The sequence below is a fragment of the Miniopterus schreibersii genome (genome assembly GCF_964146895.1).
Source record: "Miniopterus schreibersii genome assembly, chromosome: 5".
Lineage (NCBI taxonomy): Eukaryota > Metazoa > Chordata > Mammalia > Chiroptera > Miniopteridae > Miniopterus > Miniopterus schreibersii.
This window is the reverse complement of record NC_138106.1, coordinates 86,241,546-86,385,724: the sequence shown is the minus strand read 5'-3', so window position 1 is coordinate 86,385,724 and position 144,179 is coordinate 86,241,546. Positions and strand designations below refer to the sequence as shown.

The 144,179-nt window shown below is 40.8% G+C and overlaps 1 protein-coding gene across 2 annotated transcripts; it reads right to left on the bottom strand.

The window, feature by feature from the left end:
• Nucleotides 1–34,579: 34,579 nt before the first annotated feature.
• On the bottom strand, nucleotides 34,580–135,513 carry PLOD2 (procollagen-lysine,2-oxoglutarate 5-dioxygenase 2). 2 transcript variants are annotated; one of them, XM_081139263.1, is made up of 20 exons: nucleotides 135,041–135,513; nucleotides 82,341–82,432; nucleotides 80,418–80,554; nucleotides 75,422–75,585; nucleotides 71,686–71,798; nucleotides 69,775–69,838; nucleotides 67,511–67,608; nucleotides 58,825–58,926; nucleotides 54,407–54,532; nucleotides 52,341–52,462; nucleotides 50,686–50,790; nucleotides 48,338–48,463; nucleotides 45,268–45,409; nucleotides 44,237–44,299; nucleotides 43,145–43,258; nucleotides 39,318–39,383; nucleotides 38,035–38,139; nucleotides 36,304–36,450; nucleotides 36,081–36,206; nucleotides 34,580–35,917 (listed from the first exon to the last, which is right to left on the bottom strand). In XM_081139263.1, the coding sequence occupies exons 1-20, from the start codon at nucleotides 135,147–135,149 to the stop codon at nucleotides 35,762–35,764; spliced, it is 2,277 nt and encodes a 758-aa protein (XP_080995389.1). In that variant the 5' UTR covers nucleotides 135,150–135,513; the 3' UTR covers nucleotides 34,580–35,761. The 2 variants fall into 2 exon arrangements, with proteins under 2 accessions (XP_080995389.1, XP_080995390.1); XM_081139264.1 differs by lacking the exon at nucleotides 44,237–44,299.
• Between the last annotated feature and the right edge of the window lie 8,666 nt (nucleotides 135,514–144,179).

Genomic DNA, 144,179 nt, shown 5'->3' with positions numbered 1-144,179 from the left:
GCAACTACGTTTCTTATTTGTGGCCCATAGCATTTCAGAACTTAGATTTTTCATTTAGTATATTTTTTGAATGTGGTATCAAACTTTATCAAATAAACGAATACAAATAATAGGCAGATGGTTCACATTTTAGAAAATGCAAGATAAACAGGAGGGCGCCAGGGCAGCAGAGAGCTCCTTCAGGTTGCACAGCTTATTGAGCAGTTGCAGACGTGACTCCAGGCCTCAGAGCTACAGCTCAGCATTTCATACTCTCCCGGGTGAGACCTTGGCATTTAACCCGCATACTTTAACACCAATTTGGGTGGAAGCCCTATGTTCAAACTTCATAAGCTCAGCTTAAACTTCGGCATAATTATGAAAAGCCACGTGGTCTCTAACTACACGGAAATTTTATACTCTAAATATAGTGAAAATCATAGATACAGATATAAAACTAGACACCGATAGCAAACAGATAAAGACACGAGAAATTAGAAACTTGTAACAATTTTTCTGATGTAAGTTTTGAAATCTAATTTTCACAAATATCCTTGAAATGGAGGCTATACCTGAAGATGTGAGAGAGGTGCACCCGAGAAGACGGCTTTAGAAGACAAAGCCTAAGTCTGAAGCACTATTAGTATAATAAAGAATTAAAACTCTTTATAAAAATGTTTATGGTTTACAACTATTCCACATTTTACTCACATCTGCGGCATGCCCACAGTGTGGTAGACACTGCGTTTCCATGTACAAAATGCTGTTCACAAGGCACCCCTAGTCCCCCGCATTCACTGCGCACTTGAAATCGCCCTGCCGCCCCCCCGCAGACACGCGGTCTCCGTCGTTTTAATATTTTAAGCCGCTGAGGACTGGAGCCCGTGCTGCCCCGGGGCCGGGGGGCATCAGAACCACCCAGGGGCTTTATTCAGCCCCGGCTGCTTTCCTAGCAAGTCCCAGGGCGGCTGCTGGCCCCGGGCCACAGGGCGACAAGCGCTGGCCCAGGCCGTCCTGACTGCCAGGTGCTACGAACGGGCGAGGGGGGGGGGGTGCTACAAAATTTGGGGATGAGTGATAGTTTAAAGACTCCTACGTAATTGTTGGTAATCATTCCAGTATTACTGCGAATCCAAACGTCCTAAGGAGATGAGCACCAGCACATCTACGTTATGAGAAATTACAATTATGCATTAGACAGGGTTTTTTCTAATTACTAAAACTTACTTACACTCTTCTATCTCAGGTGCTGTCTACAAGGCATTTTCTACGTATCACTTTCCTTTGCCAACCCATTAGGAAATACAGAGGTTAAACTGTATTCTAATAAGCCTGGCCACACAGTTTATAACTTGGCTTCTAAAAAGCAATCCTGTTAGATGATCTCTGACAAATGTTAGAATTTATTTACTGACAAAAAAGTGATACTAATCTACTTGTGGGGAAGCAATTTTTAATAAAAATGAACCTGGAGCCTGCAGAAACTACTCTTACTGTCCTCAAAAGACAATGACATCACTTTCTAGCTACTTTCAAAGTGGAAAACAGAAGAAAAGATCCCAGAGAATATCTAATGCTTCCAGGGGACTGATGTGAAAACCACGAAGGCAGCACAGACACAAGCACCCAGTGCGCAGGTGTCTCAGTCTTCCTTTGGGGACAGAAGAAGGGCCATTTCTTCAACAATGTCCAATAGAAAATAACCAGCCACGTACAAGTAAATAGTAACTTTTAAAAAATGGTTTGATATCCTGTGCCCAGATCTTGCTTGCTCACAACATTCTCCAATTTCTCCTTAGAGAAATGACCGGTTGCAGGACTGCGGCCAGAGGACCCTGCAGCATCTCCAGGCTTCGGAGAGTGAGAAAGGGCACGGAAGGGAAAAAAACAGTGGCGAGAGGTCAAAAGGACATAGGAGCCATTAACAGAGCCCCAAATGCCCTAAGTTGGAACAATTGTAGCAAACAAAAAATAACATACTATATCACTATAATTGAAAGTATAAAATAAATATCCATGAATTCATAGTGAGATAAAGAAATAATTGAGTGAATAAATAAATAAATCAGGGATACAAGACAAATCCCCCCTATGGAAGAATTCTAAAAATGTATACAGATACCCCCCTCAAGGAGGTGAAGCTTCACTCCTGTGGACTACGCTTAGTGATTTTTTACCAAACACAGTAGGGAATGGGGAGCTGGCTGGACAGGTCACTTCACAGTGGAGAAGCCTGGCAAACATGACCTTTCCAGGTGATCAAGGTTAACATCACATTGATGACATGTAGCCTTGATATATAATGTTGGGAATGGCACTTCACCTATGTGGTCTTCCTTCCTGAAAACCATAACCACTGAACCTGAGAAAAACAGCAGACAAACCCAAATTGAGGGACATTCTACCAAATATACTCTGGATCAGCACCCTGGAAAACTGTCCAGGTCACGAAAACACAAGGCAAGTCTGAGAAGCTGCCACAACCTGGAGGAGCCTAAGAGAACATGAGGACCAAGCTGGTATTCTGAATGGGACCTGGGAACAGAAAAAGAACATTCAAATAAAACTAATAAAATCCAAATAAGGTATAGAGTTTACTTATTAATAATGTCAATATTGGTCCCTTAGTGGTGACCAATCTGCAACAGTAGTAAAATAAAATAGTATCAAAAGGGGGAAACAGTGTGGTGTATATGGAAATTATGTGTCCTGATCTCGCTTTGAAACTTTTCAGTAAATCTAAAGCTATTCTAAAATAAAATTTTATTTAAATATAAAAAAATTATAGTCACCTTAAAAATGTCCCTATGTATTCTTTGTGCAGTAGCTGAGCCAAGAGTCTGGTCTTTTACCTCCTGAATGACTCCTAGAATGCTTCCTGCGGAGCTACCTCAGAGGCAGCTGTGTCCAGGAGGAAGGCTTCCCGCAGGAAGACAAGACATGAGCCTTCACTGGTGAAATGTTCGGTGTTCACGGTGACACCGGCAGTTGTTTCAATTAGGCTGGAAAACTCACTGAAACCTGAGTCATTAGACATCAGAATAACATTAGTAAAGCTAATGGAAGTGTTTTTACTCTCACCCCTTCAGCTTTGAGTGGTCCTGGATTTAATCAAATTTGAGCAAGAGGTTTGCTGATTTCTCCCTAGAGGACTGAGCGTCAGCCCATGCCTCTGGGACTGGCAGACGTGGAAATGACTCCACTCAAAGTCTTATTCCCTGATTTGTATAAACATGTGTACAGTGTGGAGGTCAGGAATGGGAATCATCGTGTCATGAGGTTAGGATTTTACCTTTTAACCCCGAGTGGTTTTCATATAACCAAATTCACATTTCAAATTCTAATCTAAAACCTTAGAATGATATCCTGACCACGTGTCCTTTCCCTTTCCCTTTGCTTCTTTCCCTCCCCCTCTCTCTTTCACACTCTTTCTCCCTGTTTTACTTTTTGGCTTTTTGTTGTTGAATTTGGGGTTTCCCCCCCATATTTCTCCATGTCCTTGGGAGGAACCTGAGGATGGGAGGTTTCCAAGGGAGTCTGGGCGCACTGCTGGGTGGGATGGGACAGGATGTGCAGCCCCCTGCACCCAGTGTGCTGCGGGGCCACCCCGGGACAGCGTGACCCCGCTGTGCACCCCCACAGCTGCAGGCCCCGAGACGGCCCCCCTGCTGCACACACTCAATTAGGACCCGTTATTGATGGGCCAGCGGCGAACAGAGAAATGAGGAAATTGCTGGGTCGCGTTATTCCTGATCGGGGTTGCGGCCTCTCCTAATTGCCTCCCTGGCCTCGGGAAGCGAGCCACAGACGACGCCCCACGCCCCGCCGGCAGGTGGCGCTGCGGGGCAGCAGCAGGCGGCCCCGGGCCTGCGGGCCGGCCGGGATGTTCAGAGAGAAGCTGCTTTTCCAGTGCAGCGCTCAGATAAGGCTTCACAGCTACACAAACACACTTCATTCTATTTACAGTGCTCACTTCACAAATTCAAAGCAGGCTCGATTTCAGTACAGGCTGAAAGGCTACTGTGCTGGATTGGTCCATGATCCCTTCAATGGAAATAATTCTGATACACAACCAAAATATTTACCTTGAAATTTGGCCCAAATGTAATGTTGTCTTGTTCTTTATAACTCACTTTAAACATTACGTGTGGTTAACTCTTTACTCTAGAGCCTTATGGCGGCATTTAAAGGCAACATCAAATTCTGACCCAGGAGAAGGGGTCTCAGCAGAAGAGAAATTTGAACCATAAGAATTATTTTCTCTGTAAGCAGGGTCACCATTAGCAGACCATGCACAAAATTTTTTTAAAGTACCACTATAGCCCGGCCGGGCGTGGCTCAGCGGTTGAGCATCGACCTAGGATCCAGGCGATCAGGGTTCGATTCCGGGTCAGGGCATAGGCCCGGGTTGCGGGCTCGATCAATGACTCTCTCATCATTGATGTTTCTGTCTCTCTCTCTCCCTCTCCTTTCCTCTGTCTGAAATCAATAAAAATATATTTAAAAATATAAATAAATAAATAATAAATAAAGTACCACTATATTTGTAAAGAAGTTAAGCATTTCAGAGTCTAAAATAAAGAAAAGCTACACAGAGGAGAACACAGTCATCTCCAAAGGGACAGCAGTGGTTTGGCTTTGAGTGACAACAACAATTTACATCAACTTACAAATTAACGACCAGTGTGACAAACATGGGCCAGTTGGTGTTCAACATGAGGATATTATTAAATAATTGTCATCTTGTGGCATATTTAAATTAGTTAATTTGTTTCAATTCATTAATTTTTAAATTAATCAGTTCTATATGTTCATTTTGAAAAAAAAAAAAGGTGACAGGATTTTCCTACAGCTCAACATTGCCCTCCTATGGACTGAAAGTCATAATATGGTATTTCAGACGTATAGAGAAGAAATAGGAAAAGTTTACTCCTATGGCACAGGTTTTATAATAAGCAGTTGGCTCCCAGAGTCCTGGATAGCAGCACACACGACCTGCGCCAGCCCCCTTAATGTGACAGTATTGTATCTGAACTCCTGCCTCCGTGGGTCGGGGCGTCCCTGAAGACTGTCCTGTGGGCCTGTGGGTGGGTGGTCGTACACAAAATGGAGCAACGTCCTGGCGAGTTGCTCGGTTCTCTGAGTCTGGCCAATAGTAGCAGGGGCATTCCAAGGCGATTTTGCTTACTGGATATCAGGCATTATCTAAGTTAAAAGTTTATGCAACCTGGTGGATTTCAGGGAGGTATGGTAAGCTTAAAAATAAGGGAAACTTTCCATTAACTAAGAAGTATAAAAGTCCTTGTCAGTTTTACACTTTAGGCTGCCAGAGGAAAACAAGCCTTATTGCGCTAGGAACTCACCAGGACCTCTGGACTGAGCCGTGCAAGAGAAACTGAAGCACTTGGGCAGGACAGAAACAACCAGTGAGCCAAAGGACGGAATCAAGCTGGATCAAGAAAAAAAGAAAGTGGGAGGGACTGGGGAGATGTGTTGCTTTTTTAAATAAAAAGCAATAGATTTACTTTTTTGAAATATCATTTTTAAAAATTAACATTGAATTAATACTAATTAATTCCATTAATATCAATTAATAAATTAGTTCATTCATATAATTAACATCAATTCATTAATCTATATTAAGAAAATGCTTTATGTCTACACAGATGACGATGAAAAGGTTATCCAGCCCAACATCAGTCACTTTCATACAAAGTGCATGAATCATTGCAAAGTAACTCCAAGTTAGTCTAAGATAAGTTGTTTTAACCTCTATGAGCTCAGTTTGTTCATCTATGGAATAGTCTTACCATTCTTATTTTGCAAGTTTGAGGGTACAGATGAGAAATAACCTAGGAAAAATCTCTTCCTTAGCGCATATATTGGCAGAATTATGAAGGGTGACTGATTAATTAACAGTAGCCCTAATTAGCATCTTAGATGTTAGAGGCTGTCATGCCCTTTTACGTATACCGCTTAATTTCATTTAGTTAAATATAGTATGCCCCCGTGATCACTGCGCAAGGGTAGGGCTCCTGTAGGGTAGGAGAGTAGAGAACAGAGAGACCGTCTAACTCGGGGAATTTCAAGGAGCTTGATGGCAGGAAGCAACGAAGTGGGCGTCTCAAGACCAAGTCACAAGAGCCTGAGCTTTCACTGCGGCTTTGCTATCAAAGCCGCATCCACAGCTGAACAGCGTTTCAGCTGCCTCCCGCCTCGGTGCCTCCTGATTACCATACGAATCCGCATCCAAAAAACGCGTGGGAACCACGCGCAAGAAAAGCTGAAGAAGTCAGTCCAAGGCCTTCATCCCCGTCACCTGTGTGACCCCGTCTTCTTCCTGTGGGTTCTTTGTGCGCAGGACGAGCAACTCCAGCCACTGACCCTCCACAGGCTCCGGTCACCTGGGTCCCAAAGATCCTGTGTATGTCATATGTAGCTTTTCAGCATCCAGCGTGGTTAGGTAAGTGAAAATAGCTACAAGCAAAGATAAGGAAGGTGAACACACCAGATATTTAATTGCTGCAGTCAAGGAAAGGAGCCTAGCAAGTCTCCCGAGGCAAAAGGTAGTGCAGGAAGCCACCTGCAGCACTCACCACAGAGAAATGCAAACGGCCACCATCTAAAGGAGGGATTGTCAACCGTGCGCAGCAAGGGTGTTTAAAACATGCAACACCTGACTATTTAGTCAGGGGCACTGACCTGTTTACCCCTAGATTGTCAAATAAAAAATGACAACAGCCAACACAGTGATAGCCGTCCAGTGTCAATGCATCAAAATCATAGCTATTTTTTGTCAGTTTGGCAAAAATTATAAAATATTTTTTGGTGTGCCACAGCATTTTAGCAATTAGTTTATATGTGCCATGAGATGAAAAGGTTGAAAGTCGCTGATCTAAAAAGGACACTATCGCCCGGCCGGTGTGGCTCAACGGTTGAGCGTCGACCTAGGATCCAGGCGATCGGGGTTCGATTCCCGGTCAGGGCACATGCCCAGGTTGCGGGCTCAATCAATGACTCTCTCATCATTGATGTTTCTATCTCTCTCTCCCTCTCCTTTCCTCTCTCTGAAATCAATAAAGATGTATTTAAAAATAAAATAAAAAGGACACTATCCACGGAAACAAAAGGAGAATGTCAGACTATGAAGTGATTTGAAAAATGAGAGTTAATTTTTAATCAATATCCAGGCACTGCTCTAAGTCCTTCCCATAAACTGACACATTTAATCACTGTAGCAGACTTATAAAATATGAATGTATCAGTTTGCACATTTTACAAGTTTGGAAACAGGCCCACAAAGCATGGGTTCCTTACTCAAGATTACACATGCAGGAAGTCAGTGCACCCACACTGAAGCCAAGTATGAGGCCAACACTCACATCAAGTGTCCGATTACAGAGCCTGAGATCTTACCACCCCATGATATTGTTTTCCTAAATTATTAAAATTATTCATGCATATTTTTTTTCTCTTAAAATACACCACAAATCAAAGATATCTTTGTACTGGTTAGGAGACCAGTCAGATTTATTAAACATGTCTCCCTCTATGAGGTAAAGCTATGAGCCAATATAATTGAACTTGTACCTTACCAAAAAATAAAGCAATGAAAAATGATGTCTCCTTCTGCTTGGCAGGGAAGAGGTTTGTGAAATGTCATCTTTCTTCTGATGGGTAAGTTTTCGAGAGGGCAACGTGGAAGGCCGGGCCTGAGTCACAGACCAGGGTGGCTGTCGATGGCACTGCATTGCCCCTGATTGGATGCTGCCCAGGGATCCGAATCTGCTCTCTTATCTCTTTGAGACTTGAAGAGGGGGAGCTGCCATCAGCAGCTGCAGAAATCAACACTTGTCCCAAGGGAAAAGGCCTTCATCCTGAAATGAACCTGTGCTGGGATAAAGACAATATGATCACAGTGACCGCACCTTCCTCTTTGTTTATCACACCCCAATACAGAGGCCTCTTTTCCTTTAAGTAAGTGCCTGCTGTAAAAGTAATTAATGTAGTTGACCCATTCCTTGGAGCATGGAACAATTTACACAGGCTGCTGGGAAACGCATCAGGCTGGTCTGGACGGGGCTCTGGAGCAGCTTCTTAAACCCCGTCTCCCTCGGGAGAGGCTGAGGACGAGCGGAGGGGCGTGTCAGGGGCCAGACTGGCTACACTCAGCGCAGACTTTCCACAAGCTGAACGGTGAGTCAGTTACAGCATTAGTAAACAGGGTCACGTTTATTCCAAAGAAAATTAGTAATTCTTAGAGAACAGTCTTGCGAATTCTTGGAAGACCTGCTTTTATGAAGAAACTCCAAACCCTGCCAGAAAATCAATCAACTTTAATGTAAATTGATTATTAAAAACATTTACTGATGTCAGAATAAAAATGAGGCTCTACCAAATGTAATCAAGAATTTTATTCACATTGCCAGGGATGAAAACGGGGCAGTAAATTGGAAATAATTGGAAAATTCAGGTCCTGCTCGCTTTGAAGAAGACACATCTACTTCAAAGATCAGCGAAAGCCTGAAGGTGAAGAGGGGGAAGGGCTGATGGCAGCCAGAGGTCACCAGGGAGGCCCTTTATCTCAGGAGGGGAAATGGGCAGATTCCACAGTGCTTCAAGGAATCGCCATTCAGAAACAAAGAAGAGTCCCTTAGAGGGTTTGTGCCTGAGACACATTTAACTAAAAACTTCCCAAAGATCCATGACCCGAAGCACAATCCTGCCTCCAGAGACAGATTTTACATCATGGCCACACAGATTCCTCCCATAAGACGTATTTGAAAAAAGTTAGCAGAAAACTTCCCATCTTCAAAAGTTTATGTAACTCCAGTTTCAATTAGATATATAATGTTGCATGATGCATTGTCTGGTTTAAAGAATTAAAATAAACATTCCTGTGGCCCTGGACTTAACAGGAAACATGGAAAACTATTTGGAAGCGGGCTCCAGGTGAGGAACTGCCCTGTCCCCTTGTCCCCTTGTCCCCTTGTCCCCTTGTCCCCTTGTCGCCCTGTCACTTAAGGAGATGAGAAGGCAGAAAGGAGAGGGGGAGGCAGGCAGGGCTGAGGAAGGGGAGGAGGTGTGGAGAAGGGGGAGACGTTGGGGCGTAAGAGGAAGGGAGAGGAAGACAAGGCAGGCAGATGTATTGGGCTGAAGACTGGGAGGCGGCAGGCAGAGGAGGGGAGGGAGGTAGGGATGGAGCAAGGAAAAGCCTAGTGATCTCTTGGTCATTTCTCTAAAGAATTAGGAGAGCATCCTAGGAATTGTCCGAGCTGGAGTTGGATACGTTTTCAAGCTATGGGACTGTGAGTTTTAAAGATGCATACTTTGAGTGGAAAAAAGAATCAGTTCTGAAAAAGGGCAGGAGGCCTTTTTTTTTTTTTAAGTACGGCCTCTGGCTATGAGGCTGAGATGGTTAAAAAGAAAGTCAGGGCCTTCAAAGGAAGCTGTGGAAAGACAGGCAGTATAGCAAGTCGGCCACCTACGAGGAAAATCTGGACAAGAAAACATTCCTGGTTGTGTTAGTCAAGGCTGGTCTCATCCTAAGGTTTTCCGGCTTATTTGCCAGGCTGCTGAGATGGCAATTTAAATACATTTAAATACGCTGTAATTATTGCTTTGCCCATCGAGAATTACAGACTTTTTGAGATGAAAGGAAACCATCAGAGAGATCACAAGCCTAAAATCCCTTGGGTCACAAACCGAAGTGCTTGCTGAGGTCAGGGACATGCCTGTGTGCAGGGGCCCGGGGCACGGTGGCCGTGGGGGCGTGGGTGCCGTGACAGGGCGGGAAGCACCTCTAGCAGCAGCTGGTGCTGCCCCGAGAGCCCAGCTGCATCTGGTCCCCCACGTCCTCACGGGGAACTGGAAACACAGGTTTATACATAGATTAACCTCGTTTCTTTTGGTTTCGCTATTATTTATTTATTTCTAATAGACTTTATTTTTTAGAGCGGTTTTAGGCCCACGGGAAAACTGAGCGTAAGGTACAGAGCTTTCCCCTTATACCTCCTGCCCCCACACCTGCTTAGCTTTGAAAACGTCCGTCTGATTCCAAAGGCCATGCTCTTTCCAGTGTGTCAAACGGCCTCTCAGTTCCCACCACAAACAATTATTTTAAATCAATAAACTTTATTTTTTAGAGCAATTTTAGATTCATGGCAAAAATGAGCAGAAACAGAGACTTTCTGTACACTCCCTGCCCCCACCCATGCCCAGCTTCCTCCACTATCAGTATCACCCCCGAGTGGGGCCTTCAGTACAGCTGATAAACCTGTGTGAACACATCTTTATTACCCAGAGCCCACAGTTCACTTTAATTAAGGTTCACTGCTTGGTGGTGTACATTCTTGGGTTTGGACAAATATATAATGAATAGAAAATATTTTCACGCCCTAAAGTCCTCTGTGCTCTGCCTGTTCATCTTTCCCTGTTCACTAACCCCTGACAGCCACGGATCTTTTTACTGTCTCCATAGGTTTGCCTTTTCCCGAATGTAACATAGTTGGAATCATACAATGCGTAACCTTTTCACATAGACTCCTTTTACTTTCTAATATTCAGTTAAGCTTCCTCCATGTCTTTTCATGGCTCCCATAGTGCTGAATAATATCCTTTGTGTGGATCTACCAGTTTGTTTATCCCTTCGCCTACTGAAGGACATCTTGGTTGCTTCAGAGTTTTGGCAACTGTGAATAAAGCTGCTATAACCATTGCTATGAAGCTTTTTGTGTGGACATAAGTTTCTCCTTTGGTAACTACCACAGAGTACAACCACTGAGTCATAAGGAACGAGCGTGTTTAGTTTTGTGAAAAGCCATGAAACTGCCTTCCACAGTGGCAGTGCCAGTTTGCATTCCTACCGGTAATAAAGAGTTCCTCTTGTTCCAAATCCTCACCATCATTTGGTGGTGTCAAAACTCCAAATTTTGGCCAATCTATTAGGTGTGTAGTGGTATCTCGTTTTTGTTATAAGGAGTTTTTAAATGCTCAAGACACACTGATTAAAAGACCAAAAATATATTGCTTAAAACCTCTGGATTAATTTAATTAAGACAAGAGGGAGAGAGGGAGGTCAACATAATCACCTCCTCCCACCCCACATCAAAATGATGACTAAACTACACAATAACTATCATTAAGACCTGCCTGAAATCTAGCTTAACAGAAGTCCAACAACTAGGGGTTTAAAGAAGAAGCCATATTGAGACTTGTACGAGGAGCAGAGATGCAGAATGGGCTGGTCCCACACCCATGTGCGGTGAATAAAAATTGAGAGGGATAATTGGCTGTGGCGGTCTCCCATGAGGATTGAGAGGACCCAGTCCCACACCAGACCCTCCAGACCAGGGTTCCAATGCCAGGAGGAGAAGTCCTCATAACTTCTTGCTGTAAAAACCAGGGGGGTTTGAAGTTGAGGGAGACGGAGGGCTGCTAGAGTCCCAGGTGTTCATTTTAAAGGGCCCATGCATGGACTCACTTGTTCTGAGCTCCAGTTCTGTAGCACCAGGGTATAAGGTAGCAGATACATACAGGGTAGAACTGAATTGTCCAGCATCAGGGCAAGAGTTTGGGGGGGTAGATTTCTCCTAGACAGAAGGGCTGATAGAGGCCACTGTTCTCTGGATAAGCCCCACTCCCCCAAAGCTGGCAGGCAGGTCCCATATATGAGACTTCATCAGCCTGGCCCACACTGCTTGTCCTGCCCTGGTGATTCCCTGAAGCTCTACCCCACCCCATGTTTGGGCCCATGCAAGCTCATTTCAGTGTCTTTTCCATACAAATACCCTATCTTGGTTCATGCTTCAGATTTTCCTAAAAATCTCTCAAACAAGCAGATCTGGCCTTAGCATGCCCTGTACATCTTGCAAAGTGGTCCCAGGCCCAGCACTAGCAGCAGCTGACCTTGGTTCACAGTTTGGCCTCATATGGGCACCTCTAAGCCCAGTATAAGTATCATCCATCTCCAGATTGCTTTGTAGTTCATGCTGGGTGACCCCCATGCAAAATACAGGCAGTGGCTGACCTTGGTCTGTACCTCCTGGGAGGCCCCAGAGCCAGCACACCCAGTGGACAGCTTCAGACCACATTAAAGCACTACCACCCAACCACCTCAATAAGCAACACACTCAAGGGGCAGACTCAGCAGGCACCAGAGCTTGCTGAAGTAATTCCTGCTCTATAGGGTGGCCCCTGCACGGCTGATCCTCCACAGTGGTTGCAGATCCATAGGCAGTGCTCACAACCAGTCCTCATAGCGGATTAGCCTGGGCAAATCCCTCCCATTGACATGCCAACAGCAATCAACACTCAACTACAACAGGAGAGTGTACATCCCACACAGGGGACACACCTCGAGTACCCAGCTTGGGTGATTGGGGACTCTGTACCACTGGACCCTACAGAACACCTACTGCTCTATCAAGCCACTTTATCAAGCCTGGGAGAAGCAGAGGCTCTACCTAAGACATAAAAACAAACACAAGGAGGCTGCCAAAATAAGGAGACAAAGAAAGATGGCCAAAATGAAAGAACAGAACGGAACTCCAGAAAAAGAATAACAAAATGGAGACAAGCAATCTACTAGATGCAGAGTTCAAAACACTGGTTATAAGAATGCTCAGTGAATTTAGTGAGGACTTCAACAGTATAAGAAAAGACCAGTCAGAAATAAAGGATACACTAACTAAAATGAAGGATAATTTACAGGGAATCAACAGAGAAGTAGTTGAAGCTGAGGATCAAGTCAGTGTGATTTGGAACATAAGGAAGCAAAAAACTCCCAATAAGAACAGAAAAAAAGAGAAAAAAAAAGAACCCCCAAAAATTGAGGATAGTATAAGGACCTTCTGGGACAATTTCAAGTGTACCAACATTTGCATCATGGCAGTACCAGAAGTTGAAGAGAAAGAGCAAGAAATTGAAAACCTATTTGAAAAAATTTCAGAAAACTTCCCTAACTTAGTGAAGGAAAGAGACATACAAGTCCAGGAAGCACAGAGAGTCCCAAATAAGATGAATCTAAAGATGCCCACAAACAAAACACATTATAACTTAAATGGCAAAGGTTAAAGGCAAAGAGAATCTACAAAGCAGCAAGAGAAAAGCAATTAGTTACCTGCAAAGGAGCTCCCATAAGGTTGTCAGCTGACTTCTCATCAGAAACTCTATAGGCCAGAAGGGAATGGCATGAAGTATTCAAAGTGATGAAAAGCAAGGACCTACAACCAAGATTATGTTAACCAGCAGGGCAATCATTTAAAACTGAAGGAGAAATAAAGGGCTCCCCAAACAAGTAAAAGCGAAAAGAGTTTGTTACTTCCCAACCAATAGTTAAAGAATCTTCTTTAAGAAGAAGGGGAAAAAAGAGGAACACTAAAATAATAAAATTACAATAAATACATACATACCTATCAATAATCACTTTAAATGTAAAAGGCTTAAATCAAAAAGCATAAGGCTTAAATCAAAAATGCAAAAGTCTCTAATCAAAAAGCATAAGGTAGCTGAATGGATAAGAAATGATACCTGCCCTATCCAATTTGCCTCAGTGGTTAGAGCATTGGCCCTCAGACTGGAGGGTCCCAGGTTTGATTCTGGACAAGTACCTTGGTTGCAGGCTTGATCCTTGGCCCCCATTAAGGTGCATGTGGGAGGCAACCAATTGATGTGTCTCTCTCACATAGATGTCTTTCTCTCTCTCTCTCTCCCTCTCTCTCTTTCTCTCTCTCTCCCTCTCTCTTTCTCTCTCTCTCTCTCTCTCTCTCTCTCTGAAAAGCAATGGAAAAAATACCCTTGGGTGAGGGTTAAAAAAAGAAAAGAAAAGAATACCTGTATATATGCTATCTACAAGAGAACCACCTGAGGATAAAAGATATACGCAGACTAAAAGTAAAGGGATGGAAAAAGATATTTCATGCAAATGGCAATGAGAGAAAACTGACTAGCAATACTTATATCTGACAAAGTAGACTTTAAAACAAAGGCTATAGTAAAACACAAAGAAGATTACATAATGATAAATGGAGAAATCCAACACTGTTGACCCATGTAGACATTTCTGCATGCAATATAGGCACACCTAAATATATAAAGCAAATCTTGATAGACATAGAGGGAGAGATCAACAGTAATACAGTCATAGTAGGGGATGTTAATAGCCTATTGACATCAATGGATAAATCTTCCAGACAGAAAATCAACAAGGAAACAGAAGACTCAAATGACACACTAGATCAGATGGATTTAACTGATATCTTCAGAGCATTTCACCCCAAAGCAGCAGAAAATGAATGGAAAATTTTCTAGTATAGACCACTGATAAGGACACAAAACAAGTCTCTATAAACTTAAGGAGACTGAAATCACATCAAGCGTCTACTCTGACCATAATGGTATGAAGCTAGAAATTAATCACAAGAGGAAAACTGAAAAACACACAAACACATGGAGGCTAAATAACATGTTACTAAACAATAAATGGGTTAACAATGAGATCAAGGAAGAAATCAAAAAATAGCTTGAAACAAATGACAATGAAAACAAAACAATCCCAAATCTATGGGATACAGTGAAAGCAGTCCTAAGAGGGAAATTCATAGCATTACAGGTGTATCTGAAGAAAAAAGAGAAATCTCAAATAACCTAACTTTACACTTAAAGAAACTGGGGGGAAAAACAACAAACAAAGCCAGAAGTGATTACAAGGAAGGCCTTAATAAAGATCAGAGCAGAAATAAATGGAATAGAGTCTAAAAAAAACAATACAAATGATCAATGAAACCAAGAGCTATTTCTTTGAAAAGATAAAGACTGACATTTAGCAGACTTATCAAGAAAAAACTACAGAGGACCCAAATAAATAAAATCAGAAATGAAAGATAAGTAACAACTGACTCCACAGAAATACAAGGGATTGTAAGAACACATTATGAACAACTTTATGCCAACAAATTGGACAACTGGGAAAAATGGATAAATTCCTAGAAATGTCCAATCTTCCAAAACTGAACCAGGAAGAATTATAAAATCTGAATAGACTGATTACAACTAATGAAACTGAAGCAGTAAGCAAAACACTTCCAACAACAAAAAGTCCTGGACTGGATGGCTTCACAGGTAAATTTTACTAAACATTCAAATAAGAGCTAACACTTATCCTACCAAAACTATTCCAAAAAATTCAAGAGGAGGGAAAACTCTCAAGTTCACTTTTCAAGGCCAGCATTATACTAATTCCAAAGCCAGATAAGGACACTACAAAAAAAAAAAAATTATAGGCCAATATTTCTGATGAACATAGATGCCAAATCATCCACAAAATATGGGCAAACCAGATCCAACAATATATTAAAAATATTGTACAGCATACTCTAGCTGGTGTGGCTCAGTTAGTTGAAGCATCATCAGCCAGTACACCAAAAGGTAGAGGGGTTAATTCCAGGTTGTGGGTTTGATTCCCAGTCAGGGTGCATTCGGGAGACAATTGATCGATGGTTCTCTTTCATATCAATGTTTCTCGCTCTCTTTCTCTCTCTTTCTCTCTTTCACTCAAATCAATAAAAAGGATTAAAAATTATACACCAAGATTAAATGGCCTTTATTCCAGGGATGCAAGAATGCAAGGTTGGTACAATACCTACAACTCAATAAATGTGATACGTCACATAAACAAAATAAAGGATAAAAATCATATGATCATGTCATAGATACAGAAAAAGCATTTGATGAAATCCAACACCCTTGTATGATAAAAGCTCTCAGCAAAGTGGGAATTGGCAAAACACACGAATAGACAAAACGTACCTCTATGTAAAAAAGGCGATATGTGAGAGGCCCACAGCCAACATCATACTCAACAGGCAGAAACTACAAGCGTTTCCCTTAAGACCCGGAACAAGACAGGGATGTCTGCTTTCACCACTATGATTCAACATCGTACTGAGTTCTACCCCCAGCAATCAAGAATAAAAAATAAAAAGACATTCAAATTGGAAAGAAAGAATTAAAACTCTCAGTATTTACAGATGACATGATACTGTATGTAGACAACCCTAAGATTCCACACAAAAACTACTAGAACTGATAAATGAATTCAGATAAGGAGCAAAATTCAAAATAAATATCCATACACAGTTGCATTTTATACAACGACAGGGAACTATTAGAAAGGGAAACTAAGAAAATAATCCTGTTTTTAATTGCATCAAAAAAAAATACCATGGAATATCTTTAACCAAGGATGTAAAAGAGCAGTACTGAGAAAATTATAAGACACTGAAAAAAGAAATTGAAGAAGATACAAATAATTAGGAGCATATACTGTGCTCATGGATAGGAAGAATTAACATCATTAAAATGTCCATACCCAAAGCTATCTATAAATTCTACACAATTACTGTCAACAAATCCATGGCGCCATGCCCATGTTGCTCAGTGGTCAGCGCATTGGCGCAAGCACCAAAGAGTCATGGGTTCAATTCCCCATCAAGGGCATGTGCCTGGGCTGCAGGTCTGATTTTCAGCCCTGGTCGGGTGCATGCAGGAGGCAACCAGTCAATGTGTCTCTCTCACATTGATATTTCTCTCTCTCTCTCTCTCTCTCTCTCTTTCCCCCTCCCTCCATCACCTGTTTCCACTCTCTCTCAAAATCAGTGGAAAAGTATCCTTGAGTGAGGATTAACAAATATATATATAATTATATAAATATATAAATACACATATATTTATATCCATGACATATTTCACATAACTAGAACAAATATTCCAAAAATTTATGTGGAACCACAAAAGACTCCAAATAGCAACAGCAATGTTGAAAAAGAAGAAAAAATTTGGAGGAATCACGACCTGATATCAAACTATACAAGACCATAGTAATCAAAACAGAATGGTACTGGCATAAAAACAGACATATTGATCAATGCAACAGAATAGAGAGCTGAGGAACAAACCCATGCCTCCATGGTCAATTAATATTTGACAAAGGAAGCGAGAACATACAATGAGCTAAAGACAGTCTATTTAATAAATGATGAGAAAATTGGACAGATATGTGCAGAAAAATGAAATTAAACCACCTTCTTACACCATACACAAGAATAAATTCAAAACATGTTAGGGACTTAAATGTTAGACCCAAAGCCATAAAAATCCTCGAAGAAAAGATAGGCACTAAAATCTCAGACATTTCTCACAGCAATGTTTTTTCTGATGTCCCCTTGGGCAAGGGAAACAAACGAAAAAATAAATAAATGGGACTACATCAAACGAAAAAGTTTTTGCACAGCAAAGGAAACCATCAATAAAATAAAAAGACAACCCACTGAATAGGAGATCATATTTGCCAATGATACATCTGATAAGGAGTTAACATCCAAAATTTATAAGGAATGTATAAAACTCAACACCAAAAAAGAACACAAACAATCCAATTAAAAACTGGGCAAAGGACCTGAATAGACACTTCTCCAAAGAGGACATACAGATGCCAAGAGAATTTGAAAAGATGCTCAAAGTCACTGATCATCAGAGAGATGCAAATTAAAACCACGGTGAGATATCACCTCACACCTGTCAGAATGGCTCCATCAACAAGTCAACAAACAGCAGGTGTTGGCGAGGCTGTGGAGAAAGGGCAATCTCATGCACTGTTAGTGAAAATGCAGGCTGGGGCAGCCACTGTGGAAAATAGTATGGAGTTTCCACAAAAAATTAAAAATGGAAATGCCTTATGGCCCAGGATTCCACTTCTGGGAATTTGTCCAAAGAAACCTTAAACACTAATTTGAAAGAATATATGCAGCCCTGTGTTCATTGTAGTGTTATTTCCAATAGCCAAGATCTGGAAGCAGCCCAAGTGCCCATCAGTAGGTGAGTGGATAAAACAGCTGTGGTACTTTCACCCAACGGAATACTACTCAGTCATAAAAAAAGTAAGTTTTACCCTTTGGGACAGCATGGATGGACCTGGACTACATTATGCTAAGTGAAATAAGCCAGTCAGAGAAAGACACGTACAATATGATTTCATTTATATGTGGAATTAATGAACAAACTGAACTAACAGGCAAAACAGAGACAGACTCATAGATAGAGAGCAGGCCGACAGCTTCAGGGGATGGGGGGGCAGGTGGTGGGGAGAGATTGAGCAGAAAAGAAAAACAAAAGAGAAAGAACTCAGGGACAAGGAAAACAGGGTGGTGATTGTTAGGGGAAGGGCTGTGGGTGGAGGCGGAAGAGGTTATAGGGAGGATAAATGGTGATGGGAAAAATTTAGTTTAATTTTTAAAAAGTTATAAACAGATTTTAAAATGGGTGGGGTCAGTGCCCCTAACACCTGCATGGTTCAAAGGTCAACTGTATTTCAAGTCCTCACCTCCCCACCTTCACTTCCCAATTGGAAGTTGACAGAAAATAGTTAGGATTACTCAGTGTCCCTTTATGTAAAAAAAATAAACTTTCCCAAGTGTCTTTGACCATTTGGGCTGTTTTAACAAAACACTATTGACTAGGTGGCTTATAAACAGCAAACATTGATTTCTCAGCTCTGGAGTCTGGGCAGTCCGAGACAGAGTGCCGGCGGGTCCCGCGTTTGGGAAAGCCACTCCCTGGTCCCCAGGAGGCCATATGTTCTGGGTCCTTGCAGGATGGAAGAGGAGAGCCATGGTCTCTTCAGCTCCTAAGGGTACAAATCCCGTTCATGAGGGCTCCACCTCCATGACTCAGTCACCTCCCAAAAGCCTTAACGACCATCACATTAAGGGTTGGGTTTCAACATATGAATTTTTGGGACAGACAATTATTCAGTTGATGGTGCCTAATTAGAGATTTCCTTGAGACTTCACTGCTGTTTTTTAAAATGGGCACAGTCTAGCTCAGCCTCAGATTTCTGATTTCTTAGGAAGCTTCTGAAGTAAACTGAACCTAAAGTATGAGAGTGCTTGTCATCTGCGGCCCTGAGAGTGAATTTGACACTGTGCACCCCTAGCTTGCTTTCTGATGGCGTTTTTTTAAAACAGCTTGTGTGTCTTATCACAGGTGGTTACCTTTTGAGCAACAGTTTCAAACTAAAACTCTACAAGATTTTAAAAACAAACAGATGTAAAGTGGTTTTGTAAAAAAATATGTATATTGCTGTATTGACCATCCAAAGAAAATACAAACTTTTCTTGCTTAACCCTGAGATCCTAAAACCCATATTTTTTTTCCATAATACACAGAAGTACAGTTTTACTGGAATCCAGGGCATCTCCACGATCTCCTAAAATTCCTTTTTTTTTCTGAAATGCAGACCTTTCATCCAAGAGCCAGTAGTTTAGGTTTGATGTGACATCCTTCCCAGGGAAGGTTGAGAAATTGAATATTTCCACTTCCCAGCCTTGATATGGCAGGAGATCAGACTTTGAATGGCTCGGAGGCAGCCAAAGTTCACATCTGCCCATAAACTGCCCTTGTGGATGGCTCGGTGATGAAACAAACAAGGCACCAAAACTTATCACCTAGAAATGAAATTCTTCTGCAGTGGAGTATATTAGACTTTGTCACACAGCCTTTCACAAAACTATGTAAATTGTTTAAATAAAAATAAACTGAAGTGTTTGCAGAGTGCCTTAAGATAATGTCCATAAAATGCTGTTCTTTTTGCTGTTAGAAGATAATCTCTCAATAATGTAAGCCAGATGTTGGTCAGATGCTAGCTACATCGACTTGACCTCAGTGTGACCTTGTCGTCACTGAGGGTGAGCTCGAATTACTGCTTTCTATGCTTTACGTAACCCCGGCTTGTATGCTTGCAAGTAATGGTAGGTTGTGCTCTCAAAATGCATGTATGGAAACCCCAGGACTGTCTGCGTGGCACAGAGCACAGGCACACGGAGCTGGTAAATTTCCGCAGGGAGGAGCGGTGGCGAAGGAGGACCATAATTAGAACTCGGTTATGATGTGATAAAATACATAATGATTATCATTTTAAAAGATGATTCTTGATCAAAGTTCAGGAATTCTGTGAATGAAAACTCTTCTGATTACTACCTCTTCTAGTATACATCAATTAAGATCAATAGATTGGCAATTCAAAACCCTTGTCTGGAAGTATTTCTTTATGCAATAGTTTGAGATTCTAAACTGATTTTCTCTTTCAATGAATGTAAATTCTGCTTGCACTTTCTGTTTATATAAACTTATTTACACAAAAATCTATAGTGAAAGAGAGAAATAATTATGAATTATGTCCAATTTTGACCTTTAAAGATAGGAAGCAATTAGGAGTCCGAAAAGGAAATGGAGGCTACATACATTAAACTTATTATTGGGTTATGTTTCTAAATTCTAAAAATTGTTTTCTAGCTGAAAGAAGCAGGAGGTATAAATACGTTAGGATTCATATAACACTTTTCTGAAGACCTGGCTCTATCTCTAGTATCTAGAGTACACAGCCTGGATTTCGTGGTAGCACAGTGGTCCCCCCTTATTTGTAGTGTCAGTTACCCATGGTCATCAGGTCCAAAAATATGAAGTGGGAAATTCCAGAAAGAAGTTTTAAATCTCACACCGTTCTGAGTATATGATGATATCTTGCGCCTCCCTGCTCATCCCACCAGGGACATGAATCAGCACTTCGCCTGCTGTGTCCACACTGCGCTCTCCTCTCAGTCACTTAGTAAAAGTCTGGGCTGTCAGAGCAACGACCGCAGTATCGCAGTGCTTGTGTTCAAGACAACCTCAAGGTAGTTTAATGCTGGGTCACAGTGCCTACGTCACTCGCCCCACTTTATCTGCTCAGGTAATCATCTCAGGCATCACAAGAAGGGTGAGTAGAGTACAATAAAGTATTTTGAGAGACCACATTCACATAACTTTTATTACAGTATATTGTTTTAATTGTTCCATGTTATTAAGTTACTGTTTTTAATCTCTTTTGGTGCCCAATTTATACATTACATTTTGTTATAGGTCTTCATTATAGGAGGAAACATTATCAGGACTATCAGGGGTTCAGGCATCCACTGGGGTTTGGAACATATCCCCTGACAAAATGGGGCACTACTGCACCAGGTTCTAGGTGTCTTCTAACAACTCTCACACTTTTAAAATAAAGGCACCGAAACCTATTACCTGAGTGAAACTGCAGAGAGATATCCAAATATACATTATTTTGGTTTTTGTCTGTGTTTCTTTAAAGCCTCATGCTCCCTCCAAACATATTTTCTTTCTACAGCCACATGTCTGTCTGTGCTCAAGGCTTTCAGGTGACAGGTGACTAAAGGGTAGAGGTTCTGTCAAAGGGCACACCCCTGAATTCCTACTAAAGATGCACAGAGAAGCCCAGCAGCAGTGGCTCAGCTGGTTGAGCCTCATCCTGTGCACTGAAAGGCTGCCAGTTTGATTCTCAGTAAGGGCACAGACCTTCCTGAGGGTTTCAGGTTCCATCCCTGGGGGTCAAACAGAAGGCAACCGATCAACGTTTCCTTCTCTCTGTCTCCCTTGCTCTCTCTAAGCATGTCCTCAGGTGAGGACTTAAAAAATAAAATAAAATACCACAGAGCAGAATTTCCTAGAAAGTGCTTATAATATATGGTTCTGTGATTATTTGTTTAAATGACTTATAGCAAAGAAAATAGCTAACAGACAAGTCCCCAATTTTATTCAGTTATCTCTTGGGAGTTCAAAGTGTTTGTTAACTTCTCAGAGGCTTCAAAATCCTCCCGAAACACCAATCAGAAGAATATATGCTCCCCGATGTTCATAGCAGCACAGTTTACAATAGCTAAGACCTGGAAACAGCCCAGGTGCCCATCAGTAGGTGAGTGGATAAAAAAGCTGTGGGACATTCACACCATGGAACACTACGCAGCTGTAAAAAAGAAGGATCTCTTACCCTTTGGGGCAGCATGGAGGGATCTAGAAAGTATTATGCTGAGTGAAATACGCCAGTCAGAGAAAGACAAGTATCACATGACCTCACTCATATATGGAATGTAAAGAACATAAACTGATGAACAAAATAGATCCAGAGACATAGAAGCATGGAACAGACTGAGTGATCTCAGAGGGAAGGTGGGGGTGGGTGGGGAGAGATTGATCAAAGAACTTAAATGCTGATATGCATAACCCATGGACACAGACAATAGTGTGATGGAGTTCCAGTTCAGTTCCAGTTCAGTTCCAGTTCCAGTCCCAGTTCCAGTTCCAGTTCAGTTCCAGTTCAGTTCCAGTTCAGTTCCAGTTCCAGTTCCAGTTCGGTTCCAGTTCCAATTCCAGTTCGGTTCCAGTTCCAGTTCCAGTTCAGTTCCAGTTCAGTTCCAGTTCAGTTCCAGTTTCAGTTCCAGTTCGGTTCCAGTTCCAATTCCAGTTCGGTTCCAGTTCCAGTTCCAGTTCAGTTCCAGTTCAGTTCCAGTTCAGTTCCAGTTCCAGTTCCAGTTCCAGTTCGGTTCCAGTTCCAGTTCCAGTTCGGTTCCAGTTCCAGTTCCAGTTCAGTTCCAGTTCAGTTCCAGTTCCAGTTCCAGTTCAGTTCCAGTTCCAGTTCCAGTTCAGTTCCAGTTCAGTTCCAGTTCAGTTCCAGTTCCAGTTCCAGTTCAGTTCCAGTTCCAGTTCCAGTTCCAGTTCAGTTCCAGTTCAGTTCCAGTTCAGTTCCAGTTCCAGTTCAGTTCCAGTTCCAGTTCCAGTTCAGTTCCAGTTCAGTTCCAGTTCAGTTCCAGTTCCAGTTCCAGTTCAGTTCCAGTTCCAGTTCCAGTTCGGTTCCAGTTCAGTTCCAGTTCCAATTCCAGTTCGGTTCCAGTTCAGTTCCAGTTCAGTTCCAGTTCCAGTTCCAGTTCAGTTCCAGTTCCAGTTCCAGTTCAGTTCCAGTTCAGTTCCAGTTCAGTTCCAGTTCCAGTTCCAGTTCAGTTCCAGTTCAGTTCCAGTTCCAGTTCCAGTTCAGTTCCAGTTCAGTTCCAGTTCAGTTCCAGTTCCAGTTCCAGTTCAGTTCCAGTTCAGTTCCAGTTCGGTTCCAGTTCCAGTTCCAGTTCCAGTTCGGTTCCAGTTCGGTTCCAGTTCCAGTTCCAGTTCGGTTCCAGTTCCAGTTCCAGTTCAGTTCCAGTTCCAGTTCCAGTTCGGTTCCAGTTCCAGTTCCAGTTCCAGTTCCTGGAAGACACGAGCAGCTCCAGGCTCTCCCTCCGGCTGATCCCAGCCAACAGCCCCTCAGGGGTGCGTGGAGTAGCCACAGGAGAACTCGGAGCAAGTGGTGGGCGGCGGGCGGCTTGGACAAACACCAGACGGCCACCACGAGCCGTCAGGGGGGGTTTCTGTGTTCTTCCTTTTCTAGCTCTATCTCCTGCCCTCTGGGTCAGCATGAACCACAGAAGTGTACCAGCATGGACAAAAAGAGCTCCAGGTGAAACTCCTCTGCTTTCGGCAGTAGGACTGGGAAACAGAGCCTCTGGGAAGCGGGTGGGAAAGGCCCTGGCCTTTCCTCCTGTGCCTCGGCTTTGCCTCCAGCGAGCCCCTCGCCCGGAGCTGCGACCTGGGCCAGTGTTGCAGTGGCAGCCAAGTGGGTACCTGAAGGAGAACCCTTCTCTCTAACCAGGGAAACCATGCGACCCGAAGCCCATGGAGGAGAATCCCTCTCTGCTTGCCCCCTGTCCTCCAGCCACTTGTGCCTGGAAGCAGAAGCAGCGCAGGGCATGCAGGCAGGGTAGAGACCAGCACAGGCCAGGAACGAGGGACCTGGGTGCCAGGCAGTCTGGGGGACACGGAGAAGGAGAAGAGAGGGCTCAGGAAAGGGACTCAAAACACCCTGTGTTTGGCTCACCTTGGCTGAGCAGTGGGTTTGACCCTAAGGGCACAGCCATGGCTTTGAGAACAGAAGTCCGAGGTGGACAACACCCAGGCCTCGGACTGGCCCGCGGGCTGCACACAAGCAGGAGAGGGCCAGATACCATCCAAAGGCTTGAAAAGCACCGGGCAGCTGAACAGAGCTGACAGACCCAAAGGCGTTATGCCGAGGGAAAGGAGCCAGTCTCGAGAGGTTACATGCGCTTTCTTCCATGCATGTGACAGTCTAGAAGAGGAAAACTATACGGAGGGAGAGAGGTTACTGGTTAGTGTCGCAGTCGGGAGGCTGAAACTACAGAAGAGCGACAAAAAGGAATTGGTTGGTGTGTTGCTGCTGTTATATTTTCCGATTATGGTCGTGGTGACAGGAATTTATATACATTAAACCCACAGCGGTGTACATCCAAAACAGAAAAGTTAAAAGCAAAAAACCTTAAGTGAGCTGGCCAAGGTTATGTGGCTTTTACCTGATGAGTCATAAGACAGATGGTTTTGTACAAGGCCCTCAAATATTTGTTGAAAGAAATGACTTGATAAATGAAAGAGCATCCTGCTGGAATATGTCGCAATAGTAATTTGCTAATATATTAATGAATTTTTAAAATTGCGATCATAGTTTTTAATGTATTTAAATGATGTTTTGTACTTTCCAGCCACCCTTCCTGCTTCAACATTCTCTGCCACGCGACTGCAGTTTCTCCTCCCAGAGGTTCCAGGGGCATTTCTCCAGCCCTCGTCTGGGGCCAGCTAGATGACTTATTTGTCGTAAGGATCAGGTGGAAGTGATGACGCGTCCGTTCCAGACCTAGATCCCGAGACGCCTTCCGTGTTCACTTGCCCTCTCCTCTCCCCCATCACTGCCTGAGAAAAGCCCGCCGGGGTTAGCCCGTGAGGCCTGCGCGGAGGAGACCTCACTAAGCTGCACCCAGGCCGCTCGTAGATCAACGAGATTCAGTTGCTGTGATTTAAGGCCCTGGGACTGGGAGTGGTTCTGTCGTCCTCAGGGTGGCGAAGGCTCACTGGTAGCTTTCTAAGGCAGGAAATGACCTCAGCCCCTCAGGACCCCAGTCTGGGGGTAACGGCAATGACATTCCATATGTGTAGGAAGGTGTTCAGACAAAAGAAACAAGACAAATTCAGTTCCAGTCGATGGTGTATACAATTTCCACACAGACTCAAAGTAAAACAAGCTTCAATATTATCTTGTTACTTGATCTACTTGGGGCCTTTAAGCATAGACAGGATTAGAACTGAGTTGAAAGCAAACAAGACTAAATCTCTAGGTGAAGGCCTGATATGTACAGTAATAGAAAAAAAAGATGGGTAGCTGGTAGTGAGAGGAATGCCTTAATGTCATATAAAGAAGACTCTGTAGAGTAAGGAATGTGTTTCTTCTATTGGCTTGGTTATCAAGAGAGCTTAATATAGCTTTGTGTGTAATTACAACCTTCCTTATCTTCATTTAATGTTATTAACATTATTCCTTTGAACTCTCTCTAATTCATTTTAAGTGGGCAGGACAGATATGAATATCAGTGTGTGATGTGTTAACCGATGGACGAGTGCCTTCACAATTGCACACCATAATCATCAACAGGGGATCAATTACCAAGAATACTGAGGGATACCTCATGAGGGTGCTCCTTGCCTTTGGTAAAGGGCCAATAGCATCTTGTTAATTAAATGCTAATTCACTATACTCAGGCAATCTTAACAACTTTGATAAAAGGGCCTTTGCCAAATGACTCAGAGACGCAAGTTTAAATAATTGTAGTTGTTCTAATTAACCCTTACTCAATACTGTGATCAGTTTTAGATGAGCCCGACAAAGTTTTCTACTACCAAACTTTCTTAAACAACTGGACGATATCAAAAGTCAAGGAATAAAAAGTTTTTAATAACTTTTTAATAACTGGACGATATCAAAAGTCAAGGAATAAAAAGTAGTTTAATTTGAATATGCCTTTAGACCCAGTATTTTAAATAAAAAGCCACTAGCATAGGATTAATGCATGTATTATTTGGAAAACCTTGAATTTAAAAAAAAAATTTAATCCTCACCTGACGATATTTTTTTCCATTGATTTTCAGAGAGCATGAGAGAGAGAAACATCGATGTGAGGGAGACACATCGATTGGTTGCCTCCCTCACCCCCCCCAGCGCAACCGAGATACGCACTCTCGGCCGGAATTAAACCGAGGACCCTTTAGTCCCGGGGCCAGTGCTCTGACCACGGAGCCAAACCGGCTAGGGCAGAATAACCTTGAATTTTGAAAGCCGTGCTGTACCCCATGCTTCTAGTCTAGGTCATTTGCTATCAAGGATCATCCAAGTTTATTCATAGTATGATCTTAGGGTGCTTTTATATATGGTACATGTTAATCAAATTATATTATGCATAAACCCAATAATGTAAGACATACTAAATTGAGAGGGAAGTTTGAAAGTGATTGTAAACTTTATAGTTTAAAAAAATCCTTTCCGAAGTTTTCTACACATTTTGTAGACATTAATAGTAATTTTAATGTTCTTTGTTGAAGATTGAAATTAAAAAATTACATGTGGAGCCCAGGTGCCTCAGTTGATTGGAGCGTTGTCCTATACACAAAAAGGCTGCAGGTTCAGTTCCTGGTCAGGGCACACACCCAGGTTGGGGGTTCCATCCCTGGTTGGGGCGAGTTCGGGAGGCAACTAATCAATGTTTCTCTCTCATGTGGATGATTTTCTCTCTCCCTCCCTTCCTCTCTCTCTAAAATTAGTGAACATATCCTCAGGTGAGGATTAAAAAATTAAACATAAAAGGCATTATTTTTTTTTATATCATTTCCAAAAGTATAAACTTTAATAGAAGTTATAAAAGACAGATTTGGGCACAGTCGGGAAAAAGCTTGGCTGTCTCTGAGTCAGGATTCAGTGAACTGCCAGCCATTGGATTATAATGAAGAAAATGTCTATAATTTCAGGTCCAATGATGGGCACGAAACAGACACCTAATAGCATTTGCTAAATGAAGTTTCCAAGTACACTCTGGATGATCATGAATCACGGAAGCTTGAAAGGGATTTGTTTAGGGTGGGAGTGGGACAGAGACTGGACTACCTAGCTTTTAGGACCACTTCCAATCCTGAGATTCTACTGTTAAATGATACAAATTAAATCACTAAACCCTAAGAGAACTTTAGGTCTTTATTATTTTTAAATCAATACATACCTAAATCCAAATTAAACATGTTTTTATCACAGGAAATTTTGGTATTAGGTAAAAATAAGCTATCTTGTGAGCCTTGAAACCCCAGGGGCTTAGCTTGGCCTCCTGTGTGTCTGTGCCCGGATGATCCACGTCACTTCCCACAGGCGACTGGCCAGAAGCAGTCGCACCACCCACCTAACTGGGAGTGGGTGGAAGATCTGGGAAGCACATGGACAGTCAGTGAAAACTCCATGTAACTGCCACAAAAGTAACCATCACTGAAGATCAGACTCTGGAACAAGCATCTGAGAGTAGACGGCAATGAATCATGTGACACAGACAAGAACACATTCTGAACTTCCTGTTCTGTCCTCGTTATAGAGCTTAAACAATAGCGTAACCCTGGACTAACCATTTGCAAGAAAGACTACTGAAAGATGACACTGTCTGAAACACAGTACACACAGCATGCTCTCCAAAAGCAACCGAATCTTCTATCTTAGGGCCAAGACAAACATCCCAAACTAGTAGGTATAGCACCTCTAATCAATGGCAAGTTTTTGTCCATTTTTAGAATGTGGGTTTATGTCCATTTTTCACATTCTTAGCTTGAAATTTAATTAGTCTGATTATAACTCCTGAATCTCATTGCTCTCTCCCACGTCTCTATTGCTTTTCACACTGGAATTCACTGTTACCTTTCATATGTGGCAGATGTGCCAAATCCTTGACCAATTTGAAACAGTTAATAATATTGTCTCTGTATTTACATAAAAATACTGCTTCCCAAGTCTGTTTTATTCAAATTCTTACACACAGACAAGACGTTTCTAAGCTCTACTATTTTTTCTTTTTCCTGACATCACCCCAGTTACAGCTCTCCTAAACAATTAAGATTTTGAACAGATTCATTCAGGTCCATATTTTTGAAATTATAAAACTTCAATTCCATTATTTTTCACATTTCTAGGACTATACTGGATACATATCAAAATAGTGTTTGGTTAAAATCAACAAGCCACACCCAATGAGCAGGGCAATCGGTAACCATGGTAACAGTTCCAGAGAAAATACATATTGAGGCCACACTCTCCAAGACATTTGAAAATTTATTGTTTTCACATGTTTCTATTTTAGGACTATTTTTAAGTTTAAAGTGAGATAACAAAATATAGACTTCTTAGTATATTGATAATGCTTTTTAAAATATTTTACTAAAAATTGTTTTAAGATGCATAGTCAAATTCATTCAATTCAGAACACCTATTGAAAGTCTAATGAACACAGGGCCCTAAGCAGGCTACTCCTAAGCTGACTGATCTTTGTCTCAGTCCTTAGGCCCAGAATGCTGAGGGTAACAGTGATAGCAGCTTGTTTCCAGAACATATTAGTACATCACTCTGTCCAACTCGGGGCACCCACATATTCCTTTATTCAGAAATAATGCACAAACTTTCTCAAGTGTTTACCGCACATACCATAACCAAAATACACATAGATTTATTTTTACTTTTGGTCTCTCTTAAATTCAAAACTCCTATCCCCTCCTGGGATCATTTTGATTCAAATACAATACAATCTCAGACATAAAAACTAACAAAACAAACTGCTTTTACTCATTCACACAAATGCCTACTATATGCCAGGCAGTATGATCCACTCTAAGGCTGGAAAAATTGAGTAAGGCCCAGCCTCGTCCCTCAAGGAGCTAATGGCCCTATTGAGGAAAATGAAAGGTAAATAACCCACTATGTTAAACACTCAGAAAGGCAGATCCTATTTTAGAGGCCTTACAAGCAACTCTCCCTGTTTCAGTTATCTATAGCAAGGTAACAAACTCTACAGAACTTAGTGACTTAAAACAGTGTATCCTTCTCTCATGGCTCTGTGAGTTGACTGGGCTCAGCTGGGTTGGTTCTGTCTTGGGGATTCACATGTGGCTGCAGGCAGAAATCAACCATGGGGAAAAGAGTCATCTGAAGGTTTGGGTTTGATGCCCAAATAACTCACTCACAGGGTGGCAAACGATACAAGAGCTCAGCTTCAGAGGGTGGCCGGAGTGCTTGGACATGGCCTCTCATGTGGCGTGGGCTTTCCACAGAATGGTACCTGAATTCCCCAGGGAGTGCCCTAAGAGTGAATGTTCCAGGAGGTCAAAGCCACAGAGTCTCTATGACTCAACTTGAAGTTCTACAGTCACTCAAACTTCACTCTGTTGGTTACAGGAGACCCACCCAGGTTCCACATGAGAGGAAACAGTACAAACACATGAATCCTGGGAGGCATGGTTCATGGAGGACCATCTTTGGAGACTTCCTGTTACAGGCATCGAATCATTTAGGTTTCAATAATACATACTTTTAAAAATGTTCTCTCTTCTTGGCTCACAGATGATCAATAGGGAAGTTGCCTTGGGACAACTGAAAATCAGTGCTGTGACTCTAGTTAGATGAGGAGCAGTTGGGTTCATTCCAGGAGCCAGGTGACGACAGCAAGGAAAGGTCATCAGGAAGGATGTACGGTCAGCGTTTGAATGTGAGAGAGGCGAAGTATATTAGAACTACTAGTACACTTTCCTTCACCAACTTTAAGGGGAACAAATTTTGTTAATCTTCAGAAAAATAAAACAGAGATTATTAATTTCAGACTTTGTTTGAGTCGCTCAATTTTTATATCACAGGAATGCTGTCCTCAGTGCTGTACTTATAAGCCCTGTGCTGATTACGAAGAAAAAAATTACTGTGATTTACCTTTCCCTGGCACACAAAAAAAAATTTTTTAATTTTATGTTTTTATTGATTTCAGAAAGAGGAAGGAAGAGGGAGAGCTAGAAACATCACTGATGAGAGAGTCATTGATCAGCTGCTCCTGCACGCCCCTTACTGGGGGTCAAGCCTGCAAACCTAGCATGTGCCCTGACCGGGAATCGAACCATTACCTTCTGGCGCATAGGTCAACGATCAACTGCTGAGCCACGCCTGGCCAGGCAAAGAAATTTTTAAAATTATATTTCCTTTTACAATTTAACTCTCGGGAACAATTCCAGTATTATGTAAGTGATCTTTTTTACTGAAAACAAATTACTGGATCAGTAGTAATTGATCCAGTAATTTTATTACTAGTACAGGCCCATATTCCCTAGTGAACATAAATTAGCAGTTTACAAAGTGTACAAAGAACAGTAAAGAAATTACTTCAGTGTATTAACTAAAAATATGCCAGCTATCACTTATTTCAGAATAAGGTGTCCCAATTTTTCCTTTCAAACTATTGTATTGAATACCACAAAAAAAGTTGTTGAAAAAACTAATTTTCCAATATAATAATTTTTTATTTATATTAGCCTTTATGAAAAATTTTGAAAGCATGAATATTGTTTAAAAATTTAAAGCTCTTGCTCTTTGCTTAAAATTTATACCCTATTAGTTATCTACATTAATGACAAGGTGGGTCTGTGATGTCATAATTTGGCAAGATTCGTAATACATAATCACATGAAAATAATTTAATACAACAAAGTTTAATAGGATGTCATCATTTTCCAAATATGCACATATTTTTCAATTAATCAATTATCTAACAATTAATGCTCTGTAGAATAAAAATATGACTTAACATGTCCACTTCTCACTTTGTCAAAATGTAAAATTTTCCAAGTAGGTGGAGAATTATATGGCACCATGTGATTTCTTAAGGATTCTTTCTACCATTTCATAGTAACATTCGTGAACAAAAAGGTAATGAATATAAATCAGTGTCGAGAATAATGTCTTTTGGTCTGATTTGCTTCTGGACCCAGGGCTTGGAAAAGCAGACCTGGGTGCCCATCTTGGTCCTGTCCAAGCACACACAGCCCCAGCAGAGGGAACCACAAGCTGTGAAGTGCAGAAAACTTCAAACAGGGTACTCAAGGCCAGTCACAAACAGCACCTGACATTGGTCTGCACCAGAGACCATCCAAAAGACTGGGAGTCCTAGAAAATCCATCTAATACATAAAAACAAATCCAAACAAGCAGCCAAAATGGAGAGGAAAAAAAAAAGCCCCAAATGAAAGAACAAAAGAATTCTCAAAAGATAAAGGAAATGGAGCCCAGCCAGGCATGGCTCAGTGGTTGAGTGTTGACCTAGGATCCAGGAGATCGGGGTTTGATTCCCAGTCAGGGAACATGCCTGGGTTGCAGGCTGCAGCCAATCAATGACTCTCTCATCATTGATGTTTCTATCTATCTCTCTCTCCCTCTCCCTTCCTCTCTCTGAAATCAATAAAGATATATTAAAAAAAAAAAAAAAAAAAAGGAAATGGAGATAAGCAATCTGTCAGATATAGAGTTCATAATTCTGATCATAAGGATACTCAACAGCATGAGAAAATATATGGAAACTATGAAGGAAATTGAGAATGAAATAGTAGAAATAAAAAATACATTGGAAGGAATAAACAGCAGATTAAGGGAAGCTGAGGATTGGATCAGCAAATTAGAAGACAAGGTAGAAAACAATCACTCAATCAGAGATCCAAAAAGAAAAAGCAATTAAAAAACAGGACAGTCTAAGGGAGCTGTGGGACAACATGAAACGTAACAATATTCGCATCAGAGGAATGCCAGAAGGTGATGAAAGTAAGCAATGATTAAAGAATCTGTTTGAAGAAATAATGGAAGAAAACTTCCCTAACTTGGTCAAGGAAAAAGTCACACAAGTTCAGGAGGCACAGAGAGTCCCAAGCAAGAATGCAAAGCCCATGCCCAGACACATCATAATCAAAATGCCAAAAATTCAAGACAAAGGGAGAATCTTAAAGGCAGCAAGAGAAAAGCAATCTGTTACCTACAAAGGCTCTCCCATAATGCTGTCAGCTGATTTCTCATCAGAAAGTCTACAGGCCAGAAGGGAATGGCATGAAGTATTCAAGGAAATGCAAAACAAGTATCTGAATCCAAGAATACTCTATCCAGCAAGGCTATCATTCAAGATAGATGGTGAAATAAAGTGCTTCCCAGAGAAAAAAAAAGTCAAAGGAGTTTATCACCACCAAACAAGCACTGCAAGAAATGTTAAAGGGACTGCTGTAATAAGAAGTTGAAATAGGGAGAGAGAGAAACAGGCATAAAGAAACAAAATGGCAATAGATAAGTACCTATCAATAATAACCTTAAATACAAATGGATTAAATGCTCCAATCAATAGACATAGGGTAGCTGAACAGATAAGAAAAACATGACCCAAATATATGCTGTCTATAAGAGACCCACCTCAGAACAAAAGACTCACACAAGCTGACAAAAGCTTCTGGAAAACTTTAAGGGAGAGATCGACAGCCATAGAGTCATAGTAGGGGACTTTGATACCCCACTGATTTTACTGGATAGACTTTCCAGACAAAAAATCAACAAGGACACAGTGACTCCAAGTGACACAGTAGATCAGATGGATTTAAATGACATTTACAGAACATTTCACCCCAAAGCTGCAGAATATACATTCTTCTCAAATGCACATGGGACATTCTCAAAGATAGACCACATGTCAGGACACAAAACAAGTCTCTACAAGTTCAAGAAGATTGAAATCATATCAAGCATCTTCTTGGACATTTACACCATGGAATACTTTGCAATAGTGTGGTAAAGGCCTGGGGCGGGGGGTGCAGGGTGGAGGAGATCAATTGGCGGGGGGGGGGGACATCTGTAATACTTTCAACAATAAAGATAAAAGAACAAAACAAAAAAACAAAAATGAAGCAAAATGGAGATGATAATATAATAGAAAACTACTAAAGTATCTGTGTTGGGAGAAATATTCATGCTTATACCTGTGCACATCAGGAATAGAAATAGTGTGGCCACGATGAGCATTAAAGCCTTTGTTAATATACACATGCCCATGAGCACACATGCAAACATAAATGGTTATCTTTGACATTCATATACTTTTTAATGAAATTAAATTTGTTATGGGAATTCTCCCCTTTCTACTGTTTTTAAGTTAAACAATAATATGCAAATCATTTCCACAGAAAAAGATTTCATGTCCTCAAAAAACTAAAAATAGCAATGATATAACCTAGCAATTCCACTTCTGCGTATATGTCTGAAGGAAACAAAATCACTGTCTCCAAAAGACATCTGCACCCCTATGTTAATTACAGCCTTATTTAATAACCAAGACATGGAAACAACCTAAGTGTCCATTGATGGATGAATATGTAAAGAAGTTACACACACACAGATACACACACACAATGTATTATTAGTCAACCATAAAATAGGAGGAAATATTGCCATTTGTGACAACATAGATGAGCCTTGAGGGTGTTAAGTGCAATAAGTCAGACAAAGATAACTACTGTATGCTCTCTCACTTATATGTAGAATCTGAAAAACAGGAACTCACGGAAACAGAGTACAAACTGATGGTTGCCAGAGCTGAGCGTGTTTCAAACTGCAGCTTTCTCCATTCAATCCTGTCTGTTTTCCATTTTTCAAATTTTCTGATCTACTTATGGGAATTTCTCACTTTCCCTCACTAATAATAAATTTTTCTTTTAAAAAGTACATATCATTTCATGAAATCTAGGATGAGAAGGAAAATAGATAGAAAGTGTACTCAGCTGACTGTATCAATCCCATTTCTAGAAAAATGGCATGTGATTAAAACAGTGATTATAGGTCAGCACCCATGGATGCTACCACTGAAAGGAGCCAGGGTCTGGGAGATGTCTGTCCTCCGAAATGTACCACGGGGGCAGTGAGCTGGCTGGTGCTGGCAGCACTCTGTTTTTATAGCCGGAGTCTGTTCTGACTGGGTGGCATCCACGACATACCAGCTGTTACATATTTGGAATACCATCCCTGAAGTATACTAAATGTAACTCACAAATCATTACTAAAATGTCTCCTCAACCACCTTGACAGATAGTAGGAATTTACTCTGGGTATTAAGTGTCACTGAAGAAGAGAAAAGAGGTAGAACGCAACTTCCTTATTTCCTAAGTCCATCTCCCAGTAATTGTAGCATGTTGTTCATCGCCACATCCTCAATGTGTGCCTGGCCCACAGCAGGACCTTGGAAAACAGCATTGAATAAATAAATATACAATTGAGTCTGGGCCAGGTAGCTCAGTTGGTTAGAGCATTGTCTCCACAGGCCAAGGTTGCGGGTTCAATCTCCAGTCGGGGCACATACAAGAGGCAACTAATGAACGCATAAATTAGTGGAACAGCAGAGCAGTGTTTCTTTCTTTCTCCCTTTCTCTCTCTCTCTCATCCTTTCTCTCTCAAATCAATAAAATAAAAATATATAGAAAATAGAATAATGAATAAAATAATAAATATATATCTCTATTTCCTCACTTGTAAAATAAGTTAGATCAAATCCCTAGTCACTTTGAGATTGAAAGTTATTAATTCTATTTGTAATTCAATAAATAGTTTTCATTAAGTTATGATACTAGTAAATGTACCAAGCAAGGTGAAAAAATCATAGCCTATTATATCCAGATATTCTTTCAGCCTACTTAATTATAACTATCTTCTTAAGCTAAATCACCAATAATAAAGAGAACAGAGACTTATTTTAAATTATTTTATTTTTCATAATTTTCTAACACACGGTGTTAGAAAAATGAATTTTGGCACCATGACTTAGAACTTTTTTTCAAGTTTAGCCTTTAAATTAAAAACAGTAGCTACAATAAGGATATTTAAACCTCACTCAGAGAAACGGTGAAAATCAAGGCACAAATTCTTTTGTGTAGGGAAATCATTTCAAAGTGGGATTTTAAAAAGCTATAAAAAGAGTAAGAAGGACAGAATGGAGACTATGCTGGGAAGACAAAAGTGAATATCCCTCCCTGAAAACAAAACGAGGGGGGTGCACAGGGCAACAGAAAGCTTCGCCAATTTATCTTCCTGATGTAAAATTCAAGTGCTTAAAAAAATAATCGTAAAATGCTGTTACTCATCTCAAAGAAAAATGAACCCTCATTATTTTCTGGAATTAAGAAAAACAACCCTCTTTGACTTAAATGGAAAGGCCTGAAAGCTTTCCTAAACCTAATATTTATGTAATATAATCCACCTTGGAAAATTCATCCGAAGGAACACGGGGCGTTATTTCTAATACAAATGTAAAAAAGTCTAACAATCTAAACAAAAATACGTTCAACTGGATATGCAGCTTATTGTGTTTTGTACTAAGTCTCTTAAGGAAAAACATTGTGTAATACTGTTCTGTACATTCCGTCAGGAACTACTATAAAATGTACCTATACAGGTGGTCAAAAAAGTACTTATACAATCAATTGCACACAAATTCAGTTAGAATTCCAGTTTTCCAACATTTAAAAAGTTGCCAATTTTCATTTATATCCATTTTATCTACATGTTGATAAATAAAATTCTTCCCAGGCTTTGTTAAATAAGAAAATATTACTAGTCTCATTTGTCACTTGTGCATTTGTACCCGATTATTTTATCAGCTGAAACACAAATCCAGAAAAATTGTCATTATTCTGAGACAATAAGGCAAAGAAATAAATATTCGATTTTACTGTTTTTTCCTTTCTTTTCTTCTTCAATCTGCGTTTTAAGGCTCAGAGCAGACATTAGGATATATCAAACTTTTTTTAAAAAGTTTCTCAGATGTTTGGCCCAAAGTAAAGCTGTTCTGCTGAAGTTACTTAAATATTCTCTCGTCTTCTCCATCACAACTTCGGGCATGTTCGTGCCAGTCATCCATCCGTTAGAAACAGTGATTCAGGGACAGGGGAATAACTTAGGGGTCTATGAAAGACACTGCAATGTACCGAGTTCCGTTCTTCACGGGGAGTCCTTCGTGCAGGTGCGTGAGTCTCCCTGGGTGCATGAAGCTCCAGCCCTTCCTCGGCGACTCGATCGAGCAGTTGTACCTTAGAAATTTGCAACCGCCTCCCTAGAAGAGATGGACAAATAAACAGCCTATTATGTTTATTTTTTTATCAGTGGCAAAATTAAAATTATGCCATATAAGCAGAATCTTTAAAACAAAGGGGGGGGGGGTAAAGGCCTTTTTGTAGTGACTATTTGAAGAATGTAAAAAATAGCTCCCACGTTACCTGGAAATCTTCCCCCACATTATTGAGAGCTATGTTGATGGTGAAGGTAGAAGCATCGTGATGAGGGCGCAGGGAGCGCTGTCTGTCGGGGGAGTATTTCACCACAAAATTCAACAATGCAAAGCCCTAAAAGCAAAGTAAATGAATGGATCTGCTTATCGACAGAAACGTACACAGCACGCCTGTGTGGAACTGTGGGGGGGAGGCGGGGGCGGGGGCCCACCTTGGTGTAGTAGCCCGCGAAGACCTTCAGGGTGACCGGCGCGATGAACTCCCGGATGAAGTGAAGCCACACGTTCTCCAGGTCGATCTGCTTCATGTGGATGTCATCAGTTGGGACGTTTTCATAACCGCCGGATATACGGCTGTCCTAAAAACAGGATTAATGATATCATAAAGTATGGCCCACGAGCAACCCACATTTGTACTATCTTGGAACTTTTGCAACCCCAAGGTCAGTAAAAACAAAGAAATTAACAGTTTATGTGTGGCACACCATCCGCTTGAACTGCAAAACTATCAAAAAGACTTAGGCGACACGGCTTCGCAAATATCCATGAAGCAAAACACTGCAGAGTCGGTAGACTCCTTTCCTACTTATAAAATGCATTAACACAAGAATTAAAGGATGAAGTAAGAGGTAACAAGTGCTTATTTGAGATCCAAAAGAAGAGTTACTCAGAAAGCACTGATTGGGGCAGAAACCCCAGTAGTGTTCTGATTAGGAGGCGAAGGCAGTGGGTGTTTGTGAGAAAGGGAGGGGACAACGACATCAGTGGAAGGAGGCATTCCTACAGGTACAGGCGAGCCAGCAGTGATGCTGATGCTAAACAGTGTCCTCAGTTTCAGTCCAGGCAGTCCTGGCATCATCTTTCTTGCCATCTTTGCACATAGTGGGCTGGGATACAATGCTGCCCTTGGGTCCAGTCCAGGGTTATCTTGCCTTTTTAACATTCCAAAGATACAGGGACTAAGATGTGCAAGACAATGGGATGGCAGCTCCAAATTCATTTTAAAATGGCTCCATTTATATTATTTTTTGCAAATGTGATATAAGGTCTGACTATAAAGTAAACAAAATTTCCAAAGCCCGCCCAAGCCCCCTAAGGAATGCCTTTTACAGCAGGCCTTCAGGCGGTCTTAGCTGCCTGATGGGCCCCGGCTCGCTGGACTTCCCGCCACAGGAACAAGCTCTCCCTGCTCTGTTCCCCACTTCCACTCTGTGGCGCCCAAGTCCTCCTCTGGCAGCTCTTCATCACCCTGCCTGCAACCTGCTGCTTCAGTTCCTCACTGTTCTCTGAACTTCTGTCTCCCTGACTAGCTAACTAGCCGAGGTGCGCGCTCAGCGGAGGCACTGGTATTCAAGGCTATTCCACTTAAATGCCTTGGTATCCTTAAGGAGCCGGCATCTGTGGGCTCTGAGGAAAAGAAACACACCGACCCACTGGCAGTCAGACCTCTTGCCAAGTCTTTGACAATGAATGTAAATAAAAAACTGAATTACACTAAAGACATTCAGGTTCCTCCTTCTTAGGTTTTACACCAAAAAAAAAAAAAATAGCTTTGACAATCAACCAGAGAAACTTAGTTTTGGTATTTTCATTACAGTTCCCTGTAATGCAGAGAATAAGAAGTGGCCTTGAAGAAAATCATGCAGTAAAGACACATTATCTTACAGTCTCGGGCCTGGGACACTGGCCTTAGGGACTGGCCAGTGTGACTGCGTGTGTAAATGGGAAGCTGAGGCCCAGACAGATCAAATGTTAAACATTAATTAGTTAGTGGCAGAATTAGACTTAAAAACAGCTCTCCTGACCGTCTTGGCTGCCCGTTCATTTAGGTCCCCTCAGAGATGCACGACACAGGGACAAATCCGCTCTGAATCCCCTGGATACCTACCCCTCCTCCCGCCCCACATACACATTTCGGTTTTCTCTGTGAAATTACAGCTTACATGATGTTTCCCTCCAGACCATTGGCCATAATGCTCCATTTCTTCCACCAACTCATCACAGGCTTTTTCAGAAAATATGGGAAACCAAAAGACATCTGGACAAGGCTGTAAAACATGGCATCGGCATTAAGACAATAACATTCTGGGTCTTCTAACTAATAACTAGCATTTCAAAAAGAATAGAGCAGAATGTTCAATATTTCTCTCACACAGATGTCCTTTTTAAGAAGTCTGTCCTACATTAGTGACATTACTATTACAAACAATACTAGTTTTAGGGTCTCTTGAGACTTTTATTTTTTTTTACATTTTAACATCGGTGAAATCAACCTGTGTCTTAAAGTCATTGTGATGTAATTTTAATCCCACGGTCTTGGTCAAACACTCATTCTGCCGTCACCTTGTGTGCGCGTATGTGTGTCAGTAGGCATACACGCATTTAGTTGGTGTTGCATTTGCTGAACTGAGTTGCCTTTTAAAATGTTTTCTTAAAGTGATTTTACACTATAATTTGTGACAGAAATGAAAAGTTATTGTGTAGCAGTTCCCTAGAACATATAACATCTATGTCCTAGTAAGTGTAAAATAACTCTTTCCATATGTATAAAATAAAAACATTCTAAATGATTAGAAAACATTGTGTCATAGTTTAATTGGCAGTATTTTGTTTTCTTTTTCATAGTACACAAAATAAAGAGGTATCTCAGAATCAAAGATGCCTTAATTCTCTGAAATAAGGTATGAGCAATAGTTTGGAATACTACTAATCTAAACCAGAGTTCGTTTTGTAAAAGGCACCTCTGAGAAGAGATACCTAGAGCCAATTTCTTTCAAAGGCAAACTGTCACTAAAGAGCTCTGCCAATGGTTCCTTATTTTTAGTGGTTGGAGAAAACAATGACATTAACTCAGACACAGAAAACACTGTGGTGACTGCAGCGGGGGAGGGAGGACTGGAGGTGGAAGAGGATATGGGGGGATAAATGGTGATGAGAAAAAATAAAATACAATAAAAAATAAAATAAAAAGAAAGCTATGACACTGAGAGCACACTTTAAAAAACACATGATCTTAAAATTTTTGTTCATCTCCACATTCTACAGTTTTACAACTATATGACCCTTAGGCTATAAAACTGGGAATTAAGCCATAGAAATTTTACCTAAGGGGTAGTTTCTCCACTTTCACAACATCTTCCACTAAAGCAGTATTGCAGTAATAAAATGCCCTTCTGGAAAATACAGCAAAAAGGCTCTACATATCACAGTAATTATTAATACGAACCTGTTCAACTATATTTTCAGTGAAAATCTTTGCATAATCACGGTTTATATACTTTTCCTTCCAGTCCTACAAAAAAAAAATAAATTGCACAGATTAAAGCAAATACATTCACAAATATTTTAATAGGAAATATAAAGTATATGCATTTTGGAAATTGCTCAAACAAGTTATAATGTGTGTTTTAGACAAAATAGGAGTTCTCAGAAACCACAGTTTGTTTTTTTATTTTTGCCTGATTCTATGTATGATCATATGTCTTTCTATGAAACACAAAATTTTTATTTATGAAGTTTTATAACTCAGGATTTTAAAACTTGAGTACTCTTATAGTGATTAGATTTGTATGCTATATCCTATGCATGTACACAGGGCAGGTAAAGATGTGTGTTTAAAAGTGAGTAACAACAAAATCCTATAAAAAAATATTAGTAAATATTAACTAATCAATTTGAGTCTTACTTATACTTCTATAGTGAATTACTCTAAAATAATATCAACTTTAAAATGTACTTAAAATTTCTTCCTTTACTAGTTTTAATATTTATTGAAGAATGATCATAGGGTTACTAATACTTTAACTTCTTTCTAAACTATTTTTAACTTACTAAAATTAAGGTATAGGACCACATATTAAAAATATGTCCTCTTCATGCCTCATTGCTAATTCATGAAACAATTCTTCTCTTTGACTAATCTCTGACACATAAACCACACACTGATCTCAATTTTTGTCAACATCAGCTAAGGAATCCTTTTCCTGGGTTTCATGTAAAAACCCAATTATTTAGAGAGTATATGTAAGGACAGGAAAAGGGCCTCTCTTTTTCCCTGCTGTGGCCTTCCACAATTTATGAGAAGCACCTGGTAAATAAACTCTAAGACTGTTGTCTTCTCCGTTCAAACTGTGGGACAAATAAGCTACTTCAAGGCTACATTCTTGCATCTCCCTCCTCCCTGCTGTTTGCACAACTCAGGGATAATTCACACCAAGAAATCTCTAGTTAGTAGAAAGTTCCCTTCCCTCCTCCCTTTCAAACAGGCCTCTTTTGGACTCTTCATGACTTTTGCTCTAAGGATGTTTTAATGGCATTGGAAAAATACTGATAAGACCCCTCCCTAGGACATCTGCTGGATTGTCTTCTGGAAAACAAACTGTAACTTTTCAAGACAAACCTCTCTGGTATCTGCACAACTTCAAGACAACCCAAACCCCTTGCTTCCTTGTCGCCTAGCAACAGCCCCTGCTTAAAAGAGCAGGCAGCCTTTTGTTCTCTGCCCTTGCATTGATTAGCAATGCATGGGCCCTTTCCCTTCAGGGAAAGTAAAATAAACTTCCTCTCTGCATCTCTTCTTTTAGTTGTGAATTCTTTCACAGCCTGCCATCAGCCAAACCCTAACAGTATATATTAAAATATGAAATGATTTATTATCCAAAAAGATCTCTTCTTAAATGTATTTAGGAAATCTAACAAAATTATTAATTTTCTCTTTACAAAGTACAAATATAGGGAAGCGACAGGGAAGAACTGAGGTACAGACGTAAAATAATTCCAGTCAAAATCTGTTTCAAAAAATATTTGTCTGAAATATACCTTTTGAGGCCAGATTTCAAAGGGGTCCAGATAATTTGTATGCGTTCTTAGTTTAGCCTACCTCTGCTTATATGTAGCTAAGATATTGCTGATATAGAGAACCAAAGCTATCTTCGAATTCTTTAATACATTTCATTTACAGTATATAATTATAAGGATCAAATCACTGCATTATCTCATTCCCTCTAATATTGATTAGTTATCTGATTCCAAAATACGGGGAAAATTAGAAGTAAATAATCATTCATAACATTTCAGAATCCTTCTGTATTCTTTCCTATACATCATTATTGATTTTTGAAGTTAAAGAAAAAAGCCCCTAAGGTTTTACATTAATTTTTCATTTTGACCACCTTTAAAATATCATTGAACAAACTGTGACCTTACTAATTTCTAGGATCTCTGATAATGGGACAATCATTAATTATTGTGCTAAGACACCTTACAAGGTATATCTATAAGGTGAATTTTCAATAAACCAAAGTAAAGCCATAGAAAGAAAAGTTGTTCCAACTTACTTGTGATATTATCATTATATAGTCTCCAAAGATTTGAATTTTTACACAAACATCTACAATTAAGAATATAATTTGGAATATTATTTCAGGAACCTAACATTACCTAAGAAATCAAATCATTCTATTTCTCAAAATAACAAGAAATTCAGCCCGGCCAGGCATGGCTCAGTGGTTGAGCATTGAACTAGGATCCAGGAGATAGTGGTTCGATTCCCGGTCAGAGCACATGCTGGGGTTGTGGGCCTGATCCCCAGTCCAGGACGTGCAGGAGGCAGCCGATCAGTGACGACTTTCATCATTGATGCTTCTATCTCTCTATCTCTCTCTCTCCCTCTCCCTTCCTCTCTGAAATCAATAAAGATATATTTTTAAAAAAATAAAAACAAAAATAACAAGAAATTCAGTGTTAAAGTAAAATATGTAATTTCACCCTCACCATTAAAAAAAGCCTTTTCTCAAGTCTACGCTTGTCAAAGATGAAGATATGTAGCTAACATGGACTGAAAGTACTTTTAATTAATTAATTAATTTATTAATTAATTTATTTTTTGTTAATCTTCACCTGAGGATATTTTTCCATTGATTTTTGAAGAGACTGGAAGGAAGAGAAGGAGGGAGGAGGAGAGAGAGAGGTGGGTGTGAGACATGTCGATTAGTGCAAGTACTTTTAAAGATATTCTTTTTCTATTCAACAGAGTACTCAGAAACCATTAAATTTACTATTCCAGGTTGCTAACTACTCCTACAAAATAAAACATAATTCTGATTAGGTGGATTGAGTGTTTGTAATTTAAAACTTTTACTACTGGCAAGTGAAAACCCTAAATAGTATTACAAAGATTATTACTGAAGAGGGTATTTTCCCTTGAATAAATGTGCTGACTTCACTACAGAAAACAGAAAAGAAAAAAAAAGTTAATTCGTATAGATTCAAATCTTTCAGAAAAGAAATAATTTTACAATTTAAAAGGAAATAGTGTCCCAACTTAATATTTTCTTTATATGTTAAACCCACTTACTCTGTAACTTTCTCTGGCTATCTTTGGTTATAGTCACAAAATTGTTATAAAAAATAAACAAAATGATAAAGTAAAATGTATTTTCTCAAACTAACTCTTGAATTTTCTTCCTGAAAATCAAAATGTAATATTGTCATATGTGAGCTACTTGTAAACATTTTTTCTGAAACTGATGAAAAATTTGATGGTGCTTTTCGATATATAAGTAGAAATACTGGGAGAAAGAAAAGAAATTTCCACCCTAGCCAGTTTTGCTCAATGGTTGGAGTGTTGGCCCTTGGACTGAAGGGTCTCCAGTTCGATTCCAGTCAAGGGCATGTACCTCAGTTGCAGGCTCAATCCCTGGCCCGGGGACAGGTGCCGGAGGCAACCAATGGATGTGTCTCTCTTCTCTCTCTCTCTCTCTCTCCCCCTTCCACTCTCTCTGAAAAGCAATGGGAAAAATACCCTCCAGTGAGGATTAATAAAAAAGTTCCTTCCCCGAACCTAATATATATCTTAATAAAAAAAAAGTTCCTGGTCAGGTTTAGATCTACTCTCTAGGACATAAAATATAATTAATTACATCTTTTAAAAATTTATATAATTAAAGAAACTTTTAAGGCCTATTACCACATTTTCATATTAGTCACCCAATTTATTTTCATCCATTTAGAGTTACAGGAAAATAAGTAATAAATAGAGTATGAAATACATACCACAGGATTTTCAAAAATCTGCCAGAGGTCGTTGTTATAATGGGAAGTATTGTAATTAGCAGTTGATAACAGTCTTCCAAATTCATGTCTATTAGAAATGTACATAAATACACCCTATATGCCAAAAAAGAATAGTATTAACAATCTTAGAATAAAGTACAAGAAAATGTAGTTAACCACAGAAAAATACGGCATATTAATTTCAACTTTTATATTTTCATTTATGAACATGCATTTTTATTTTTCATATAAAACATGCATAATTGAAAATGAAAGAAATAAAATTTAGATTCATTATGAATTCAGACACCACACAAAACTAATTGCTAGCACTGACACTCAACTGAAAAAAAGAAGAGGCAGAATTGACTGCTTTTGTCTCTTTCTCATTGATCCTAGATGTAGACAGCGGGGAAAATTCCTGTTTGAAAGCAGAAGTATTTTTGAGACAGTGCAATAAACTGTACCTCTTTTGACTTCTTTCCCTTTCAAAGAAGACATCACATTTTTAAACAAGAATTCAAATGTCAACATTCTTTCATCAGTCTATTTTATTCTTTTATTGTCCTAATGTTTAAAAACTGAAAGCAGAAAGTACTCATATATTCATTAAAGGCAGCCAAAGAAAATCACTCTCACGTCCCTGTCCCAAACCAAATAAATGTGGCAACACCACTAGCGTTAGGTTGTTTCTTTTTGTACCTGTTTTAATGGTAAAAGAGTTAGTTATTAATAATAAAAAAATTCATGAAGAGTATCCAAGTCTCATTTTTACCAAGATATACTTTATACTTACTCCTACCTCTTCTCTCCCTTAAAAATCCAAAAACTAGTGAAAGGGATTTATGTTTCACTTCCTCACCTGTCAGCCATAAAACGTAAATCAGCCCAAAAGAACTGAGAGTTGAATACCCTACAAGGCCCACCCCCAATACACAAAGCTCCCAAGCACATACTCAGACTCAGAATCAATGAATACCTACAGTTTACCAAGCTAAATGGAAAGTTTAAGTAACTTTACTGCTAGGCAAAATACCATATCTAGTATTAATTAAATAAACAAAAACAAATAAAAAGAAATAAAAAGAACACCTTTGGGGGGATGAGCATTTGGAATGTTTCCGGAGTAGGGGAGTCTTTTTCCCTTTGTAAAGTCTAAAATGAAGAGAAGCATTAGGTAAGTTGACCTGCAAACCCACCCTCTCAGGTATTCTCAGGTAAATAAAATAGCAGCCCTTCATGAGAAGCTGACATTCTTAAATGCTCTTCATAGAAAACATGCAGAACAAGCAAAGCTTATAGAGCAAAGAACAATTCTAGCCCTTTTTTTGTTTTTGGTGAAACATAAATCCAAGCTCATTCCGTAGTATAATTTCCATTAGACATAAAATTAAGACAAAGAGAAAAATGTGTGAGAGAGGCCATTCCGGGATGCGCTGTTGAGTGAAATTAGCCAAACATGAGCACAAATTACAATTACAGATACTGAGGATATTCAATAACAATGCACATAGGTTTGTAGGAAAAACATATTCACACAACACATGCCTTATGAAGCTAATAAAAAAATACTTGCCAACTTTTCTGATTTTGCACAAAATTACATTTGCTTACATAAATTTGAATACAATAATATAATCCTTTCTAAAACAGAAAACCATATAAATATGTTTTAAAAGATATTGATACATTTTGAAAAACAAGTTATTTTCTATAGTCATTTAAGTTATATAATGAAAGGAGATTTGTAGAATAGCAATGTATCATTAATGTTTCACACAGATTACATATACTACTTATCTCAATACTTTTCCTAGTTCAGTGGTAAGGAGAGTGGGGATATTGATAATAAAGTTGATTTGTAACAAATTCATATTTATTATTGAATCCCACTGTTGCTGATGAGTTACCCTAAGCACCAACCTAAGTTTTCAGATATTTCATAAGTAAATGTTCACAAATTACTCTCCATAATTGTTCCCAATATTTCAACACACAACCAAAAAAATTGGCTAGTATTTACAAATTAGAAAGAAAAGGCACATCAAAAGACAATGGCACATCAACTGGGAAAGCAAGCCATCTTCTAAGAACATCGTGCAAGCCACGATTGTATCCCCTACCATTTCTCTAGCATTTCGGCAAAGAGCCATGTCAGGGTCCAGTCTGTCACGAACAAAATAGTTCCTTTCATTCATCTCTGATCGAAGTGTCTTCCCTTTAATTAAGTATACATTAGCCAAGTACGGGACATTCCATATCCCTCTGAAAGTAAAGAAAAGACATTCCAAAATACCACAAATTTTAAATTATTTAAAGTTTTATTTTTGTTTTAAAAACAAATGCCTTGTATGTTTTAAATGTTATATGTATAAATTACTGAATCAAGTTACATACAAATACACATTTGATGATATTTAACATATATATATACACATACATATATGATATATATATATACAGTGTCCCAAAAACATGTATACATACTAACTCAATTGATGTTTCTTTTTTATTTTCAGCCAGACTAAGCTTTGAACAAGGGAAATTCATCCTAAAATGATATTGGAAATTTGAAAAAGCAGTTGAAATACAAACATTGCCTTTATAATTATTCAAAGTGTGTATACATTTTTGGGGGACACCCTATGTAAGAGATTATTTGGTATACACTACATTTTCATGAGATACCTTCCCTAGGTAAACTTTATTTTAAGCTTGATATCTGTTTGGCATTTTGGCTGTCACACCTCAACTTAGTTGTTACAGTTAGAGTATAATATTCTGTTGTACAGAAGGTGTTTCCATTTAAAATTAAGCAGTTTGGCCATGGCTGGTGTTGCTCAGTGGTTAGAGCATTGGCCCTCGCACAGAAGGGTCACGGATTCAATTCCCGGTCAAGGGCATGTACCTGGGTTGCAGGTTTGATCCCTGTCTCGATCGGAGGCTCATGCAGGAGGCAACCAATCCATGTGTCTCTTTCATGTTGTTGTTTGTTTCTCCCTCTCTCTCTCTCTCCCTCTCTCCCTCTCTCTCCCTCTCTCTAAAGGTGAATAGAAAATATATCCTCGGCTGAGTATTAACAACAACAACAACAAAGATTAAGCAGTTTGATAGAAAAAAATAATGACATCCAACTGGTTTGCTAGCGCTAGTTCACGCTGGCTCCCCTGAGCTGACTAACTTCACTTCCCAGGTCTATGCTCAATGACTTCCCATTAGAAACTTGAAATCAGTCGTGGTAGAAGTATTTACACCACAGATATTGGTAAGCACTGCAAACCAGAACGTCCTCCAACCCCAAGCACACCGCTGAATAGAGCCTAAAATTCTCCTAAAATATATTATCTTAAAATTCATTACGCCATCTCAAATTCTTGTTTAAAAGAGAAGATATGAAGGAATACAGCCCGAAGAACATGGGAGGTGCCTTATTTTGTCCTTTGTCCTTCCCAGAGACCCATCGCCTCACTCCGACCATGACTCACTTCACAAGAACAGTATAAGAAGGATACACATGCCTGCTGCCTTCAGAGAACCTTGACCAAAGAAAATGTACATAGTAAAAAGAACATGATATTTTGTCTTACTAGATAAGCCTTGAGATAAATGGTCATAAAAAATATATATTGTGTCATCTGAATTCAGAAATTATTCACTGGCAACGTGCAGTCTTTCCTTCGTGTAGTTTTTGTACATGACATGTATTCTTGTATTAACTAGATCAAAAACCTCTACCTTATTCTTTCTTTTTGCTGTTGTTAATCCTCACTTGAGGATATTTTTTTCCATTGATTGTTGTTGTTGTTTTTTGTAGAGAGAGTGGAAGGGGGCAGAGACAGACAGACAGACACACACACACACACACACACACACACACGATTGGTTGCCTCCTGCATGTGCCCTGACCAGAGCCGGGGACTGAACCTGCAACCCAGGTATGTGCCCTGGATTAAGAACTGAACCCAAGACCCTTCAGTGCACCAGCCGATGCTCTACCACTGAGCCATACCAGCCAGGGCTCCACCTTTCCCTAACCCTCACACTTTACACAATAACAGGAGGTTGGACAGAAAATCACCAGTGTCTACAGCAACGTAAATAAAACACAAACTCTATTCTACTTCTGTGAACCCTGATTTCTACTATACCCACGGACACATCAGGCATATGGTCTATACAAATAATCCCAGAGACAGTAAGTACTTTGAAATAACAGAATACAATCTTAATAGTGCTTTCTCAGCTATCTGCTTTTTAATTGCAGCTAACAAAAGCCTTTATCATTTTTATGTCACTCAAATTTCCTATTACTACTTTCACATAAATTACTATTTTCACAAACAAAACATCTTTTTACTACTCAAATGTTGGACAAGACGTGTGTGGGTTTTTTTCTAAATTTAAGGGCACATATTTTAGTCATGAAAGAATGCTTTCCCGTTTTAATTGGGCTGACGTATTTCAGAAAAACAGGCAAAGCACTTAACATCTCAGTCACTCAGGTCCACTGTCTGTACGGAAAAAGAATGACAGTCTTCTGTAATGTTACCTTAGCAAAAAAATGCTATTTCAATTGTGATTATTTTTTAGTTTAAAAAATATCAACTGTGGTCTCAGAAATAAATATCAATCATGCACACACTTTGTAACAAATACATTCTTTTCAAATTCTAGAAACTGAATTCAGATATTAGTGAAGAAATTGATATTTAAAGTAGAGTATTTTACACAGAAAACACTTGCAACAGAAAATGTTGGAAGATTTTGATTCAGAGTATTGTTTTTGTTTGTTCATTCTTAAGTTTTAAAAGCTATCACAACAATCTTCATCCTGGCCACTAAATAAATTAGCTAACCTAAACTTGCGTTCCAAAATTTTAACTAAAGAATAGTATTCTTCTAATAATCACTTATAAGATTGCTACTTATGGTAACCATATATTGTCTCTTAGTATTTCACACAACAGTTTGTTCCTTGGAAGATTTAGAATTGTGAAAACATTTTTTGTAAAATACTCATTTACACTAATATTTCAGGATCCCAAGTCATCCTCAGGTTTTCAAGTTTCCATTAAACATAAAGAAAAAAGATAAATAGTAAAAAAAAAAAAAAAAAAAAATCCAAGTAGTATTAACAAGTCCCCATCCTAGCTCATGGTATTTTACATTAAAAGATTAAATTAAGTGACTTACACTCTATTCCCTTGAACAATATCCACATAATCTTCAGATCGAGCATAGTACCCATCAGGACTCAGAGCTCCCCAGAAGTTGGACCACAGCTTTCCGTGGCGAGTTACAAGAGGAGCGATGATCTTTCTAAAGACAAAGAAAAAAGTCCAGGTAACTACTGTTTTTTAATGACCACAGAATTATGTGTCCTGAACTCAGCACGACACAAAAACATTAAAGTTCATTCAACACACATGTAGTTAGTCCAAAAAACTAAAATAGAGAAATTGCTTCCCAACACTTTTTCTTAGGTGATCGTCAATGGTATTTCTTTTGTTTTGAATGTTTCTGTTGTTGAAAGTACTACAGACGCCCCCCCTTTGTATCCTCATTGGCCCTCCACCCCGCACCCCCCAGGCCTTCACTGCACTTTCCTCCGTGTCCCCGGGTTTGCAGATATGCATATAAATTCTTTAGTTAATCTCTCCCCACCCACCCACCCACCCATTTCTTAAAAAGAGTAACAAAATGTGAATGAAAGTACAAAAAGGACTTCTGAAAGTCCCTTTCTTATGTCCAAAAGAGTGAAACTAACTTAACTATTTAAGTGTTTCAGAAACTATACTATATAAAATCAAATACCATCACTGTTATTAGAGAGACATAATAGTCCTGGGTGCATTAAGGTGTCCAATAAATATCTGTTGAATAAAAAAAATGAATGATGGGCTAACATATTTGTAAATAGGCCAGTTTTCCTAAAGTTAAGTCCTGAATTACTTTAAAGTATGTTTCCATTTTTTTACAACTTTTAAAAATGTTGTGCTGCCCGAATGGTGTGGCTCAGTGGTTGAGCACTGACCTATGAACCAGGAGGTCCTGGCTCGATTCTCAGTCAGGGCACATGCCGGGGCTTCGGGCTCTGTTCCCCGCAGGGGGCGTGCAGGAGGCGGCCGATCAATGACTCTCTCATCACAGATGTTCCTCTCTCTCTCCCTTCCTCTCTCTGAAATCAACAAAAAACATATATTTAATAAATAAATAAATAAAATGGGTTGTGCTAACCCTGGCAACATGGAACATTTTTCGGGCCTTGAAGTAATTTTGAAAACAAGAGGGAAGACAATGGCCAGAGGGCTCTAACCACCTACCAGGAAACAGTCCCTCTGAGGAAAGCTCATTACAAATCCAAAACATGTCACACTTCTTCTTAGGGAAATCTAATTTACAATGTGTCAACATTTTCCAAATAAGGTTACAAAATCTGAAGCTCCTCTAGAATTACTTCTAAAGTATTGTGCACTGTAGTGGTATCTCACAATTTTTAAGAAAAGCTCACAAAACTCCTCCAAGAGAAGCTTATGGACCAGCTACTCTCATAAAAAGCCTATTCCACAACAGGCCAGTCTCCCACAACGCTCCAGGGTAGGAGAGTCAAGCATAATAGATCTCTCATCTGCTTTACTTGGCAAAATAAAAACAGTAACTAACATCTGACTGCTAACCATTCTTACCATTATAAGAAATAATTGTGTTAATATATGTAAACATGCTGGCACTTAATAAGCACTCATTAAAGGTGGGCTATTGCCCTGGGCAGTGTGGGTGAGTGGTGAGAGTGTGGGCCTGCACACTGAGGGGCCGAGGGTTCAATTCCTGGTCAAGGGCACCTACCTCAGCGCAGGTTTGATCCCCAGCCCTGGTCAGGCCGCGTGCGGGAGGCAGTCAGTCGATGTGTCTCCCTCACATCGATGTTTCTCTCTCTCTCTCCCTCTCTCCCTTCCACTCTCTCTAAAAATCACTGGAAAAAATATCCCCCGGTGAAGATTAACAAGAACAACAACAAATGGGCTATTAGTACAAGTATTCATAATACTATTAGTGGTAGCAATAGTATTAATAAGTGAAGACTTAATATCATTATGAGCTGGTATAGATGGTGTCAAATAATTTATATCTCTGAAATTTCAAATTCTACAACTCTGTGTACAATATGTTTTTAGGTCAAAAGTTTTGTGAAATTCTACTTTAAAAATATCTACAGAAAATTTACAAATTCCAAATTTTACTGGTATCAGATATATCATAATTTCACCTATTTTTAAACAGAAAAATAGGACAAACATCATTGACAAACATCATGTTTGTGATTGTAATAATAAAAACTTCTAAATTTTACCAGGTTCTTTTCTATTTGACTACCTTAAAAGAAAATTAATTAGAATTGAAAGCTTATAAGGTGCAGAAAATAAGTTAGTGTGAATTCCCTCAATCTGCAAACCTTCCACAGATTCCATTACAGTGTGTCCCACCGACGAAGAAATGATCATCATTTTCAAAATAAACTCTCACTGAATTTTATATAGTACCTGTTTTGTTCAATCAAAATTTTTAAAGTCCTTGGATTTGTCAAAACAACATCTGCATCCACACTAAAGTAATAATCACAGCTGTCATCCTGACGGCAAAAATTCCTGGCATTGAAAAATAAATGAAAAAATAAGAATTAGAAAAATAATATACTTGCTGTTGAAAAATGTTAATATAAATTTGACATGTAAAATAAAGTTTCTCTAACATAGTTTTCTAATCAAAATAGTAAGGCAATAACCAAAAGGATAAATATTGAGTTTCAAAATGGTCAATTTATCAACACAGATGTTCACAGATAGATCAACACTAAAAATGTAGGCCAGGTAAAATATGTTTTCAGCCAGTAAATACTTTAGGACATAAAACAACCAGTCAGAATGGCAGTTTAGAATTTAGAGCTAATCTTCTCTAATAGGCAAAAATAATTTGCCCCAGTGTACAACAATATTTTTTTCAAAAAAATTAAAATGTTTTTGCACATGCATGGGCATGCACACAAACACACACAGTGTGAAATATTAGAAATATTGTATATCCACCACTCAGTTTTTAGTGAATCTTGGAGATAGAGGTCAATGACTCCTAGGTATTAAAACTTTTTGAAACTTACTTCATTGGATCCTTTCTAAGACTGTTTGTTACTCCCCTGCTTCTCACCAGGGACACTGACTGTGACGGAAGCTTTCCTTGGTCGTCTGAGGTGTTCTATCAGGACACCATGGAATGAATCCCCTGTGATACATGAAATTCTTCCCAGTACTATGGTTCTGCATCTGGGGTCCTTTCTTTCTGGGCTCCCAGTTATCACTCGCAGGTATTGTCAGTGTGTATCTCCACACCACATTTATTTCTGAGCAATTGTCAAACCCCTACACCAGGCAGTAGTTAAATTTGTACAAATAATTTTTAAAAATAAGTTTTGCCTATGGACCCAAGGATACTCCAATGAACAAGCTATGGAACCATTAGTGAGAACCTTAGTTTGGTTTTTCTGAGGCCTGTTTTCCACACACCCCTTCCCCCCATACGAGGCCGTGTCCGTCACACAGCCCAGAGCATGAAGTCACCGTGACTCACCCACCCTTTAATCAGCAGCTACTACCCACTGCCTCGAACACTCAATTAACACTTACTGAATAAAGGGTTGTCTTTACTATTAACAAAATTTTTTTAGTAATCTGTCTGAAGTATTAAAAGGGCTAAACAAAGGATCTAAAATATATCTTCTGTTAACATATTTTCTAGGCCAGTAGGTAACTAGAATATAGGAAAACCTTTTTCCCCTTGGTCTAAAACACTCATTTTTACCACACACAACCTTCAGACAGTAAACATGTAAATCACTGCTTACATAAGTCATACTATACATTTGTCTGAGTATTTTTTAAATCTTGATCTGTAGTTCAATTAAGAGTTTGATTAAAAATGTGGTCTCTTAGCCATTAAGAGAAAAATGTAGTAACTTCCATGCCCTTTACACACAAGCACAGATGGAGTCTAACAGTAGAGGGTGCTCACAACCTGTGCACAAACACACACGTGCACACACATAATTGAGACATCCAAGTTCAGGGTACTAATTTTTTTTTAAAGTCATTGTTTCTTAAGTTTCTTAGTAGAAATTGTTTAATTTAAACGTATTAAAACATACATTCCCATGTTTCTAGCTTCGGCTTGACTTAGATTTTCTTCTGGTCCTACTATTTTGATAGTGCTGATTTCATGTTTAGCTTTATCAAAAAATATCTTGATGTCCTTTTCATGATAAACTTCCTGTAACATATTTAAAAAATAGAAAATTAGTGAGGAAATAAGACAAGATGACTGAAGGATTCATATTCAAAGTGGTGAATTCCACAATGCACATATTCACTCAGTTACAGACAAAGTGATAACCAAGTCAAGCATGTTTCATTTAAATATCACCTGTCACATACAGAAGCTAAAACAAATACATACCAATATTTTTTGAAGAGAAGGTATCACAGTATTATTTTAACATTTACTCCTAGACAGGTGCTTGCATAAATATTTAAATCCTGGGTACTATGAAGTGTTTCTAACTGGGAGTGGGGCGAATGGTGTGGAAATGGCTTATGGCCTGAGAATGTTAGACATGTAGTGTAAAACTTCCATTCAAAATGCATATTAAGTCTAGTAGATGTTAATCTAAGTTATAAATAATCACTTTAAGAAATAAATATTTCAATATTCTGTGAAGCCAGAGGAAAAAAATAACGGTCACATATAAAATTGTGCTTTTACAAAAACAGTGTTTAACAAAATTGTATTGATGGGAATACTATCAATATAAAGAAATCAAATTAGTTTCATTAAACTATGCTAAAACTATGGTAAGATGACATCTCCCTCACTGGAACATTTCAGAGCTTTGTATGAATCAAATCTCATTAAGTATTTAAAAGCTCACAGCTTGTTAAAATTACTTGTCACATAAAAGCTACATAGAGTTAATTTTAAATAAAAGAAGATAGCCCAGCAGGGCGTGGCTCAGCGGTTGAGCGTCGACCTAGGATCCAGGAATCAAGGTTTGATTCCCGGTCAGGGCACAGGCCCGGGCTGCAGGCTCCATCCCCAGTGACTCTCTCATCACTGATATTTCTGTCTGTCCTTTCCTCTCTCTGAAATCAATAAAGATATATTTAAAAATAAATAAATAAATGTAAGAACTCCTGCCAGCAAGAAGTTTTAGGTCCTACAAAAGGAAGGAGGGTATAAATTAAAGTCTATGCAGGGTGGGGCAAAAGTAGGCTTACAGTTGTTCATTTGGAAAATAATACAATAATTAATAAATAATAATACAAGAATAAACTCTGTGTCTCACGTACTCACAACTGCAAACCTACTTACTTTTGCCCCACTCCATATATAAAGCAAAAGGCCTTAATGTGAGTATATTCATGACACATTTTCCAGAGCAAATACTCAGAGACACCCTTTTAAACTTATTTTTAGCTGGTTTTCTGTAAGTGCAAAATATTCTCTGGAAAAGGCAAATGATTAGCTGACATGTACACTGTGAAGAAAGAACAGCGGTAAACAAAAAGTAGGAGGACAGAAGAGAAAAAATAGCAAACTTCCCAGCTATTGAGTTTTTCTATATGATGCTAAATACCAACAGTTTCAACAGGAAACAGGCAAGTATGGAAAATTATTGAAAAAAAATGTCCTTAAGTTCAGATTATATGTGAGAGGTGTTTGGGAGGCTCTGAATATTTCTAAAGGAAATGATAATATCCAGTCCTTTGGGGAAGAGAGTGTCATTGTGCGAGTAATCAAAACAATCCTCTATCTGCAAGATACTTCAAGTTCTAATGCTATGGAGTCACCATAAGCTGCAAACAATTCAATGACAGGTTCTATAAAAGAAAGTGCCAGAACCAACCCAGAGGCAAAGGAACCTGAGGCCCTTCCACATCTCTTTATTATATATTAAGTTGAGCCATAGGAACTGGATGATATTCAACCATCTTGATCTACAAAATTTGTTGTGAGTTTCATGAGGCTTATCCCAATATTATGATACTATTTCTAGACTCTTATCCTTAGGTCTTAAAAAGTCAGGGCAGTAATTATTCCCAAAATCCCCTACTTACTTTACCCAGTGGATTTTTCACACACAGAGATAATAACAAATAGTTCCAAAGATAATCAAAAATACATTTTACATAAAATATTCATGACTCCAATACTTACTTTGTTATGAATGAAGACTTTAAGTGCTTCTTTTGGGTAATCCAGTGTCAACAAAAGGTCCAGAAATCGAGGTAGGAAAGGGGTTGGTTGCTCAATAAAAACGCCTATTGTAACATTTGGATAGACCTTTGTTTTACAGCAAACATAAGAAAAAATTATCATTAGTGTGGTTTTACTTTAAATTCTACTCAAGTCTTACTCAGAACACCAAATATGCTAGAATATCAATTCAATGTAATCTGCTACACTTGAGTGGTCCAATGGCAATTCTCTAACACTTGAAATACGTTTTGTAGACCCCACCAAAGTGATTGGTTTTACTCTACATCTTGGCATTAAGAATGAGGTTTGAAGAGGAAATTCACTATCATATTTATTACATGCATGTAACTAAGGATAGTGCCTACTCTACAATTCAACAGTTCCTTTGTGGTAGTCCATAAAGGAGCTTCTTTCAGATCTGCATCTATTGGTACAGCTTCATCTAAGAAACCAGAATGCTAATTGTTTCTCCTCTTGTTTCCATGGCTTACAAGTTCAGTGGTTAATTTGTAGCTCAAATAAAGCAATTACAGAGGTCCTGAGCCTTTATTTCTATTCTTGAATATCTCTTTTAATCTAATTTTATTACATAAATCTATTTTCATATATATTTCCTATATAGGAAATGAAGTACTATTTTGCTTCATTATATAAAAACAAAATACTATTTTGCTTCATTATTATATTATAAATAGGAAAGCTATTTTCTTTCACTAATACATTTATCTTGTATCTATTTTATATATTTTCTTGTACGTTCAGGGTATGTTTTTTTTTAAATATATCTTTATTGATTTCAGAGAGAGGAAAAGAGAGAGAGAGAGAGACAGAAACATCAATGATGAGAGAGTCATTGATCAAGCCCACAACGTGGGCATGTGCCCTGACCGGGAATCGAACCCTGATCACCTGGATCCTAGGTCGACGCTCAACCGCTGAGCCACGCCCAGCCAGGCCAGGGTATGTTTTATGGGATAGTTTTTGTATACCAACTTCTGAAATATCCATTATACTTATCAGTCCTTGTGATAACCAACATTTAGAAAAAGGGATGAAAGTTCCTGGCTTGAAAATTTACAAATGGTTGGGGGCCCTGCCAGGCATGGCTCAGCAATTGAGCATCGACCTAGGATCCAGGAGATCATGGTTCAATTCCCGGTCAGGGCACATGCCCAGGTTGCGGACTCGATCCCAGGTAGGCAGCTGATCAATGACTCTCTCATCATTGATGTTTCTCCCTCTTTCTCTCTCCCTCTCCCTTCCTCTCTCTGAAATCAATAAAGGCTTTTTTTTTTTAAATGCATACATGTATAAAATGTAAACACATAAAATATCATTACATGTAATAATTTCATATAAGCCTCCTACAACCCTCTGAGATAGTGACTATTACTTTTACGTATAAAGAAACCTGCCTATGGCCCAATCCAAAAATATGGTAGAACTGAGATCTTAAGTACCGTATAATTTTAATTTTATATCTATTGCATAATAACTACATATATAAAACATATAAGAAACTAATTTTGCCTAATAGAATGGTTTTCCTTTCTAGTATATTTTAACAGACTGTAAGACAAAATCGCCTAAGAATTAAATGATTTACTCCCATATGCAAACCAAAAAAATTTTAAATAAATGTTTTTCTATTTTTACACCAGGAAGTTTATATAAATGAAACCAAACAGATAAAAATAATTAACTCTCACCCTAGCCAGTCTGGCTCAGTGTTAGAGCACCGGCCTATGGACTGAAGGGTCTTAGGTCCGATCCCTGGTCAAGGGCAGGTACCTCGCTTGCAGGCTCAATCCCCAGTCTGGCTGGGGCACATGCGGGAGGCAACTAATTGATGTGTCTCTCTCACATCGATGTTTCTCTCTCTCTCTCTCTCTCACACTCTCTCTCTCTCTGAAAAGCAATGGAAAAAATATCCTCGGGTGAGGATTTAAAAAAAAAAAAAAAAAATTATTACCTCTCCCTCCAGGAGACAGAACTACTTTCTGCAAAAAAGATCAGGATAAATTTTTAAACATTGTCACGATGCAGCTTCATTCAGAAATACTCTGGCATTCTTTCCAGATAGGAAACATTCAGTTTGTTATTTGAGACACTGGCTAAAAATTCTTATTTTCAAGAAAACAGGGCTCTATGTAAAAAGCTCCTCGGTGAGTGTCACGTTGCAGTGCACATTACGGGCAAACCTACGAGCTGTAGCATGTTTTCCCCGAGCGGCAGGTACGCTCTGACTCCTCTCGGTCAGGCGCAGATACGATGGAATGCAGTCCTCAGCCGCAAGGAAGGGTGAAGCACTGCTGTTTGCACAACACGGATGGATCTTGAGAATATCATGCTAAGTGAATTAAGTCAGAAAAAGCTAAGAACCAGGTGATTTCACTCGCATGTGGGACATAAAACCAAAACTCATGGACACAAACAGCAGTGTGGTGGCTGCCAGAGGGAAGGGGTGGGGGTGAAGGGGGCCTGATATATGGGGACGGAAGAAGATTGGACTCAGGGTGGTGGGCGCACAGTGCAATATACAGATCATGTATCGTGGGATTCTACACTTGAAACATATATGATCTTATTAACCAATGTCATCCCAATAAATTTAATTTGAAATAAGAAAGTGACTCGAGGCAAACTTTTTTTAATAAAAAGCTCCTAAATATGCATGAGTGACTTTTTACGCTCCTTTCAGGTAATGACAAGAAGAGGAACTATTTTTATTTCAGGAAATTTAATGTTTTACACTGAGGGTGTTTTGTATTTGCATTGGCCCAGGAGTTATAGGGAATTTTAATTTGCCTATTATTTCTACTTATCTGGTGTTCTGTAGATACTCAACGAACTTATGGTAAAGGAAGGAATCAGACTTAATAACCAAAATCATCCGTGCATCCATACACATAATAGACTTCCAAGTTACAAGAGCAATTTTTTGGAAGAAAACTGTTACTATAGAATATCTCAGAACTGGCGCTGGCCAGTCAGCGGGCCTCATCCTGTGCATCAGAGGCTGCAGGTCCCATCCCGTCAGGGCAAATTCCTAGACCGCAGGTTTGATTCCCGGTCAGGGCCCAGGCCCAGGTGCAGTGCACACAGGAGGCAGCGACGGCTATTTCTCACATTGATGTTTCTTTCTCTCTCACTCCCTTCCTCTCCCTCTAAAATCAATAAAAACATATTTTAAAAAATATATATCCACCCTAGGTGGTTTTGCTAACTGGTTAGTGTGTCAGACCTCGGGCTGAAGGGTCCGGGTTCGAGTTCCAAAGGCATGTAACTCGGTTGCACACTCGATCCCCGTGTGTGGGAGGCAACCAATAGCTGTGTCTCTCTCACATCGATGTTTCTCTCTCTCTCCCCCTTCCACTCTCTATGAAAAGTAATGGAAAAAATATCCTCTGGTGAAGATCAAAGAAAATAAAAATAATAAATAAATAAGAATATCCTAAAACTGCTCTGGTTAACAGAATTTTTAAAAATGTTTTATAAATAATAATTAATATTTCCCATTGTTAATTTACCCTCAAAGTACAAATGATAAACTATAGTATAATTCTCTATAAAATATACACACGGTGGGGCAAAAGTAGGTTTACAGTTGTATGTGAAACAAAGTTTATTCTTGTATTATTATTATCAATTACTGTATTGTTCTCCATACAAACCACTGTAAACCTACTTTTGCCCCAGCCTGTATATATAAGTAGCACTGTGCCTGGCATATGTAACGTACATGACATCCAGGCAAAACTGCATAGTGATGAAGAATATAGGATCTGCAGGGAGACTGCCACAAGTCAAATCCTACCTCCAACCCAATCATATGACCTTAAGCAAGTTACTTAACCTGTGCATATACCTCAGTTTTCTCATCATAAAACTCAGTCAATAATATTATCTACTGAAAAATTTTATGAAGTTTAAATGAGTTACTATGTGTAAAATACTTAAAATGGTCCTTAGTTATATAACAACATATTACTTTTAAATCAAATTTGAAATCAAGCACAGATAAAATTAGTCAATAAAAATGCTGAAGCACTGTGAACATTTTTTCCTCAATGCTTTACCAAGTTAGCAGACTAAACTAAAACAAGAACACCCAATCACAGTGAGCTACTCAATATTAACAGCCAAGCACCTTTTATTGGTGTCAATCATTAGCTGGTTTTGCTTTCAAAAACAGTTCAGATATACACAAATCCTACAATTATCTGAATCATTTTTTAGCTTTATAAATCCATTATTTATCAACACTATATTCTCAAAACTATACAGTAATGTGCCCCTCACATTTTTTATAAATCACTGTATTTCATAACAATGCCTGTTTTATTACAACATTTCACACAGTCAATTCCACTCACATTTACTGTGGACAAGTCAATTGTATCCAATTCACAAAGAGTGCAGCCACTATCTTGTGTCCATGCATTAGGCACATAGTTTCCAAAATAGTTCAGGAGAACCTAGTAAATGAAGTAGAACTGTATTAAAAAAGGTAATCCTCTCCTCTCAATGTACTTTTGTTCCATGTAACAGGTACATGTAACTGGGTACATTTTTTTAATAATTCTACTAATATTTATCAGTTAGAGGTACACCCTGAATGACCCATCTCCAGACAATGAATCATAAAGCAGGTCAAACTTTCTCTAGAAATGCCAAAAAATGCATGATAAATCATTTAGGTCATTTAATTTCATTACATAAGAGATACAATTAAAGAAATATGTCAAACAAGGAAACACACAGTTTTAATTGGGCTAATGAGACCTATTAGAAAAACACCACTAAATAAAAGCAGTCACCCCAAGAGTAAATTAGTAATAAGATAAATGTTTAAAGGACCAGCACCGACATCTACAGTGAATGGGTTAGTGGCAGTGTGACCTCTTACCAACCATCACCACACAAAACAAATACTGTATAAACTCGATTACCGCTTGCAGATTAAAATAGATCTAGAATAAGCTCTGAATTACAGCCACCCCACACATCCTCCAACTAAAGCGCAGCGCCGCTCCCACCCAGCCCTGAGGTCCCCGGGAGCACGCCCGTGTGCCTCCTGTCCCCAGGCACCCACCACGTCCCTTTACTCTGTGCAAGCTGCGTCCCCGTGTGTGTTCTGGATGAGGGAGCGGGTGAGAGACGGTGGATGGAGAAAGGAGAGGAACCCTCTAAGGTATGTTCTCAGCCCTCGAACAAATCTTCCCCATCCCTAGATTTAAATATCTCAGGGGAAATCCTGCCAATTTACTTTTAAAAAATGACTACACTTTCTACTGCAATATTAATACCTATGGTGGTATGGACATCTGCAGATTTTTATTTTTTTATTGTTTCTTTTCACAAACCAATTATTTCACTCCAAGGCAGCGAAGCCGCAGCAAACTAACTGTGGCTGTGACTCTGTCACTGTTGACAGGAAGCAACCGAATCCTCGCTGTGCTTCTATCACCGACTCTTCACCGGAAGCGGGAGGTGGGCTCCAAAGAAACAGGTGTCTACCCAGTAAATACGATGGGCAAAAACGCAGGAAAGTGCCTAGTAAATTTTCCTAGCTCCCAAAGGCCCTAAAAAAGATCTTAAGGCATGGAACAATGGAGGCATTAGTCCAGTACCATTCTACAAAAATCCTCTAAGATACCTGAGATCCCATCCAAATACCTCTGTTGTAATGAAACTTAAAAATGTTGTTAAAACAAGCACAGAATCAATTACAACGGGCAAATCTGTATTCGATACTGCAGGCCGAGCTACATTCGGCCTGCACAGCAGACCAAGGACATGAGCAGCAAGGACTCCTTCACATTTCTACAAACTACGCTACTTGAGGAAGCACACTGCGAGGCAGGAGACGCGGTTATGGCATTAGTCAGTGACACCTCAGGGGTGAACATGGTCACTTTAATGCGTCTCTGTAACAAAAAAATGTTTGCTGTTGTCAAATTAGATGTAAACAATCATTCGTGTTCTATACAAAATTATGGTTTTGAAGTTAGAAAATAAAGTGATTCATTTGAAAATAAATTATTTAGTATTATTTACAAAAGAGATTTTTTTAAAACAGCTAGTGAGAAGTATATAGTTTTGTTTAAAACATCCTAGGGAAGAATTTTTTTTAAAGGAAGAAAATAAATCCCCCAAGTAGCTGGCCATATCTAAAATTCCCATCTATATGTAAAGACTGGTCCTTCTCTCACCTCAGAAATCTCATAAAAAAATTAAATATTTATTTCATGAATTACTGATCAGTCTATTAGAATCCCCATGTGAATATGAAAATGACAAATATTTTTTAACAGGTCTGAGCATAAAAGGCATTACTTTTAGTTCTCAAAATTAAAAGTTTATTTCATAACTTTCTACCCCAATTTATTTTAATAGATAATTAAGATACTTTTAAAACCATGACTTCTGACTGGAAACCTCCCTCTTGGATTTCTCACCACAGAGGAGGAGGTCACCCACCACCCCGGCCTTCCAGTCACATCTGTTTTTGTCATTGAACACTGCAGACATTTACGCTGGCAGCCTTGAAAAGTGCAGGAAACTGTTTATGGAGTCAGGCTGCTCTGGGCGGCCCCAGCTCCTAGGTGGCAGAGCTTTCCTGGTCCTTTCACAATATCAAGATGTTTCCAAGTATTGTGTCATTTCATTGGAAAAGAAACTTTTCCAACCACATCTTTTCTTTTTTTTCCCAAATCATTCAATGATTCAAGGTCATAGTAACCAAGGCCTGATGGTTTTTATGTAAAAAATTAAATTTTTATTGCAAGTCAAATTAGATTCAGAAATGACTTTTTTCGTGCACAAATTAGGTGACCTGATCTCGTGCTGTTAAACTCCTACTTGTATAAAAATGCCACCACTTTCATAATGATTACCTTATATTTAAAAGAAAAGGTCAGGTATTTCATCTTTTCTTATGGCTGAGTAGGATTCCATCGTATACATGGACCGCACCTTTATCCAATCATCTATGGAAGAACACTTCGCTGTTGCCACCATGAAAAATGCTGCAGTGAACACAGCGGTGCATGTATCTTTGCGAATACATGTTTTTGAGTTTTGGGGGCAGAAACCCCCCAAAATTTAATTTTTTGAGGAGCCTCCGTACTCTTTTCCATAGTGACTATACCCGTCTACATTCCCAGCAGCGGTGACTGAGGGCTCCCTTCTCTCCACAGCCTCTCCACCACCTGTCATTGCCTGTCTTGTTGATCACAGCCACTCTAACAGGTGTGAGGTGGGATCTCACTGAAGTTTTGATGTGCATTTCCCTAACAGCTAGTGAAGTTGAGCATCACCTTTACAAACATCTGTTGGCCACTTGTATGTCTTCTTGGGAGACGTGTTCTCTGCCCCTTTTTTAATTGACTGTTTGGTGTTGAGTTATATATATGAGTTCTTTATATATTTTGGATATTAAGCCCTTGTTGGAGCTGTTGTTTGCAAATATCTTCTCCCATTTGGATTAAAATAAACACCTTAAGAGCATGTGAAATCTTGCTTCTTGGCCTATGTCATCAGTTTGGCTCATAAACTCTCATAAAAGTTGTCCAAAAAAAATCATTGTGGGGAAAAAAAAGAAAAGCAGGCTGAAATGGCCTCATTAAACAATCAAACAACTTCTGTTTTAAAAAAGAAAGTGGCCAGTCGGTGTGACTCAGCAGTTGAGCATCGACCTAGGATCCAGGAGAGCTCAGTTCAATTCCCGGTCAGGGCACATGTCTGGGTTGCGGGCTTGATCCCCAGTAGGGGGTGAGCAGGAGGCAGCGGATCCATGACTCTCATCATTGATGTTTCTCTCTCTCTCTCCCCCTCTCCCTTCCTCTCTCTGAAATCAATAAAGACATATTTAAAAATAAATAATAAAAAATAAAAACTTTTTTAAAAGCATCTTATGATGTGTTACTAACAATAAATGAGCTTTAAGAATAAAAAGTAAAGCTTTAAACCAGCAATCATAGTTTCTTTCTAAAAACTGATTTATATTAGGTTTTATCTAGACAAGTAAAAAAACTAAGTAGAATACAGAAATGGTGTGTCCCACAAAAATGTATACACACTTCGAATAATTATTAATGCCAATGGGTTAAATCTGAAAAGAGAAAAATATCAATTGAGCTATCAGTTATTAAGTGTGTATACATGTTTTTGGTACACTATATATTTCAAATAAAATGCTAATTTATAAACACAAAATGGATGAAAGGTGAACCGATTAGTCAAAGGACATATATGTGTAATCCATAATCACAGACAACAGTGTGGTGATGGCCAGAGGGAAGGGGGCCAGGGGCTGGGTGGAGGTGGGCAAAGGGGGGGAATGGGGACATCTGTAATAGTGGCAACAATAAAAATGAAGTTAAAAAATGCATAAATTTGTTTATAAATCATTATGAAAACAAATGAAAATATGAATGCTCATAGATGTTTACTGAAAGGCCATAAAACTGAAAACAGTCATGAATGAAAACAATATGGGAGGTTAGGGGGATTGTAAGTTATTTTAAAAATTATTTTTAAATTGTTCTTCCTAATAATAGCATGAGATTTAGAGAAAGTAACTAAGTAAGAAATTACCTCATTTTTATATACTTTGGTCTATAAACACACTATAATTTATCATTTACAGATTATATGTATATAGTATTCCCCCCTTACCCATGGTTTAACTTTCAGGGGCTTCAGTTACCCTGGTCAACCTCAATCTGAAATAGTAAAACAAAAATTCCAGAAATAAACAACTCATAAGTTTTAAATTGTACATTGTTCTGAGTAGCATTATAAAATCTCACACCATCTGGCTTGCTCTTGCCTAGGATGTGAATCATCCCTTCGTCCAGGTATCAAACCTGTATACGAGGTAAAACCACTATGAAAAACAGTGTGGAGTTTCCTCGAAAAATTAGAAATTGAACTGCAATTTGACCCAGTGATCCCACTTCTAGGAATATGTCCTAAGAAGCCAGAAACGACAATCAGAAAGAGTATATGTACCCCTATGTTTATAACAGTGCAATTTACAATAGCTAAGATCTGGAAACAGCCCAAGTGCTCGTCAGCAGATGAGTGGACAAAAAAGCTGTGGGACATTTATACCATGGAATACTATGCAGCTGTAAAAAAGGTTCTCTTACCATTTAAGACAGCATGGAGGGACCTGGAGAGTATTAGGCTAAGTGAAATAAGCCAGTCAGAGAAAGACAGGTATTGCACTTATATGTGGAATCTAATGAACAAAATAAACTGATGAAAAAAATAGACCCAGAGACATTGAAGCATGCAACAAACTGATGAATCTCTGGGGGGGGGGGGGGGGGGGTTAGGCAGGAAAGAGATTAACCAAAGAACTTATATTCATATATGCATAACCCATGGACACAGATAATAGTGTGGTGAAGGCCTGCAGAGGGGGCAGGAGTGAGGTGGAGGGGGTCAATAGGGGACAAAAAGGGGGACATCTATAATACTTCCAACAATAAAGATAAAAAAACAAAAACCCTGTATACGCTCCACACCTGTTAAGTCACTTAGAAGTTAGTCATTTAGTAGCCTTCTCAGTTATGAGATCAGCTGCTGTGGTATCACAGTGACTGTGTTCATGTAATCCTTATTTTATTTAATAATGGCCCTGAAATGCAAAAGGAGTGATGCTGGTCATTTGTATGTGACGAAGAGAAGCTGTAAGTGCTTCTGGAAGTGAAATAGTGTATGTGTGTATGTAGGAAAAAACACAGCATACACAGGGTTTGGTGCTGTGCACTGTTTCAGGCACAGTGGGTCCTGGAACAGAAGGCTTAGGATTTATTGAGTTCAATGTTATGGCACAAAACCACTGACATTACACACTTCCCCCATTAAACAAAATAGTAACTAAAATTAATTCACATAACTCATAAAAATCCTTTCACCTTTTATGATTGCTTTAAAGAAAGTTTATATCTGAAGAGTAATCTACTTTCTTTCCCTGTTAGCCTGGAAATGTGTGATATATTCATGTACCTCTAGTGAATTTTAACATAATATTTTTAACTAAAGTATTAGCATTAGTTGAATGCTTTTTTATATAATCTTTTTTCAAATTTTTATATTACACCAAATAATAAAAGAACTTCATTTTTTGTTGCGAATTAAAATCACAGGAAGAGAGACTGGCTAGGATCATGTCAGAGAAAATATAATATGCCAGCAAGAGTAACAGCCCAAACTGAGAGTGCTCCCCAGAAGTCTTAGAATTTCTTAGTCCACACAGGTCTCTCTAAATGATTAAGGATCAGTGACCTTTTCTTGTGAGAAATCCTATAGTCACTTTGTAAAACTCCAGTCAGATTAGCCTGGGGATTCATAAGGAATTCCTCATCACACTAAGAGCACTCAGCCCATGTCTGCTGCACAAGCCCCTGCTAATGGGCACCAAGGGATCAGACAGAGGGCAAACAGAGACACTGCGCACACACACGAGCTAACACACATACGCACGCTGCAAAGGGCTTCCGAGACAAAACCTGTCCATTTGTCAAATTTGCCTAGAGACAGGTATGGTGACCCACAGCAATTTCGCAAGTATTCTGTCTTGCCAGAAAAAAAAATTGTCTTACCACTCCCAAGAATAATACTAGATCATTACATTGGATAGACTCTGACATTCAAATTCCACTTATCGAAAGACTAATGTAGGCTACGCATAAGCTGAACCCCAGGGAGACAAAGAGTGGAAGGGACAGATGTGATGGCCAGATTAGGCCTCTAGCCTAATTCCTGGGCTGGAGGCCCAGCAAGTCAGGCTGAAAAACAGGGCAATTCCGTCACTGTCCAGTGTGTGGAATGTACTTGATGGGCCAAGGTCCAGATACGCTAAAAGTACACACAGGAGTAAAGACTAAGGTGACACCTAAAAGGTGAACCAGACTTAGTAGGTGGGTACAGGATTGGGCACTGGGGGCAGAGGATTCCAGAATGAGTGACATGTGTGTACAAAGACCTACAGGGGAGACAGGAAACTTTTGTGAAGTTCAAAGTAATTCCATGTGGCAGGAGCTGGGCGAGAGAATGCTTCACTATGAGAAATGTGTGTGTGAGTATCTGTTCTGTCAGGAGTAGGTATGGGACAGTAGATGGGTGATCACTAAACAGGAGCAAAATTTTAAAAGAACCTTCTGAGACAAATTGAGAATTTGGAACTTCGTACCCAAATCCACGGAGGGCACTGCACAGGTGGGTAATGTGATCACATTTCTACTCCAGCAGAACATTCCAGGTTCTAGGCTACGGGCAGGAGGCTGCTACTGGTGGGAGGTGGCAGGAGGCCTGAACTAAGGAAGTTGCCATTGGCACTGAGAAAACTGGATCAACCACCACACGCAGCAGTTAGAAAGGATGGCTTCTGGATTGGGGGTGGGAAGCAACTACACTAAAATAAAACCCAGGTTCTGGTTAACCATTTGGATGGAATAGGAGGCAGAGCTTAAGGTCCTGAGCTCTGGGTCTCCTAGGACACACAAATAAATCTACCAACTGGGTATTCAGACCTAGAGTTCAGGGTCTGAAAATCATCAGCCTTGAGAAAGGAGTTGCTGATGTGGGAATGAAGCAAATTGCCCAAGAATGTGTGTAGAGAGAAAAGAAGGGTGCCTCAGATAGGTATGGGGAACACTTATCTAGAGGACAGGACCCTTCCCCAAACCCACCCGCTCCACACACAAAGGGGTAGATTTTAAATATACAGTAAAAGAAGAAAAAAAGAGAGAGATGGAAGAGGAAAGGCTAGAAAACTCACAGACAAACCAGCAGAGCATTGTGGAAACAAAGGGAAAGAATATTTAAATTAGGACCAAATGGGATCGACACCATGAAAGTTATCTTCGGGTGCAGTAAAAGCAGGGCAGGCGAGTGTTTCCTATTCAGCAAGGACATCACAGCCCACGGGACCTGGACAGGCACAGGTCCTGCTGGGACGGGAAAGGGAGTGGTGGCAGCCAGTCACCTCGACTTTAAAGCAGCAGCTTGGCTGTGATGCGGGGAAAAGACAGGCAGCTGGAAGGCAACGTGGACTGGAGAGGGTGTTACAGTCAGTGTTGGCTCAGTTCTGTTTTGTTCAGAGGATGGAAAAGATTTCGGGTCTTTAAGATGCTGCGGAAATTGACGCAAGACAGAGATGGGAGCCGGCTTTGCAGGAGAGCGGGAATGGGGTGAAAAGGTAGGAAGATCCACTAGACGAGAAAGGGAGTCTACTTCCATTTTTATGTTGGAAACGCTGCCAACATGGGTTTTCTCTTGAATTTCTTCCCACGCATATAGCTTCTATTGTAATTCAGACTACTCACTTCTCTGAAACAGCACACGTCTCCCCATCTTGGCTTCCCACAGTGCAAATCTATCTGTTAATCTCTTTCCCAGATACTTGAGTAAACCAGCCAACTCAGTATCTCAGAACGTTGGTTGAAGCATATACATATATATTCGGGGTGTATACATGTACGCACTGGGTATCAGCGACACAAACTTTACCAACTTACCTCTAAATCTGCAGGCAATTACATTTCCAGCAAGCTCAGCTATATATACTTGAAAAGCATCCAAAATGTCATTAGTCAAGTTATGTTTGTCAACTATAACCCAGGTAGAAAGTAAGTGCAAGAGGGAGCATTCTGGGCTTCCAGTTACACCTCAACCTTAGCAGAGTTGTTACTTTAAAAATGGCAACTCAGGTGAAACAAATGATCCCTTAACAACCTCAACAATTCCTATTAGGAGAGGATACCCCATATGAAGGAAACCTGGCCCACTCTCCAGCTAGCTGTTATTATTAAGCACTAAAATGAAATGTGTTACAAATAGAGTAAGAAGTTATCACTCTACTGAGAAAAAGGCATCAGCTAATCTGAATGAAACCAGATAATACACTGTGTAAAAGAAAGCCAGTAAATTGTTGACATCAAGATAAAGCCTCTTAAAGATATTAAAAAAGAAGATATTCTACATATTGCTCCATGGTCTACCTCCAAAACATAAGAAAACAGAGAAAAGTAACTGGTGACTCACCTTGGTGGGTCCGTTTCCATTAATTGCCACTGGTAATGTTTCATAAAATACATTCTTAGCTCTGGCTTTGCCATTTTCAAATTTCAAAACAACTTCATCTGAGTTAATAAGAAAAACAGGCTTCAGTAATTTAAAATGTGAGTGTATATTTATATACACTTGTTCTTGTTATAAAATTGCTCATGGATGCTATCAGGTGCTACTACACTTTTAGTAACTTGGCCTACTCCAAGTCAGCAGATACCCAAGTGGCACAGAATCAGATTCTGAGCACCTCACATGCTCCAGCCTGGCACCAGCAGACTGAGGTGCTGAGCCACTGAAGTGTCTGGCAGAAGGAGGGCATCTTTGCAATCCTGCCTCTGCCTCTGCCTCTTGATAGTGATATGATCCTAGAAAAGTTAAATTATTGTCTCAATTTATTCATCTGTAAAATGGGATCCTTGCCTGCCTTTCAAGGTTATTATGAAGATAATAATATACGTATGGCAAACAGAACTGCCAGGCATAATTAGCAAGGTTTCTACAATTGGCCAAGATTGATAGTGTTTCCAGTTCTTGAAAATCAGGCTTACTGTGGAATGGTATGGAGGTTCCTCAAAACATCAGAAATGGAACTGCCTTATGACCCAGCAATTCCACTTCCGAGAATGTATCCAAAGAAACCTGAAACACTAATTTGAAAGAATACATGTGCCCCTATGTTCAGAGCCGTGTTATTTACAATAGCCAAGATTTGGAAGCAGCTCAAGAGCCCATCAGTAGACAAGTAGATAAAAAAGCCGTGGTACAGCCCTGGCCAGTGCTGCGCAGTGGTTAGAGCATCAGCCCACGCCCCTAAGGGCTGCGGGTTCGATTCCCAGTCAAGGGCACATATCTGGGTTGTGGGTTTGCTCCACGCCCCCACAGTTGGGGCACATGTGGGAGGCAACCAGTGGATGTGTCTGTCTCACATCAGTGTTTCTCTCTCTCTCTCCCTTCCACTCTCTCTGAAAAGCAATGGAAAAAATATCCTCTGCTGAGGATTAACAACAACAAAGCAAGCTGTGGTACATTTACACAATGGCATACTATGCAGCTATAAAAAAGAAGGAACTCTTACCCTCTGAGACAGCATAGAGGGACCTGGGGAACATTATGCTGAGTGAAATAAGCCAGGCAGAGAAAGACGAGTACCATATGATCTCACTCATATGTGGGCTCTAATGAACAAAATGAACTAAACAAGCAAAATAGAGACAGACATAGATAGAGAGCAAGCTGACAGGTGTTGGGGGTGTGGGAGGGTGGAGGGATTGTGCAAAAAAAGACAAAAAGGAGAGAAAAAAACCTCATGGACATGGACAACAGTGTGGTGACTGCCGGGTGGGTGGGGGTTGGGGTGAGGAGGTGGAGAAGGGTGTCGGCGATAAGTGGTGATGGAAGACTTACTTGGGGTGGTGATCACACACTACAGTGTACAGATGGTGTGCTGTGGAACTGTGCACCTGAACCTGTATAATTTTGTTAACCAGTGTTATCGCAATAAATTCAACAAAAAAGCAACGAAAAAAGATCAGGCTTAATGTAAGTTCCAGGAATATATGCGTCAGATGGGAACAGAGAGGTACTTTTGTTTGTTTTCGGGTTCCTTCCCTCACATTTCCTGAGCACTCCAAACAAAATTCTTTCCGTTCTGAGAATCCTGTTACTCTATGTCCTGCCTTGAAGAACTGTATGAATTGCAATGTAAGTTTAAGTATAATGTGTTAATGAATTAATGTATGTTGATTTAACATGTTGATTAATTAATTTTAATGTATCAATGTATTTCATCGACACATATGTCTACTTAGGAAAACACACACACACACTCACACACTCTCCACAGTGAATGTGCCCCGTTACCAGGTATCTTTCAGGTAGGTGGAAATACTCTCATGCTCTACCATTCCTGAGTAATTCACACTCCAGAGAGCTTATAATGAAAATGTGTAACAGTAGGTGTCAATTTAAAAATACATCTATAGTCCCAGACGGGGAGATGCTAAATTCTAAGTTACCTAAGGCTAGAAGCTTATCTTTTTTGCATCAGTCTTAGGCGGTGATTTTAACTGAATGTATTTAACTGTGTCAGTAAGATCAAGTCCAGTATTTTTTAAAAGTTGCAATATCTACACAGTAAACCTTAGTCATAGCTCCAAAATAGATATTTCAAAGGGCAGACGGTTGGAAAGACAGGCATCCATTTGTATATGCGAGCAGTTCAGGATTTGGAAGCATACCTACAGCTCCATTTAAAGCCTGGAAAATTTTGCATTTGTGATCCAATGTGATGTTAAGAGCCTCCTAAAATAAGATCAGACATAGTATTAAAAATGACAGTGGAAACAACAACCAACACTATCATGTTAACAGAGTTTTTTCTATTAAAAAAAACTTTAAATCCCCTATGTAAGTTATTCTAGCGATATTTGCAGGAAGACTGTGACCTCTCGGATGACTGAGTCAGGACAGCGCAGGGGAAAGCACTCACGCTGCCTGCCACCCAGTTCCACGTCTCCGCCTTCTGACGAATTCTGACCAGCGAACGCTGGCAGAAGTGGAGTGAATCACTTCCAGTCTGGAGAGCTCATTACCAGTTTGCGACCCTAAGTGTGCTCCTCTCCGGCACGGGAACCGGCAAGGCCGGGGCCGAGAGGCTGCCTGCGGACTGCTGCGGGCCAGGCAGAGGGGACATGAAGCCCGCTGAGCCGCGCGGTGGAGCGAGGGGGCTGTCGCCGCAGCAAGCCGCCCGACTGCCCCAGCGGGCAGGCAACTGGTCAGCCCAGTCATAGAGGTTTACCTGCTGGACAAACCTTATGCTTCTCAGCACAGCAACTTCTCAGCTACACTGCTCTGTCATAATAATATTCCTAAAACTGTCTTTGCATGCTACTGTGGACTGAATGTTTGTGTCCCCTCAAAATTCATATGTTGAAGCCCGAACCCCAAGGAGGGTTAAATTCAGGTTATGAGAGTGGGGCCCTCGTGATGGGGATTTTGCCCTTATAAGAAGAACATGAGAGTTTGCACACCTATGCTCGCTCCCCCCCTTTTCCTCTCTCTCTCTCCCTCTCTCTCTCTCTCTCTGTCGTTGGTCCCCCATCTCTCCCTTTCTTCCTCTATCTCCCCCCTGTGAGGGCGCAGCAAGGAGACGGCCATCTCCAAGCCAGGAAGAGAGTTCTCACCAGAAACCGACCGTGCTGGCAACCTTTATCTCGACTTCCAGACTCCAGACTGTGAGGAAAAAACCTTCTGTTGTTCAAACTACCCAGTCTGTGGTAGTTGGTATGGCAGTCCAAGCAGACTAAGATACGTACTAACCAGATAAAATCTTACGCTGAGAGAGGAACTTAAACATGATTTAGACAACCAAAAATATTATAAACCCAACAATGAGGAAGCACCCTAAAGCAGAGACAACTAAGTCAGACCCAAAGCACCTTCCCTGTTGACGACACCAGGAAAAGACGAGCGGTGTGCTGCGTGGTGAGCACTCAGGCCAAGAGCAGGTTCCTCCCCAGATGGGAGCCCAAGCCCTCCGCCTGCCGCGGCAGGCACACAGACAAAGTAAAATACAGAGATGAAGGGAAATAAACAGTTTAAGAATGAAGTTTCTTAAGTATTAAGTGTCTAATGAAAATATTTAGATGACTGAAGTATTTATCTAAGAAATACAAACAGCACAGTGGCAAATTCACTGTAAAATGTACTTTTTAAAAAGCCTTGTTTCCTAATGACAGCACCTACAAATACACAATTCAGCAAACTTTAGAACTGAAATGGTTATATTAGGTAAATATACTAAAAATATTGTTGAATTAGAGAACTTCGGTTTTACTTTTTTCCAACGTTTCATTTAAACCAGTCTCGGGAATATTTTCTCTCTAGGGCCTGTGGCAGACTGCTATCGGCCCCTACGTTCCCCCCTTAACTACAGAATTACAGAACTCAGATTCCTAGCAGGACACCAGTGCTTGAAATAAAGGACAGCACTTCCAAAGAAAAACATGAGAAAGTATTTTTCAAGAAGGGAGTTGACAAAACTGAGATGGTCCCTTAATTACTATTCTGCCTGCTAATTGCCAGGAAGCTCCAGGAACCTTCTGGACAAAGCAGTTACATCAAAAACGGGAGCAGGAGCTGTTTCGTACCCTCTTCAGTGGGTCGATGTAAATTTTAGTATAAAATAGCTGATCATCATCATTATCCTGGAGATTCCACTGTTGAACTATACGGTTGATATACGGAGCATAACCAATAAATCCTGCAATACAACAGAGAGAAAAGAGCATTTAGTATCAAAGACCAAAACTCACATCTGTGCTAATTCCACTGACCCGCTGCACAGTTACAAACCCAGTAGGTCCTACCCTTAGGCTGGAACGTCACGGTTCACCATGAGAGAAATACGAGTTATTGAGACTCCTTTGTTTATATGTAACTTCCAAGAGTGAGTTTCAATACCAATTGCAAATCAAAGATTCTTTGAATAGACACAGTCCCCAAATTAATTTACACAAGAAGGACAACTAATATTTTCCAAGGCGCCTCAGGGAAACAGTTACTATGAAGAGAATAGACTAGAAAGAAGAATGTTCTTCCTGACCTTCTAAAATGCTCTTCTAGGATCCTTTATGTAGTATTCAGTGTTTCTGAAAATGAAAGTCTCTACTAGAGTTGTTTTCCTGTCCGTGCCAGAGATGCTAATGCAATCAAAGGAATGCTGGATTCGCCACTGACTGCAAACATCCCGAAGACATTTTTTATCTAGGACATTTGGGGAATTTTTCCTTTCCTTTAGCTAGTCATTACTGTACCTGCTAAACCATTTTCTGGCTAGCTTTTGTGTGTCTCAGTCTGGAGAAAGGAAATCTAAAATTGGACTGTTCCCCTTGGCCTGAGAACATAAGCATTAAGTTTGCCAACAACAGCTGTCTATAAAAAACGCGGACAACAGGATCGTTTTCCCTTGTTTGAGTCTTCCTCTGAGTTTCAGAAATGCAGCCAAACCATGTCTCACTGACATGCAATCCTTTTTAAAAGAGACCAATATGACTCCTGTGAATTAAAAGAATTCTAATTTTTACCCTCAAAATTAGAATTCCTTCATAAGAGTAAAAGAATTAAAAGAAATAGGTCCAGCAATATTACTGTGACCTAGAGAAAACAAGACAAAACAAGACATGGCTAAACCAATCACCGGTTGTTCATTTTTGTTATTTTTGCCAAATTAAAAAATCATAAAACACTGAAAAATGCAATTTTTAATCCTGTGACCAATCTTCTTGATGAAAAATACATGCAAGTAGACAATGACATTTTACTGTTTTTCAAAAATTATGTTTCCTTATCTTTTTTTATAAGTCCCAAACATCCTAAAAAAATGAAAAGGAATTACAGTTGACCCTTGAACAACATGGGTTTGAACTACATGGGTCCACTTAGATGTGGGGTTTTTTTCAATAAATATATAGTTGGCCCTCCATATCCCCAGGTTTCCTATCTGTGGATACAACCAGCTGTGGACGGAAAATAGTATTTTTGATTCAAAGTTGAGAATCTGTAGGTGTGGAGGGCAGACTGCATGCACTGTTTTACACCATTTTATATGAGACTTGAGCATCCGTGGATTTTGCTATCTGGAACCAATTTCCCTCAGATACTGAGGGACTACTGAAGTGTTTGGGAAGTCAAAAATTATGCGGGAATTTTTAACTACGCGAGGATCAGTGCACTTACCCCCGTACCATCCAGTGGTCAAATGTACATCTATTTTCATAGTACATGATATATATTTTATATGATTTATATTTTTCTATTAAACTGCCATATTATTTCAAACCAATAAAATTTCTCATATTCTGAAGTTTTCCTTATAAGGAAACATGTTCACTCTCCAGGATAAAGATTTTTTAATTGAATGATATACCCAGAAATAACACTAATGTCCCTTAAATAAATTTCAATATATTATTCATGTCCCTGGCCAGTGTGGCTCAGTTGGTTGGGTGTCATCCCCTGCACCGAAAGGTTGCTGGTTCAATTCCTAGTCAGGGCATAAGGCAGGAGGCAGCCAATCAGCATCAATGTTTCCCTTTCTCTCTCCCTCTCCCTTCCTCTCTCTCTGAAAATCAATAAAAATATATTTTTTAAATATATCATTCATGAAATTACATAAACTTTTATTAAACATATTTAGATTTTCTCATCTCTTTAATTTAGTACAAAAAGCATAAGCATTATATTTTGATGTCCTTGTATGATCTCTCTCTCACTTATAAATACCTTTTCCTTAATTAAACCTCTTCACATGGTAGTTTTTTTTACTATGTCTACAGTACTGTGCATCTGTCTGAAATTAAAAGTCCTGAGTAGCAACATCATGATCTAGATGAACTTACATATTTCATTATGCATGTTATGTTAGGAAAAAAATTCATAAATATAAAATAAAACATCCCAGAGTTCCACAGATGAATGGTTTTTAAACTATCTAAGACTTAACGATAATTTAAAAGATTAGTCTTACTGAGGACCTGCGTTTGGAGGCCGGAGCAGCGCCAATCCACAATTCGACTGTTGAGACAAGAAGTCAAGAGTGGGGAGCCTTTTGAGGGAGAGGCCTCGTCAGTGCACGAACGGGGACTCTAAGGGAGGCTGCTAAGACAGTGAGGCCTAGGTTCTGACCTGAATATGGAAGTAAGACCCAAAGGAGAAAATAAAGAGGTAAAGAGATCCCGAAAAACCATGAACTGTAGCTGTACTGAGATTAAGAGGAAAGGTGGGCTAAAACTTGGGAGTACAAACTGGAATTTGAGGTTTCAGAAGTGTGATATTAGTATGGGCTAACAAAGCGCCAGGGTAACTATAAAAATGAGTTACTTTCAAAAAAGTGCAGATGCATAGAGCTGGGACCGAGGCACCTCAGAGAACCTATACTGCTTGCTAGAGGTTTCACTGCACAACTGGCCGGAAAGCCTGGACTCCAGACACGCTGCTGCTCACAGCAGTGCTTACTGGAACTAGCCTGGAGAGTATCGGGGGTGTGTGTGTGTGTGTGTGTGTGTGTGTGTGTGTGTGCGCGCGTGCGTGTGTGTGTGTGTGTAAATCACTCTAAGACATCTGTTCTCCCAATGCGGCCCGCACGTCTGACACGTCCCCCCACCCTGTTTGATTATACCTTCTGGCCATATGTTTACATTAATCTCAGTCTAAAAAAACATTTTATAGTCACAATAATGTCCAGAGTCAAATTTTACTTTATTTTTTGAAAGGAGGGGAGAAATGTGACAATTTGTTCCTTTAATCTGTGTTGGCACAGCTAATGCAGCGTTTGAAGTAGACTAGACACTGCCAGTTGAATCTTTGTGACTAGTGATTTCAAGACAAATTTACTCATTTACTCCCAATATATATAAAATGCAGATAAAATTAAGTAATGCTTGTTTTTTAAAGCTACATGATGGTAGCTTGCACTTTTTCCTAAGTAAGAGAATTTACTAAATGCATCGTCCTAGAGCCAGGAAATTCTCAATGACGCAATAATCAGAAGACCTGGATCCATATTGCTTTTCCTTTAACATCTGAATGTCTTTTGATGAAGTCGCTTAAATCAGGGGAACATGGGTTTTCTCACTTATAATTCGGAAATAATAACACACTGTCTGGTGCTGTTAGGGGCATCATATGATATAATATATACGGGAAAATGCTTTGTCAGTTATTACATGCACTTTGGATTTTAAACTGATGTAATTTTTCCATAGTAATAAGATAATGATTATTTAAAACTATGTCTATAGTTATACATACCAAAAGAAGTTATTTCGTAATTACGTATACTTTACTATAACTTACATTACGTTTTCCTGCCAATATCTTACCCACCTCCAGAGTTCAGATAGCGTTTCCCAATGTGCACAACAGGATACTTGTCTGCCAGCCTTTTATCTGGCCACAGAATTCCATCTGCCGCAAAGACCACTTTGTGGTTTGACTTTTGGAACTTTCTTAGAGCTTCTTCTGGACCACCAGCAAACACGACATCAAAGCTGTTCAGTGAAGGGAACAAGTGTTAAAATACCAAAAAAAAATACACTTCTCAGAATTTAGGCACATAAACCAAGAAACAGTCTCTAATAAAAGTCAGAATTTAGAATCCAACACAAGATTACTACTAACTATTTCCACAGTACACCAATTTCCCTCAACTTAAACTATATGCATTGTATTAAATTATTAGTGTGTACATTACATTGGAAATTGAGGTCCAAACAAAAGACAACTTTTTTTAGGACTAGTCTTACTGTTTTTTTTTTCAATAATCGCTTATTCCCCTAAATCAAAATTTTAAAAGTGTTGAAATGTTAAAATGTCAGTAGCTTGTTATCTAATTTAATAATATAGACGCAATCATCAACAGAAGTTACCACTGTAACTACCTAATGTTTCAGTTTAATTTGTACCCATTCATTATAATCTCTGAAGATTTCATTGCCTCGAAAAAATGTGACCAACTATAACTGTCATCAAAATTTATGTATTAAGTTTATATTCTAATCACAATTTAGCTTGAAATCCTAAAATAGTGTATAGATAAGTGCATCTTTTTAAAGCTCAATAAATTTGGAAAAATTTATACAAAAATTGTTACCTATAGTTTCACTAAGTTTCTGGAAGCAGTATTCTTCATGGTCTATTTACAGAATCGCAGTGACTTAACAAAATATGAGCTATAAGAGCCACTACTTAACATATTCCTACTCTGCACTAAGCTCTCTACTCTGGCTACAACCATAAATTCTTTTGCATCTTTCTTCTTTTACATCAGAGTACCTCAAAGCCAAAGGTTTCCAAAGATGACAATTTAATGACTTAACATCCCAGGTAGCAAACAATAAAGCAAACTAAGGCTCTTGAATTCAGCACCAGGTCTTCCTCGAGTGAACAGTCCAGAGGCCCTGCGGTGCTGCTCAGCGGGGTAGGAAGGAGACTGCTCCACACGCCTCTGCCAGCAGGACTTGTCTCCAGGAGCGTGTTAATAGGCTGGGGTAGTAGGCATGCATCAAGCAACATTTCATAACTTTCTATATATAAAGTATTTTATCAAAAAATACACTGTCGCTCATCTCTATAAAAGTACAAAACCAATGAAACTGTTTAAAATTACTTTAGCGAGAAGAGTGTAAGTTTGTACCTGTGGCAGAGATACTGACAGCCCCTATCATTCCCACGCCTTTATTTTAATACCAGGATCTCTCGAGTTACCTGGGCACGCGGCCACCCTGCCAAAGGCCACCCTGAAGCTCAAATGGCCACATGACTACGCCTGTGGAAGGAACTGAGAGGGGAACGGGTGTGCTCCTGCAGTCTCCAGGAATTCCCCAAAGCGCACAGCCTGCCTTCGGCCTCCTCTCTCTCTTTGCCCTTCATGGTGATCCAGGCCTTACAAAGACTTACATACAAGCCCTCACTATACAGTCCACTTCTGAATCTTGAAAAAATAAACCAAACAAAAACAAAAAACACAACACGAGGATCATAATGTTAATGTGCAACTAAATTCAGTAATTATGCCCAACCAGTTTTTTCTTTTTTAATTGTAAAATAGGGTTGGGACCAGGGACATAGACTATTTCTTTTCACTTTAAATTAAATTTCATTTTAAAATGCTCTAGTGAATTTAAACATTATTGTCCATCTTTATTTCAGTTACAGAAAAATTCAAAGTTATGTAGGTGTGTTTTGGTACAGTTTTTCTTTACTCCAGGATCAACAGGCAAGAAATTTAGTGCTACTAAAACATAATCATAAAGTGACTTATGACATACAATTTGAAGTCTGCAGATGGGTTTCTAACCCTAGCTCTGCCCCTTGCTGTCTGAGTAACCTTAACCAAGCCGGTTCTTTATGTATAAAATCAAAGAGAAAGTAGTACCTATCTCATCAAGTTATTGTAAAAAATAAATAAAAAGTAAGAATAGCACATTAAAACAACCCATAAAGCTAACAAAAATTAATATTATTACTAGAAGGGACTAAGATAAGGGGAGAGGAAGTAGAAAAAGTCCCCTTTGAGTTTACACCAATATGGGATTTAAAATAATTTTATTTTGCCCTAGCCAGTTTTGCTCAGTGGTTAGAGCATCGGCCAGCAGACTGAAGGGTCCTGGGTTTGATTCCGGTCTAGGGCATGTAGATTGGTTGCAGGTTCGATCCCAGCCCCTGGTTGGGGCTCGTGCTGGAGGCAACCAATCGATGTGTCTCTATCACATTAATCTCTCTCTCTCTCTCTCTCTCTCTCTCCCTCTTTCACTCTCTGAAAAAGCAACGGAAAAAATATCCTCAGGTGAGGATTAAAAAATAAAATAAAATAAAATAATTTTATTTTTAGCCAGGTAAGTTTTAAATCACAATAAATGTGTTCTAACTAAAACCTCAAATCAGTTTTCCCTGTTTATATAAAATACTGAATTAATCTGACTCCACAAAATAATATTTACACAACTATATCAAGTTTCTATTTTTTCTTATAAATAAGTGCAAGTGCTTTCCTCAGTATGGCCACTTTCAAATCCTGCCTCCTGAGATAGTCTTATCTTTCCAAACAAGGGTATTTTCCTCAAGACTACCAGTTGTTGACATAACTTTTAATACTGAAGATTAGGAAATAAGACCAGTTTTATGGGCAATGGAGCCGAGAGAGGCGAGGCGAAGAACCCAAACCGCCTGAGACAAGGCTGCGGGCCAGCGGCGAGGAGCCGCAGGGAGCTGGCAAAAAGAGCTTCTTCTGGGGCTGGTGAGCGGAGGCCGGGGCCAGCCTCAGCCTCAGCCAGAACTGTCCCAGGCGGCACCCCCGGGCAAAGGTCCACGCGGCGGGACGCGAACGTTTTCTGCCCCTGTGACCTGGTGGAGAACACGCTGTCTACACAGTCAGTGCACATAAACTATTAACCCAAGTCAGGAGCTTAAAAAGGAAGAATTGTGGCAACTTTTGCTTTTATAATTTAGGATTTTATAAGTAAGCATTACCTTTATAACAAAAAATAATTATCTTAAAGCAAACTGTGAAGGCAAACATTTTATTCTCATAATTCAAATGAGAATTTGATTGTTTTTAATTGAAGCTTACTGAAATATTTCCATTTCATTCTAGTGTTATTGTTATTTCTGTGTTTAAGTGCTTTAGGACATTTCTTTGAATCAATTTAAAACTTTTCAAGTTTTACTATTTAAAACTACTTTGGCCACAAAAGCCCAAGTAGTCAAGTATTGTTGTTTTTAATGCAACAAGGTCATAGAAATAATTCTCATAGGAATTCAGTCCATTTAAATATGAAGAACAAAATGAAACTTCCCACAGTTAACTGTGGTAAATACCCCTGACTCCTGCAAAAGCCCTTAGGTTCCGCCTCGTGTGGTTCCAGTGAGACTGGTCAGGGTTCTCTCTCCAATGGGTCACTGAAACTTCCACAACCATTTGTCCATCTGTCCTCCCTGCTTCCATGGCACCATCAACCACACAGTCACCCAAACAAAATCTTTCATGAAGCCTTGCCTCCTCCCTTGCCATGGGCTTCTCTTCAAATTTTTTGCCAAATCCTATTGATTCCATATACTTCATCTATTTAGCATTCAAATGCTCTCCACTCCCACCAGACATAAATCTTCCAAGTCTAAATCTTAGATGAGGGTGACAGGGAAGGGCACAGGATAGGCAGGTGAAGACAGAGGGAAAGTTCTCCCTAAAACCATCATTGTCTAATATTTGGTAAGTTTTACAAGGAGACTCTGCCTCAAGGTCAGTCGAAATCTATATGTGGTAAGTTCAAGCTTACCAAAATGGTTGTTTGAAATCCACAGCAATTTTAAACCAAAACATACTCAATATATAATCTAAACACAGTATGAGCTTCCTACTTTTTTGCCAAGGATAAAAATATATTTAGTAATAGAAAAATTTCCAACACACAAACTAACACCAGCTATACCACATCTTATGGTGCAAGAGTAGGTAACCATAAGCAGAACTTTTTTTTTTTTTTTTTTTGTACATGATATTAGGGACATTTTAGAGATGCAAGTATATAGAACCTTTCAAAACTTTTAAGTGTTGGTGGCACTGAGAATTCATTATGTGTATTTTCCTTTAAAAATTTATGCCTTTGTTATTTACACGTGTGCATTAGTCTTACTTTCATCTGCAATAATTTGTGGTTTTAGATTTTCAAATTGAGGGAAACATATAAAGAAACTTTCCTAAATTAGAGGAGAAAGTGCAAGGGGGTTTTGAATGAGCAGTCAAAAACCAAACATAAAAATTTTAAAATAAGGTAGAGAAAATGGAAGACAGCGGCAACCACGAATGCCTCGTGATAACTTAACATTATTAGAAACACATAAGAAGGGAAAGAAAGACAGCTGACACTCGAAAATAAGTAGAAGCAAAGTGGAGGAGCATATAAAAAAATATTTAAATATCGGAAAGGTTTTTCTTTCTTAATAAACCCAGGTTTTCTTATTTCTCACTTACAACTTTACATGATCTAGTTCCTCCTGGTTGACCAGAATCCCTGGAGTTACTCTCCTCAATAGAAGAGCTCCACATGACCTTTCCTCCTTCTCTAAATCAAGATCAAGACACGTCACAAAAATGTTAGCTCGTGCCATGTTTTCTCATTGGTGTTTATGGTAACTCATCAGATTTGATCACATTACATAACTATGTCAGACCATGGTTTTATAATTATGAGTACAATCTACTTCTTAAAACAATGATTCCTTGTGAATAGAATAATTTAATAGGTAATCTACACATATGAATTTCAACTCTTTTAAAAAATAATTTAATATAGACTTAAAAATCACAGCTTATTTTTCTCACCATTCAGTAAACAAGATCACCAGATCCTCTTGACTGGCATAATGTTCCATAACTTCTTTCATTAATCTCACTTTTTGGCCGCCTCCAATACTATTAATTCCATCACCACCTCTCCACTCTTCTCCTTGACCAAGGACCTACAAATAAGATCAACATTTCATCCCTGAGCAAAATTTCAAATGACAGTATCATAGAAACTGGAAGTCATCAGCACTTGTATAGCGTTACACAATAACCACTTTTCAAATGTTTCATTAAATCATAATACTAGAAAGCAAACAACGCGATACCTAGGTCAGGTCATAAATCATCAAAATCAATGGAAAAAGTATTCTTAGGTGAAGATTAACAAACAAACAAACAAACAAACAAACAAAGCGGCCTCCTCTGGTCCTAAGATTTATTAAACTTCCATTCCACGGCCTCCTGGACTTCCCCAATGCTGCAGAGAGAGTCTCTGCACAGTGCACTCGGCTGATTCTCTCTATTTGTTCCACTAAGCCAGCGTGTCAAACTCGAGCTGCATCTGAAGCTCATGCAGGGCTTGTTAACACACGGACTGCCTGGTCCTGCTCCCAGAGCTGATGATTCAGCAGGCTGGAGTGGGTCTGAGAATCTTCATGAGGCATTCCCAGAGGAGGATGCTGAACTCTGAGAGCCCTGCATTTTGTAACAGGAAGACAGCAAGGGGATCAAAAACTCCATTCAGTCGAACAGGACTGGGGTCCAAGATTTGACATTAAAGCTCAGTGCTCTGGGGCAAGTTTTCCTCACTCATAAACAAAGCGGCATCTACCTTACATAGTTCATGTAATGGATCAACAGCACAGCATATACAAAGTTCATACAAAGTTCCTAACACGGTGCCTCGCACACAAGACACATCCCTTGCTCTCCCCAATCTGAACTCCAAAGAGCCCCTCACATTGGATTTCAGCATCGTTTTACCCTGATTTTTCTGTTACTCCCATGTGCCTCCTATCGGTGCATACTACTATATTTCTCCTCTAGCCTAACAAACTTACAACATCGCTCATTTATCCTGCATTAAACCTCTGTTGTTAATATTAGGTCTCTTCCCCAGCCAAGTTCAGCCTCTTTAACAGCTGTTCTGTAATAACATCTGTGCCTCATCTTCCAGTGGTAGCAAATTCTGCCTTCTTTCTACATTACATACTGGCACAGCTCAGTTTGTCCCTAGGCAAAGCTATTCGCCCTCTTTAAGGTGTTTTCTTTGTTAATGTGTTAATTTGTTTGTTTGTTTTCCTATCTGGAATTCCTCCCCAGTCTCCTCTTATCTGTGGAAAAAACCTGCCTGACAGATCCTCATTTCTATTAAAAAATAAATAAGTAAAAAAAAAAAGGCCTTTCATAGCTCAGTTTACTAGTTCTACGAAATTCCTCAGGTTTCCTCTGATCATTCATCAATGAGATATTCCCCTGGGGATGTCTTCTAAAACCTTTTTATATTTTTATGATGTTCCCAAACTCCTCTAAAATGAACAAAAAACAGCAAAAGTAATTCCTCATAATGGAGAGAAGAGGCATCCCCTTCGGTCTCGCTTCCATTCTCTGTAAACAAAGAAACACACTATGGCAGACAAAAAAATCAGTCAATTCTTAGTTATGTTGTGCTTACACATGACATCTGCCCCCAAGAAATATAAACATATTTTTCTGCTATTTTATAAACATGTTTATAGAAAGCATTAGCAAGCATTAAGAAATTATTGTCTGAGTGGCAGAATATTACTAAGGCCAAAATGTATCTTTAAAACAATCAAGTATATATGAATTTTAATAGCAATTGTGTAATCAAATGTCACTTTCCTTCGATGGATTGCAGATTGTGTTGCTGTTGTTATTATTGTTATAAAAATGTACTTTACTTTAACATCTCCATGAATTAAAGATATACCGTACCTTTACTGTATAATTGAAGTACTTGGCCGACTGCATAAATCGATGAAATCCATCACTTTCTTTTGTGGCTACAGTTATTACTAATAATTTATCTGCAAAGACAGAGGAAGTAACATAAGCTAGTTTACCAAGAAAGAAGTTAAATGCTCCCACTTTACAATCACTTGCACCCACAGGAATCTACATAAGGAAAAACAAAGAACTGTTGAAAAAATAGGCAACTCAAGCTCGTTAGACTGATGCCAAATGATGAACCATCGCATAGGAATCACTTTAATGTAAGAAAGTACACTAATGGTTTCAGAAAAGCACTCCGCTGACAGAGAATTTCAACACTAAAAATAACAATTCCATAAAGTACACACTAAACTTTAATCTGTAAAGACAGACTCTCTTAGATAATATCTAATCAGCTAACGTCACAGTCACCTATAAATCATCACTGATTTATTACACATCAGTGAGGTCTGGAACCCATTATATTACTCAAAACGCTAACATGTAAAAAAATAAAAGATCCAATCATGAGACTGGTCCTAATTTTTTAAAATAAATTAGGGTAAATTAGGAGCAAATATTTAGAAACAGAACCTTATTTTTTTTCTTCCCATTAATAAATTTTTGTATATGAAAAGTCTGTAAAAGCAGCATTTACATCACACTGGTGCTTGTTTTTTCTTTTAAAGAACAGAAGGAACCAACATCAGCACTGCCCTGGTAAGTACACAGCTTTTAGTCCCCATTTTATACTGGATTGTTATTTTCAGCCCAACAAAACACTCCCTCTTCCTAGAGAAGTAGATTTAAGCAGTCAAACTACCTATAGAAGCTATTAAAAAAGTGCTTATTAGGAAGAGATGTTACAAAATGCATGAAAGAAACAACTGCGTCAGCAAATGCCAAAGGTGCTAGGCCTTTTTTTTTAACCTGAGGATACAGGATGACCAGTGGACTAAGAAAGCAAAACTAACATCTTTTTGACATTTAAGACACTGGCACTGAGCTATATGATTTGATTCTCACTTGCCTGTTATCAATAAGAAAAAATTCAGACGGTCTTAAGTGTCCCCTAAGCAATAGACAGTCATTGAAAAAGAGCATTAATGTATTAAAGGAATCAATTAAAAACAATTTCATACGACCCAAGGTAATCATCAAAATCTGAAATTAATTTAAACCACAGAACATAAGTGTAGTACATATAAAGAATAAATTCAAACATTCAGTAGTCAACCCAAAAGAGGAAACATTGACATGAAAATAAATATCAACATTCTCAGATTTTTTTCTATTAAGAGATATTCCTCACCATTATGAGAAATAAATATTCAAGGAAAAATAAGTCATTTTCACAAAGTTGTCAAGCCCTAAGTAAATAAATTTTAAGAGTACAGTGGAACCTCAGTTTTTTAATGCAATCCGCTCCGGAAGCCCATTCGGGTTCTGAAATGTTGGAAACCGAGGGATCAACGGCGACAGCTGGGCCTCAGGACCTTGCCCTCAGCGGAAGCCGCGGGGCATGTTCGACTTCCGAGGCGGGTTCAAAACCCGAAGCATTTCCTTCTGGGTTTACTGTGTTCGTAACCCGAAATGTTCGTCAATGGAGACGTTGGAAAACTGAGGCACCACTGTACTTTTTCAATTAACTACTCTTTTTTATTTAAAAAAATTTCATTTGTAATGTTTCAAACAGGGCTTAACTGATTAAGAAAATCTGACGTTACCCTTCACAAAAAAATATTTGAAAGAGTGAACACTAGATTTTATTTATAAAAGTAAAGAATGTGCTTTTAAAAGTCTCTTTTCTCTGTAATATGACCATTTAAAGGTAACTTTCTTAATTTTTCTACATAAATCGTAAGAATTAGCTATAATTTAGATTTTTGACTGGATGGATTTTATGCTTATCATTTCCAGTATAAAATTAACAGCAAGGATTCACTTCAGCATCCTTAACAGGAAAAGTAATGTTGGCCAGACCCTTGACCAGACAGATATGTTACCTAATCCAACGACTCAGAAGGCAAACTAAAAATGTGTAGTCTGTCTGGCAATCTTATGCCAAATAAGGACTCCTGCTCTTCCATACTGTTGCTAATGAGAAAAATAATAATAAGTAATTTTGTTAAATAAAGGTATGTTTAATAATATTATACACAAACCCCTGTTTCTCTCACCTGCTAATCAGTATCATTACTGTGCTGAGAAATAAATCTGACTCAGTTGGGGGGAAGTAGGAGAGGAAAGTATGGGCAAGTGCCACTCACAAGCTCTCCCCACCCAACCCGTGTCCAACCTGCTCACCACTTATGAAGTGTTCTTGACAAAAAACAGAGCCTACACTTGATATATACTTTAGATTTCACTAAAATTTACACTACAAATTTACCTAAAATGAAAGGACAACTGACCTAGAGAATCAATGGCAAATGTGAAAAAAAGGAAGGGAAACTGTTCAGTACAGTAACAGAATTAAGAGAGAATTCAATCAAAGGTAAATCATGGACTTCAGTGGGTCTTAATTTGAAAACCTAACTGCAAAAAAGGTACTTATAAGAAAATTAAGAAAATCTGAACACTAATTGGATATTTGTTGATATTCAGAAATTACTAAATTTTGAACATGCTAATGACATTACTTTTTTTAAAGAGTCCTTATAATTTAGAGACAGACACAAAAGAATTTACACAATTAAAGGATACAGTGTTTGAGATTTGTTTCAAAGTTATTTGGGGTTAGATGAAAGGGAATTAAACAAGTCTGGCCATATGTGATGACTGTAAAAACTAAATTCTTTTTGTATATGTTTGAAAATTCCTATAATTAAAAAAGGATAGTTCAACTTTATGCACATTCCCTAATCTTCCAACCAGAAAAATGACAAAAATATTAAAAATAAAACTTTTTTAACAGTCTAAGTCACCTAATTAAAAAGAAAGATGAACTAGATAGAAGCAGAAATATTTCGCACCGAACAAAATTATAATTTAAACAACTATAATTAGTAACTTATCCAACCCATCCACCACAACTGAAATGATAAAGTGAAAAGACAGGGGAGACGGGCTTGAAAAACAAGCACCCATCAAACACTACCAAAACCAATCTACAGTAGTGTCAAAGAAAAGGTATGGGAACTCAAGTGTGGCCAGTGTCGCCTCCACAGCCACTGTCTGAGTCTATGAGAAAACAGACAATACAGTTTGCACGAGCAAGAAACATGCCATGCATCTAGAGTGTGGTAGATCAGAACCACCACTTAGCAACGAAAATCACAGAAACACAACAAAAACTTCCGTAATCATCTTTACAGAGTCCCACAGGATGCCTATCAGAATAGCAAGATTTAATAATATTGAAGTGGCTATTTAACTCTCTACAAAAATTCAGATGAATATCAGAATTTCTCCAAAAATCAAGAAGTTTACTTAGAAAGGTCAAAACATGCTGTTTCTCCTACGATGCACGCACAGTTCTGGGGCGGAGGCATCGTTAAAGAGTCAATTTCTTTCTCCAAATAGTTGCTGATATAAGAGCAGAATATCTCAGTATTTAGTGCTGGCATAATTTTTCTTTCAAAGACAAACCATGGATTTAAAACAGAAAGATTTCTTGCTCACAGATCCTATCTCCAAATGCTAAATCAGCACATAAAACCACCTGAAATTCATTCTCTCAGTGACAGGTATCACACTGAGTAACTCAGCACCAGCCCAGCTGCCTCTGACCCACCACAAGGGAGAAATCTCCTGTCCTCCCAAGAAACTCTCTCTACAAAGTCAAATTAGTCCTTAATAATAACTTACAAATATCAAGAAAAATAATTCGACCCCAGGAACTGAGTTCATTGTTCTCACTCTGCAACTCACTCAATTTATGCCCTTCCTCTGTAAAGATCAGGAGCTCTCAACTTTTACTAAAGGAATGTTCTCTTATCATGGTTAGCGGAGCGCAGGGGCAGCAAACTTTTACCGTGAAGGAATGAACTGCAGGAGCTGCAGGATGGTGATGGAGTAGCGGCTCTTTCTCGCACCTCCTCCCAGAACCGAACTGGAAATAAAAGGAAATTGAGGCCCTGGCCGGTGTGGCTGGCTGATTGTGTGTTATCAAAGGTGTGGAGAGGTTTGGTTCCCGGTCAGAGCACAGGCCCGGGTTGTGGGCTCGATCCCAGCAGGGGCGTGATCAATGCTTCTCTTTCTCATCGACGTCTCTCTCTCTCTCCCCCTCTTCCTTCCTCTTGCTCTAAACTCAAAAACATACTTTTAAAAAGACTACATTGGGGAACATTCACCCCGAATTACCAATTTTAGACTAACTGAAAAGGAGACTTTAAAACAAGGGCAGAAACCACCTGGAGAGTGGTAGGAAGGGCAGGGTAGGGAGATGGGCGGGTCCCGCTTCCACTGGGGGCAGGCTGAGGGTGTGAAGGGATGCCTCTGCTGCAGGGGGCGAGTGCCCCCTCAGAGGAGTGAGGCCTAGACCCTAGGACCGGCTCCATGGCCTAGAGCCCAGGACTGGGAACAGTCGCCCACATAATATCCAGCAGTGAAAGCCTGCAGGGCTTCTATCCACCAGGGAGAGATGGAGCCTGCCACAGACAAAGCCACTTTTTTTCCAAAGGGCCAGAGCACAGGATTTTCATTGGCAGCCACTCACCCTGGGCTTTGGCAGAGGGAGGGCAGTGTGGACTAGAGTCTCCTGATGAGAGTCTGGGGTGGGAGAAATTGGAGAGAGACATGGGAGATCAGCTGCTGGGATCCCTGAGCTCAGTCATCCCCTCCACCCCAGACCACAGCGGCCATTTCTCAAGAGGCACAAACCCCTCCCAGCAGCAGCAGCCTGGGGAAAGGCAATCACACTGCCCTTGGGGATACAGCTCACCCCACCCTTTGGAATCCTGCTTGCCTCACCCTGCATCTCGACCCCTACTGAGGAATTGAGGAGGAAGCAGCAAAGGCTGGACCAACCGGTCTGGGCAGGCTCAGGGGGTGTGGGTGACTGGCTTTGGGACAGGGCCATGACCCCCACTTTCTCAGGAACCTGACAGGCACGTTCCCCACCTGGGAGATGATAGAACCTCTGGGCTTCTAGCAGACCCCACCAGCCTGCATACAAGCAGCGCGGCCCTGCCTGGGTGAGATAAATATGCCCGGACCCAGGGTGTGGCTGTGGGTAGGGAAACAGGCCCATCATCTTCCCTGAAATCAGAACAGCACCTCCCCATCACAGGAGACCCAGAGATCCCATTCTCCGGATTCCACCAAAAGCACTTTCAGAAACACTTAGCACTTTTCAGTGACAGTCTGACAGCCAACCAGCAGGCAGAGATGGGCAGGGTGGATCCAAAAGCACCTTGGGATGTTTCTGACCTGCCCTGAGCCCCACGGTGCTCTAAAGCTGGCCTTGCCATGCAGCGTGGCCCTTCCATGCACAGCAAAGCCCAGGGGACACAGCCACAAACTGGGGATCACCTGAAGGCTGAACAGGTTACCAAGAGCCAACTGTGCACAGCTTCCGACACTGGCGAGCACCAAAGAGCCTCCCGGGAGGTCCGGAATCAGCACACACACCAGGAAGCCTCGGACAACATAAGCGCAGGATCTAAAGGGAGATCAGCAGGCCCCACGCTGCCGAGAAAAACTCCACTTGGCTGCTTTTGGGTGTTTTTTTCTCATTATTTTTTTAATTTTTGTCTTTTTTATTGCTGTGTTATTTTTTCTGTCTTTTCATATTTGTTATTTTTCTCTTTCCTTATTGTCTTTTTTTCTCTTCTTTTTCCTTTTCTTAATTATTTATGATTCTTTCTCTTCATCTTACTTTTTGTCTTTCTTTTTTAGCATTTTTCTCTTGGTATTCTTTTGTTGTTGTTTTTCACTGATTTTTAGAGAGTGGAAGAGAGGGAGGAGAGAGAAACATCTAAGAGAGAGAAACATCAACTGGCTGCCCCAGCACAAGCCCTGACCAGGCTGGGGTCGAACATGCATTCTGGGTACGTGGCCTTGCCCAGAAGTCAAACCTGCGACCCCTTCATGTGAGGGCCAACGCTCTGACCACTGAGCAACTCCAGCCAGGGCTTGCTATTGTTTATTCTTCTATTTTTTCTCTCCCTTCTTTCCTTTCAAATTCTTTTTCCTTTCCTTTTTTTCCTTCTCGTATTTTTTTTCTTTTATTATTCTTGTTCTTTTCTATTTCCTAATTCTGTTTTCTTTTGTGGTTATTTTGTTGTTGTTATTGGGTGCTTTTGCATATTTTTGTTTCGAATCTTGTTTTCTTTTGTTCTTTACAACAGCTAGCACAATGCGGTCTGGGCTGAGCCTCACAGTAAGTCATCCTGAGAGGAGATCCCACTCACAAACAGGAAAACAGCAATCAGAACGAAATTACAACAGGAGAGCCCAATTAGCCCACACTAGGGGCATTCCTAGAGAATCCAGCTCAGGAGATCAGAGACTACATCAATGGTTCCCCACAGGAAAGTCACTACATGAGGCCACCCCATGAAGACTGGGAGTCACAGCAGTGCTATCTAATACATAGAAATAAACACAATGGGACAGCTAAAATGGGGAGACAAAGAAACAACCCCCAAATAAAAGAAAAGGAGGAATCTCCAGAAAAACAGCTAAACGAAATGGAGGCAAGAAATTTATCATTGAGTTCAAAGTAATGGTTATCAGGATGCTCAAGAAACTTAGTGAGAAATAAAAGGAGCTTAATGGGAAATACAAGGAGTGTGGTGGGAACTACATCGGCCTGGAAAAAACAGAAACCATGAATAAGAACCCATCAGAAATGAGAATACCATATCTGACACTGGAAGGAACTTAAAGTACTCTGGATAAAGCAGAGGATTGAATCAGCAATTTGGAAGACAAGGTGTAAAAAACACCCAGTCAGACCAAAAAAAGAAAAAAATATTTTTAAAAACGAGGATAATTTAAGGGTACTTTGGGACAACATGAACCATAACAATATCCACATCATAGGGGTGTCATAAGGAGAAGAAGTGAGCAAGGGAGAGAAAACCTGTTTGAAGAAATAATCTTCCCTAAATTGGTGAAGGGAAAAAGTCAAGTTCAGGAAACCCTGAGAGACCCAATGAAGATGAACCCAGAGAGGGCCACACCAAGACACATCATAATTAAAATGGCAAAGATTAAAGACAAAATGAGACTCTTAAAGGCAGCAAGAAAGAAACAGTTAGTTACCTATAAGGGAGCCCCCCTAAAGCCCCACTTTAGGCCAGAAGAGATTGGCATGAAGTACTCAAAGTAATGAAAAGCAAGGGCCTGAAGCCAAGATAACTCAACCCAACATGGCTATAATTTAAAATTAAAGGTGAAATAAAGAGCTTCTCAGACAAAAAAAAAAAAAAAATAGCTTAAGGAGTTCATTACCACCAAACCAACATTAAAAGAAATGTGAAAGGGACTGCTTTAAGAAAAATAGAGGAACATATGTATAAAGAAAAAATGGCAATAAATAAGTACCTATGAATAATAATCTTAAATGTAAATGAATTAGATGCTCCAATCAAAAGACACAGGGTAGCTGAATGGATAAGAAAACCCGACCAATATACATGCTGTCTACAAGAGACCCACTTCAGAACAAAAGATTCACACAGCCTGAAAGTGAAGGGATGGAAAAAAAATATCCCATGTAAATGAAAACAGAAAACAGCTGGGGTAGCAATACTCAAAGCTAACAAAATAGATTTCAAAACAAAGGCGATAGCAAGAGACAAAAAAGGTCTCTACATAATACTAAACGGATTGACCCAAAAAGAATATATAACCCTTGTAAACATATATGCACCCAATATAGGAGCATCTGAATAGATTTAAAACATCATTGGTGGGCTTTAAGAGAGAGATTGGAAGCAATACAGTCATAGTAGGAAATTTTAACACTCCATTATCATCACTAGATAGATCTTCTAGACAAAAAAATCAACAAGGACTTTTTAAAATTTTTCCAACACTGCCTGCTCCCTCCCACCAGAAGAGCCTATGCAAGACCCTTATCTAAGGTCCCTCCTGATCTCTTGATGTAGCTAATGACCATTCAAATTTGAGATTGTCACATACGTGCCATTTCCTCAGGGAAACCGTCCCTGCCCTAGTAATATAGACAGTACCCACATTACATTCGTACCTCTTCATGTGCACTTACCACAAATAGTAATTGCTGTAATAGTATACTAATTCGCCTGGTTATTGAGATTCAAGTCTCTCTCCCCACTAAGCTGTAAACTGCAGAAAGGCAGGATGTCTTCTGCTCAGCACTACACCTCTGGCCTATCACAATGTTTATCATATAGTACATTCCAGACAAACATTTGTTGAATAAGTGGATTCAGCAACAAGTGATAATGTGTTCCATACATATGTGTGTATAAAACAATTTGTTCTCAACAAAACCCCTATGTAGTTAGCTTCATTAGCTCCAATTCACAGATGAAGAGGTCAAGTTTATACAGGTAAAGCAACTTAGCCAAAGTCACCCAACAAGTTACCGGCAGCCAGGAGAACTACAGTTATTCCTCAACGTCTACTTCTTTCCAAGGTGTCATGCCGCTTTACTTGGTGGGGGGGAGTCAAGAGCCTAAGAACAAACTTTCAGTTTTATTACATGTGCAGAAAAGAGACCCTGTAGCAAAACCTGAGACTTCTATCCTTACAAACACCTGCTTGCAGGGTTGCTCCTTGGCTGGCATCTAGAAAGTTAATTTGAGAAGGGTCCCCACCATTCCGATAGGAATGGCTCACTGGGCCTAAACTATACAAATAACGTATGTATACATGCTTTCCTTCTAGGTGTTGGGAATTTGGGTGCAGAAGGTGCCTGTTTGACCAGCCCTCAATAAAAACCTTGGGCACTGAGTCTTTAATCAGCTTTCCAGATAAATAACACTTCACGTGTTGTCACAATTAGTTACTGTGTGACTACCGGGGAAGGGCTGTCGGAAGCTCCGTCCGGTTTCCCTGGACGTGACCCATGTGCCCTTTGCCGTGGATGCTTTTGCGTGGTATCCTTCTGCAGTACTGGATGATAACCACGGGATGACTCTATGCTGAATCCTGAGTCACCCTACTGAGTGGTGAAACCCAGGGGCCGTCTTGGAAATGCCCTTCCCATTGTGCCTCTAGCTATGGGCAGCAAGTTCTCATCTGAAAGAGGCCCCGCAGGACTAACTGGTGATGTGTCTGATCGAGGGCTGGGCATCTGGTTCTGGGCTGAGAGATTAGAAAAGCCTCCAAACAAACTCCAGAAAAGAAGAGCTGCTGCACAGGGCAGTGACACCCTGCTCCCCCACCGACTCAGTCATTTCGTTTCAGCACGTGCCATGGCCTCATGAACAGCCTAGCAAAGCTCACTTCTTTTACAGGAGTGATCCAAGGCCTAAAGGGAAAACAAGACTTGTCCAGAGTCCTGCAGCGAGGTGGTAACCAACCTAACTGAACTCAGGGTTCCCAATTACTAAAAACATGGTTTCCCTGGGGCTTATCGTACAATTGTTACTTTATTAAGTACTGAGTCACCCAAACACTATGACAAACTAAAGCCAAAGAGCCTCGGTGGCAAGAAAACATTTTATTTTGTGGAATTGTTGAAAGAAATTCAAGACAGAAAATCCTCAAGAGCAGTTCACACCACAATTTCAACTAGGGAAAAATCTAAAACGGAGTGTCAAAGAGACACCAGAGGATTCTTCAGCATTTTTGTAGGAAAGGGGGAGAAAAAGAGAAAACTTCAGAAAAAAATAACTTTCAACCACTAGTGCTATGTAGGGAACACGTTTACTCGTGTTAGCGTCCAGATGGAAGCCTGAGCTTCCACATTCCGCTGCGGACAACACACAGACATACAGCAAACTAGATGTGCTGAGAGGTGGGGGGGGTTGGTATGTGGGGTGACCGGCCATCCCCGTCCGCCCAGGACTAACGAGGCTGCCTGAACACAGGAAGTCGGGCAACCCAAGGTGAGCTGGTCACCCTAGCAGAGCGTGCAGAAGACCGGACAGGCTGCATATGGCCAGTGCCGTATGAAAGGCTGGACGAGCAAGGGTCCAGGAGGCAAATGGGAGGAGGACCGTCAGTTGATAAACTCTTCTAGGCCAGAATGTCAACCACACCAGCTATCAGGTGAAACAGGACCAGAGGCACCCAGCAGGTCAGGGTGGACTGACACCAACTCTGTCCCTCATAAATACTCAAGTCATACATTTTTAAACTTTTTTTTTTCAAATTAAAAAATCGTTGCACACATGTTAAATTAAAAGGCTTTTTTTGGTTTTCTGGTTTTCTTTTTCGATGCCCATGTTTTCTGATTATATATACACAGTTTGTCTATTAGATAACCTAGTATTGAATGGAAGACAAATTTCAAGGCCGTGTCAAAAGGGCTATTAATAATACGCTCAATATTCCTAGCAGCTAGGAACAGGGATTAAATTATTTTCTATCTCAAAGTAAAAGAGGTTTACTACCTCCCCATCTCCTCAAATTTGAAGAGGAAAAAAATAGGTTTCCTCTATCTTATTTTACAGGAGGCAACTGGCTGGGGGAAGAATTAATTCATGGAGAGGAGGCAGATTTTGTATCAATGCTGTGTTAATCCATTCGGACTGCTATACCAAAATACCACAGGCCAGTGGCTTATCAAAAACAGAAACATAGTTCTCACGGTTTTGGAGGCTGGAAGACCAAGGTCATGGCCGCGGCATGGTCAGGTGAGAGCCGTCTTCCTGGCTGACAGCCAGCGCCTCCTGTTATGTCCTCTCAGGTAGAAGGGGCTGCAGTCTCTTTGGAGCCTCTTTAACGAGACCACTAGCCCAGTTTCTGAGGACTCTACCCTCACGACTTAAGCAAAGGTGCCACATGTAAGACTATCAGCTTTGGGGCTTAGAATTTTAACATATGAATCTGTGGGATGGGGGGCACAAACATTCGGACCATAGCAAATACAAAGTACAAGTAAAAGAATGTAGAATGAATGGACTTGCCTTGGCGAAGCAGTTTACTGTCTTTACAAATATTAATACAAAGAACATAGGGCAATTTTCCACAATTTATGAACTAGAGAGAACACTTAATCCTTCAAAAGTTATGAAATCTATACTTGGAATGTGATTTTTATGTCAAGGGAAAAGGGATCTGCCTCTTTCACACAGAGCTGACTTTAATTTGTTGAATTCAAGGGTTCAAAGGTTGCAGCCTCCTCCAGCACAGAAAGATATTCCAGTGAGTGATGAGAACATCCTCTGAGTGGGACACGTAATTCATCTGCTGGCCAAATGCTTTAGCAGAGACTATGAATTGCCTGCCAGAAGCCTGTCCCAAGGTTGTGTAGTTTATTCAAACAACTTTGATCTATTGCTGTTTATTTTATGTTTACAAATATTTCCCATACTCATAAGCAAAGAGCACCAATAGTAAAGTTAATAACCAGGACAAACTAGAAGGGGCTGAGATAATATATTACTGCTAATTTGCCTACAAATGAAGAGTTGCCCTAGGGCAGAGGCCATGTTGAGATGGACTTGCAGTTGAGCAAGTCATGCTCTAACAGGGGTTGGGAACCTTGTATCTGCCAAGATCCATTTGAATATTTATAATATCATTCGAGGGCCATACAAAATTATCAACTTAAAAATTTGCTAGGAACAAAGTTCCTAGATTTATTGAATTTCAATTCCCGCCTGTGGCTGCCTTGGCAGGGCACACCAAATGACTTCACGGGCCTTACGGGGCCCGCTGGCCAGACGTTCCCCACCGTTGCTCTCAGAGAAAGTTGTAACGGTAAGGTGCCTAACAAGACGACTTTTATTTCTCCATAATGGAAAAAGAAAAATCTTTTTGAAGAAAAATCTTTTTGAAGAAGTCTGCCTAACCAAAAGGAATGAAAATAAATGAATTTGGAATGTAAAATTTAAAGCGACATGGTCAGTCACCCCACAGAAAATAAATAAAAGCAGTCCTGAGAAGTATGGTGTGGCTGAAATGGTAACAAGAAAGGAGAAAGTCGTAACGTTCATCATCTTCAAGTCTAGTAGAACATTTGCTTCTTCCACTCCACAGCACCATGAACAAGTAATACTTTTTTAACATTTTTTCCCCATTAAATTTATTGGGGTGACATTGGTTAACAGGATCATACAGGTTTCAGGTGTAGATTTCTGATACAAAATCTGTATATGACACTGTGTGCTCACCACCCAAAGTTAAAGTAGTACTTTTTAAAAGAGGACATTTTAGCCCTGGCCAGTGTGGCCCAGTTGGTTGGAGCGTCACCCTGTGCACCAAAAGGCTGCCGGTTTGATTCCTGGTCAGGACACATACCAAAGTTAAGGGTTCCATCCCCAGTTGGGGAGGAAATCGATCTATGTTTCTCTCACATCAGTGTTTTTCTCTCTCTCGTTGTCTCTCCCTTCCCTTCCCCTCTCTCTCAAATCAGTAAAAACATATCCTCTGGTGAGGATTTAAAAAGGGAAAAAAAGAAGACATTTTCTGTTCTATGCACCTTGCATAGAATTGGCCCATTTAGTCTGAACAAGAGCCCATCCTGTCTTGAGAGTTTTACGGCATCCACTTTGGAAACTTGCTAGTTCTCCACACTGCTCAACAAGTTGAAGTTGCCATAGAAGAGATTACTTGAAAATTGAATCAGTATATTAGATATTTTGGGGACATATCTACAATTGATATCTATACATATAGATACAGCTACATGTATAAACATCTATAGATATCTTCTATTAGAATTACAAGACTCCAAAAAAAATGGAGCTTTATTATTTGTTTTGTATTTTAAGCTGTCATAAACTTTCACCTTTATGTAAGAATAATGTTTGGTGTGTTTTTTGGAGTATATCAAAATATCAAAAGCATTCCAGCATTCACAGTGCCAAGCCAGAGATTTAAAAATATATTTATGTAGACACAGGACTGACTTTCCTTCACCAGCCACTCTGTAACCACTTTTTGGACTAGGAGATGATGTGGAAGGTGATCCCCTTCCCCAGCACTTCCTCCCAGACACCTAGCTGACTGTCCCTCAGGACATAACAATGATATTGCTCTAACGATGCTTCGAGACATGTTAATACATATACAAGCAAATATCTTATACTCTATACCCATTTTGCATCTTTTTAAAAAAATTTTACATATCTATGAGATATTTTCAAATGAAATCCAGCTGTACAGTATTCCATCATACAGACTAACCATAATTTAACTAACCACCATGCTAATGACATATTTACATTGTTTCTAATTCAACACTGTAGTTCAAAAAGCAAAAAACTGCACCTGATAATGATGTGTAAGTAATTTCTTATATGTAAGACAGCATCTATTGAATAACTTCTAAATAGAAATTCTGGGCCAAACATTTTCCTCCACTGACAGTTTACCTTTTGACCCTGTTTTGACTATGCTTTTGGCCAAGAGGAATTCTTTTCTGCGGCATGGTTCTAATGGCCTGTGTTTTGATGTCTAGGTCTTGTCTTCCACATGCTGCAATTATAAAGTAATTTTTCCATAATAATTGTAATTATTATAATAAAAGTAATAAAATGCTATTCCCTATTTTTTCTAGTACTTTTATAGTTTCCTTATTTTTATATTTTTATATTTTATCATATGGTGGATACTGAATAAATTAAATGCTAACCTGCTGACAACTTATCTCATATTATTCCAAACAAGGCAGGCCTTGGGTTCTATTCTGAGTTACCAAAACCTATGACACAAAATTAAATAGACTATAAATGTCAGAGCCTAGATTTGAACCCAGCCAGCCTGGCTCCAGAGTCTGTGCTCATAACTGCTGTACAAATACTGTGTCCCATAATGTGACTGGAGTTTAACAGGACTACTCTTGTTGCTATGACTGTAGGCGCTCAAGGGTAAGGGGAGGAAGCCTGATGGAGAGTGTTGACAACAATAATCTCAACTATCGGCATCCGTGATGTGGACCAAGGAGTAGCAGTAGGCAAGATAAAGAGTGATCAGTGTGGATCTGCACGAACGCAGATTAAACGAGACTGACAGACTTAATGTGGGTTTGAGAGAAAGGAGTGGAGATGAAATCCAAAATATTTAAGCAGCCTAACTGTAAAAGATTAGCCTGCTTTACAGGTGAAATAGTGAGAAAATATTTAATACAAAAGTATCTGCCCTGGCCGGTGTGGCCCAGTTGGTTGGAGTGTCGCCCCATACACCAAAAGGCTGCAGGTTCAGTTCCCCGTCAGGGTCCACGCCTCAGTTGCAGTTTCATCCCAGGTCGGGTGCATATGGGCATGAAGGCAAATCATTGATGTTTCTCCCTCACATGGATGTTCTTCTCTCTCTCTCCCTTCCTCTCTTTCTAACAAAACCAATAAAAATATAACCTCAGGTGAGGATTAAAAAAAAAGAAGTGTTAGCTGTGACCTTCTAGATGGTCAGAAATCTAAATGCCACCTTCCCTATCCTGAAGGGATGCAGTCCCTGTAACTATCAGACAACCTAAATGTAGTGAGTATTTTATCATAATGCGTAAAACAGGATAATGACCAAAGTCACCCTAAAATGTAAAGCTTTCCTGCACCTCATGACACGTCATTTCGATTTTCACTGGTTTTAGCAGAAACCAATATGCAGGGGGTTTTTATTTTTTAAAAACCTATTTGTAGAATAAACAGGCCATAGCCGCAAGTTCCTGTATAAGCACCATCACTTTAAGTCATTGGAAGAAAATGTGTAACAAGGATTGGAATGTGTACATAGAAAAGCAACTGGGGAAAAGAAATCAGCAGTTAGCAACACACAGTCAGAGGAAGGTCATCCTGAAAAAGTTGACCCCTCCCTCCCACTTACTCCCCTCTCATAAGATTATATTCAATACCCAGCTGCAACACATTAGAAATGAATGGTTCACCAACTGCTTATTCAAGAGCAACAAAGCACAGCAAGTCATCAGAAACAAGATACACATTGAAAGCAGATTTACAAAATAACTCTTTTTAATGCAATCTAATCTCAGCACTTGAAATCCACACCAGGCAGCAAGCTCTGATGTACTGGGTCAGGTTCTGTCGGACAAGGCAGCAGCTCATTCAGGAAACCCGTGTAGCAGGAACCGGGTACCAGGCTGGAAAGCTCAACCCCTTCCCATGGGGCCAGGTGCCATAAGGAATCCTCAAAAGGCCAAGCTCTCAAGACGCCTCTGCATTCCACGGTCAAAAAGGGAGAGATCCCCACTGCTGAACGGGATCCTAGCACGACTCGTCAGAAAACTGCTCCCCAGGGAGGTCTGAGTTCACTGTGACCTGGAAGCAGGAGTAAGCACTCAGCATTTTCTTAGCATGCACGACTTCTCCTCCACCCTTTACTCTTAATTCCAGAATTTCTCAAGTAAAAGACACCCGTATATTGTTAAATATATAAATACCTCAAATAATCGGGAATAAACTACACTATTTATGTGTAGTTTTTCAGAAATATACATTATGACTTAAAAAAATAAGATTTCTTAAATTCACAAACTATTTTTTTTTCTTTTTTATATTTTCATTTATCTTTATTGTTGAAAGTATAGCAGATATCCCTTTTTTCCCCCATTGATCCCCTCCACCCCCACCCCAGGCCTTCACCACAATATTGTCTGTGTCCCTGGGTTATGCATATATGCATATAATTTCTTAGGTTAATCTCTCCCTACCCACCCACCCACCACTGCCTGCCCTCTGAGATTCGTCAGTATGTTCCATGCTTCTATGTCTCTAGATCTATTTTATCAGTTTATTTTGTTCATTACATGCCACATGAGTGAGATCGTGTGATGCTTGTCTTCCACCAACTAACTTATTTCACTTAGGGTCCCGACATGCTGTCTCAAAGGGCAAAGGATCCTTCTTTTTTACAGCTGCATAGTATCCCATGGTGTAAATGTCCAAGAAGATGCTTGATATATTTATATTCATGAACTTGAAGAAACTTGTTTTGTGTCCTAACGTGTGTTCTGTATTTGAGAATGTCCCATGTGCATTTGAGGAGAATGTATATTCTGCAGCTTTGGGGTGAAATGTTCTGTAAATATCCATTAAATCCATCTGATCTAGTGTGTCATTTACTGTTTCCTTGTTGATTTACAGTCTCTTGGTAGGGCCTTCATTTTGAAGTCTATTTTGTCAGATATGAGTATCGCTACCCAAGCTTTTTGGTGTGTTTTTTTCCATTTCCACGGAAAAAATTTTTGATCCTTTAACTCTTAGCCTATCTGAGTCTTTCATTCTGAGGTGGGTCTCTTGTAGACAGCATATATTTGGGTCTTGTTTTCTTATCTATTCAGCTACCGTATGTCTTTTGATTGGATAATTTAATCCATTTACATTTAAGGTTATTATTCATAGGTACTTATCTACTACCATTTTAATTCTTTATGCCTATGTTTTTCTTTCTATTTCAACTTCTTATTACAGCAGTCCCTTTAACATTTCTTGCAATGCTGGTTTGGTGCTGATAAACTCCTTTTGCCTTTTTTTGGGAAGCTCTTTATTACACCATCTATTTCGAATGATAGCCTTGCTGAATAAAGTAGTCTTTGTTTCAGATCCTTGCCTTTCATTACATTGAATACTTCATGCCATTCCCTTCTGGCCTGTAGTTTCTGATGAGAAATCAGCTGGCAGCCTTATGGGGGCTCCTTTGTAGGTAACAGCTTGCTTTTCTCTTGCTGCCTTTAATATTCTCTCTTTGTCTTGAATTTTGGGCATTTTGATTATGATTTGTCTGAGTGTGGGCCTCTTTGGGTTCTTCTTGCTTGGGACTCTCTGTGCTTCCTGAACTTCTGTGACTTTTTCCTTCACCAGGTTTGGGAAGTTTTCTGTCATTAGTTCTTCAAACAGGTTCTCTAACCCTTGCTTACTTTCTTCACCTTCTGGCACTCCTATGATGGGAATATTGTTACATTTTTATGTTGTCTCACAGCCCCTAAGCTGTTGTTTTTTTCATTATATTTTTTCATTTGGTTCTCTGATTGTGTTTTTCTACACTGTCTTCTAATTCACTGATTTAATCCTCTGCTTCCTGTAATCTGCTGTTTAAACTATCCAAAGTATTCTTTATTTCTGCTATGTCATTCTTAATTTCCTTCATAGTTTGCATATCTTTTCTCATGCTGTTGAACATCTTTACATTCACTATTCTGAACTCTATATCTGACAGATTGCTTATCTATGTTTCATTTATCTCTTTTTCAGGAGAATTCTCTTGTTCTTTCATTTGGGGCTTTTCTGTCTCCCCATTTTGGCTACCTGTTTGGATTTGTTTCTATCTATGTATTAGCTAGATCTTCTAGGACTCCCAGTGTTTTTGGGTGGTCTCTGGTGCAGGCCAGTGTCAAAAGCTGTTTGTGACTGGCCTTGAGTACCCTGTTTGGAGTTCTCAGTAATTCACAGCTTGTGGTGCCCTCTGCTGGGGCTGGAAGTGTTTGGAAAGGACCAAGATGTGTGTAGGAAAAGGCCAGCAAACAACAAACAAACTCTGAAGGAGTTGGGTAGCAAGCTTCCCCAGAATCACAGAAATCCCCTTGAAAACGAGGGAGACATTTCTGACAGGAACTGAAAACAGATCCTTATCGATCTGGGAAGCTTGCCCCCAGGAGGGGTGAAGCATTAGCATAAAACAAAGCCATTTGTTCATGCGCATTTTATAGTTTCTACTGATCACTATCTTTCACACCTGCCTTTCTGTAACTCACAATAAAAATCACTGGATGGTGAGGAGGGTTGTTGCAGCGCCTCCAGAGCCTCAACCCTCTGTATCTCCACCCAAATTCTACATTCTCCGTGTCTCGAGTTTTCTTTGCATCCCGCGAGCACAACAATTGTCGCAGCGAGCAGGGTCCATAGCAAAGGTCTCGGTAAGTAAGTCACAGGGAACCGGAGAGGGAAATGTGCGCTAGAGGAAAAGCGAGACTCCTGGGAAAGAGGGGGCAGAGTCATGGGGAACTCCCCATCCGCCGAGACACAGTACACGAGATTGTTACAGAGCTTGCTGGCGAGCTCTGGGGTAAAAGTGAAAGAGAAAAAGTTTAAAGAGTTATTCATGGCGGTAAAAAGACATTGCTATTGGTTTCAACCAAAAGGTAAAGCACAATTAAATCTGAAAGTATGGAAACAAGTTATGCGGGCTCTTAGAAGAGCACAGCAGTTAGGGGACCCTATTCCTATGGGGGTATGGTCATTATGCAATTTCATCTCCACAGCAATTGCCCAGTTTCAGTAGGACTCTGAACACAATACAGATTATGAGAGACCTGTTTTTGAAAGGGATAAACAAGGGAATGTTCTGTTGGGAAACTACAGATCGGGCCAGGCCCGGGGCCCCGGGGAAAACATTGTGGGCTTTCAACAATGCCAATCTCAGGGGGAAGTCAATTACCCCTCCATGCCCGCACCAATGTTTCAGAACTAATGCATGCTACCCAGGGGAGTGCTGCACTGGACCTTCCTACTGCGCACAATGTTACACTAGTCCCGGGTGCAGGAGTTCAGAAGTTGCATACTAATGTGTTTGGGCCTATTCCTAAAAATGCTGTAGGACTACTGTTAGGTAGAAGTAGTTTGACAACACAGGGAATTTTAGTGCATACTGGAATTATTGATTCAGACTTTTTAGGTGAAATCTTGGTCATGATTAGTGTATCTAAAACTACCAATATTAATGCAGGGCAAAGGATTACACAATTGCTTATATTACCATATATTAAAGGGAAAGCTGCACCACTCCAAAGACAAGGAGGGTTTGGAAGCACAGGCAAACAGATCTTCTGGCATACTGTAATTAATGATATACGTCCCAAAATGAAATTGAGGGTAAATAATAGGGAATTTGAAGGATTGTTGGACACAGGAGCAGATGTGTCTATTATAGCTTATCAGAATTGGCCAAAAGAATGGCCTTTGCAAACGGTTAGGGCTCAATTTACTGGAATCGGCACACTAACCAATGTATATCAAAGTACTAAAGAATTACAGTGTGTCGGGCCAGAGGGACAGATAGGACATTGTCAATTTTATGTGGCTGAGATTTCTTTAAATTTGTGGGGAAGAGATTTGTTGGCTCAATGGGGAGCCACTTTAGAGATTCCTACTATATCTAAATCTGAGAGACAGTTCATGCTCAATTGTCATAGTTCTGCAGCCGGAATAGCATTTCCAAATTTAGAGTGGGGGCCCCTGTACAGCGCTTCGCTTTACAACTCACCTGGAAAACGGAAAAACCCGTCTGAGTGGAACAGTGGCCCCTTCGTCAAGAGAAATTAGAAGCACTGCATAACTTAGTACAAGAACATATTGAACCTTCCTCTAGTCCTTGGAATTCTCCTGTGTTTGTGATAAAAAAGAAATCTGGAAAATGGAGAATGCTGACTGATCTTAGAAAAGTTAATGAGTGTATTCAACCCATGGGTCCTTTACAGCCAGGAATGCCTTCACCAGCTTTAATTCCACAAAAATGGAGTATCATTATTGTAGATCTAAAAGATTGTTTCTTTACAATTCCCTTGTATCCCAAAGATAGAGAAAAATTTGCCTTTACCGTCCCTACACTTAATAATGGGATGCCTAATAAGAAATATCAATGGGGGGTTTTGCCACAAGGCATGTTAAATAGCCCTACTATGTGTCAACAATTTGTGCACCAGCCCCTACAAAAAATCAGAAAAGCTTATCCTGATAGTTTAATCTATCATTATATGGATGATATTTTGTTTGCTCATCCAGAAATGCCTGTTTTACAACAGATCTTTAACATGGCTCAACAGGAATTAACAGAATACGGGTTAATTATAGCTCCTGAAAAAGTCCAAACTACAACACCCTTTAAATATTTGGGTCAATTAATTAAGTCTACTACTATCACACCTCAAAAGATGACCATTAGAAGAGATAGTCTAAAAACGCTCAATGATTACCAAAAATTATTAGGAGATATCAATTGGCTACGACCATCCTTAGGGATCCCTACATATGCATTGACTCATCTCTTTTGAACTTTAGAAGGCCCACCAGAACTAGATAGTCCATGGAAATTAACCCATGAAGCAGAAACGGAATTAAACTGGATCGAACAGCATGTTCAAAGGGCTCAGATACATCATATAGAGTCAATGAAAAATTTCCAGTTGCTAGTATTTCACACCCCACATTCTCCTACAGGATTGCTAGTACAAGCTATGAATATTATTGAATGGGTATTTCTGCCACATCATAGTCAGAAGAAAATGGAAGAGTATATTTCAAAAATATGTTATATAATTATTCAGGGTCGCAATCGTTTAAAAAATTTAACTGGGAGGGGCCCTGACGTAATTATTGTGCCATTCAATAACGCACAAATTCTAACATTGTGGCAATTAAATGAAGATTGGTAAATTGCCTTGTCTGATTTTCTTGGAAAAATTTCTAATCAATATCCCAAAGATAAATTACTTCAATTTCTAAAGAAAACACAATGGATATTATCTACTATAGTTCAAAAGGAACCCGTTAAGGGACTTAAGGGACCTACATTTTATACTGATGCTAATAAGGCTGGAATGATTGGGTATTCTGGGGAAAAAATTTCCAGAGTAGTAAAAACCTCTCTAACCTCTGTCCAGCAGGCAGAAATATCAGCTATTATCCTATTACTGCAAGAGCAAGAACAAATACTTAATATAGTTACTGACTCTCAGTATGCTGAACTCACACTTATACATATAGAAACAGTCACTGTTATTGAGGATTCCTCGCCAATTAATTTATTATTTTTGCAACTACAGCAGTTAATTCGTGCACGTAAATGCCCGCTCTATATCACCCATATAAGGGCACACACACGACTTCCTGGACCCATGGCAGCAGGTAATCATGAAATAGATCAGAAATTGATTGGATCAGTATTAAAAGCCACAAAGGCTCATGCCTTACATCACCAGAATACAAGGGCCTTAAAAGATGATTATCATATTTCCTGGAGGCAGGCTCGTCATATTCTGCGTCATTGCCCTATCTGAACACAAATCCAAGGGCTGCGAATGCCAGAAGGGGTAAATCCTCGAGGTGTTGCTAGTAATGATTTGTGGCAAATGGATGTAACACATCTGTCTGAGTTTGGAAAGTTGCAATATATACATCATACTATAGATACTTATTCTGGATTAACTTGGGCGACCCCCTTGCCTAATGAAAAAGCTGATGCTGTTATAACACATCTTCTTGAGGCTTTTGCAGTGATGGATCTTCCTAAAGCCATTAAGACAGACAATGGACCTGCATACCTGGCAGGCAAAATGCAACACTTCTTTTCTAAATACCATATACAACATGTTACAGGCATTCCTTATAATCCACAGGGGCAGGCAATTATTGAACGAGCTAATAGAACCCTCAAGGAGATGCTGCGAAAACAAAAAGGGGGAATAAGGACTCAATCACCTAGACAGAGAAATGCAAGAGCTCTCTTTACTATTAATTTTTTGAATAAAAACACTCAAGGTGCTACCGCAGCTGAAAAACATTGGACTCGCGAGAGTTCTCCGGAAGTACATCAACCTGTATTTATAAGAGATGTTTTAACAAATACCTGGATCCCTGCTGAAGTTTTGCGGTGGGGCCGTGGTTATGCTTATGTTTCCACAGGTCAACAGAAGTATTGGACTCCCGTAAGGGAAATCAAGATTAGACATGCGCAAGCGAAGGAGGAGTGAATTTAACAACTTAACTCAAAGCATGCAGAAGTTAGGTCTTCATGCACAAACCATCACTGTCCCTTTGCCTCAAACACAAAGGGCTATAGTTCCTACTTGGGGCCAACGAAAGACGATGAATCAGAAAGCTGAACAAGTGTTGCACGAGGCTGGACAGCCAGTAAATGCAACGGCCCTTTTCCTTGCCGTGCTCGCTGTTATTTCCACACAGGTAATGCCTATCCAAGCAGAAAACCACACTTATTGGGCATACGTCCCTAATCCACCCCTAAACAGGGGAGTAGGTGGTGGGATTCTACTATTCCTATTTATACTAATGAAACATCGTGGATGCCAGGACCTTGTGATACTCGAGGCCCGATAGCTCCTCATGGAGAGGGGATGATTATTCCCTTTTATGACGTAGGAGTAGAGGGTCTACCCATATGTATAGGAGTTTCTGAGCATTGCTTACAAGTACGGACTGTTGCCTGGGTGTCTATAGTCCGAAATTCTACTTGGAAAGATGAAAAATCTAGGAAATTATTTTTACCCCAGGGAAAAACCTTTAGTGGCAACATCAGCAGCAGCGGCCCGCCCTCTCCTGAATGGCCACCATGCCGGACCACCACGGCAGCATCTTGGAGTGACTGGGTACATTGGGAACAATGTAGAGGTGAAGTAGCTCCGGTTCTTATTAATACTTCCTATGGGAGTGTCATTGATTGGAACCCTCATGGTTCTGCCCGAGCGAAGGGTCAAAGTTCAGACTTACAGTGGCGTTCTGATGGTCAGGGTAATATATCTACACATGCTAATGGCACCATCCAATGGCATGGGGGGGCATGTCTGCGAGTGCTCCACATCTAATCGGCGGGCCCTTTCAGTCCCACCTATGGAAACTAATGAATGCATTAAACCCTATGTATGCTTGGAACAGGAATACAGGGCAAAACATTACGACTAATCAAACTCAGTTACAATTTACAAGGAACTTGACGCATTGGACACAGGCTTGTGTCCGATTGCCATATCTTATGATTGGGCAGGTACTATGTAATTCTACTAATCATACTCTAACTTGACATAATTGTTCTTTTTATACTTGTGTGAATTTCTCCACCCCTTTTAATAGTTCTTTATAGGACATTTATCTGCTGAAAGCGCGTTCTGGGATACGGATACCAGTCCAACTGTCTCGTCCTTGGCAAGATTCTCCAACCATGATGTTGTTTCAACAGTTGGTAGAATATATGAAAAGAGGCAAAAGAATGATTGGCATGATCATTACCCTTATCATGGGGCTTATAGCTGGAGTAGCCTTGCACCAAAGCGCGCAAACTGAACATTATATACAACAGTGGCCTACTAACTCTGAGCAGTTATGGACGTCTCAGAGGCGGATTGACTCAGAAATTAATGCTAGACTAGGAAATTTAGAACAAGCTATAGTTATGTTAGGAGATCAAATAGTTAGTTTACAACGTCAGATGCACCTTAAATGTGATTGGAACACGTCTACCTTTTGTGTCACTCCTATTCCCTGGAATCAAACACATTTTCCTTGGCTATAGTACAAAAACATTTAATATACCACTCACATAACATGACTGAAGAAATTGGGGAATTACAAAAACATATTTCTTCCACTTTTCAAAATCAACTACAGCTAGTTTACAAAAATTAAATCCTCTTAATAGTCTTAGAGCACTGGGAGGAGGTGTGGCTGGAATTTCCATTCACTGTTGTGTTGCTTTTTATCTCCTACACACAGTCCGGAGAGGAGCTCGCCGATCGCAAAACTTAATCACCAAAGGACAGCAGAAAGCAGCTGCCTTCTCTATCCTGCTTCATCAGATTCAGCAAAAACAAAAAGGGGGAAATGTAGGAAAAGGCCAGCAAACAACAAACAAACTCTGAAGGAGTTGGGTAGCAAGCTTCCCCAGAATCACAGAAACCCCTTGAAAACGAGGGGACATTTCTGACAGGAACTGAAAACAGATCCTTATCGATCTGGGAAGCTCGCCCCCAGGAGGGTTATGGCCTTAGACCAAATGTGAAGCATTAGCATAAAACAAAGCCATTTGTTCATGTGCATTTTATAGTTTCTACTGATCACCATCTTTCACACCTGCCTTTCTGTAGCTCACAATAAAAATCGCTGGATGGTGAGGAGGGTTGTTGCAGCGCCTCCAGAGCCTCAGCCCTCTGCATCTCCACCTAAATTCTACAATCTCCGTGTCTCGAGTTTTCTTCACGTCCCGCGAGTACAACAGATGTGCACCAAGGTCTGCTTTCTCAAGCCCCAGGTCCAGAAGCAGATAAGCCAGAGTCAAAGCTCCCAGTGATCTGCCTTTGCCTGCAGGCTGATTGTTATTCTAAGTTTCCTAATTAGCCTCAGGCTGTGGACCACAGCAAAGCATTAACTCCACAGGGCGGGGAAAGAGGTTTGCCAATAGGGTGGGGTAACTGCTTCCCCCCCCCCCCCAAGGTAAAAGATGCCTGAATGGCAAAGGTCTGCCTGAGAAAGATGTCCTCTGCCATATGGGGGAATGACTCAGCCCAGGAATCCAAGCTCTATCCCCAGAGCCAGCAACCCTGGATTCTCCTCACACTGCTCTAATCCACTCTGGCCTCCTCCTTGGAGCCCAAACTGAGTAGCTGCCCACAACACTTTGTGCCTTGGCCCTTGATTAGGGTGTCTGCATTTCCAGCCATCTTTCCCTGGCAGACAGAAATCCTGCTGCTTTTCAGAGCCAGATGTTATGTGGGCATTTTTCTCAGTTCTCTTGCTCTGGGCTGGGGAGCCTAGCTTGGGACTTAGACCTCAGAGTTCTCAGTGGGAGTCTTCCACAGCTGAGATATCCCTCCAGACTTTCAGTGGCTGTCTGTGGGAGCCCAGCCAGCCCTCTCTGCCTCTGCACTTCTTACCAGTTTCTGTGTGGTCTCCACTTTACATCCTTGGTTATTAGGGTGCTCTCCAGATAGTCTTCAGTTGATTATTCAGGATGGTTTTTCTGTTAGCATTTTAGGCTCTGAGCATTCCATTCAGTTAAACCATGGAGCCTCTGATCTTTCTCTAAACACTTTTTAATAGAAATCACTCCATAAAAAAACTATAATTAAGCAAAGAACACCAATCAAATATAACCTCTTCCTTACGTTTTATGATTTCTTACTGTACTTCCCAGAGATATAGTAATTCTCCCAAACACACCTACTTCTAGAGCTATTAATCCCCAGAAGTGCCCCAAGGAGGAATGTTTTTCACATGCTGCTTCTGACCTTTCATTTCCTAGTCTGCACTTGGTGTCAGAGTTGACATGCCTGCCCCTGTCAATGGCACAGAATGCTTCTCTGATTCTGCCCCCTTAGAATCTTTATATAGTATACTGAGTTGAAAACTCATTTGTTCATACTGTGTATTAAATAAAGTCAGTAAATGAGTCTTATCTTTAATCATAAGCAATATAAAGAAACAGTTGGATGTTTAAATTATGGGCAAAAAAAGTACAAATATAACTGTTAAAATTAAAAGTTCTGTATTTCCTATATTCACCAATAATAAAATAACTACTACATGAAATAGTTAAACATTTATCTTGCATCTTAAACTACACATTCCCCAGATGCAGTTTAGAAAATAAGATCTTACATTAGGGAGGTTCCAATTTTTATTGAAAGAAAAGTCAGTCTGACTTAAAACTCTCAGACTGACTCAGTGAAAACTATATCAGGCTTCCACAGTATTTGGTGAAAAGTCATGTTGCTTTAATAATTATGAGAATGGTGTGGAAAAAAAGTAAAACCTCCTGGGGAGAAAAATACACACACATACACCCATATGCTCTACCTACATACTCTTTTGCCAAAATAAAACGGTAGTATTTGAAGAGGAGGGAACCCTCTAGGCATAAACTCCATGCTCTTCTTTTGTTAGGATAATAATTTTAGACCCTCCAGGACACCTAAAGAGCTTTTAAAAATACTCATGCCCAGGACCCACCTCAGTAAGACCAATTCATCATTCATTCAAAATTGTTGGGTTTTTGCATTTCCTATTTCAAAGAGGGCTCCTGTGCACCACAGGTGAACCACAGAGGGAGGGGCACCGGAAACTTCAGCCTCGGAAAGGGGAAAGGAGTCCCCAGCCTCCGGAGAAGTTCACCTTCCCAAACTATAGAGTTAAACCCTGATTTCATGTCTCCTTGGGACACTGCAAATAATCCTCCATGGTGCTCACCTTTGTTTCATCAATAAATAGTTACTGACTGTTCTCTGTGAACCAGGCACTGTGAGAAATGCTAGAGAGTTGATGGTAAAAATGTAGGACAGTGTAAACTCCAGGAGCTAATGCAACCCCAATTCCTAGCTGACACATAGTAAGCATTCAATAAATATTTTGGGAAGGAAGGAAGGCAGTCAATAAATATTTTTGGAAGAATCTATCATTGTCCTCATGCATCATATAATACAGTGAGGACTGGGGGTGGCAGACAGTAAGCAAATAGTTGCCTGGGTAAGTATAAGCGGAAATTGTAGTAAAGGCTAAGAATGAATTCAAAGCAAGAATGAGATGAGGATTTTATTTTATTTTATTTTATTTTTAGATTTAAGAAATGTTTATTCCACTGGGATTAGAAAGCAGGACCTGCTTTCAGAGGATGAGCTGAGATCTAAAGTCAGGGTTGGGGGTCCTGGAAGAGATCCAAGGAAGAATTCCTGGAGTGGGAGATGAGGGATTTTAACAGAGGAACCTGTTTTAAACTAAAAGGTTAGGGAAGAAGTTAGGTATTCACTCTAAAACGAGAATCTGAAAGAAAGATAAGTTAGTTGTATAAGGGGATGGAATTAAATATAGTCCAGTGATAGTAATGTCTCAGGGGCCCTCTCTTCGCCAGCTATTCTGAATTTCTTCAATTGTGTCCCTAGAGTTAGATGGTTGGTACCAAGGACCCTTTCTGTACCACTGACCAAATGTTCCTGTCAATAAAGCAATTGCAAAGTTAAGATTTTTTAAAATATGTTTTTATTGATTTCATAGAGAGGGAGGGAGGGGGAGGGATAGATAGAAACATCCATGAGACAAAAGCATGGATCGGCTGCCTCCTGCATGCCACCACTGGGGTTCTAGCCTGAAACGCGGGCATGTACCCTGACTGGGGAATCAAACAGGCGACTTCCTGGTGCATGGGAAGACATTCAACCAAGTGAGCCACATCAGCCTGGCATGAAGTTACAATTTAACACAATTTCTTTCTTTCTCTTCAAAAAGATAAAGAAAATACGAATCCATTTGAAAGTAACTCTAAGTGACAACTGAAGCTACTATCTACTGTTATTTAATATCCTTTATTTTAAAAATGAATTTTTATACATATTTTTGTAGCCTAAATCAATGTGTACTCAGTATTTTCCCTTTTCAGTAAATAGAAAATTATGTAATCCAACGAATTTCCTTATTTGAGTCAATTAGCGGAACGTTTAGTGCCCAATTCGCTGTCCAGCCATATGCAACTATTCACTCCTGATGCTTCTCTCTACTGTTTTTTTGCCTCTTCTTGCGGATTCATTTCCAGTCTTTTTCCAGTTTTTCTTCTCCCATCTGCTCTAGAAAATTAATTGGCACTTGTAACAATCGCCTAGAACTTTTTTCCAGCTACAGGGTAGCTGCATTTTTACGCAAAGCATGACCAGTGAAAATACTACAAAACCCAAACCTCTTATATTACAAGATTAATTTTTCCACTGAACTAAATGGAAACCAAGAAAAAGGGAACTATTTTCCAGGCACATGAATCTCCAAGTGCTTGCCTTTAAACAGAATTTAAGCATAATGCTTAACAAACAATAAAAGCTAAATTCAAAATAAAGCTTTTTAATTACTAAACTACATCAATTATAAGAGAGGGGCATCGTACACATATTCTAATCTGTCGGATCAGGCACACTGATGCCTGCTGCAACCATGGCAATGTGGGGGTGGCAGCCGCTCAGCTCTTAGGATCATGAAGCCAGGCTCCCCTATTTGTTCCCTCTTCCTTGGTTTGGTTATATGACTACTTATGTAAATTTAAAAATCTGCTTCAAGCCGCTCTGTGATTTTTCAGTACCTTAACTACCATTTTCCAGTGTGTTCTCTCCCACACTCTCAGCTCAGCGCACAGCAGCTGTTTTGGCTGCCTTCCTAGAGGCTAACACCCCGACTTCCCTTGCAACATTCCTGTTGTAGGGGCCTATTTTTCAACACTAGCACTCTACTGAATAAATACCAGGATAATAACATTATAGAAAAAATACTATAAATTTTAATGGTATAATTATTAAAGTAACTGTAAAATAGTTGTCGAAGTCTCTTAAGGAAGGTCCAATCCATGTAGAACACGGCTGAGAATGTGAAGAATGGCAGGCAGAGTGCACTCCTAATGGATGCAGACTTGGGAAAGTTTAAACTTTTAGCATGAAAAATTAAACTCCTCTGTTCCTCTCACATTCCCCCCATCCAATCTACCTGCAAATTCTCTCAGCATTACAGAATCGCCTTACCTAGCCACCTTCTCTGTGACTGGCTTACACCTGGGCCCCATCATCTCTTCCCTGGACTCCTGAAAGGGCCCCTGTGCATTTACCTTGCCCACTTCAGCCTACTCATCACATTGCCACCACCACGACAACCCCCCACTCCAGCAGTTGAGGGCTACAGCGCACGACTGAGCCGCTGTACCACACAGCCAACCAGCAAGGGCCAAAGGTGAGAATGGGACTGAGACCCAGCCCTCCTCCAGTCAGAGGAGGTAGCTCATTCTAATTCACAAAGATCTTGTCCCTTTTTTCCTCAGAATAGTCCAATGCTTTCCTTCTTGTTCTCAAATTCCAACTCCTTACCATAGTCTCCAAGTCTCTCAGATCTGGTCCTGACTGTCATTCTGATCTCTTCACCCACCAGCCCCTCCCAACCCTGCTGCAGGGTCCCAGCAAGCACATCCTAGGCTCCAGATGTTTGCACTGGTGGAGCCTACCTGTGCCTGTAATGCTTTCTCCCAGCAACAACCCTTCCTTTCAAATCTCTGCTCAAGTGCAACCAGTATGAAAAGCATCCCTTGAAAACAGGACCTAAAATATCTTCCTGGCCTCAGCACTCTCAGCCCCAATCCTATTTTATTTTCCTTCTTGGGACTTAAATCTACCAAGTACATCTGTTTCTTGTCATTTTAATGCCACTAGAATGTAAGCTCCATGACATGAATATGCAACTCACAGAAGAAATAGCAGAGACAAAATTGCTTTTATTTTGGCAAGTAAAGAAAGAAATCACTATATATTTAAAAAATAAAAGAGGGTTAAAAAAATCAAACCCTACTTTTCCCTGAAATTGGAAGATATTTCTTTTCTGCCCAGCTGGGCATGGCTCAGTGGCTGAGTGTCGACCTAGGATCCAGGCGATCAGGGTTCGATTCCTGGTCAGGGCACATGCCTGGTTGTGGGCTCGATCCCCAGTCGGGAGCGTGGGGGAGGCAGCTGATCAACGACTCTCCCATCACTGATGTTTCTCTCTCTCTCTCTCCCTCTCCCTTCCTCTCTCTGAAGTCAATAACGATATATTTTAAAAGTAGTGCTGCTAAAAATTCCATACAACAGACCACCTGGTACCTGACTGGCAGAGCAACTTGACAATATGGAACAAGAGATATAAGAGTTCATGTCCTCTTATTTCAGTACTTGGTTTCTTGGACCTATCCTGTAAAAATGGAAACCAAACTCATTTTGAAGAATATTCCTACAACATTATTTCATTAGTAAAAACAGTAAATGATATTCCAATAATAGTACAATGGTTATACAAACTATGGTATAATCTAATGACAAACATGAACATGTTACTTAAAAATCATGACTTGAAGAGTATGTAAAGCCATGAAAAAATGCTTACAATACAGTATGTTATGAATAAGGTAGAATACAAATTATTTCTTTGTGCTTATCAGTAAGTGTATATACCCTGATTTTATAAAGAAAACATACAAAGATATATGATCAGGGGAAAAAAAAGAAAAAATACTATCACAATGTTTTACATTGTTTATTAATGATGAGATAATGAACGAATTTAACGTATTCTTAAATTTCTTCACTTTTAGTTATATGCAAGTTTTTTCTTGTAACCAAATATACAACTTTTAGAAGTTATACCATCTTCATGAAGTCTATTAGATCCCAGTGCTTAACTGATTCTTACTGGTGCCTCAACATTCTAACAAGAGATCTGTAATTGCTTACTATAGCATTCAGAATGATTTACTGATGAAAATCATTATTAGAAAGAGCTAAACTGATGCTGGGCACGTGTCATTAAAATAAATCCAGATTCACCAAAGATTTATTTTTGTCTTCATCAAAATAAAAGCAAAACTTTTTGAGCTGTATCATTTTAAACACACACTTAAAACCAAAAAGCTAAAATTCTCATGGCAGCATATTAAATCTACATACGCATTATTTAACCTAACCCATCTGTTCCCAATCTAGTTTTGTTTGTTTATTTATTTTAATATTGTAGTATATGTACTTTACCACCTGGATTTGTCCCAAACAATATGCAAAACAAATATAATTTTAAAATAAATAAATGCCATGTGTAGTTGAGAAGAGCCTAGAGAAGTCAAGTAAAATGAACCAACATTTCCATGTCCCAACTCCAAATACTTCTAAGGAAGACCAACATTCTAATTCCAATCCAAGACTCTCCTCTGTAGATCTGCTCAGCAGAAGTTTCAGCCAGGGGTCTACTTACAGTTTCTGCTATAAGCAAAGAAACTACCAAAGTAAAAAAGATTACATGAAAAGAAAACTTTCAAATAAAAACCATTATAAATAAATCTATAATTATGAAGTTTAGTTACAGTGACCCATAAAGTTTTCTTCTGTACTTTTTCTTTCATGAATACTTAAGAAGTGAAGTCAAATTAAATCATTCCTTCCTAAATGAGCCAGAATTTCTTATCTCTTGACCGTCTCAAATTCCAGACGCCCTGAGTAAGCCCTAGTTGTTTCATCTCAGAAAAGTAACTGAACCTAGTTAAATATTTACTGGAAATTAATAGTGTTGTATAAGATAAAGCCACTAGAAAATAAGAAAATTGCTGTGTAGCCAAAAATCAAACAAACACTATAAAATTGTAATTAGAGATAAGCTACACTACACTGCCCTCCACATAAGTGAAGATCCTCTGGCCTAAAAGGAAGGAGGGTAAAGAAACATAAATTCCTATTACCTAGTGGCCTCTCTTTGTAGTTTACTCTCATTTTCCTCATAACTGTGTTCAATAGGCATTCTTCTTGAAACTTGAGCAAGCGTTCAGTAACCTTAAACTTCACATCAGACCCCACGTTAATAAGTAGAGTATGTGTTTCACATAATGCTGAGCACATAACTGCCTCCCTACTGTCAAAAACTCACCATAAAATTCTAAAATTACTGAATGAACTGTCAAGCTTCAAGAAGAACAATAACCAAGAAAGTCATGGAAAAATACAAATAATAAAACTATATTTCCCCAACTCCTTCGGAGCCAAGCTTCTAGATGAAAGGCATACCCCTTGCACAGCTGGGGTGGCTCAGCTGGTGGAGTCTAGTCTCATGAACCAGGTCACAGTTCGATTCCCGGTCAGGGCACATGCGCAGGTTGTGGGCTTGATCCCCAGTAGGGGGTGTGCAGGAGGCAGCCGATCGATGTTTCTCTCTCATTGATGTTTCCCTGACTCTCCCTCTCCCTTCCTCTTTCTGAAATCAATTTTTTTTAATGTATTAAATTTTTAAAATTTTATTAAAAAAATGATGCCCCTTCTTTGAGGTGCATTTGTTTGAAATTTGAAGGACAGACTATCTCCTCCCCACTACTTTTGGCTGTTTCTCCTGGTAATCATGTCCGGAAGATGTGGGGTCACTCCACTAGTGTCTCATCTTCTGTTTTGTACAGGGATTTTGTATAGGGAGGGAGGGAGGGAAAAGAGAAGGAAAGAAAGAAAGGCCGGAGAGAGAAAGACAGACAGATACGCTGCTGAGGCAGCAGTTAGATTCTGCTTTCTGGAGTCTAGTCACCAGCTTCCTGACCCATGAACTACATTTACAGAAATCCATGACAGCAGGGCTCCTGGAGCTTTCCCGACGCCCCCGTAGGACTAAGGCAGGACCCTCCTAACTCGGTCAGCTCTCTCTGCTCTTCTAGGAGTCCAGCCAAAGTCCTCTCTTCCAGCCTTTCCAGTAATAACGTGACCCTGTAATTACTGTTGTTAAATCCCCATCTGCTCTAAAATGGCTTTTCTTGCTGAATGGCACCCTGACAGACATAGGTGCCCACTTCTCTAGTCAGCTGCAACTGGGGAGAGCCACAGGTTACCTGACTACCCCTCCGTGGGGCCTACAGCCAAACGAACTTCCAGAGCCAGTCAAAACAGTATGGTACAGCACTGGCATAATAACAGACAATACACCAGTGAAACGAAACGAAGAGCCCCAAACTAAACCCATGCATATGCGACCAACTAATACTTGACAAGAGAGCCAAGAACACGCAATGGAGAAACGATAGTCTTTTCAATAAATGGTGCTAGACAATTGGATATTCATATGTAAAAGAACGAAACTAGACCCATATCTTACACCACTCACAAAAATTAACTCAAATGGATTAAAGACTTAAATGTAATACCTAAAACCATGAACTCCTAGAAGAAAACAGGAATATAGCTCCTCAACATGGGTTTGGCAGTGACTTTCTGGACATGCAAAAAAGTTGAAAACAAACAAGTGGGGCGACATCAAATGAAAAAGCTTTTAAACAGCAAAAGAAACCATCAAAGTGAAAAGAAAACTTATGGAATGAGAAAAAAAATATTTTCAAACCACACATCTGATAAGGGTTAATATCTATAGCATAAAAAAATTCATACAGCTCAACAGCAAAAAAAACAAAAAACAAAAACCAGCCAATTTAATCATGAGCAAAGGACCTGAACAGACATTTCTCCGAAGACAAATGGCCAACAGTAAGAAAAAATGATATTCAACATCACTAATGCTCAGGAAAATGCAATTCAAAACCACAATGAGATATCACCTCACACCTGTCAGAATGGCTAATATCAATAAATCAACAAACAGCAAGTGTTGGGGGGATGTGGAGAAAGGGGAACCCTTGTGCACTGTTGGTAGGATGCAAATTGGTGCAGCCACTGTGGAAAACAGTATGGAAGCTCCTCAAATTTAAAAATAGAACTTCCATATGACCCAGTAATTCCACTTTTGGGAATATATCCAAAGGAAACAAAAACACTAACTTGAAAAGATAGCTGCACCTCCATGTTCCTGGCAGTATTATTTACAATAGCCAAGACATGGAAACAACTTAAGTGTCCATAGATGAACGAATGGATAAAGGAGCCATGGTATACACACAATGGAATGTTACTCAGCCATTTAGACAACAAGGAAATCCTACCATTTGCGACAACATGGATATGAGACAGGACAGTAAGAAGCTAGGGAAATTCCTTGACAAGTGGAATAAGGGAAACTGAAACAAAATAATTAGACAAGGCTAAACAATTTAAACAATTTACAGCCAGCTAACAAATCACAAGGTTTTATCTCCCTAACCAAGGACACTTGGGAGCAAATGGGTTTACACATTCCAAACAGTCCTGGGGCAGACTGGCATCCATCCCAATCCCTCTTCAATAATGTTCTTTAAAAATGAAACTGCCCTAGCTGGTTTTGCTCAGTGGTTAGAGCATTGGCCCAAGGACTGAAGGGACCGGGGTTTGATTCCAGCCAAGAGCACGTACCATGTTTGCAGGCTTAATCCCCCTGCCCTGGTCCAGGGCGCATGCAGGATCTCTTTCACATCGATGTCCCTCTCTCTCTCTCCTTTCCACTCTCCAAAAAGCAATGGAAAAAATATCCTCAGGTAAGGATTTATAAATAAATAAACAAACAAACAAATCTACCAGAAAATAACCCTGGTCCCTTTATATACACATTTTGATGAATAATCATATTGAAGGATACATCTGAAAAGCTAACGAATATTCTGTGAAGACCCTTCCTTGAGAACTCCCCTAGCATTCCACCAGCCAAGGAAAGATAAAAAGCCTCAAGACTAAAGATCCACAGCCTGCTCTTGTGCTCTTCCTCCCAGGAGCAGGCCCGTGCCTTTCCCTTCCCTCACTTCCTCCCCCACAGGCTTGCATCTCCTAAACTCTAAGGGACCCCATAAGACTTGCAACCAGGAGAGCGGTGGGCAGCAGCAGATCGTTTAGGCTTACCTGCTGAACCTGCCTCCAAGGCCCCCTTCTCTCTCTGACTTCCCAGCGAGTTCACTTCTGTCACTGTAACTTCTATTTCTCAGTGAGCCAAAGAAGCCCCACCTTGGCTCTCTCCTGTTGCTTCCATCCTAAGCCCCTCTTTCATTTCACTGTCCCCAGCTGTAACAAACATACTCTCACAAGAGCATGCCCATGCCTTGTATTTTTGCTGTTTCTCTCCTAAACTCTAGGGGACCCCAGGTCACTTGCCACTGGGGGAGCAGCCCAACCTGGGCTAACCTGTTGAACCTGTCTCCAAGGCCCCCTTTTCCCCTTCTCCTGTTGCTTCTCCTACCTTAAGCCCTTCCTTTGTTTCACTGTCCCCATCTTTAATAAACACACTCTCAAAATCACCTGGACTCGTCTTGTGAAATCTTTCCTCCATGAAGTCAAGAACCCACACACTACTAGCAGGCCCGAGGCAGACCAACTCAGGGCCCAGACTCAATTCAGTAACAGATGGACTTTGAAGGCATTTTGCTAAGTGAAATAAGTCAAACAGATAAAGATAAATACTTAAATACTGTATGATCTCACTTATATGTGGCATCTAAAAAAAAAAAAATCATAGAAAAAGAGATCAGATTTGTTACCAGAGATGAGTAGTGAGGGAGGGAGAATTGGAATAAAGTGGTCTAAAGGCACAAACTTACTGTTATAAGACAAATAGTGTTAGGGATGTAATGTAGAACATGATGACTATACATTCAGTTTCTTGAACTGGAGCAGCAGGGACTCTAGTGAGGGGAAGTGTTAAAACATCTTCTTTTAAAAGTTTCCAGTTCTTAAAAAAGTGATTTTTGGTATCATCAAAAACAATTTCATGAATGGGCAAGATAAAGACCTTAGAAACAGTAAGTAGGATTTTGACAGTGGGAGGGAACTGGAAAAACAGATATGACTTTTAAAAGGAGAAATCAGCCGGCGGGTGTGGCTTCGATTCCCAGACAGGGCACATGCCCAGCTTTTTGGCTCGATCCCTGGTAGAGGGTGTGCAGGAGGGAACCAATCAATTATTCTATCTCATCACTGATTTTTCTATATCTCTCTCCCACTACGAGTAAAAACATAGTTCTAAAAATTTTTTTTAAAAAGGTGAAATCGCCCGGCCGGGTGTGGCTCAGCGGTTGAGCATCGACCTAGGATCCAGGCAATCGGGGTTCGATTCCCGGTCAGGGCACATGCCCGGGTTGTGGGCTAGGCAGCCGATCAATGACTCTCTCATCATTAACGTTTCTATCTCTCTCTCCCTCTCCTTTCCTCTCTCTGAAATCAATAAAGATATGTTTAAAAATAAATAAATAGGTGAAATCATGCCCTGGCCAGTGTGGCTCAGTGGTTACAGCACTGGCCCACCCCCTGAAGGGTCTCGGGTTCGATTCCAGCATGGGCATGTGCCTGGGTTGCACGTTTGTTCCTCAGCCCCAGTTGGCTCGTGCAGGAGGCAACAAATCAAAGTATCTCTCTCACAATCGATGTTTCTCTCTCTCTGTCTACCCTCCCTCCCTCCACTCTCTCTAAAAGTCAATGGAGAAAATATCCTCGGGTGAAAGCATGGCATCTCGGCTGGACCGTGAGGAAGCCAGTGTGTATACAGAGCAGTGGTTTCCAACTGCTGTGCCACAGAACTGTCAAAACATGCAGTACCTCACTATTTATTCAGGGCACCTACCTCTTTTCCCTTGGACTGTCAGATAAAAAAATGACAACAGCCAACACAATAGCTGTCTGGTGTGAATGAATCAAAGTTATACCTTTTTTTTTTTTTTTTTTTGTCAAATAAGCAAAAAATATATTTTTTTGGTGTGTTGCAGAATTTTAGTAATTAGTTTATGTGTGCCATGAGATGAAAAAGGTTGAAAATCGCTACTATAGAGCAAAAACTGGGAAATAAGGATAAGTGAGATTAAGTACATTTGGAAATAGGGAAGCTTCTGAAGGGGTAGTGAAGTTAGAGCTGTACCATCAGACTGGAGCAGAGGTCCTCACCGCAGCTCTGCTGATGCCAGGGCCGGGCATTCTATGCACTGTAGGATGCTTTGGCAGCATCCTGGCCTCTGCCCACAGGATGCCAGAGGTACCCACCACTCATGACAATCAAAAATGTCTCTAGATATTACGCATATCTAATGGGGGGGCAATATCACGCGTGGGTAAGGGCCACTGGACTCAACACAAGATCAGTATGAGAAAACTGAGGCAAGAGTAATAATTTAAGAAGCAATCAGAGCTGACCCTTGAACAACACCGGGGGTGGATCACCAACCACCACAGTCAAAAATCCATGTGTAACTTCTGACTCCCCCAAATGACCCTCAGTATCTGGAGGGAATTGGTTCCTGAACCCCCCAAAATACCAAACTCCATGGATGCTCGAGTCCCTTATATAAAATGATGCAGAACAATGTATACAGTCGCCCTCCACATCCACAGATCCCCAACGGCAGATGAAAAAGACTACTTTCAACCTGCAGCTCCTTAAATCCACAGATACAAACCCGGGGATATGCAGAGCCAACTTATTTTCCAGAATTCATTGGCAGCCTACACTTCTCTCCCCATTATCAACCAAAACACAAGAATTAATTCCATAAATTCTTGGTTTTGCTTTAGAATAATGCTAAAGGAAGTTTACTATTTAAAATAATAACAATAGTTAGTAGCAGTTATTGAGCAGTTTCTGTTTGCAGACCCTGTGCTAAGCTTTTTACTGGAATTATTACATTTAACTCCCAAATCAACTCTAGGAGGCAATCACCATTAGGAAAAAAACTGAAATTCAGAGAGGATAAGTAACTTGTTCCAAGAATAACCAACAAATATGTGTTAGAGATGGGATGTTTTCTTCTCACCCAAGGGCTTTTTATTGATTTTAGGGAGAAAAGGAAGGGAGAAGGGGAGAGACAGAGAAACCGATTGAGAGTGAAACATCAATCAGATGCCTCCCATGTCTGCGTGCCTGAACCCGCAACCTGGGTACATGCCCTGATCAGAAATCAAACCAGTGACCTTTCAGTGTGCAGGACCACACTCCAACCAACTGAGCTACACCGGCTCAGGGTAGAGGAGGGATTTAGATTCAGGCTGCTGGATTCCAAACCCCACCCCCTTATTCATTGCCCTACACTGTCTCCTACAGGGCACCTTTCATAGTTAGCATGCTAGCTGTTTATGAGCATCTGGCCCTACAGTAAACTACGTATTCCAGTAAGCCAGCCACGTTCACACAGACTTTCAATTCAGTTAGAACTACCTCGCCCCGTCCTGTACAGAGAACCCTCTCCGGGGAGGTCTAGAAAGCAAACACTCTCTTCTGTACTATCTCTGCAGTTGCCCTAAAATCTAAAGAGCAAAGTACTGTAGCATCTTCCTCAAATTCTTAATAATATATATTCAGGATCAAAGTGAGACCAATACAGCTTTTCAGATCATTCAAAGCACAACAGACTTGTACCTCAACTCAGAAATACCAAGTGAGTGAAGTACCCTCTACCATGATGGCACACATCCATGGTTGGCACCATACTCACAGTGCCTATATTTCTGAGCCCCTGCTGATCACCAAGGCAACGAGGTGACCTTCAGCCATATGAAAAGCAAGCCCAGCACCACACACCATCTCAGAGCACGTCCTGCCAGAGGCCCGCACAGGGGGGCCGCAGGCTGGGGGTCATGGCATGGCAGAAATGGCTGGGATACACAACTTATGGTTAATATGAAATGCAATGCCATCAGTTAGCATAACCCAGATCAATAAATCCCTGGCATGAAGCTACTCATACCATATTTCTGCTTAGGGCATGTCCAGTTTTACATGAGTAAAGTTCCCCTTTGCCAGCATTTGGGGCAGTGGTTTCCAGTTTGGGTTTTTCTGAATTGTCTGAATCCATTTAGATCACATATTTTATAATTTTCTAACATGCCTACAAGCAATTTCACCCCATTCTCCACTTATCCTCTATCCCCTCTTCACACTGAAAAAAAGCTCATTTCGAAGCGTTTTCTACAATATGAATATGTTTGAAACTAATTCAAATGTGGAATTCTCTGACACTAAGAAAAATTTCCACTTTGCAACTACAAGAATTTAAATCCATTTGCAGAAAAAGAGATATAAGTAACATTTGTATTCAATTCTTAACTTTACATGTATGGTTTAAAGTAGGGTTCTTAGTTTACCCTTTACCTCACACTGAAGAATCTTAGCCACCCACTTCACAAGCCGGGACCCACCGCGGTGCTGCTGGTCCTGGTGAAAAGGCCTTTCAGTGACTGGCCCAGAGAAGAGGGGCGTGGCTGTCAGGGATTTCACAGCCTATGATAAAACCCTGTGCGTACGCCTGAGAGACATGAAAATACCAACTACTCTGTGTTAAATAGTAATACAAAGGTTACTCTATCATTTAAAAAGAAAAATAGCCTTTTCTTTAACATCACCTACCCTACAGGAGAACCATCTGCTAATGTTTAATTGCTTATTCAATAAATCACAGTTAATCTCCAAAAACAACATCCAGACTAAAGGGCTCTGTGATTTCTGGTAATCTTACACTTGAAAAAGTAACAGCTTTTTCAAAACAAGTATATCTTTTCAAAATTAAGCCACCCTCTTCTGCACCAATTGTTTTATTTGAACTGCTTCCTTCACTTTACATAAAATCCCTCTGCAAACAGTTACGGGGGAAAGGCCAGGAAAAGAGAAAAGGCATCGGGGAGCACCATCTCCTCCAAGAGCTGGTCTCAGACTCTCATTTACTGGATGTGCTCCATCCTAGAGATTAGAGGTGCAGGCGTGAGCACTCCGCCAGCCACTGAGAAGCGGCGGAGCAGCACACAGAAGAAAAGGGCAGATCCGAAGGCATTCCAACTTTCTACTCCGTTCCCAAGGCCTAACAGTAATCTCCATGGCTAGAAACTCACATGCTTACACACACATGGACATATGCACAAATACTGCTTCTCTTCTATAAACTGATTTTATTTACCATGTTCCTAGTTTACAAAATGCAACCAGATTTTAAAGAATTTAATGCATCTAAAAAGTAGATCTAGGTGATTTGACAACTGTTTCAGGAACAATTTAGAAGAGGGCCTCTAATTTTTAATAGCACATTCATGTAAAAAACACTGTTAACTTCTAAAGAGTTACCAGCATAGCCCTGGCCAGTTTGCTCAGTGGTTAGTGTTGGCCCTCGGACTGAAGGGTCCCAGGTTCCATTCCAGCCAAGGGCACGTACCTTGGTTGCAGGCTTGATCCCCCGCCCTGGTCAGGGCACGTGTGGGAGGCAACCAATTGATGTGTCCCTCCCACATCCATGTTCTCTCCCCATCTCTCTCTCTCCCTCCCTCTCTCGCTCTCCTTCCCACTCTCTCTGAAAAGCAATGGGGGGAAAAATGTCCTCGGGTGAAGATTAAAAAAAATAGTTACCAGCATCATTTCTGTTAACCAATGTGAGTTAAACACTCAGGACTAAGAGAAATATAGTTATTTTTTTAAGCTTACAATGTTTAAATGTACTAAAGAGTACATCATTCCTCACAGAAGACAGAAAATAGCTTCATATGAACACCAGACTGTTTTCTCCTGTCACATTAAAACACTTGGAATATTTTTAAATATAAATTGAATTCTAGTTATTCTTGGCCTTACTTTTTGACCTCTAAATCAAAAGTTAGGAAAAAAACAATCTCAAAGTCTGTCCAAGAGCAGCTCCTGAAGGAATAACTAGAATATTAAAATATAAAACAACTTTGTATCTGTGCTTCCTTTGGTCTAACAAATATATCGACAGGAAGTTTATTTAAGGACACTTTTCTGATTCCTGCAGCACACTGTCTCTACCACCCATCCTGACACTTAGAATTCAAAAAACATCAAATAACAGAACTACAAAGAGCATAAATTACAAAGGAGGTCCCAAGAGGGGGGTGACTGGCTCAGGGTTGGGAGTGGAGGGTGAGCACTGAGACCCAGGTTTCCCAATGCCCAGAAGTCTAGCTCTTCCCGCACAGGCGCCTTCACCACACACAGTGCGGCTCGGATTCCTGCAGTTTTACATGTGAATGATTCCCCTGCAGGAATCTTAGGATTTCAAGGTGGAGCGGACACTGAGCCTGGAGGGCTTCTTATTTGTCTTGTCTTGCTTTTCTATTTTTCCTCCACATTAGGCAACTCAGAACACAGACTAGTCATTCAATAAATACCTGCTGAATTAAATTTCGAAATATTGTTACACTTTACAGTATTACACAAGGGGAATTATTCTTAGCATATATTTGTACCTAAGAAGTTAGGACATAGTTACCTCTGGAGAGAAAATGGGTTCCAGGAGAATTTTTAAAGTTTAGTTAATTAAATAAATATAGATCTATGAAAGTAATAAATGTAGATTCATGAAAGCAAATGTAAATTACTCAAAACCAAGCATTAAAGAAATATGAAAAGACTTACAGGCAAAAATACATAAGAACTTTCACCTATGGAAAAAAACAGTGCCCAGCAGCTAGGGTTATGCTGTTATGTCCTGTGAAAGTATAAAAATGTCTAGTTTCCCACATCTAGGGAAAACTCTGTCATGTTTCTCCTCTATTACTTACACACAACACTTCTGACAACAGATATGGGTGTTTTTTCCTACATTGACCAATTCTCGCACACCAACTGGGTGTCCTACAATTCAATTCAATCCAACCAGAATTAGTGCAGGCCCCACAGGTCTCAGTCCCGTGAAACTGCCCCCACTTCAGATGCCAATCACAAGTAGCAGGTCCCTGTTACCCACAACTTCTGTGTGACCTGGCTACAAACCAGAGGTTCCCAAGACCCACCTCAGGTTCAATATTGGCTAGAGCAGCTCACAGAACCCAGGAAAAGTTTACTCACTATTGCCTGTTTATTACAAAGTATTTTAGAAGATACAAATGAATAGCTAGGTGAAGAGATACACAGAGTAAGGTCTGGAAGGATCCCATGGAGCTGGGGGACACTACCCTCCTAGGTTATAAATGCATCACCGACCCAGCAGCTCTACAAACCCCGTACTTCACAGCTTTTATAGAGGCTTCATCATGTAGACATGAACAATTAATTTATTTTCTAACCCCTCTCCCTCTCAGAAGATGGCGAGTAGGCAGCACTAACAGTTCCAAGCTTCTAACCATGGCTTTGTCTTTCTCGTAACCAGCCCCCATCCCAGAGCCTTCCAAGAGTTGTCTCATTAGAACAAAAGATGCTCCTATCACTCAAGAGCCTTGTGTCAGGAACCAAACACCAAATATTACCAGGAACTGGGGGCAGAGACCAAATGTGCATTTTTTTATTATTTCGTAACCTATTAACAGCTATCTATCCATGGACTTCCTGACTCCAAGCCTGGAGAAGAGTGAGCTGTCTGTGCAAAAGAAAGGGGGGAGCCTGGCCGGTGTGGCTCAGTGGTGGAGCATCGACCCATGCTCGGGTTGTGGGCTCAGTCCCCAGTAGGGGGTGTGCAGGACGCAGCCAATCAATAATTCTCTCTCATCACTGATGTTTCTTTTTTTTAACCCTCACCCAAGGATATTTTTCCCATTGCTTTTCAGAGAGAGTGGAATGGGGGGGGGGAGAGAGAAACATTGATGTGAGAGAGAGACATCAGTTGGTTGCCTCCTGCAGGAGCCCCGACCAGGGCCAGGGTAGAGCCTGCAACCGAGGTACGTGCCCTTGGCCAGAACCCACTGAGGCAAACCAGCCAGGGCCATCGATGATGTTTCTCTCTCTCCCCTCCTCCTTCCTCTCTCTGAAATTAATAAACACGTATTTTTTTAAAAAGAAAAGAAAGTGGTAAGAAGTGAAGAGTGGGACTGAAGAGTGGAGAAAGAAAAGCTGAGCAGGGACACGGAACCTGTCCGCCCACAAGGATGCCAGACATGCAGGTCTGTAGCTCGAGTAAGAGGAGAGCAGAGCTCTGAGTCTCTCTGCTTTATAAGTCTGTTCATTTCTTTGCTTTGGTGGTTTTCCAGTTTCAGGTTTTTTGTTTTGCCCTTGGTTACCTAGTAAAGTCACTGTTTAGAAAATTCCAACCATTTAAACTAAACTAAGACAAAAAGGAGACTTGTCCTTCTCTAGACGTGGCTGACAGGAATTTCAGAGGGTCTGGACCAGCAGGGCACTCTGGTCATAGCTGTGGTGCCAACTGGGGGCCTGGAATGACCCAGCAGGGCTAGAGCTGGAGAGAGAAGACCTGTGAAGACAAGGGGCCTCAGAGCTGGCTTGGGCATGACTGGAAAATCCCATCAAAGGGCCAGTCTGCCCTCCACATAACAGCTCTTAAGACTTCCCAAGTGACTGAATTAGGGAGGGCATTTTAGCCTTCTGCAAACTGTTAGCCAGCTTCTCTGTTTTTAAGAAATTATTAAAATTCCTGTATTTGCTGACTTTTTTTTTTAGATGCTAAAATAGCTGCTGGTGTTTAGTATACTGCTAGAACCTGAAAGAAAATGATTACATGTTTAAAAACAAGTTAGAGAATACACTTAAAATATCTAAAAGTAACTGGCTCCCTTCTTAGCCCAGTGTATTGCATCTGTAAGTAATTAGTACCCTAAGGCCCCATGAAAGTTTTGGCTTCAAACCAGCAAAACAGACTAGTCAGTGACAGCCTTGCTGATGGGACACGGGTGCTGTGTTGGGACTCAGTGGTCACTGGAATTAAGAAGTATAGCTTCTGGGACTCTTCCTGAACAATGTTCTGTATCTCCTCAGTGCCCTGAGTGTCCAGACTGACCAGGGGAGGTTGTGAGAGCAATAAACTGCATGTGTTTGAAAGTCCCTTCACGCCACAAGAATCTTTACCAAACGGTGTCACAGCACAGAGGAGCAAACCACAGCTTTATACCAAAGGAAAACCCTCTTTTTCTGTAGAAGAAACTTTAAAACGTGTAAGCAGTGACTTGCCCTGGCCGGTGGCTCAGCTGATTGAGCATCGCCCCACGCACTAAAAGGGTGCAGGTTCCTGGCTGATCGATCTCTCCACCTGGAATGCCTTTCCCAGATGAGACCTGATTGGCTTCATTTAATTTGTCTCTGCTCTAATGTCACCTGCTAAGCAAAGTCTGTCTGATGACCATAAAACAGCACTCCAGTCATTCTCAGTCCACTGCTCTCCTTCAGGTTTTATCATAGCACTTCATACCTTCTGACTTATATTCCATGTTTGTTTATCTGCCTTAGTAGGGCAGCATTTGCCACCACAAAATATGCCTCTTAGGAATACTGATCATTTTAAGCTGGTTATTTTTAAGGCCTAGAAGGCTCAAGAAGAACTTTGAACCTTCCCTCTAACTGCCTGAAAGAATTTAAGATAGGAAGCCTGTTCCAGAAAGGTGCTATCACCACAGATAATCATAGTGTAATAGGAAGGAACCAGCAAGGCCCCTTCCATCAAGTCCTCTGTGTAGTGCCCAGCACACATCTGCTTACTGAACACTAACGTTCATCTCCCTGTGAATTGCCTTACTGCCCTTTGAAGTGACCAGACTCCGACCTCTCCTCAGTCCAGAGTAACACATATACCTCATTTTGCCTTACTGTCTGGAATTCTCATGTGAATTCCCCATGTGTACATAGTAAATCTTCATTTTCTCCTGTTTAAATAAAAAAGGGTGCAGGGTCGATTCTTGGTCAGGGCACATACCCATGTAGTGGGTTCGATCCCTGGTAGGGGCACCTACAAGAGGCAATCAATTGATGTTTCTCTCTCACATCAGTATTTCTCTCCCTCCTTCCCTCCTTTTCTCTTTCTAAACATATCCTCAGGTACAAATTTAAAAAGAATAATAATAATTACATATGAGCAGTAATTAGAAAATACAATTCCTTTTAAAATTTTGAGGATGTAACCCTAAAGAAAATGCTTAGATGTGCAATTAATGTCATAAACACCAGTATGTCTTACACATCCAAAATAATAAAAGCAATAGTTAAAATCAACAGGACAATTAATATAACAAAATTTAATTTTAATTCTGGCCCACTTTGGAACCTCAACCATGTTTGTTACAAACACTTTTCCTCACATTCAGGCCCCCATTTTAGCTGTATGTACTGAAACCCTTACTTGTATTAAACGTTTTACATAGTTCTGGTGCCAAGTGCCCAGCCACCACAGCCGGGCGCGACCCGCTCCGGGGACAGTGCCAGGTGGGGCATGGGACTGGGGCGGCACACCTGTCACATGGAGACGCAGGTGTCCTAAGGCGAGCTCACAGAGGACAGACACCTCCCGTGGAGCAGGGGAAACGCTCGCTTTATCTTGATTTTCAGTACGATACAGACCGTGAAAGAGGGGCCTCACGATCCTCCTGCCCTTTTGGGTTTTAGGCAGGAGGTGTCAGAAAAGTGACCACAGGGATAACTGGCCTGTGGGGCCAACTGTTCACAGCGACGTCGCTTTCTGATCCTTCGGCGTCGGCTCTTCCTGTCCTGGTGAAGCAGAATTCACCAGGCGTTGGATGGTTCACCCACACACAGGGAGCGTGAGCTGGGCTAGGGCCGTCCTGAGACAGGCTAGTTGCACCCTACTGATGGCCTGCTGCTGCCGTGGTAACCCTGCTGGTACAGGGGAGCGGGGTCAGACACCCGGGGACCGGGTGTGTGCTCAGGGGAGGAGCCGAGGGGGCCAAGCTACCATCTGTGGGATATGACTGAGGCCTCCAAGTCAGAACCCCGCCCAGGCGGAACGACAGGCCAAAAGGAAAGGGGGGGGGAGAAAGAAGTTTTATATAGTATATTTAGAGCATTAAGCATGTTCTTGAGTTATATTGAAATTTTAAAAATTGACTTTCAGAGCAAGTGAGCAATCGAGAGCGAGCAACACCGATTTGCTGCTCCGCTCACCTGGGCATCGCTGGCTGATTGTTGCATGTGCCTGACTGGGGATCACACCAGCAACCTTGGCGTGCCAGGACAACTCTCTCACCAAAGGAGCTACGCGGCCAGGGTTTGAAGTCTAAATGTGGGGTGTTTTTTTTCATTTCTAGTGAAAATTTTAATTATAAATACAGTGGTTGTTCAGAAACATGAAGCCCATCAAAGGGAGAAGATAAATAGATATAGAAGACCCTGTCTGCCTTTTGTTTTAAACCCTCACTGGAGGATATCTTCTCCACTGCTTTTCAGAGAGAGTGGAAGAGAGAGGGAGGGGAAAGGAGAGGGAGGCGGAGACAGAGAGGGAGAGATCGACGGGTTGTCTCCCACACACCCGGGCCAGGGATCAAGCCTGCAACTGAGGCACATGCCTTTGGTCACAATCGAATCCAGGATCCTTCAGTCCACAGGCTGACACTCTAACCACTGAGCCAAACTGGCCAGGGCAGACCCCATCTGCTCTGATAGTGACTGGGGCATGTCCCCATCACTCAGAAATTTGTATAGAAACTGTTACTTCCTTGTCAGAGGAGTAAAAGTCCAGAGGAACAGTAAACAAAGACTTCAGTGATGACTGTGCTTAAAATAAAAGCAAAGATTGTCTGCTCACCATTTATTTAGTTTCCTCCCTAACTAGACAAAATTAAATTCTAAGTCTATACAAACAAAACTTTAAACCAAATTTCTTGTAGCAGAATAGAAACAGTAAACAAAGTATATTTCTACCGTTAACAAATAGAGCATTTTCTCATTTAATCACATCTCCTTTAAGAAATAAATTTAACAAGAGGAGCAGATATACCCATATTTCAACAGGAATTAAAAAAATGACTGTTATTTTCCCAAAACTGCTACAGTATGCTACGAATACAATTAAGGACTGACTCAATCTAGTAATTAAGTATGTAAATGCACCAACCTGAATTAGCTTTTTAATAAAGAGTTGTATATTTTTAAAAAAAACTGATAACAGAAGTCACACGAAGAAATATGTAATGGAAATCTTAACACACAAAGAAAATATGTAACGGAAATCTTTCCTCTAGGTAGAAAAATAACATACCTCTGCTGTTTGAATTTTGTTTTAAAGTTACCCGGAGTGGAAAACATTAAAAGTTATTTGAAGTTACTGTATTTTTAAATTATAAACAGTACTTTTTGAACGGGTATTCTTATGACCCAGCTAATAGGTAGTGATCAGTTCTGTGCTGCTAGACCATCTTCAGAAGCATGACTACCAAACACAGGTAGTGGAAGGACAACAAATCCTAGCACACTGTTGACCATTCTACTGCTCTGGATATCTATTTCTTGGCTAACTAAAATCTCAATAGCTCTGAAAATCAGTTCTATTATTTCAGTTTAGTTTAGTGAGGAAGCACATAGCACATGCAAGCCTGTAGAAGAGAAAAATATGTCACTTTTAAAGCAACCAATTTCTCAGTTTAGCCTAATTTATAGCAACAGTTGAAAAATAAAAATACTCATAGATAAATGTGTTAATCATTCCTGTCAGGAACCTAGACAAAAATTTATAACTGAGTTTCTAGACCAAATTTCTAGGACACACACAAGCTCTGAAGAAATGTGCATCTCTTTTCCAAACGGCCATCAGAGTTTCATTCACTTCTGATCATAAGTACACTATTTACACCAAAGTATATGTCTCGTTAGCATCAGGCGCCGTGTGATATATAACAGAGCAGCTCTATGCTTTGAATTCAAAGGTCTAAAATGAAAAACAGCCCACTCCAGAAGGTAGAAACGTCCAGTCATAAGAGAAATAAGTACTAGAGACAACTACAGTTAACATTGCCGTGTGAGGCACAGAAAAGTTGTTCAGAGAGTTCATCCTAAGAGCTCTCATCACAAGAAGAAAATGTTTTCCTTTCCTTTTCTTTCTTTTCATTTTATTGTATCTCTATCAGAACACTGATGTGAGCTGAACCTAATGTGGGGGTAATCATTTCACACTGTATGTAAACCAAACCATCAGGCTGTGCACCTTCAACTTTAAAAAATAAAATAATATAAAACAGGCCTCTCCAATGCCCAGAGCCAGCTGCTACTGTCCAGAGTCCGGCTCTTTCCTAGGGAGCAGCAGATCTGCATGAGCCACAGCTTCAGTGGCACTGTCATCTCCTAAGGCACGGGTTGGCACAACTTTCCTCTCCAGGGCCAGGTCATACAGTCTCTGCAACCACTCAACTCTGCACCACAGCACCAAAGCAACCACAGACAATATGTAAATGGACAAATGTGGTTGAGTCAATAAAACTTTATGGACCCTGAAAATTGAATCTCATGTAATTTTCACATGTCACAACATATCAGTTTTCTTATGCTATTTTTCAACCACTGAAAAATGTAAAAACCATTGTTAGCTCACCAACCATATTTAAACAAGGAGCTGTATCTGTCTGGTGGGATCTGGCCTATGGGCCAGTTAGTCACCCTGACCTAGGGCAGTTTGCCTTCACTTTGTACCTGTCCCCCCCATTTATGCAAACCTACCAAGTATGCGCTTTCTCTCTTAGCAGCGAGTTCCTCTACTTCTTTAGGTCTCTAATGCCCACAGATCCCAAAAGCCCACAGAACAATGAGGACTTCAGGAAAGACTCGGAGAGTGGCCTGAAGAGAGGGAACCGCCCCTCGCGTGTTGCTCTGCAGCAATGTGATCGTCTGCAAGTTCCATAACCATCCAAATCTCCACTTCACCACGTATAAGAGAGGATCACAGTACCCAACCGCTGAATGCACTTCTGAAGGTGATTCAGAGATGAGCAAGGAGGGTAGGGCAAAAAATATAACACGGAGGAGAGCTGCCTATCATCAGAGCCAAGGCCTCGACCGATGCTTTACTCGTAAATTGCTAGACCACGGTTGTGTAGTGCATGGGTCCCCAGGTGGAGAAAAGCAGCTTGGTGAATTTAATTCAAATCCTGGGGAAAGGAGCAGCGAGCAATCTCTCTGACTGCATGTGAGTCAATTCACATGAGTGGACCAAATCCACAATTCTCTGAGTGGACCAAAAACTCAACAAACATCGATTGAGAATCTCCTTTGTGTTCAAAAAACAAGGAAGTACTGTGGAGAGCACACAGTCTTACTTCAGGGAATTTATAATTTAGGGAACATAAACATCCACCACACAAAGTGGGCATGATCTGTACAAGCCAAGTGCACTGTGTTCGAAAGAGCGCCGAACAAAAACACTAAGAGGAAGAATTTTCTAGGAGCTAAATTTAAACAATCAATAGAATTTCAAGAACAGGCAAACACAGCCCTGGCCGTCGTGGCTCAATGGTTAGAGCACTGGCCTGCACACAGAAGGGTCATGGGTTCGATTCCCCTTGGGGGCACATACCTGGGTTGCAGGTTCGATCCCCAGCCTCGGTCAGGACGAGTATGGGAGGCAACTGGTCTATGCGTCTCTCTCACATCAATGTTTCTCTCTTTCTCTTCCCCTCTCCCTCCCCTCTGCTCTCTCTAAAAATCAATGAGAGAAAAAAATTTCTGGGTGAAGATTAACAAAAAAGAGAGAGAGCAGGTAGACAAAGAAATTTGAGAGTACAGTTGTTCCTAGATATCCACAGGGGATTAGTTCCAGAATCCCGCAGGGATACCACAACTATTTCCAAAAATTTGAAAGTAAAATCAGTCTTTTCTTCTAAGAAAAAACACAAAAAACTACAATGTGCCCTAGCCGGTTTGGCTAAATGGTTAGAGCGTTGGCCCTGCAGATGGAAGGGTCCTGAGTTCAATTCCAGCCAAGGGCACATACCTCAGTTGCATGTTTGACTCCCCGGCCCTGGTCAGGGCACGTGCAGGAGGCAAGTGCAGGAGGCATCCAAACAATGTGTCTCTCTCACATCGATGTTTCTCTCCATTCCTCTCTTTCTCTCTCCTTCTTTCCCTCTCTCTCCTTCTCTCTCTCTGTCTTTCCCTCCCTCCCCCTCTCTCCTTCCCCTCTCTCCCTATCTCTCCCCAGCTCCCTGCCTTCCTTCCATTCTCTCGGAAAAGCAATGGAAAAAATATTCGCAGGTGAAGATTAAAAAAAAACCCATAATGTATGCAGTCAGCCCTCTCCATCCATGGATTCCCAGCTGCTGGTTGAAAATACTGTTTTCGGTCCACAGTCAGTTGGTTCTGAGGACCCAGAACCCGTGGATATAGAACCCGTGGATATGGAGAGCTGACTATGCTACAGGATGGTAGTATGAGGATTCTCTCTGTCACTAGACATTACTAATTTGTTCTCCAAAGATGATGCAACTTCATCAACAGTCTAAGAGTTTTCATCCTTGCAACACGTAGTATATAATCAGTTCATTTTAAAATGCTTTAGCCAAGGTGATGGGTAGAAAAGGGTATCTCATTTTAATTTTTATTTCCTATCCTCCCATTGTCTAGGGCTGCTTCATATGCCTATATCTATACTATGAAATAAAAAGCACAGTCTGTTTAAGAATGGTGAGTCGTGTGTGGCTGGAGCCCAAAACACAGAAAGTGCACAGAGGAAGCCTCTTTCTCTTCCTTCCAGAGGTTTCTCCAGAACCTTGCTCTTTCCCTCTCCACCCCATAAATTGCCGGTTCGCATCAGCAGTTAGGGACAAACCTCTCCTTTCCTCTTTAAATGCGCCTGAGTAAATTAAAGAGTTTATAAATGAACATGGTTGAAAAATACTGGTCTTGACAGAAACATCTGAAACCATTTCCTCCATTTTTGCCCAAAACTTGGTTTCTGCCCAATTTAGATTATGAAACAGTCAAGGTGCCTCAGAAAACACACAGAAATTCTGATCCAGGTCTGAAGACCCGGCTGCAATACATCCACTCTTCTCCTCTCTTTGGAAGGTGGAACAGTGCAGGAAAGATGAACAAGGTATGAACCTGATTTGTTGATGCTCATTAGGAGGGTACTGCCACAAAAGCTCCCATGGGGATATAATTTTAAGGTAAAATTCCATAAATGATTCTGGAAGAAAATGATTGTTTTTAACCAGCATCTTGTTTAGATTCTTTCCATGGTAAGAACAAAGTGACAACCAAAACAGAATAAAAACAACACACAGCAGAACGCTCAGTAACGTAGCAAAGGGCAGTGTTCTCAACTCTGGACCGGCAATAGCATCAGAGCTAGGAAAAACTATATTCCAAATTCTGATTAATGTGACTCAACTAGCACATTCTCTACTTCAACGGAAAAATGGAAAATCACTATAAATACTTCCTTTCAAAAAAGAGCTGCTATTATCATTCCAATAACACTATAAGGCTGCATTGCCTCACATACACATTTGTCTACTCCAGTGGTTTTTCAACCCCTCAGGAGACATTTGGCCCATTTTCACTTTGAGAAAGTTTTCACTCTCACACCCGGAGGAGGGTGCTCCTGGCATGTAGTGGGTAGAGGCCGAGGATGTTGCTAAACATCATACAATGAACAGGACAGCACCTACAATAAATAATTACATGGCTCAAAATGTCAATAGGGCCAAGAAACTCTCATCTATTTCTTCATGGCTAGCAGGGACCTGGTGACAAAGACAGGGAGTTAGACATGATAAGCAAGCTTCCTACAGACCTCCAGGAAGCTAGACAACTTAGTTCCAGAGTTTACTTGATATTTACATAAATAAAAGTTTCCAATTTAGTAATTTTCACTTGAAATATTTTAGGAAGAGAATGGAGCACAGTCCAGGATTCTTGCCACATTATCAGTGTACCATCTATATTTATTAGCTTATCACATCTACCTAAACAAAAGTTCATAGTCAAACTAGCTACTGCCAGCTCTACCTATTAAAAATTAATATTTTCCTGCATTTAGGCGACAACTGAACTCTCCATACCCAACCACCAAAAGCAACCAGTCCTCGAATTTCGGCAGTGGGTTTTACGTGGTCATTTTCTCAGAAAAACATTCATATCTGAAATTCCCTTTCTCTGATGTCCATTAAAACTTTACTTTCCAGCTCCACGAAATGTAAAAGCCAGAGTGGGAAAGGAAGGTGATTCAGACTGTAAACTTAAAGGCAGCGACAAAGAAATGCGTTCTATAAAAAGTAAAGGGTGTTGGTGTTTAAGTGAAATAAAATAGAGGCTGAAGAGGTCCCTCTAAAAGTAGCAACGCCCTTAGAGGTTATTTTATTTCCCACTAAGTTTCCTTGGGTATTTTACAAAGAAAGTCATTTTTCCAGTGAATTTTTTTTTACTATCTCCATTTCCAAGTGTGCTGAAGGCATTTATCTGTTTTCTAGCTGTTATAGTAAAAGAAAAATTTTAAGTTATGAAAAAATTCAGTTCAAATTTAAAGGAACCACACAGGGTTCAGAAATCCATTTTGAACCATCAGATATACCTGAGAGAAAGAAAAGCATCTTGTTAACTGACAGAAATCCATCTGAATGCTCAAGTTTCTCAAGCTAACAAAGCAGGAAAGGAGAAAGACCGGCAGTTTACCCACTGAAGTCTTCTGAAACACCTAAAGATGAAGACAGGCCCTGGTCAGGGGGCTCAATTGGTCGGAGCCTCGGCCTCTGCTCAAAAAGGTTGCAGGTTTGATTCCTGGTCAGTGTAGGCTGTGGGTTCAATCCCCGGTGGGAGTATAAGGGAGGCAACCGATGTTTCTCTCTCTCCTCTTTCCTCTCTCTCTAAAAAATCAATGCAGAAACAGATCCTTGGGTGAGGATTTTAAAGTTGAAGACAAAACTATTGCTACGTGGATTAGCTAAACTCTACACCAAATGTCAACTTGAGTGTACGCCTGAAACAAAAATTTCTGTCTTTGTGTTAAGCAAAATTCGAGTAGAAAAGTGCACTATGTACTTACAAAAAAAAGTGCCAAAATGATACTAATTTTTAAAAAAAGTATAGCAGGATATTTATATGCAAGATCTAATTTCAGATAATTAAGCAGAATTACAGCACAAAAGTGGAAAAGTGCACAGACACCTCATGTGTGACAAACGGCAGCCAAGTTATGTTTAGACAAACATGTGGTGAGACGGTCTTTAATCTGGCTGAACGTGAAAAGTTTTGTTTTACATGAACTTGACTCCCCACTGCAGCTCCAGCTTCTGAAACAAGAGCCGGCACCAGGGTCAGGAGCCGGGAGGCTCGGCGGGGGCTGTGTCCGCAGCTCCCTCCAGGTCCCCGGGGAGGAGGCGGCTGCCCACGCGTACCGGGCAGCCGGCAGCCCTGCCCAAAGCGGCCGAGGCTCTGAGCGCTGTTTTTGGCACGAGGTAGGTGTTACCGGCTGCTTCCCGGGGCGCTTGGAAGGAATGTGTCACCATCAATCAGAAAGTACACTGAGCCCCGTGTTCGGGTCACAGGGGGAGTGCTGCCTCGTCCAACACGGGCAAATCCTGCCAGCTCCAGGGAAGGAGGCGAGGCGCGTGGCAGGAAAGGGGCCGGGGTCGGTGCGGGGACTGCGAGACTGAACGGGCTCCCGGCCTGGCAGCAGAAAGTCGCTGCGCGCTCGGGCCACCGAGCACTCGGAGCCCGCGGGGTCCGCAGCGCCGCGCGCGGTCAGCGGGCGCGCTCGGGCCCGGGCGGCGCAGCCCACCCCGCGCCTCGGCCGGCCCGCGGGGCGGCAGGTCCCCGGCCTCGGCGGGGCCGGGGCGGGGCGGGCCCCACCTGCGCACCTGCGAGCCGCGCGGCCGGAGGATGAAGGAGCCGCCCGGGCGGGCCGGGCGGCGCGCTCACCTGCGGGGATGCCGGGGGGCCTCTCGGCGTCCGCGCCGACGCGGCGAGGCCAGGGCCGGAGCGCGAGGGCGAGCAGCAGGAGCCACGGCTTCACGGCGCGCGCCCCCATCTTCGCCCCGGAGGGCCCGCGGGCTCCGACGCCCCACCGCCCCGCTGCAGCGACTTCTCGCGAGAGCGCGGAGCCCAGGTCCGCCCGGCCGGCGACGGCGGCGGGATCGGCGAGCCGAGTGCGCGCAGCCGCCCAGCTGGAGTCGGGCCTGGCGGAGGCGCCCGGGGCGCAGCGGGCGACTTATAGGCGCCCCGAGGGGGAGGCGACGGGGCGGGCCGCGCCCTGGCTATTGGCCGCCGGTGACCCGCCGCGCCGGCCGGCCCACGTCTGCGGTGCCCGCTCGGGCCGACCTAGTTCGGGGCTGTCTGCGGCTACGTGTGGCGGCGCACGCGGGCCGCTGCGGCCGGGAGCCGGGCCCGCGCCCGGGAGGGGCCCGGGGGGGGGGGGCCGGGCGGGGGCGGCAGCGCGGGCGGGGCCGGGCGGGGAGGGGGCTGCGGCGCGGGCGGGGCCGGGGGGGGGACGGCGCGGGCGGGGCCGGGCGGGGGCGGCGCGGCCCTCGCACCTCCGCAGCCCCGCGCGGGGCGCTGTGTTCCCCCGGCCGCGGGGGGCGAGGCCGTGCCCTTCCCCGCAGTGACTCGCCCCGGCAGTGGCTGCGGGTCCCCGGCCGTCTCGGCGGAGTGGCCCTCGCCAGACTCTAGCTTGGAAAGGGTCCCCCCCCCCCCCCCGTTAAACTCGGGGGTCAAGTTTCTTCTCCCAGCAAAAGGCAGGCCCTGTGTTTATTGCTGTGTAAACCGAAAGTTTTTATTGCCCGGCGAACATTTCTCCTCCCGGGTGCCAGGAGAGCCAGACCGGCCGGCTGGAAGCGCTGCCCGGCGGGCGTCCAGCGCGGGGACCTGGGCCGCGCCCCGCGCGCCGAGCTGCCGGCCACGCGGGAGGTGCGCCCAGAGCCGCCCGCCTCGCCCGGCCGCCTGGCACGGCCTCCCCAGCGTCCAGCTTTTATTTATGGCTAAGCAAATGTCTCTGTTCTGTGTCACTTCTCAACATTTTAGCTAGCCCGGTGTGTAACCTGTTGGGATGAGCGGGGGCAAAAACAAATGAAGGAGGCATCGTGAAGATGTGGCTTCGTGTGCTGCGTGAGGGGAGCGTGTTACGGAACAGAAGGACTGGCAGCCTGGCAGCATTCCCTAACCTACCGCTGTCTTCCTAAAATGGGGGGGGGGGGCCTGATTTGAGCCAATACCTTTCCAACTCTGAACCTTTGAAGTTGAAAGGAAAAATTATTGAAAAAGATATGTTCCAGTTTGATCACATTTTGTTTAAAATTAGCATGATATGGCGGGAGGGGTGGATGAAGGCGGAAGAGGGCACAGAGGGGATAAATGGTGATGGAAAAAATAAAATTTAAAATCAGATAAAATGAACATGATATCTAGATAAGATGATCACCAAATGGCCCCATGAAAAACAAGTGGCATCCAGGGCCGGGTGGCTCAGTTGGTTAGACTGTCATCCCAAAACAAGGTTGCAGGTTGGATCCTGGTAAGGACACAGAAGAATCAGCCAATGAATACATAAATAAGTGGAACAACATCGGTCTCTCTAAAAATCAATCGGTAAATCAATAAATAAAACCAGGTGGAAAAAACCTGGGAAGAAATGTTGTCTGCGGTGTGACATTTTAGAAAAACAATCATTTCCTGTGCTCAGAACTAAGCCAATTGTTACAGTGTTTTGAAGGTTTGGTCCCGGTTTTTTAAAAGGAAAATTGGAGAAAGTTTAGAGAAAAGTAACATAATTAAAGAAATGGAAAGTATGACCTGTGAAAAGAATGAAACAAGGTTTATTCAGCCTAAGGAGCAAAAGCTAAGAGATGGATTCCCTAATAACATCCTCCAGTGTGTGGCCAGCACCGCTCTATAAAACTAGGCAGAAAGCAAATAGCATAAGTCCTCGGAATCTGAATTCTCTGCTACGAATGGCTGGGATTTTTTTGCCAAATCTCAGCCCCCAGAATTCCAAACTTGTGTGCTGGGCCTGAACTCCATCAGTCTCCTTGAACTTGAATTCTTACTTTCCCGGTTGTCCAGCATCTTCAGGAACTTGCCGTCAGAATCTAGCTTTTTGCCTGCCTCTGTGCCCCCGTGCCCACATGCCCGCATGCACTTTTACAGCCTCTCCGCACCACAAGTGTGTGTGCGTCTGCCAAATCTGCCAGTCATTGTAGGTTACCGTGACACTCACCCTTCTCAGTTGAGAGTTCCAAGGTCAGGACTGTAAGACTTGTGTTTCTTTGGGATTTTCAAAATAGCCAGACACATGTATCACCATCTTAAAGAGCCCCAATTCTGAAACAAAATCCTTCCTTCCTTCTTGTATTTCCAGCTGTCCGTCTGCTGAACATCTCTACTTGGGGATTCCACTGGCACAGAGTGCAAATGTCTTTAACTCATCACATCCAGATCCCATTCACAGTCTCCTCATCTCTGTTAATGATACTGCTGCTCTTTCACTCGCGTGGCCCTGAAACACACACCCTTGACACCAAATCCTGTCATTTTCTTTTGCTTTCACATTTTCTCTCCATCTGTCCTTTCCATGCTCACTGCCACCTCACTAATGCACTTCTGAATATCCCCCAACTGTGCTGCTTGAACTGTTTCCTCCTGCAGGTTCTCCCTGACCTCAGTATTATCCTATTAGCTGCCACAGCCAAATCCATCGTACTCAGATACCCTTTTGATTACTTCATCCCCAAACTCAAAGATTTCATAAAGAATTTGGAAATAATCCAAATCCCTTAATCTAGAATTCAAACTCCTTTGCTGTCAAAGCTAATCACTTCATATCCCATATCCAGCCAATCTGGTTTCCTTTATTATCTCCCAAAGATATTGTCACTTTTATTCTCTAGAGTTTGGGTAAGAATCACTGTCTTCATTTGGGTTCTTCCAGAGGCCAACCCGGAACCAAGATTTAAAGACCAGCAGTTTGTTGGGAGTTTGAAGGAAAAGGGGTAGATGAAGATAAAGTGATACAGAAAAGGGGAGTTAGCCAGTAATGGGTGCATTCTTTTTTTTTTCTTTTTTTTTTTTTAAACATATCTTTATTGATTACAGAGAGATGAAAGGAGAGGGAGAGAGAGAGAGAAACATCAATGATGAGAGAGTCATTGATCGAGCCTGCAACCCGGGCATTTGCCCTGACTGGGAATCGAACCCCGATCGCCTGGATCCTAGGTTGACGCTCAACCGCTGAGCCACGCCCAGCCGGGCAATGGGTACATTCTTAAATCTACCACAGTAGGTGACGAGAGCTTGCCTTTGTTCATGTTATCTCTATCTAAAAAGCTCTTCTCTAAACTTCTCCTCTTCCCTTCATTGGGCTAACTTCGGTCAGACTCAGATGCCACCTCCTACTGGAAGCCCAACTGGAATATCTCTCCCTACCCCAGGTATCCTTGTTCCATGCTTTCTAAATCTTGAAACAAACCTCTTTCTTTTTGACTTATTTTTATTAGTTTGTTTATTGGCAGAGGGCAAGATCCGATTTTTTTTCTTCATTGTATACTAAATAACTGGCACATAGTAGCATGTATTCGTTCATTCATTTGTTCATTCAAAAAACATTGTGTGCCTACATGCCTACTATGTCTCAGGCACTGCTCTAGATGCTGGTGAAACATATCAAAAAACAAACAGCTCTGTTTTTATAGAGATTTTACGTTCATATAATGAAAGAGATAAACCCATAATGGTGAAAGTGATAGAGAAAATAAATCAAGAAAGTCAAATAGAACCAAGAAGGAGAAACTTGGAAAGGCTAAACTTGGAAAGGCCTCGCTGAGAAGGTGATGCTTGGGGATCACCTAAAGCAGTGAGGGAAAGAAGTGCTTTCTTGGCCAGAACATATCTGGAGTGTTGGAGCGGGGCAAGGGGCAAGGGGCAAGGGGGCAATGAGCAGGAGCTCAGTGACGGTAAAATTAGCAGGAGATGAAGCCTGGGAGGTAAGAGGAGGGGAGGGGTAAACAGGAGAAAGTGTGATTTAGAGTAAAGCCTGGTAACAACTCTGGCCTTGAGGACATTAGGCTAAATAAAATAAGCCAGTCACAGAAGGACAATACTGCATGATTCCACTTATATCTAAAATAATCAAACTTGCCCTTGCCGCTTTGGCTCAGTGGTTAGAGCATTGGCGCAAAGACTGAGGGGCCCCGGGTTCGATTCCAGCCAAGGGCATGTACCTGGGTTACAGGCTTGATCCCAGTCCCCAGTCGGGGCACATGCGGGAGGCAACCAGTTGATGTGTCCCTCTCACATCGATGTTTCTCTCTCTCTCTCTCTCTCACTCCCTTCCACTCTCACTGAAAAGCAATGGAAAAAAATAACCTCAGGTGAAGATTTAAAAAAATAAAATAAAATAGTCAAACTTGCACTGGCCAGTGTGGCCCAGTTCGCTGGAGCGTCCTCATGTAACCAGGAGGTGGCAGGCTTGATTCCCAGCCGGGGCACGTACCCAGGTCGTGGATTCCATCAAGGCCAGGGCACGTGCCAGAGGCAACCCGTCTATGTTTCTCTCTCACATTGATGTTTCTCTCTTCTCCCTCTCTCTCTATCTCTCCCTCCCTTCCTTGCTCTCTCTAAAATCAATTAAAAAAATTAAAGTAGTCAAACTCATAGAAACAAAAGAATAGAATGATGGTTCCTAGTGGCTGGGGGGAAGGAGGAAGAGGGAATTACTAATCAACCGGTATAAGGATGTAAGTCTTCTGTTATGTCAGATGAGTAAGCGCTAGAACTGCTGTGCAACATTGTGTCTTTAGGTAACAATACCGTATCAACAACGCTTAAAAAGTTCTTATCACAATGGGAGAGGAGGGGAAGCACTTGGATGGTTGTAAGCAGAGAGCAGTGACCTGATCTTATGCAGGGTTTGAAAGGGTCAGAGTCCAGATGTTGGGCTTGACTAAGACTAAGGGAGATGGGTGGGAAAATGAAACACTAGGCCTGAGGCTGGTTTGGAGGTTCATGCAGTGGTCCAGAAGGTGACGGTGGTTCCAACCTGTTGGTAGACATAAAAGCAAGTCAGTTTCTAAATAGATTTTGATTGTACAGCTAACAAAACTTGATGGTATGAATGTGGGTGTAAGAGTTAAAAAAAAAAGGAGTGGAGGGTATTTATTCAATGAATATTTGTTGAATGAATGAGAAGCAGAGCCTTGGGAACATCTGTTAATAGGGTGGGGAGGGAGGGAGAGGTTAAATGAAGTAGAGGACAAGGGAAAACAAGCAGCCAAGGGCTAAGCTAAGAGAAGACAGACCCTTGGGTGGGGAGGAGAGGGGCTGGGAGGAGTCAGCAGTGGAGGCTGATAAAAGTCAGACAAACAGAAAAAACTATAGAAGACAGACTTGGGAAATAGGAAGCCTGAGAAAGGGCCACTGGAGACACGAATGTAAGATCAGAGCCCCAGATGGGAGCAGAAACCACAGTGGCTATAAGATGTGAGCTGGCGCTGAGGGCCTGGAGGACACTGGGAAGCGGAGCCTTCATTCTGTGACCCTTCCTTCTAAATCAGGCCCCTCCTGCAGATGCCCGTGGGTGGCCTTTCTAATTGCAGGGTGAGCAAGTTGTCACCAAGATGAAGGTTCTGTCATGCTCTGTGGGTCCCAGCATTTTATTTTTTTCTTTAATCCTCTAAGCCATAACTTGAAGGGAAGGATTTCCAAGCTGATTTTTTCAAGAGTTGGATATCTAAATAAAATCGGTGTGAGAAAAGTAGCCTGCTTAACATATGGTAAACAAACTAGGCTTCTCACCCAACAAAAAGTTATTTATCACAGGGGAACCGAGCATGGGCTACCTTCTGAAGATACCCTGCTTTCTTATTGTCTTCAGGAAAACATAAGAATTCTTTAGCTACAAATCTGGTTCTCATGCAGCTCTTCCAGCCAAGGTACCATTTTATTAACCCTCGTTGTGTGTTTTAGTCATCTGAGCACAACAGTATAGAATCCTCTGGTCTACATGCGTAACTTCCAACCTGTAAATAATTTTTATGTGTTTATTTGAGCCAAGCTGACAACATATGCCAGGGAGCTAGATCTCAAATACTCCCTAGAATAACAGTTTTGCAGCTTCTTTTATGCATTTGAAATTAAGGAGATGTAAGGATGGGGAAAAGCAAGGTGGGGAATGGATTACAGACTAGTTAAGATTAGGTGCTTATGGTTTATCTCAAAGGTGTGCTAACCTGGGTGCACAGAAACAATGGACAGGGCCTTCTTAAGGCAAAGATAAACCTTTTACTAAAGAAGTTATCTGCCTCCACTGACAGACCCTTAACAATCTGATGTCTGTCTGTCTCTGTGGCGGCCCAGATTGAATAGGGGGCTACATCTGCAGAAAAAGAAGAGAGAGAGGAAAAAAGAAGTTATATATGTGGGGAGTGACTGCCCAGCAGGACCGGCCCAGTTAGGAATTTATGACCAGGTCACGCTGTGAGGTTACTTTCCATACCCCGTTTTTCTTTTTTAAAAATATGGAACGCTTCACGGATTTACATGTCGGCCTTACTCAGGGCCGTGCTGATCTTCTCTGTGTCATTCCAGTTTTAATGCGTGTGGCTGAAGCAGCATGAGAAGCCCTTCTTTCGTTCAGGCTCCCCAGGCAGATCTGAATTGTGAAACCCTTGTACTGAGCAAAATTATTATGTCAGTTGTAAAACTAAATTCAGTCACATTCAAAGTGAGAAGAGCAGGCCAGGAGAGTGAAGAGAGCCAGAGTGCACACAGTATTCCAAAGATGATCCTAACAGATGTTTTGTGACTAGTTGCCTGATTTGGACAAAGCTGTCTAGGCCATGAGTCACCCTAAAAGGTCGGCAGCAGAAGTCTGTGGCTTTTGCATTAGTCTCCCAAACATATTTTACTGAGTTCCAAGCTGTGACGTATTTGTCGGCATAGGTTACACCAGTATGACATTAATTATGATTGAGCACAATATAATATTAAAAATTTTTTGTTCAACAGGAATATCTAATGATTTTTGTCAAATATTAATTGAGCGTAGTCCTGGCCTGTGTTGCTCAGTGGTTAGAGCATCAGGTTCGCTCCCCACCCCAGGGTGCATGGGAAAGGCAACCAGTCAATGTGTCTCTCACATCGATGTTTCTCTCTCCCTCTCCCCCTCTCTCTCCCTCCCACTCTCTCTGAAAAGCAATGGAAAAAAATATCCTCAGGTGAGGATTGACAACAAAACTATATTAATTGAGCGTAGCAGCTTGGGTCGATTTCTGGGCGCTCTGTTCTTGGTTCCATTGACCTATATGCCTGTTCTTGGGCCAGTGCCAGGCTGTTGTGATGACAGTGGTTTTGTAGAGCAATTTTTAACGATTTTTAGTGGCTCTCTGCCCTTACAGCCTCTTATTCTCCTGCTTCTGAGGACTATTACCTTCTTTATCTGGAGTCATCTCTGCCCAGAAGCTGAGAAAGTTTTACATTTCCCCTTACTTGCAAGGACCTCTGTGAATGTTGAGAGTAGCTCTGGGAGTTGTACAATATTTGAGGTTGGGAAGAAAGCCAAGTTGTAATCAAGAACAATTACTGAAAATACCAAAAGAGCAACAAAACAAAAGAAAGAAAAAGAACAATTACTGAGAAAGCATTTCTTAGAAACTATCTAGGGGATCTTAGGAAAAAGAGGCCTGAGCCCCAAGGACACAATAAATGGTTAGGTTTTCTTTTCTTTTCCTACACAAGTATTCATTTCTTTCTTTTATATTGGTGACTCCAGTCTTTTTTTTTTTTTCTTAAAGATTCCTTAATATGATATAAACTTTAGGCCCCATTAAACCTTAATTCACTCCTTGTCCTACCCCTAAAATCTAGACCCAAACCTTTCCATAAGTACAGAGAATATAAGGAGTCTATAATCAACAATTCCTGGGCTCAGCATGGAGTTGGACCTTCCTGAGTCAACTCTGATCATAGGTTCCAATAATGGTATTCTTACCTCAGCAATCCTGAGAACAAAGTTGGAGGAATCACACTACTGGGAATCAAACTATACTACAAGTCCATAGTAATCAAAACAGCATGGTGCAGGCCTAAAACAGACAAACAGGTCAAAGTGTTATAGGAGAAAAGCGGGAGTTTTCTTTTCCCATTGTGAGTGGGAGTGGGGTTCTTGGGGTACCACTGGAAAAAGCACTTCCAGAGGCCCCCACAAGAAGATGAGATATAGTAGAAAGCTTTACTTCCATGAAATTAGATTCCTGGGTTTCCAAAGTCCCATTTCCCTTAGTCCAGTCCTGGAAGAAGTGTAACTGGGGTTTCAGTGGAGCTAGAAGCAAAGCCAGGGTCCAGAGTTCTCTTTCCATGTTGGAACCAGGTCCAGTTCAGCATCAGGCTAGTTGCAATCCATCATTCCCTTGTGTGGGGGGTCCACATGGCCATGGGCGACGTGGGTGAATACAGGAGAGTGTGCCCTGGGGCAATAAGAATCCCAAGAGTATAAGAGGAACCAAGAGCATAAACTCCTTTGTTCAGGGGATTAAATATCCCAAAGTTAGAACCCTTTCAGTGGCCACTCCCATTCTGGCCAATGACTTATTCCCAGGTGTGACTGACAAAAAAGTACCTTCCTGATGTCACCCAACTTTACTGCGCATGCATCTATTCTCCTCCCTTTTCCAGGCCCTTCCCCAGCCATCTGCAGGAATAGACTCTGGCTCCCTGGGGAGTGTAAAGCTTTAGCTTCCTGGTGAAGCTGCCCAAATGACAGGCCTATCCTATTTGGCCTGCCCTTTGCTCTTTTCCTGTTATGAATAACTAGGTTAATTACAATAGTATTAAAAGGAACAAACAAAGATCCCAGAAATAAAACCATGCCTTTATGGCCAATCAATAACGGACAAAGGAGGCAAAAACATATAATGGGGTAAAGTTAGTCTATTCAATAAATGGTGTTGGGAAAATTGGACAGATGCATGCAAAAAAATGAAACTAGATCACCTTTTTTAAAAAAATATGTTTTTATTGATTTCAGAGACAGGAAGGGAAAGGGAGAGAGAGATTAAAACATCAGTGATGAGAG

Coding starts and splice junctions, on each gene's coding strand:
- PLOD2 (XM_081139263.1), bottom strand. CDS start 135,149: ATGGGGGCGCGCGCCGTGAAGCCGTGGCTCCTGCTGCTCGCCCTCGCG. Junction 52,463..54,406: donor AAGTCTTCATTCATAACAAA/GTAAGTATTGGA, acceptor AATATGTTACAG/GAAGTTTATCATGAAAAGGA. Junction 36,451..38,034: donor GGTCTGGAGGGAAACATCAT/GTAAGCTGTAAT, acceptor TCCTGTTTTTAG/GACAGCCGTATATCCGGCGG.